Genomic DNA, 144,179 nt, shown 5'->3' with positions numbered 1-144,179 from the left:
GACATGGATGAGTGAGTCTGGGGTGGAGGAACTTGACTGGCTTGCACAGAGTCATGACCTCAACCTGATAGAACACCTTTGGGGTGAATTAGAATAGAGACTACAAGCCAGGCCTTCTCATCCAACATCAACACCTGACCTCACAAATGCACTTCTGGAAGAGTTGGAGAGTTGAAGCTATTATAGCTGCAAAGGGTGGGCCAACTCAATATTCAACCCTATGAACTAAGACTGGGATGCCAGGGGGGCTGTGCAAGAATTTGAAGAAATGTGTTGCCTTCCTGCTGTTTTGATGGATGCCACTGTTGGTTTTTAACCTGTTTGGTTTTTGGCTGTGCCATGTCAAGCTGACCAAGATTGCACCACACTGCACATGTGCAAGATCGGGAGATGCATGCTGGTTAGCCAGTATGCACGAAATCCAGGAAGAAGGACACTGTGGCTTTAGATACCCCCACTGGAGATGGACGCGCTGTGCAGGAACTTCACAAAGTAAGAAAACAATGCTGCACACGTCATGCTTACCTTCACTGTGCAGCTCGTTTTGCACAGAGTGGCCCCCGAACATCCATTTCTGGGGTCCCTCTGCGACTCTTGCTGCTCCTCCCAGCATTAGATAACCCCCTTGGAGAAGCATTCTCCCGAGGGGGTTACCTTGCGGGCGAGTCCTGCATTCGACGTCCATAGGGGCTGAATGCAGGACTCGGCCCCGCCTCCACGTCATTGGACAGCAGCGAGAGCCAATAACTGCGCTGCTATCAATCTATCCTATCAAGAGCCAGAGACTCGAGAAAGGGATGGCGGGGACATGCTGAAGGAAATTCGAGGCTCAGGTAAGTAAAACGGGGGGGGGGCTAGGGGGGCCGTGAATGGCAGGTATTTTTTCACCTTAATGCATAAGATGCATTAAGGGGAAAAAACACAAAGGTTTACAACCCCTTTAAGTATAGGACTGAAGGGAAAGCTGGAATTCTGATTTAAAGAAGTGAAAGTATACCTTAACTGGAGGACATTTAGGTTGGTAAAGCAATGTTTACCATAAACAATTAATAAATACTTTGACATAAATTTCAGTTTTTTTACCTTTTTCTTACCTTTCTTTTATCTTAGTTTCCAGACTACATGCACTTGATACATGCTCTCCAGCTATAGCTACAGGGAAATTCTCACCGCAGGTTTCCTGATGATAACAGTGGACCATGCCTATGCAATGTATGTTGAAATGGCACTTTTAGCCCTTGTACTCACGGTCGGAGATTCCGACAACCAAATCCGTCTGAGTTATTCCAACGGATTAATTCCGGAAGAGGTCCGGAAGTGATGTTGCATACACACGGTCGGACTAAGTTGTTGGAAAATCCGATTGTACATAACGTGATGACGTTAGTTTGTTAGGACGGGACTACGTTCAGGCTAGTAGCCAATAGCTTTGGTCTAGGAATTTGATCTGAGCATGCGTGGCACCTTGTCCGCTGGAGTAGGCTACACATGATCGGAGTATGTCCGTTCGGAGCATTTTGTGGGAAAATATTTCCGGCAAGTTGGAAAAGTTGGTCCGACGGATATTCCGAGGGAAACAGTCCGATGCAAACCACACACAGTCGGAATATTGGACAAAACGCTCCGATAAGAAACATTCCGACGGAATCTCCGACTGTGTGTACAACGGCATAGTCTCCATCAAAGGCTTATATCACAGGTTGACGACAGATGACCCCAACGGCAAACAGGAACAGTGTTATCACCTTCAAAAAGGCAGTACCTGAACAAGGACCTGTTTAGCAAGAAAACTGAAGATTTGAGACTATTTAGACTTTAGAAATGTCATAAACCCTTTCTCTAACCCCCACCAGAGTTTTTGTAGGATAGATCACGTGTTTCTGCAACTTAATTCCCTGCCGTTGGTACATAAGATCATTATCGCCACTTCTCCGTGGTCTGATCATGACCCCCTGATCCTCGGAATCTCCTTGGCGGGATTCTCCCGCCCGGCCTTCCTCTGGCGGATTAGTGAATCCCTCCTGAGTACGCAAGCAACATCATCTCAAATAGAAACACATATCCAAACCTATTTCACAGAAAATGTAGGCTCAGTTGATTCTCCAGTTGCCTTGTGGGAAGCTCACAAGGCGACGGTCAGGGGACATCTAATCCAGATCGATTCCCGTACAAAGCGGGCCAGGGAGCAGCGGATACGGGAGTTGACTTCCTTGTTGGAAGCGGCAGATGCGACGTGGAAGGCGCGTCCTACGGTAGCCCATAGGCGGACACGTGACAACTTGGCCACTGAGTTGGACCTGCTCGCCTCTGCTCAGGCGGAGAAAGCCCTGCGCTGGTCCAAGTATAAATTCTACAGTTGCTCGAACAAACCTGGTCCTATGTTAGCTAGGAAACTTAATTCAGCGGGACGTTCGGGCAGGCCAATTCGATTACAGGTGACAGGTGGGGGACTCACGTCAAATCCATCCAAGGTAGCGGCTGGCTTTGCCTCCTTCCTCTCCTCCCTCTATAGTGGGCCAGCTGCCTTCGACCGGGACAAGGCCGAGAGATTCTTCCAATCTATTTGCCTCCCCTCATTGTCCTCGGCGGCACAGGCCAATTTGAATGCTCCTATAACGGAAATGGAGGTCGCCCAAGCCCTAAACTCCCTTAAGCCATCCAAAGCCCCGGGCCCGGACGGCTTTACCGGTCTGTACTATAGGACATTTGCGCCCCTGCTCACGCCCCATCTAACGTCTTATTTCAACGCCTGGCGGGAGGGAGCAAGACCCGCGCCAGACTCGCTGAAAGCCTATATCTCTATGATTCCTAAGTTACACGAGGAAGCCACAGACCCGCAGTCCTTTCGTCCCATATCCCTGTTGAATGTTGACCTGAAGGTTCTGGGAAAGGTTCTGAGCACAAGGGTCAACAGATATCTTCAGGCCCTCATTCACAGGGATCAAGTGGGCTTTGTGCCCGGTCGCCAGGCGGGGGACAATGTCCGCAAGGTGGTCCATCTCCTTCATATACTTCATCAGCGTAAAATACCTGGACTTTTGCTCTCCCTAGATATTTATAAAGCGTTTGACTCGCTCTCCTGGGACTACCTTTATTTTGTTCTAACCAAATGGGGATTTGGACCACATTTTCTGCAATGGATCCAGACCCTCTATTCCGCACCGTCGGCGTCGGTTAAATATGCGGGCTTCCTTTCTGACCCTTTCCCGATACTCCGGGGGACTAGACAGGGATGCCCCCTGTTCCCGGCACTATTTATCCTAACATTGGAGCCGCTGGCGGCGGCGATTAGGGCCAATAGCGATGTCTCGGGAATCCCTTACGCGGGCACTCAATACAAAGTGAACCTCTTTGCGGACGACACCCTTTTGACCATATCAAACCCGCTTATCTCCCTGCCCAACCTGCAACTGGTATTAGACAAATTTCAGCCTTCTCGGGTCTTCAAATTAACCCCGCCAAGACCACAGCGCTGAACGTTACTCTCCCTCTGGAGCTGGTGCAGCATCTCCAGGACCATTTTCCATACCGTTGGGCATCCCACTCGATTGATTATTTGGGTGTCAAATTAACACCATCTTATTCTTCCCTTTTCTCGACCAATTACTATCCCCTGTTGCGAACGGTGTCCACCCTTATGCAAGCCTGGCAATTCTCCACTCTCTCATGGGTAGGCAAGATCTCGGCGGTGAAGATGACGATTCTTCCTAAAGTCCTTTATTATTTTCGTACTTTGCCTGTCCGGGTACCCACTTTTTTCCTTAGACTCTTGCAGAATAAAATCCTCCAATTTATATGGGCGTGCAAACGCCCCAGGGTACCAAGAGCGACCCTTTATACCCATAGGCTCCGGGGAGGCTTGGGGGTCCCCAATATCTCTAAATATTACACAGCAGCCCAGATCTCTCTGTTGACTATGCTCCATGCAACCGCGGATGTTCCTCTGTGGGTGCTCCTGGAGGTGCCTGGCTGTGACCCTTGTGCACTTCAGGCACTCCTCTGGCTCCCCAGGAATCTGCGCCCTCCCTCCCTAAGCCCCATGCTGCTCCATGGTCTGCGGGTGTGGGACTCAGTTCGCTATTCCAGTAATCTGATGTCCCCCTTTCTACCCCTACTTCCCATCACTCATAACCCTCTTTTCCCCCCGGGTCTGGAGGAGCCCCAGGCATTCTCCTGGTGGTCCTCACATGGCTACCCACGAGTCCAAAATTTTCTTTCCTCACACTTATTCCCCTCCTGGGAGAGTATCCGGGAAACACATGAGGCGCCGGCTAATGAGCATTATCACTTTAGCACTGGATTGCAACGTTGCGCCGCATGTCCACCTACCCCTTCCAAAAAACTTTTTTTGAACATTCATGCCAGCACGCCCCAGGGTCCCCAGGTCTTATTTCGGCCATTTATGCCTCTCTGAATGGTCGCCCGCCATCAGCACCCCTCTCTTATATGACTCAATGGGAACAGGACCTTCAGGCCCCAGTAGACCCAGAGGAATGGAGCAGGGCCTGGAAAACGGTCGCCAAATGCTCATTCAACACAAATACCCTAGAGGCTGCATATAAAGTAATGTTCTGATGGTATTGGGTACCTGCCCGCACAGCCCGGGCTTTCCCTGGGAGTACTGACAGATGCTTCCGCAACTGTGGACAGCGAGGTGATGTTCTGCACACATGGTGGGCTTGCCCAAGGCTGGTGGGATTCTGGTCTAGGATTTTCGGTTTGCTGCAGACACTCTTCCACCTTACGATCCGAAGGGACGCTAAGCTAGCTCTTCTACATTGCCCGGTACCTGGTTTGCGAGGCCCTCAACAAAAGCTGGCTACTTATTTATTTATAGCGGCCAAGCGGACCATTGCCCAAGCCTGGAAGTCCCAACGGGTAGATTTTCAAGGGGTTAAAACCCGCATGACTGCTATGTTACTTCAGGAACGTATGTCCAGTATTGTCCATAATTCTCATGCTAAGTTTCTAAAAATCTGGGAGCCGTGGATCTCCTATGAGTTCCCCGGGCTCCTAGCGGCAGGCCTGGGCTAGGTCTAACTCCTCTTGGCGAGGTGTCCACACCCGAACTTTCCCCCTCCTTTCTTCCCCCTCTTTTCTCCCAACCTTTCCTTCTTCTGTTCCCTATCTCTTTTCACACTTCTTTGCAATCTCTCTCATTGCTAACAAATACTGCTGCCCCCCGTAGGAGGGAGTAGTGGGAGAAGGGCTTGCCCTCCGGAAACGATAAAGGAACGAGTTGCTTGGTACTGGAGCCAGTCTCGATACCATTCCCTACACTTTTTCCTTCCCTTCTTGTGTTTTGATAAGTATAATGTGATGGTTTGTCCTTCGGTTTCATATTCATGTTTTCTAGCCCCTGCGAGGGCGCACAAGGAGCAGATTGTAGTCTTGTTTATTCAAAATTTTCAATAAACATATTGAAACAGAAATGTCATAAACCCTTACAACCAACTTTGACCTACAGGTAAGCCTAGATTAAGGCTTACCTGTACGTCCAAGAAATATCTCCTAAACCTACACGGTTTAAGAGATATTTGCTGAAAGACGGGCACCGCTGCCTACGGCGCATGCGCTGTAGACAGTGGCGCGCAGGCGCACTGAGCGCGCCGTGGTCAATGGCGATATGCCGCGAGTGGCGGCTCCCGTGCGCATGCACGGGAGTGACGTCATCGCGGCTTCGCCGAATGACAGCGGCGGAGCAGCGAGACCCACCGAGAAGATGGATGCGCCTGACTACAAGGGACAGCGGTGACTTCGCTGGCTCCTGTGTCAGGTAAGTGACACATAATGGGCTACTATGCGATGCATAGTAGTCCATTATGCTTTACCTTTGCAGGGAATGAAAGAGGAAGTAAACTCATCAGAGTTTACTTCCTCTTTAACATGTTAATACTTACATGGGATTTAAGTGACTGATTTATAACATTTTAATATAATATTTTATCTATTAAAGTTCCTGCAAAAGCAACATCTCCATGGCCAAATGTCTGTCCTGTTTTGGCTGGCCCAATGCAATGGCCCTCCCTGATTTTTAATCAAGAGACCCCTGGCTACAAGACAATTCCCACTTAAATTCTTTGGATTAAAGGTATGCCCTGAAGACATGTTGAAGTCTTGCTGTCAATTATCTGAATATGTTTTAACGCTCTGACTTGTCAATTTTGGATACTTTGTGTGTCTAAACCGGACAATCAAGACTGTCTTATTCTTAGAGCACCTTTGTTACAGCATTCCTAACCCCTGCAATAAATATGCTCACACATCATAATTCAAGTACATTTTATTGTTCAGTTAAAAAAAAAGGAAAAAAAAAAAGGATGGTCTAGCACCTAGATTTAAGGCCCAGCCCATTCTCAAGGGTATTTCTTAAAACCTTCTTCGATCATTCTTGTTTCATTAATTGCCTGAGAGGTATTGAGAACAATGGATTTCAACCTGCTAATCCTCGGTCTACTTCTAGCTCTGGTGACTCCAGGTGGGTTCCTCAGTCCTTCTTGCATTTTTAACTCTCTGTAGATGTAAACAGTAATATATTTGTGTGAACAAGTCCTTAAAAAAGTTGTTTCTATTTCTAACCTTATAGATTTTACTACTTGAATCCCTAAACATTTTTCTCCCTATACCCTCTTGAATTCCAGAATGTTTTTCACGTGTTCAAAATGTCTCAATACCGCACCTTATATCTTATGCTTTAGTCCACCCTCACACATTATACATCGTTTTGTAGGGCTTTCATTTGGTAGCAGATTTGGATACATATATTTTTACGTTCTAGATTTAAATTAGAAAGAAATAATGTTAAATAATGTTAAATGATGTTAAAAATAAAAAATGTTATGTTAAATAATTAAAAATGTTAAAAATAAAATTTCCTAACACAACTTTTGTATAATTCACACGTTACCTACATAGCCAATCCAAAATATAACCAGCAAAGTCTGCTGACTTAAATCTAAGTGTGATTTGTATGTGATTAAGTGGAATACTAAAGCTTGAAGTAAAGGTTTGTGTTTTAATTTGGAGAGCTATATTCCCCTTTTGATGCAACATTTTGTCTCATGCAGAAAAACAAAATCTGTTTTTCTAGATCCTTAGCAAAATATTAAGATGAGATTTGGCCAGGGTGGCGAGGATTAGAATAATTGCAATGGTTTAACAGGTTTGTAATCACTAAAATTCTTAAAGACATTGCATTCGCTTATGGAGAAATTGAAAAATGTTATCCAGATTTTTATATATATAATATATATATATATATATATAAATATAAATATATATATATATTATTTAAAATTGCTTCTTATTACATTTTTTTATTTTATGGGTGGCTGGATCTGGACAGTGGAGACCTGATCTGTCCCCTCCGCTGAGCTTTGCATAACAGATAACTTCTTATGCCGCGTACACACGATCGTAATTCTCGTCGGAAAAAGCTCTGATGGGTTTTCCCGATGGAATTCCGCTCAAGCTGTCTTGCCTACACACGGTCACATCAAATTCCAATCATTTATAATGCAGTGACGTACAACACATACGACGTGACTAGAAAAAGGAAGTTCAATAGCCAGTAGCCAATAGCTTCCGTCTCGTAGTTGAATCTGAGCATGCGTGATTTTTGGCGTGTCGGAATTGCATACACATGATCAGAATTACCGATAGAAAGTTTTTCTGTCTTTAAAATTGAGAACATGCTATCAATTTTTGGCTGGCGGAAATTCGGACAGCTAAATTTCTGATGGAGCATACACACGGTCGCACTTTCCAATGAAAAGCTCTCCTCATTCTTTTTCTGGCCGGAATTCCGATCGTGTGTACGCGCCATAATAGTAATCTCTTGCTGGTTGGGCTAAGATCTACTGCTGCAGGAAAAAGTAAGACAAAACCTACCTACTGAAAGGACATGCCGTGATGACAAATCTCTTTTGCAAACACAATGATGAAGCACTCGATTTCCATATGCTGGCTAGAGAGCAATGCACCATTCTTTAGCAGGATCCACAGCCTAGATCTGACTATTTTAGCTCCTGGAAATAATGTTAGACCTCAGTTGTCAATGACAGTTGTTTGGTTTTTCAAAAAACTGAAGAAATTCAGCACTAGCGAAAAAAGCCCAAGTCGTAGCTGGCATAAAAAAGGTCAATTATAAACCTCCAATCAAATACATATAAAATAGCGAGGCATTTTATAAATAGTTGGTGGATCCTGTCCACATGCCAACTAAGACCTGCAGGAACCATTGAGTACCAGCTTTTTATTAAAACGCCAAATAGCCCAACTACACCAGAAACCATTTTTTTATATTACTTTTGGATTCAAGTGTTTGAACAAACTCAACTGTGACATCACTTTCTTAGGACGCCCATTGAAAGGCCATTAAAATTCATTAGTCAGTGTTTGGGTATTAAGATGCAAATATATCAAGCACGGCGCTGTCCCATCCTGTCCAGTTCCTCCAGAATACTTCTAAACAATATATATGTTTGTTACATCCACTCTGGGCGTTGCTGCTCTTACTAAGGTCCACTGGGTGGCAGACAATCCTAAAAAGTACAAGAGCGAGAAAGAGCGCACACCAGCCCTAATGCATTAACGTTTATTAAACTTAGTATAAGATTAAAAAAGCCAAGTATATCACTCACAAACAGCCGATTTGGTAGTTGCATTAACAATTAAAGCCTTCACGGCTGCCTCCTTCCCCAATTTCAAGCTCCCTGCAGCGGCTGACAACATAGATGACCAGTGCGTGTGAGGCGTGGAGAGAGGGACAGCGTACCTGCAGCAAGCAGGCGAAGTGAGTGCCTGGTCATCTATGTTGTCAGCCGCTGCAGGGAGCTTGTAATCGGGGAAGGAGGCAGCCGTGGAGGCTTTAATTGTTAATGCAACTACCAAATCGGCTGTTTGTGAGTGATATACTTGGCTTTTTTAATCTTATACTAAGTTTAATAAACGTTAATGCACTAGGGCTGGTGTGCGCTCTTTCTCACTCTTGTACTTTTTAGTGTTTGGGTATTGCCATATTATTGCATGTGATTCTCCCTAAAGGAATTTATTATTGATTCAAAGCAAATTGGAGCTGTAACCTGCACCTTTAAATTATAAAACATTCCATGGATCCTAAGCAGTAATATTAAAGGCTAACCTTTGACTTGTTTGCTGTTGACAATGGGTTTCTCTTGTTTTAGATGTTATCAAAAAGATCCGCTGGGGTTGACTTCATAAAGTAATTAAGGCTGTTCACATTGCAAAATTAATGATGTGCACCTAGCTTAGTAAATAAGAGGAAATTGTGCTCAGTTTAATCAGCTAATCACGTACTAGCATAAATCCATTTTTCCTGGTGCCTCCATGGCAGCATACCTGTGATAAGCTCCGTCCCAGACTCCTCCCCTCAGGATAGTTAATACATTATAAAAGTGACAACCATACCCCCCATTTGCATTCTCCTTTTTTTTCCCTCATACCTGATGGATAGTGGTGATGTGTGTCCTTGCCTCTGCTTCATGCAGCTTACGTCTGGGTTCATGCCTCTCCCAGACGCAGTCCCTATCCTTGGGCTGTTAAGATGGGGAGCCCATTCTGAAGGTCTTTTGGGGCAGCAGCTGTCTCCTGTCCTGGGGCATTAGTTCTGCTTATTGGTTTTGGCTAGTACCACGCTGTGGGGGCAGGTAAGGCAACTTTTCTTTTCCTAAAACTTACTGCTGCCATATTTTGCATTGATAGGTTCTTAAAAAGCAAAACTCCTTTCTTGGTCTTTTATTTTTCTCTATCCTGCATGGCTTTCTTTGGGTCCAGTGGCGTGACGCCATCTCATCACATACTGGAGGCTGTGTATTAAAGACTGTTGTAAGGAGGGGGCTCTTAAAAATTGGATGTGTTCCCCAGTATCAGCTGTTTAACAGTCAGCTTGATGAGAGTCCCAGATGGAACATAAGGCTTTGGCTGGTGAAAAGCAAAGTTGAGATAGACTAGGGGGACTGATTCCTTGGGAGCCATTTTGCTTGAGGGAAAGACCTTTCCGTTTTTCCCTCACTGCAGATATTGAAGGGGGTGGGACCCTAGGTGGGATCTGTGTCTTCCACTCCTCCCCTTGTCCTACTTTAGTATAGGGGGAAGTTAGTGGAGCACTGTTCATTCGATCTAGCAGGGCTTTTCTCTGAGTGCTCCTGGTTTCCTAAAAATCGTTCTCTCAGGTGAGTAGCTTCTTTGTTGTAAAAATGTTATTAAAAAGAGGAAAGGAAGTAGTATACGGTTTTCTGGAGTTTTAGAATTGTGTATGCTTTAAAAGGGAAAGATTTTCTCTTAGGCCGCGTACACACGGGCGGATTGTCTGCCCAACTAAGTTCGTCAGACAATCCGACAGACAGTCCGTCCAACTTTCGAATGAACGGACTTGACCACACACGATGAACAGACAGTCCGCCGAAAGCTTGCGCGATGACGTGTACGGCACGTACGACGGGACTAGAAATTCGACGTCCAATACACTGCAATGCAACCTTCGGCCGTGTAAATCCTTTCTGAGCATGCGCCATACTTAGTCCGTCGAACTAGCCTACTCACGAGCGGATTGTCCGCTGAAACCAAGTTTGGACGGACAAAATTACAGAAATTCCGAAAGACTAAGTCCGTCAGACTGTCCGCTGAAAAAGTCCGCTGAAGCCCACACACGAGCGGATTGTCCGCTGAAACACGTTTCAGCAGACTAAGTTGGGCAGACAATCCGCCCGTGTGTACGCGGCCTTACCTTTCCTTTTCTGTTATTTTCTCTCTGGTGGTCTGTTTCCACTTTTGTCTGCTGCTACTGCCTACCCCACAGTAATGAGTCCGCCACCTTTTGATTAAGACCTTCGCTTTCTTAGGTAAGGACATTAATCTTGTGTTCCTGAAGAAAAAAAAAAAACAATTTTTTCCTTCTTTGTATTTCTTTTTTTTTGGAATCAAGAGTGCCTTACGCTGTTACGTTTGTTTCAGCCCTATATGTCAATACAAGTCTAACAAGACTTCTGGTCACTACAGTGGTCATTCCCAGCCAAGCTCCAAACACAGACATTTCGGTGAAAAGGTCCACATCTAATGCCGCGTACACACGATCGGATTATCTGGCAGACTTGGTCCGGCGGACCAGAGTCCCAGCATTCTCCGGGACTGTGACATCATAAGGGGCGGGGTCACCATGTGACAACACCCGGTGACCCCGTCCCTTGTCCCTATATAAGTCGCCGCACAGCGCGTCCCCAGCATTATGGCTGGAGAGAGCGTCGTGTCCACATTGGAAGAAGGAAGTAGAAGAAGAGAAGAAGAATCAGAAGGCGGCGACAGAGACAGAAGACCAGGCCAACGATAGTAAAAAGGCTGGAAGAAGAAAGCGGAGGCCCGGCAGGAAGAACCAAAGAGCGGCACAAGACCCCCGAAGAGCGGGACAATACCCCGAAGTCGGAAGAAGACCCCCGGACGATGGCGGCGACGAAGGAGAAAGCCGGGCTCCTCCGCTAGTAAAAGAGCTAGCAGAAGATAGCGGAGTAGTCTGGCGAGAAGACCCCGAAGACGGAAGAAGAGAAGACCACCGGAGCTGTCTAATAAAGTTTTTTATTTATACTTTTTTCCCCCGGGGAAAGGGTAGGGGTACCATGTACCCCATACTCATTCACATATTGTAGGGGGCCGGAATCTGGGGGCCCCCTTATTAAAGGGGGCTTCCTGATTCTGATAAGCCCCCCACCCACAAACCCCAACAACCAACAGCCAGGGTTGTCGGGAAGAGGCCCTTGTCCTCATCAACATGGGGACAAGGTTCTTTGGGGTCCCCAAAGCACCCGCCATGTTGAGGGCACGTGGCCTGGTACGGCTCGGGGGGGGGGGATAGCTCGTCCCCTCCTCCTTTCCTGACCGGCCAGGCAGTGTGCTCAGATTAAGGGTCTGCTATGGACCTTGGGGGGACCCCCACGCCATTTTTTCGGCGTAGGGGTTTCCCTTTAAATCCATCCCAGGCAATGGGGCTAGCGAGGTGTCAATCTCGCAGATGGAGGCGGCAACATTCACTTCCTTCGCTAGTTCTGTCTACCTAGAGCCACGTTCAAAATGAACGGACTTTACTCCGTGTGTGGGCAAGTTTGTTCATTTCAAAAGTCCAGCAAACTCTCACCATAGTCCGGCGGACCTCTGCTGCAAAGTCCGGCGGGTTGTCCGCCAGACTAAATCCGCAGGACTAAGTCCACTGGATAGTCCGATCGTGTGTACATGGCAAAGGAGACACCGTTCATCACATTCTCCCAGACGGGAAAGCTCTGAGAGGTGTCGAGCTAGAGGGGCTGTCCCTATAGCAGATATGCTGGTCTGCAAGGCAAGAAAGTCATCAGGGACTAGGTGGCATTTATGTCAGTCACAAACACCATAGGGGTCTGGACTGAGGACATCGAGGTGGCCATTCGGCCAGTTGTTCCAAAGGATGATATCATAGAGACACTGGGGGAGCTTAAGAGGGCTATGGCTGAAGCCTTGGGCTGTTTATGCATCCTCTAAAACGCAAAGTTCCCTGTCACAAGAAGGTCTTAGTTGAGAAGACATGCTCCCGGGTGACTCGAGGGAAGTCGGGGTTTTCTTCCTCAGGGCGGAGGAGGTCACACCTTCGAGTTTTTACTCAAATTCATTCCTCCAGGAGCAGGAATGTCTCATGGTCTCGGCAGAACAGATATCCTAAAAGTATTTGGAGAAACACTCAAGCCACTGTCTTGAAATCTAGTAAGCAATGGAATCTCCCCAATTCCTAGAATGGGGCGAAACCGTTTTGATGCAGGGCCACCTCAAGCATTTCCGGTCAGGGCCAGGTGGAGTCGATTTTCTGGGGTCTGGTCCAGCCGGTGGCTACTGCAAGGATTCCTGAATGGTATCCACTGTCCATTTTGGGCATTTCTGGACTTCTCAGTACATCCCCCGTAAGTTTGGTTTCCTGGGCAAAGTTCCAGTCTCCCTGCAAGGGCAGGAGACTTAAAGGGCTCTATTTATCACGTCTGGTTGTGTTCCCCAAAGGAATGAGGAATGAAGTCCGGGAGTGGATTTGAATCCTCTATGTCTCTTCATTCACTTAAATATCTTAGGTGCTTTGGGATGGGGGGGCAGCAGGGCCCCCCCTTCCCCAAAGCACCCACCACCCATGTTGAGGGCACACGGCCTGGTACGGTTCAGGAGTGGGGGTGCTCACTCGTCCCCACCCCCCTTCCTGACCGGCTGGGCTGCGTGCTCGGATAAGGGTCTGGTATGGTCTTTGGGGGAACCCCCACACCGTTTTTTCGGTGTAGGGGTTCCCCTTAAAATCCATACCAGGCGACGGGGCTTGTGAGGTGTCAATCTCTCCAATGGAGGCGGCGACATTGCATTCCTTCGCTAGTCCCGTCTACCTGGAGCCACGTTCAAAATGAACGGACTTTACTCCGTGTGTGGGCAAGTCCGTTTATTTGAAAAGTCTGGCGGACCTCCGTCAAAAGTCCGGTAGATTGTCCACTGGAAAAGTCCAGTCGTGTGTGGGTAAGTCTGCTTGTTCGGAAAGTCCGGCAGACCTCCGCTGCAAAGTCAGGCGCATTGTCGGCCGGACTAAGTCCACCGGATAGTCTGATTGTGTATACGCATCAGCCTTTTGCCCCAACAGAATCCTCCCATCAATTGAACCTGGGGCACATGGCTACCTTTCAGTTGCAGTAACTTCTGAAAAGAAGGCTTCTAAATTACAAGCCTTTAGAGGCAGAAGATGTACACATATCCTTTTCCGGTTAAGAGCGGAACGGCAGACAGAGCAAAATTTTGTCCCCAAGGTGCCTTCCCGGGCTAGTCTCTCAGTCACAGCCCATTGATCTTGATGTCATACGTTCCTATCTATGCGTCTTTGAAATTCAGCGACTTGGAAAAAGGTGCCTACACTTCTTTGATGCGGCTTTGGAGTCACGCCAATGGAGACTCGGCCCAAGAGGGTGTTTCCCACATGTTCAATAAGTGACAACCCTTTACGGTTCATCAAGATACATTTGGGGCTTGGCCTGCTAAGGGATAAGTGTCGCAGGACCAATTTAAGCTAGTGCTTGATGGCAGCCAAATCAGAGGGAATAAATGGTAAAAGCCCATAGTTAAATTCTCATACACATGTAAGAAACTCCTCTTTCCTGAATGGTGCCCATTGTCTCCTTGGTATCATCCGGCTACCAGGAAAAGTTGACGCTCTTGGCTTAGCAATATAAGCAAGTGGATTTACAGTAAATTGACAGTAAGAGAGGCAAGGAGGTAGCTCTTTTAGAAGCTTGGGTCCTACTTACCCTTCCAGTTCCACGATCAGGATCTTTGCAAAGTTTGGACTTTTCCAGAGTCCTAAGTTGTTGCCTACAGCCTACAGCACCCTCTGCTGCATCAAGCATTTTGTTCATACTCCCTTGGGGTGAGAATTGAAGGAAGGAAGTGGCCTCAAAAGGTTCCTGGATTTGTAAGCTGGTTCAAGGGCGTATAGAGGGTTGGATCCTCCAGCGGTTAGAACCCACTCATCAAGGGTAGCTTCTTCATCCTGGACGACAACGTCTCTCTGGAAACAATGGGCAGAGTGGCTACTTGGAAAATCTCAGTTCACGTTCATACAACATTATAGCATTTCATCCAGGGGTACTCTCCTCAGTGGAGTTTGGAAGGGTGACAATTGAGTCAGCTCTTTCGAGTCCTTAATATATTTTTTCATTATAAGCATTTCCCACCCAGTTTTTTGTAGCTATTTATTTTATCACAGGTATGCTGCCATGAAGGCACCAGGAAAACAGAAAATTGTATCATACTTATCGTAATTTTCCTTTCCTGGTGCCTATCCATGGCAGCATACATGCCCTCCCATGGTATTTGATATAATAGGAGAATGCTAATGGGGGGTATGGTTGTCACTTTCATAATGTATTAACTATCCTGAGGGGAGGAGTCCGGGACGGAGCTAATCACAGGTATGCTGCCATGGATAGGCAACAGAAAGGAAAATTACGGTAAGTATGGTACAATTTTCCGTTTTATTTCCATAGCGCATTGGGATTGATTTACTAAAACTGGAGAGTGCAAAATCTGGTACAGCTGTGCATGGTAGCCAATCAGCTTCTAACTTCAGCTTGCTCAATTAAGCTTAGACAAAAAAAACTGGAAGCTGATTGGTTTATATGCAGTGCTGCACCAGATTTTGCACTCTCTAGTTTTAGTAAAGCAACCCCATTGTTTACAATAATTCACTTTGCTAGGTAAACCACCTTTGCTCCTTATGTCATTTAGCCCCATTCCATCAGTTTTCAACGGTCAAATCTGCTTTTGGACCACTTAATATTGTTAACATCGGTAAATCTTTTTCTTTACATCCTTTGACTAATTTGGTTACAGCATTATGTTTGCTAAGTGAACAGTCTCTACTTCTTTAGTAAATCAGTCCCACTGTGTTTAACTTTAATTACTGCTGTCCCTGGGATTCTTGTGATTATTATATGGTCTATAACATACTAGAATATATAGATCTATACCTAAATATATTATGAAAAATATTATAGATAGATAGATAGATAGATAGATAGATAGATAGATAGATAGATAGATAGATAGATAGATAGATAGATAGATAGATAGACAGATAGATAGATTTGTTACAAATTGGAACCAAAACTAACTGTATCTTTTTTTTTTTTTTTAGGTTATTCCGTGACATGTTTTGAATGCTATAACATAGCTGACCCATCTTGTACTGGTCCAGCCAAGGAATGCAGTTCGGGGATCTGTATGTCTGGACTCATTTCACTCAGTAGGTTCTTGGTGCCATGTTATAATTGCCAGATCACATTGACCACATGCCTTAACCTTTTTCCAAATGCCCAGTTCACTAAAAGCACATCTAAAGCCAAAATATTTTTACGTTATTTTTTGACTATAGAATGCTGTCTAAATTCCATAAAGGCAACTTTACCTTCACTAACTGTGAAGTGAAGGAAAAGTGAATGGAAATGTGTCCAAAGTTAGGAGAAATCTCCATTATTCCTGCCTTGGTAACTGTCAGATTTTTTCATTTGCACCACTTCGTGTCCTCTTGTCAGTGGTCAACAAGATGAACAAAGAGAGTGAATCTCCTAAGAGGGGCTCAGACAGCAATACAAATCTATTCTAGCCATTCCCACTCCATCCAAAATGTAAAAATAACGTTTTGGGTAGACGTACACTTTAAGTAGCTGCCTCATTTGGTGTCTTGGTCAAGAAGTTCCTTTAGAATGAATGTGTGGGTGCCAATTGGTTAGGCCTGGAGTTCATTCCATCTCCACTTATTTGCACAATTTAAGAGCTATCTCCACGCTCCTGTTTACCTCCAAATTCCTAGGATGGCAAGTCTACAACTATCCGAGACACCACCTAACTGTTAACAACCTTCTTAAGACCTTTTGAGCTTCCGCTCTGGCTTTTGCCCATGACACTCCGCAAAAAATGTTCTCCTAAGCTCCACTGTGACTTGGAGTGAAGATATATGCCATCTCCATAGAGAATAATTGATTTTTTTTTCTGCCTGAGCTTCAAATTACAAAACACTCAGGTGAGAATGGGGCCTTAAACTCAATAGTGACTTACTAACTGCTGAAACCAATGGCCACTACTTATACTCATACTCCTAGACTTTTCTGCTGCCTTTAACACAGTTAACCACCAACTGCTCCTCAAAAAACTATACTCTCTTGGCCTCCACAACTTTTATTGTTTCCTGGTTCTCCTTCTACCTTCCAACTTAGCTCACCTCCACTATCACCTACAACTCTATCTCCTTCATTCCTCTTCTGTCTGTAGTGGTCACTCAAGGACCCTTTATATTCTCTATCTACTCCTCCCTGGATCCGTCGGCAACCGCCCATAGCCTCAAATTCCATCTCTATGACGATGACACCCAAATCTAGATCTCGACTCCACAACTCACATGTCCTGGCCATGGTTCCAGTTGCACAGACCATCTACTATGCAGAAAATGATTGGCTTAACCACACAAGTGCTTTTTTTACCTCTATTTTTTCTTTTTATTACCTTTTCAAAATAAAAATTGCAGTAATATTGAGTTTAAATAAAAAGGTTTAGTACAGCATAACAGTTTTGGTATTAATATTATGCATTTTGTATACAGCTAAACACATCAGTTCAAAAGGAGGGACAGCTAAAGCTGCATAAGGGGCAGAGTGATTTGATCTCAAAAGAGGGACAATCCCCTGAAATGAGGTTGATTGGTGAGTTGGGAGCTGTGATTTGCAGATGAAGACATATACCTTAACTTCAAAAGCACATAAAGAAACTTTGCCAAAGGTCATTAGATAACAGGTTTAACAAGTGCTTGTAAAGCCCCATACACACTATCAGTTTTTCTGCTGACTTTTTCCTTCAGATTTACCAAAACCATATAATATGAGGTCAAACCTTAGGAGTTTCCATTTGTATGCAATCAGGCAGGCCCTTCTACTACATGGTTTTGGTAAATCTGAAGGAAAAACTCAGCAGAAAAACTGATAGTGTGTATGGGGCTTTAGTGTAATTTTGCTCCTCTGATAACACTGAGAGCAGACAAAGATATGAGCTGGCAGCTTTCAATGCAAAAAAATGTATGGCCTGACCGGAGACATTCGAGGCTTTTATAAAGTTTGATAAAAGTATTTATCTAGGGAAAAAATAATGACCATAGGTCCATTTTATTTTAGAGGCGCCTTACGGGCTCCACATCCAAATTTTAATAAAAGCATCTTCATGATTCTTAATAATCGATGCATCTAATTCAGATATTCTCATATTTTTTCTATTTAATATTTACTTGCCAAATCTGTAGTTTATTCTGTCCAGCAGAAGTTCTGGCGGCCATTGCATATGTGGTCATCTGAAGCTGGCACCTATTTACTTCTGGGATTTTGTGGAATTTACTATCCAGCATACACTTCCCAGTCTCACTCCTGTGCAGAAATATTGTGATGATAGAAGCTTAGGACGCTCAAAGACTCCTGGGATCGATGACGCCAATATGGCTGCTAATGGAAGCGGTGCAAAAATTTAACTAAAAAATAAACTTTTATAGAAAAAAAATCCAAATCTTAAATATTTATCAATGGTCATTAGGATAAGCCTTACTTATAAAAAAAAGGTGAAGATCAGCATTAAGTTTACACAATTTTAAATTGATATATTGATATATATAAATGCTTTATTTTACACATACGTATATATGACATTAGGATTCCAAGAGTTCAATGCATTTTCTAAAGCTAGAGCGCAGCAGCAGGTAACCCCTTTCAGGTAGGCTTTCTGTCATTGAAACCTCAGACATAACTGTTCAGATGTAGGAGGAGAGAAGAGTTTGTTCTCTAAACCACCCACTTGTTTTATAAATTTCAGCTTGAGTTACTGAGCTTTTTAAAACAGCCGGATATTTTTCAACACAGTAAAAAAGTAAAAAAAAATAAAAACGATTCATATACAATGTTTTATTTTTACCCATCTAAAAATAATTTTAAAAACATATTTGCTAATTTTTTGTCCAGCTCATTACAAATAATGAAATAAATGTTGAGCAAAACCACGATACTGTTTGCTTGTAAGTCGCATGTTGTATGGATTGCAGCCACCATACACACTATCAGATTTTCTGCTGATTTTTCTGCTGATTTTTGTCTTCAGATTTACCAAAACCATGTAGTGCAAGGGCCTGCCTGATTGCATACAAATTGAAACTCCTAAGGTTTGACCTCATATTACCATATTTATCGGCGTATAACACGCACTTTTCTCCCCTTAAAATCAGGGGAAAATTGAGGGTGCGTGTTATACGCCGATCCTCCGCAATTTCTGAGCAATTTTGAGCCTCTGAGCGGCTTTCAGCCGCCTTTGGCTCTTCTCGCGGCTTTCTGCCGCGTTCGGCCGTTCTTGGCGGCTTTCGGCCGCCTTCGGCCATTCTCTTGGTTTTCCGAGAATGTCCGAAAGCCGCCAAGAACGGCTGAACACGGCAGAAAGCCGCGAGCAGAGCCTAAGGCGGCCGCAAGCCGTGAAAAGAGCCGAAGAACTACCGGGCGCCGCTGAGATACACAGGACATCTCTGCGGCGCCATTTTTAAAATCTGCAATTAACACAAGGGGACAACGATGCACAAGGCTGCAATGATAGACAGGCTGCATGACAAGGCTGCAATGATGGACAGGCTGCATGACAAGGCTGCAATGATGGACAGGCTGCATGACAAGGCTGCAAATGACACTGACAAGGCTTCAGATGGACACTGATAAGGCTGCATTGATGGCCATTTAAATGTAAGTTTTTTTTCCTTAAATTTCCCTCCTAAAAGTTTTTTTCCTTAAAATTCCCTCCTAAACTTGGGGTGCGTGTTATACGCCGGCGCGTGTTATACACCGATAAATACGGTATATGCTTTTGGTAAATCTGAAGGAAAAAATCTGCAGAAAATCTGATAGTGTGTATGAGGCTTAAACAAGAACATTGTATGATCATTGACAATGTTTGGAAGTCTAGGAAAAGTCTAGTGCAGGTCAAATGTGAGATGTTTATAAAATTGGTTTTGCCCCATTTTCTTTAACTTTGCACCAATATGCCAATATTTAAATGGCCATCCATGCACAATCATTTTATATGTATTGGGTATGTGTTTGCTACTTTACTTCTTTTCTTCCTTTTTATCGCACTGTGCCTTTTCTAACATGATCCTGCAAATATTCCCAATGCACTCCTTCCTAGATAAAGCTTGGAGTACGGTCGGGGGTGGGGGTTGGGGGTGCGGGAAAAGCTTGCTGGTTAACTGGTGATCAATCTACAAGTACTCATATGTCGTCATGGATCTATTTGAAAGTCCAAAGATTTAATAAAATGATCATCAAGTTGGCATGCAATGCCTGATGAAGTGGTCTTGCGTGACTCCAAAATGTTACACCTAAACTTGATGTAAAGTGATCACATAAGTTGAACTAGATGAACTGGTATCTTTACTCAGCCTTACAACCAGGGCCTTCTTTGATATCGATTGGACCCTGGGCAAAAATTTTCTTAGGGCCCCCACCATGCAATTTCACTCTCCACCTTCTCTGAGACATACAATAAATAGCAGCTAGACTTAAAATCAGTTTCCTGTATCAGATCAGGCAGCGATTGCGATTGGTTGCCAGAGGTTACAGCATATCATTACTGCTTACTGACTGGTTGCTAGAGGTTACAGCATTCTGTAAGGCTCATTGATTAGCTGCTAGAGGTTACAGCACATTTCTGTTTGTTGACTGGCTGCTAGAGATTACTGTACAGTAATACTGCTCACTGGTTGCGATAGGTTACAGCACATCTTCGCCTCACTGCAGGGGGGCATGATATACCTATGAATGCTGCCTTTATTTACATATCAATGCCGTCGGCCCTTAGCTATTTACATATGCAACTGACTGCTATTTACATATGAATTCCAGTATTTACATGTAAACACAGGGTCTGCAGGTGAGTCATCTGTACACAACAATAGGGCAGAGCTGGGCAGCATTAGTAGCAGCACAGGACTAAAACTTCAAGGGACAAGGGAATGTAAACTGGGATAGTTGGCAAGTATGAGGCAGCTGCTTTGGGCCCTACAACAATGACAGGGCCCAGGGCAGCTGCCCCTTTTGCCATGCCTTAAAGACGGCCCTGCTTCCAACTATAAACCTATGATTGAATTCAAAAGATTGAAAAAGACATTTGAAATTACATGGACATGTTAAAGATTATATTAGATTGTCGTGAATGAGTTCACATCTACCTTAAGATCCAGCCCATGAACCCCTTTGAGTATAAAAACTACCATCCCTATCTCTTGTTGATAGCAATGACAGTTCATACATTTGCACTGCAATGCGAAGATAGGAATTTGTCGGTAATCCATGCTGTTCCAGTCTAGTCCTACGTTTCCCTTAAACTGCATTGGTAGTGCAAAGGCCTTTATTTTCACATGTTTATGAATCTGTACTTGAATTGAGATATAAAGTTGACCTGCCATGGCTCATTAATAGTGCAGCATGAGAAATCGCTACATTTTATTTCAGAGATATAATTTTTCCAAAGAAACTCCTAGATTTTTACTGTATATGAAAAAACAAGGCAAAAGCTGTTACACTAAACTGCCCATGATTATTGAAACCTACTGGAAAGTCTAGAATGCAAACTGCAAATTTGACTAAGGAGTGTTTTTTTTCTAGACGTTTAGTGGATGTGATTTGTCATATGGACCTTGGCCTTCATACTGGAAGATTTGATTAAAGGATATCACAGTGGTGACGCACAGCCAGAGTAACACAGCTTGCTATTTCACAAAGCTCTCTTTGTATCCTATCGGCACACAAGACCAGAATATTATTAGAAAAATGACAAGCTCTTGTGTCTCTAATTGCTATATACATGAGCAGAAATTTTAATAAAGGTTCCTGTTTGAGGTACCCTGTCATCACCCTGCTTCCTTTCATTTTACTGTCCAATCACAGGCTGGGGGAGGGACAAGACATTTAATGTTATTTAACTTCAGCAGAGGAAAATCTGGTCTACTGCACTGCCAGATAGGACTATGCTTTGTTGCAGAGCTTTGTAATTCTTTGGACTGGATGAACAATCCTTAGGCCGATAAAATAATCCCTGTGTATGTATTATATGTGTATTTAGCTGTTTGCTTATAGTTCAGCTTTAGCTTTATAATATGTAGCAAAAAAAACTGAAAAAAATTGAATCTTTAACTCTCTCCTTTTTAATTAGGCAGAGTTATTTAATAATGTCATGTTATACTAATGAATAGCTACATTGTTTTGTATTTGCTACCGCAGATGACTACACCCTGTTTGGCCGAGCCTGCGCACCGAACATATCTTCTTGTGGCATATCTGGGACCATGACCTCACCAAATGGAAATGTTCAGTTATCTACATCTTGCTGTAAAGCCGACAATTGCACTCCAGGAGCTCTGAATTGTACGTAAGTTCCACTTTGTGGAATCTGCCCATGGTCTTTCTGAAATGAGAAAAATGGGTTGTGCTAAAGTTTGGGCCAAACCATTGGGAAGCTGTCACATGTTGGTAGGGCGCTATTCCCCATCAGATGCGGCTGGGGAGTTCCCCGCCTTGCAGCCACATGGAGCAAAGAGGCTGGTGACACCATGGACCTAATATGGCTGTATGGCCACATTTTGCCAATGATATTGGCCAAATATAGCCATATTAAGATAAGAACATCCCGCCCCTTAGTTATGTACAGCTGTGGGTGGTTAAATCCCTGGCTACAGCTGATTGGGTCGGGGACCTGCTATCATGTGACAGCTTCCTACAATATTCTATCAGGGTCGTATCAGGTCAACTCGTACCTTAGATCATCACTGATCTTCTTTTAACTTAAGCATTTCTAACTACAAGGAATATTCTTCTGATATCTAATACTTCCTCTTTAGAAAGCAGCCACAGCCCTTAGTAGAAAAATCTATCCCCTGCCAGCATGCTATAGAGAGGGTCTCTCATTCTCTGTGTGGATATAGTAGTCTTCTTCTTTAGAAAGCAGCCTCAGTCCTGAGTAGAAAAGTCTATCCCCTGCCAGCATGCTGTAGAGAGGGTCTCTCACTCTCTGTGTGAATACAGTAGTCTTCTTCTTTAGAAAGCAGCCTCAGTCCTAAGTAGAAAAGTCTACCCCTTGCCAGCATGCTGTAAAGAGAGTCTCTTGCTCTTTATGTGAATACAGTAGGCTTCTTCTTTAGAAAGCAGCCTCAGTCCTAAGTAGAAAAGTCTACCCCCTGCCAGCATGCTGTAGAGAGGGTCTCTGACTCTTTGTGTGGATACAGTAGTCTTCTTCTTTAGAAAGTAGCCTCAGTCCTGAGTAGAAAAGTCTATCCCCTGCCAGCATGCCTTAGACAGGGTGTTTTGGTCTGTCTAGAGAGGTCTGGCACGGCCCCAGCCATCAAGTTGTGGTGGATTTGTAAACAAAACAAACTGTAATGCCGCGTACACATCACTGGACTTTCCAGTATACTAGGTCCGACGGTCTTCCCGACGGACTTTCGGCGGAGTTCGGATGGACCTTCCAAACGAATGGACTTGCTCATACATGAACGGACTAAGTCGGTTCGAAAGTCCATTCGTTTTGAACGTGATGACATAAGACGGGACTGAAAAAGGAAGTTCAATAGCCAGTAGCCAATAGCTTCCCTTGCGTCGTATTCGGTCAGTCGGACCAGCACACAGATGAACGTTTTTCCCAATAGGAATTGATAGGATAGGAATTGAGTCCGTCGGACAGATTTTAAACATGTTCTATTTCTAGATCCGTCTTATTTTTTTAAACGAAAAACGATCGGATTAGCCCACACACGATCGGATTTTCTGATGGACTGATTCCGTCAGACCTAATCTGCCGGAAAGTAAGTCTGGTCATGTGTACAGGGCATTAGCCCTTGTACACACGGTCGGACATTCCAATGGAAAATGTCCGATCGGACCGTGTTGTCGAATAATCTGACCGTGTGTGGTCTCCATCGGACTGTTTCCGTCGGAATATCCGACGGACCCAGTTTTCCAACTTGGCTATAAAATTTTCCGACAACATGATCCGATCAGACTTTGTCCGATCTTGTGTAGAGAATTCCGATTGGACAAAGTGCCACGCATGCTCAGATCAAATTCCTAGACCAAAGCTATTGGCTACTAGCCTGAACGTAGTCCCGTCGTAACTAAATAACGTCACCACGTTCTGAACGATCGGATTGTCCGACAACTTTGTCCGACTGTGTGTATGCAACATTTTCGGACAAAATCCGTCGGACAAAATCCGTCGGACAAAATCCGTTGGACAAAATCCGACGGATTTGGTTGTCGGAATGTCTGACCGTATGTACAAGGGCTTAGACTTTGCTTACCTTTTCTTTTATTGCAACTGAAATGTATTAAGCCAAATTAAACTGATAGTTCAGCTCAGCTTTAAATAGTACAAAGTAAGGTGTTTAAAAAATTAATTTCTTTAAAAAAGTTTTTAAATGTATATTTGTTATTTTTTACAGTTGCACAGTGTACAAAATGTATTAAACATTGTACCAAATAAATGTGTTATAATTCCTTAAAAATTACCGTATATACAAAATGAAGGTAGGCAAATTAGACAAAGGGTCATTCATAAGTTAACGGATGCATAGGGGGAGATTTATTAAAAATGGTGCACACAAAATCTGGTGCAGCTGTGCATCGTAACCAATCAGCTTCTAATTTTAGCTTGATGAATTAAGCTTTTGACAATAAAACCTCTAAGTTGATTGGTTACGATGCACAGCTGCATCAGATTTTGTTTGCCCCAGTTTTAGTAAATCTCCCCCATAGTGTACATTTAAGAAAGCAATGTATTATTTATTTCATATTAACAATATTTTATTGTTGCCTGACTGATCATATTTATGAGGGTGGCATGCATTGAAGACACAATCAGTATAGCAGTGGCTCTCAGCCACCCTCCCTTCTCCAAACCTCCAACCAGCTTCTGATCCACTCACTTCCAGAGTGCCACTTATCCTCCCATATTGGCCTGTAGTGCCCCTCAGCCTTCCACAATGCCTTCCAGCTACCACTGTGCCACCCAACCTCTCATATTGGCCTGTAGTGCCCTTCAACCTTCCACAGTGCCTACCAGTTTCAAGAGTGACACCCAACCTCTCGCGTTGGCCTGTGGTGCCCCTCAACCTTCCACAATACCTTCCAGCTTCCACTGTGCCACCCAACCTCCCACATATGCCTGTGGTGCCCCTCAATTTTCCACAGTTCCTTCCAGCTTTCATAGTGCCACTCAACCTCTCACATTGGCCTGCGGTGCCCCTCAACCCTCCACAGTGTCTTCCAGCTTCCATAGTGCCACCTTCCTCTCACATTGGCCTGTAGTGTCCCTCAACCTTCCACAGTGCCTTCCAGCTTCTTATATTGGCCTGCAGTGCCTCTCAACCCTCCACAGTGCCTTCCAGCTTCCATAGCGCCACCCAGCTTCCATAGCGCCAGCCAATATTGGCCTGTAGTGCCCCTCAACTTTCGATAGTGCTCTTGGCCCTGCTGAGAGCCCTCATCCTCCAAAGTGCCACCTAACCTCCCACAATGCCCCCTACAGTTACACCTAGCTTGCTGTAGAGCTTCCTGCCCCCCCCCATAGTACCCCTAACAGTGTCCCACAATGCCCCCCACCCAATTTCTTTAATGCACTCCAGTCTCCCACAGTGCCCATGGACTCCTAGAGAGACTTCCAGCCCCATCCGAAGACCTTATCCCTACAGTTACCCCCAGCTCCCTACAGAAACCTCATCCCCTATAGGGAAGCTAAATCTACAGCAGATTCCCCTGACCCATCCTAGAACCCCCATCTCCACACATTTACATGTGTTTTACTAAGTATAGACCTTTTTAATTACTGTTGGGTCATGGTAGATTTTAACCAAATTTACAGGCCCTGGTCACAATAAGTTTGAGATTCTCTACAGTGGAGGATATTTATTCCACACCCTATTCATTGTTATCTTTTTTTAGTGCCAACACGAAAATCAGTAAAAAATGGAGTCTTCTGTCAGACTTGTACTTCCACTACAGATGAATCCTGTAAGCTTGAATGCACGGGCGAGGAAAAATACTGCGCCAATGTGGAACTTACGACATGTGAGTTAATCAGATGAATGAGCAAATAGCAGGACTTAAAGCTGAACTCGAAAAGATAAATGACACAAAAAAAAAAAAGAGATCTGTAATCATTAATACATTTTTATGTTTATTGTTAAATGCAAATAGCGTGAGTACCTGACTTTCACTTATTATCAGCCTCTTGCAGTCACTGTACAGTAGAGATCCGACTGGGGAAGGCAGAAACAGCACAAGGAGCCAATAAGTTGTGTTGCAGAGCTAGGAGCATTCTGACAGAAGTAGGGAGCATAGTGACAGAGGGAATGGCCTCTTCATGACACTATCTTTTTTTTTTTCACTGTCAAATCATGGGATGGGTAAGGGACAAGATCTGTAAGTGAAAACTAACAGCAGCTAAAATCAGGTCTCCTGTCCTACCAGACAGGACACTGTGGCCATTCAAGACTCAATGGACAGAACTGCTACTCATTTGGCAGGTTAAACAACCGCTTTATATTTATTTAATCTGTGCATTTAGTTATTTGCTTCATAGAGTTTGGGGATCACTATTATAGTATATGTGTACTGTATATGAATTTTATGTAAAATTGAATGTCCTTGACATGAACCTCACCTAATTTAAAATATTAGAAAATACCAGAAGTACTGAAGTATGGGTACCTTGAGGCATCTGTAAGTACTGATTTTGGTTTTCAAATCAATGCCTCTGTCCCAGTCCAGTATGAATCTGGGACATGGTTTATTTGGTGCCCAGTATGGGTCTGGGACATGGTTCAGTTGGAGTCCAGTAGTGGTCTGGGATGCTTTTCACTTGGACTCCAGTAAAGGCCTAAGACACAACTCAATTGGAGTCCAGTAAGGGTCTGGGACACATCTTACTTGGAGTCCAATAGGGGTCTGGGACATGGTTCAGTTGGAGTCCAGTAGGGGTCTGGGACATGATTCAGTTGGAGTCCAGTAGGGGTCTGGGACATGATTCAGTTGGAGTCCAGTAGTGGTCTGGGATGCTTATCACTTGGAGTTCAGTAGGAGCCTGGGCAGGGCCGTCTTTAGTATTGATTGGGCCCTGGGCAAAAATTTTCTTAGGGCCCCCTCCCCCCATGCAATTTCACTCTCCACCTTCTCTAAGACATAAAATGAGAAGCAGCTAGACTTAAAACCAGTTTACCTTATCAGATCAGGCAGCGATTGCGATTGGTTGCCAGAGGTTACAGCATATCATTACTGCTCACTAACTGGCGCTACAGGTTACAGCACTCCTTAAGGCTCACTGATTAGTTGCTAGAGGTTACAGCACATGATTTCTGCTTTTTGATTGGCTGCTAGAGATTACTGTACAGTAATACTGCTCACTGGTTGCTATAGGTTACAGCACATCATCTCCTCACTGCAGCGGGGCATGATGTACATGTGAATACTGCCTTTATTTACATATCAATTCCGTTGGCCTCAGCTATTTACATATGCATGTCACTGCTATTTACATATGAATGCCGCTTATTTACATGTAAACACGGGGTCTGCGGGTGAGTCATCTGTACACAACAATAGGACAGAGCTGGGCAGCATTAGTAGCAGCACTTCACACTGAGATATCAGGACACAGCACAGGACTAACACTTCAAGGGACAAGGGAATGCAAACTGGGATAGTTGGCAAGTATGAGGCAGCTGCTTTGGGCCCCACAACAATGACAGGGCCCAAGGCAGCTGTCCCTTTTGCCCTGCCTTAAAGACGGCCCTGAGCCTGGGACATGGTTTACTTGGAGTTCAGTAAGGGTCTGGTACACAGCTCACTTGGAGTCCAATAGGGGTCTGGGACATGGTTCAGTTGGAGTCCAAAAGGGGTCTGGGACATGGTTCAGTTGGAGTACAGTAGTGGCCTGGGATGCTTATCACTTGGAGTTCAGTAGGGGTCTAGGACACGTTTCACTTGGAGTTCAGTAGCGGTCTCAGACACGGTTCACTTGGGATCCAGTAGTGGTCTGGAATATGTTTTACTTGGAGTCCAAAACAGGCCTGGGACCAGGTGTATATGATGTCCAGTACAGAACTGGGACATGGTGTATTTGGTGTCCAGTACAGGCCTGGGACATGGTGTATTTTGTATCCAGTACAGGCCTGGGACAAAGTTCACTTGTAGTCCAATATGGGTCTGGGTTTCGGTTCAGTTGGAGTCTAGCACAGGTCTCGAACATGGTTAACTTGTAGTCTAGAAGTAGTCTGGGACACAGTTCACTTGGAGTCCAGTAAGGACCTGGAACAGAGTTCACTTGGAATCCAGTAGGGGCCTGGGATAGGTTTCAGTTGGAGTTCAGGAGGGTCCCCGGACACAGTTCCCTTGGGACCCAATACAGGCCTGGGACATGGTCTACTTGGTGTCCTGTACAGGCCTGAGACACGGTGTATTTGGTGTCCATTACAGGCTTGGGACACAGTGTATTTTGTGTCCATTACAGGCTCGGGACACGGTGTATTTGGTGTCCAGTACAGGCCTGGGAAATTGTGTATTTGGTGTCCAGTACAGGCCTGGGACATAGTGTTTTTGGTGTCCAGTACAGGTCTGGGACACGATTCACTTGTAGTCCAGTATGGGTCTGGGACACATGGTTTAGATGGAGACCAGCACAGGTCTGGGACATCGTTAACTTGGATTCTAATAGGAGTCTGGGACACGGTTTATTTGGAGTCCTGTAAGGGTCCAGAATATGGCTCATTTGGAGTCTAGTATAGGTCTGGAGTACAGTTCACCTGGAATCCAGTTCGCTTCAGTGTGAGTGGACTGAACTTTCCATAGATCACTGAGCAAGAACTCTCCACATACCACCAAGCACAGTAGCAGGAATCACTGTGGTCTGGCTGGCAGAGGGCATGACGTAAGTATGCCCAACTACGCTTCTATTCAAGCACAGTGTGAGCACAGACCAGTGGAAGAGAGGACATGGGGAAAATCATATTAGGGCAGAGTTCTGATCAACCACGCCCAGTTGATCAACCATGCTTAGTACAAGTACACCCAAGCTGAAGAGCTGACGTCATTTTAGAAGTTATATCTTTCCAAGAACCGAAGTGCAACATAAACTTTAAGGCCCCATTCGACACTTTTAAATGGAGTCAACTGCCATTACCTTTGGAAGCTTCCACAGCTATTCATGATCATTCCCATGTAATTGTTCATGCAGCGATTGCCTGCAGATGATTGGGCTGGAACGCATCCATGATAAACGACCACCCAGTGTCACATCCAAGCATTTACTCTTATGCTAAGCAATCTCATACTAAATGCAGGTAATCACTGCATGACTGATTTCATGTGAACTGCCACGAATAGATGTGCACTGTCAGCCTCCCATCGCTTGGAATGGGGCTTGGCACTTATAGCTCTTCGCATGGAACCCCACTGAAGGCCTCTTGAGCCGAGCTCCCCCCCAGGGAAAGAGAACCTTGACTGATGGGGACATGGCTAGGTGCCTGACAAGGGGAGAGATTGGTTGAAACATGGGGGATGGGATGGGCCTGAGCTCAGGGAACATGTGCCCCAGGGAATCCTGGGTCTTTTGGAAGAGTCGGTTGGAAGAGCTGCCCACAGTCCCGCCCCCTTTTTCTTCTGTTATGGTATGTCACAGCTTGACTTTGCCAGCAGTTAAAGTTGCTGTAATGGGCTATGCACTTGATGGAAAATCGGAAGTAGGCTGTCCTTACAGCACTTATGGTAAGGACAGGCCCCGCTTCCCCCTTTTTGGCTTACAGTATAACTGTGACTGGCACTGGTTAAATATGTTCACATGTTATGTGTTGGAATTTAATAAAGCTGTGGCCTTAACCTTTCCAACATAATGGTTGTAAGAGTCTTATTTAATGGGGTAAAGGGGAAGGGTGGTGGGGGATTTGATCCCATTGTGTTACGTTAATTGGGACCTAAGCCCATTGCGCCTCAGCAGTCATGAGTCTCCTGTGGGTAATCACAGTCTGCCCCATTCGCAAGTGCAAATGGGGCCCTATACCTTTCCCTTAACATGGATCAATATGCCATGCTCTTCTACTTTGATACAGTACAACATTTCTTTTGCTCAGTAGTTGCTTTCACTAATCTATCTCCTGCTTGTCCTGGTCTGAAATAAGCTTCCAGTGACACCTGTGCAGCTATGGAAGCCCCAGATAATATATATACCCTATGCAGCGATGTTTATATGTTGGGTTATGTTAATTATAATGTATTTATTACTGTTTTGTGTTGTAGTGGGACCCAGCGTTGGCCCGAGACTGCGCGGCTGTGCGACTGATTCCATCTGTTATTTTCAAAACCAGACTTTTGACATTGATGGCACCGTCTACCATTTGGGAATTACATGTGGCAGCCCCCCTAGTCTTCACCTCCAACAGTGCTTCATGTTTGTTATCTTGGCTCTTGCAGCTTCCTTAAAGTACAATTAAATACTCATTTAAAATCAACTTTCTTTTTTATTTACATTTATTTATTTTCTTAAATAATGTCAATATTAAAGTGATTGTAAAGCTTAGTTTTTTTTTAAAATAACAAACATGCCATACTTACCTCCGCTGTGCAGTTTATTTTGCCCAATGTGGCCCTGATCCTCCTCTTCTCAGGTCCCTCGGCGGCGCTATCAGCTTCTCCCCGCATCATATAACCCCCTGTGAGGAGTGCTCTCCCGGGGGGGTTACCTTGTGGGTGCGCTCCCGGGTCCAGCATTTACGTCCATAGATGCAGAATGTAGGTCTTGGCCCCGCCCCCAGCGCAGCATCATTGGATTTGATTGACAGCAGTGGGAGCCAATGGCTGCGCTGCTATTAATCTATCCAATCAAGAGCTGAGAACCTCAGGCAGAGAGGAAGAGCGCATCTCCGCCATGGGAATTACAGGGCTCAGGTGAGTAAAATGGGCTGGTCACTGTCAGAAGTTTTTTCACCTTAATGCATTAAGGTAAAAAAAAAAACACAAGGGTTTAAAACCCCTTTAAAGGGATTGTAAACCCAGTTTTAAATGTTGTACCTACAGGTAAGCCTATAATATGACTTACCTGTAGGTACAGTGAATATATCCTTAACTTGCACTGTTTAGGAGATTATCACACTGCATGTAGCCAGTGACGTTACCTTCAGAGCACCGTGCCGTAACAGAGGGCTCCTGCACGAATGTGCAGGAGGGACGTCATCGCGGCCCCTAGCCACTCAAGTAGCCAAGGCTGCAACCCTAGAAGACCAAGGAAAGATAGCAGCCCTGTCAGCAGTGACATTACTTCGCTGGAGGGCTTCTTTTTTTAGGTAAGTCTTGCATAATATGCTAGTATGCAATGCATACTAGCACATTATGACATTGCCTTGCAGGGAATTTTTTTTTCTTTAAACTGTGGTTTACTACCCACTTTACCCCCTTCCTGACCAGGGAATTTTTTAAGCTACTTTAACCTTTTTTTTGTGATATAATTTTGAAAAAAAAAACAATATTTTCTACCTTCTGTTATAAAGAATATCCAATAAATTCAAATGTCTTCATAAATTTAAGACAAAATGTATTCTGCTACAGGTCTTTGGAAAAAAAAAGTCCAATAAGTGTATAGCTGTTTGAGGGTTGCTTTTGGGTTTAGCTCTGGCTGTTAGCGGGTTCCTGGTGGGGTTCAGCTTGGGCTGTTAACAGGTTCCTTCTGGGGTTCAAACTGGGCTGCTAGCAGGTTCCTGGCAAGGGTCCAGCCTGGGCTGTTTGTGGGTTCCTGATGGGGTTCAGGCTGGGCTGCTTGTGGGTTCCTGGTGGGGTTCAGGCTGGGCTGCTTGTGGGCTCCTGGTGGGGTTCAGGCAGGGCTGTTAGCAGGTTCCTGGTGGGATTCAGGCCGAGTTGTTAGCGTGGTCCCGCTGGGGTCAAGTTGGGCTGTTAGTGGAATCCTGTTGGGGCTCCGGTTGGTCTGTGAGCAAGATTCTGGTGGTCTGCCCAGTGACTAAATATGGGCATGCGTCCAAATAAGGACACTGACATCACCAGAACCCCACCCTTTTGTGTACATGCACTGCTGGGTGAACAATGACTCTGTCTGTAGCTGATTGGACTGGAAAATATCTGTAAATAAAGTAATAATAAAAAATAAAATGTTTTTTAATACACTTCACTCCGGTGTGGTGCGTTAATGCACATGCGTAAACATGCGTTATGCTGTTAACATGCAATGCTTAAGGCATCCCATTCAAAATTAAATGGCTACCAAAGCACCAAAAATGGTGCATTCACCAATTCTAGCAACACACATCTGTGGGCAAGGTGCCTCTGGGTATGGCCACGCGCATCGACTCTGGCACCACGCCCACCGTATCTATTACATGAAGCGCTGTACCGGTATGGCAATTCACACAATAGAGCCACCTGCCGCAATATAACTGTGGCGGCTGGTCGGCAAGTGGTTAATGCAATGTGTGTTAACGTGCAACAAAACGTGTGACATCAGGTATGCTTTAGAAAACAAAAATGGATCTCTGTGTTTAAATGGGCTCTCAAAAAAGATCAGGGACAGGAAGTAGAGTGAAAAAAAAAGTAAAGGCACGTGGCCTGTTGATTGAATCGTTGAAACAAAGAATTTATTGTAAACACAAAAGATATATACAAGGAAATACTACGTATTCTTACATATAGGTAAAAGCAATGTTAAACTTTTAATGGCTTGATATATGTTGTTGTCCACACAAGGGATATTCAAATGGTTGGCTAACGTGTTTCGGGGGTCATCCTCTTCATCAGAGCCTTAAAGGGCTAAATCTAGTCTGTGTTTGCATATATCAAAGTAGATATAGCTATAGGAAGCTGGATGGGTAGTATACAACTACATGGGTGGTATAGTGTTGCGGGTGGATTATCTTTCGCTGTAAGGGGTATCTTTCCACATCTCAGCACTCTCAATACCGTAAAGATGGTGTGTAGATGTAGGGCCATCTATTGGTTCCTGTCGGTCTTAGCACCCCCGGTGGTTGGTTCCGGTATTGCAGCCAAAGGTCTATAGATGTTTATCCACTTCCTTATTAAGCTATGCTGAACAACTCCCTGCGCTAAGGTTGCGTGCTATCTCCTACCAGGCTGCAGTCATGTTGTGATTCTGGATTCCTGGTGGATTGTGCAGGATGGCCGTGAGGGTCTTTTTCTTGTGTAATAATAACCTTCATCCATTGTTCCGTACTGGATTCAGAAATATACTCCCATTCCTTCAGCAAATCAGGGTCTAAGAAGGAGCAATGCTTGAGAACTCGAAGTCCTCCTCTAGGAGTGATTTTATGGAGGAGGTATTTTTCTAAGAAAAAGCCATCTCACCATTGTTGGTTGCCAGAAACAATTACGTCCTCCAATTTTCGGCATGTGGTGCACAGGGATTTAAGTAAATGGCCCAGGTTTGCTGAAGAAATGGGTGGAAAACAAGGCAAAACATTCATCTAATGCAGTGATTCTCAACTAGGGTTCTGTGGAACCCAAGGGTTCCTCCAGAGGTTGCTAGGGGTTCCTTCAGCATTGGGCAATTTCTGCCTCTCAGATAAGTTCCCACTGACACCATTGATCTTTTTAGCTATCTGTAAGGAGGTAATTCTTCCCAATGACCACAAGTGTAAGGACCATTCTTCCCACTGACCATCACACTAATGTATCATGAGTTGTAGATTTCTAATTTTTAGCAGGGGTTCCCCGAGACCGGAGAACTATTTCAAGGGTTCCCCTGTGTTGAAAAGGTTGAGAAAGGCTGATCTAATGTATTGTATTTTGCCTTTTCAATGCTCAGGATAAGGTCCATTATTACAAAAATGCAACCATATTTAACAAAAAGACTTGCATAGCTGGAAAGACAATCAGGTGATTCCAGTTGGTGCAGCTCAGAAGATGGGCACAATGCTCAAGTGAGAGGTAGGTTGGGTATCTGGCACTCCAGGAGGTAATGCCCTTAAATTAGGATAATGTACATTTGGTTGGACAGTCATTAAAGATGATACAAATTTGATCCTTACTTAGTTCAACTTTGTATCACCTTTATGACTGCCCAACCAAATATACACTATCCTACATTATCCTACATTATACATTATCCTATTTTAAGGGCATTACCTCCTGGAGCACCAGATACCCAATCTACCTCTCACTCTTACCTCCAGTGGTCCTTTCTAGTTATGTAACATGAGGATCCTTCTTAACCACTTGCCGACCAGCTGCCGTCATTATTCTGTGGCAAGGTGGAACGATCCTGCAAATCCCCGTCATTGTAAGTCGGCTCGGGAACTCGTTTTTGTGGGCGTGCGTATGCTCCCATTGGCTAGCGGGGGAGCCAATCAACCACCCACGATTGTTCCCCGCAGTGACAGGACGGGGATCTGCCTGTGTAAACAAGGCAGATCTCCGTTCTGACAGGGGAGATCACACAGATCCTGTCTTTCTGCTAAGCAGGACGATGGATCTGTGTGTTTCTCCAGTCACACAGTCCCCCATACAGTTAGAAAACACCTGTAGGGAACACATTTAACCCCTTGATCACCCCTCATGTTTCCCTGAGAGTGTCATTAGTACAATAACAGTGCATATTTTTAACACTGATCACTGTAATAATGTCACTGGTTCCCCAAAAAAGTGTCAAAAATGTCAGTTAGGTATCTGATCTGTCCGCTGCAATGTTGCAACCCCACTAAAAATCGCTGATAGCTGCCATTACTAGTAAAAAAGAAATAATAATAAAAAAAAAATTTGTAGACACGATAACTTTTGCGCAAACCAATCAATATACCCTTAGTGTGATTTTTATACGAAAAATATATAGCAGAATACATATCAGCCTAAACTGATGAATACATTTGTTTTTACATTTTTTTGTAAATGTTTTATAAAAATAATTAGTTTTTTTTTTCTAAATTGTCATTATTTTATTGTTTATAGTGCAAAAAATAAAAATCGCACAAGTGATCAAATACCACTAAAAGAAATCTCTATTTTAAAGAAAGGACATTAATTTTTTGGGGGTACAGGGTCGCACGACAAAGCAATTGTCAGTTAAAGCGACGCAGTGCCGCATTGCAAAAAATGGCCCGGTCAGGAAGTGGGTAAATCCTTCCAGGGGTGAAGTGGTTATTTTGCAACATATATTTACCTAACTTACCTAAAAAAGAAAAAAGATTCTTATGCCACGTACACACGATCGGAATTTTGGTCGGAAAAAGCTCTGATGGTTTTTCTGATGGAATTCCGACGGGATTTCACTCAACCTGTCTTGCATACACACATTCACACCGAATTCCGAACATCAAGAACGCGGTGACATACAACACGTACGACAGGACTAGAAAAAGGAAGTTCAATACCCAGTAGCCAATAGCCTCTACCTCGTAGTTGAATCTGAGCATGCGTGAGTTTTTGCGCGTCGGAATTGCATACACACGATCGGAATTTCCAATAGAAACTTTTTCCATCGGAAAAATTGAGAACCTGCTCTCAATCTTTTGCTGGCGAAAATTTGGCCAACAAAATTGCGATGGAGCATACACACGGTCGCATTTTCCGAAGAAAAGCTCTCATCGGTCTTTTGCAACCGTGTGTACGCGGCATTAGTCTGATCAAAAAAAGAAGAAAAAGAAGTTTAAACAGGGAGAATGAATACAATTGAAATCAGGAGCTCCCCCTAGTGGTCAATTTACAAATCTCTCCATTCAAAACAATTACACCAATATGGAATGGAATGAAATACAAATTCAGAGCTCCCCATAGTGGATAATTTACAAATCTCTATATTTAATACAATTACAGCAATATAAAAGATCAAACAATCAAAAAATAGGAAAGTCATGTCAAAATGTATTTTAAAACCTTAAATACAGCTAAAGGGACTCAAATGGCATTACTGTATGAGGGAAGATATGTATAGGGAGTGCTGAGGGGGTAGGCAGCATGGGGAGTACAGAGGGGGCAACAATGCATAGGGGTACAGAGGACTGTAGATTCAGAATGATTGAAAATATATTTTAAAATGGCAACATGTTAAATCTTCTAAAAGATTTTAATGATTAGGTTTGCATCTACTTTCAGCTAGGCTGGGGAAATGCACATGCATTGATACACGCACACAGGTTAATGTGTATTGTATTAGATTAACCCATTTACTTGAATGTGCTGCCTACTGAAATCCAATCAGAAAGGTTCATGCACTTTTTTTAAATAGATAACATATAATTAAATAAATAAAATTTATTAATTAACCCTAACCCCCGAAACCTTAACCCCTAATCCCAAGACATTGATCTAATATGACCATGTGGCCATATTAGAAGTATCCCTGCCACTTATGGCACTTGTGTTTGCAGCTATGGGTCGAGAAATTGGGCCAGCCCTGACAGCTGCCTTCTCTGGGTTCAGCCAAAGCCGTAGCCAAACCCAAGCACACCCCAAATCCCTAGTCAGCAGCGGCCCGTCCATTAGGGGTGCCCCCCCTAATCTCTGCGCTGCCCTCTAATCTCTATGCAGGTGTCAGATGCATAGAGTTCTACCGGTTTTTCTTTATTTTGAAGCACATGATTACAGCCGGAGGCTTCGAAAAGGTTGGGCTCGGGGCGCAGAGCACTGCGCCCTGAGCCCACCTACTTGTGACAATAGCGAATCAACATTTGCCCTTGTCTTCCTGGCTCTCCTCCTGGCCAAACAGGACAGGAAGTGGGTCCTGAGACCGAATTGGCCAGGAGGAGAAGCGATCGCATTGGCCAGGAGGATAAGCGACCGGATTGGTCAGGAGGAGAAGCCGGGGAAGCCACTCCTGACCTAGATGCTTGCGAGCAGGGCTGGCGAGTGTGGCGGATGAGGGGGTTTGATTGCCACCCCCCAAATATGGAGCACCAGCCGCCACTGCCCCTAGTATTATGCTAACTTTTCTGACAGCTCTCCTGCTAATTGCCCTTAATTTAGATATCATTTCTATTAAGATCAATGACAGTAGGGTGGTCAGCAGTGGTCACCAGTGCCATGGGGCTCCATGATCTGTAGTTACCCCTTGATAAAGGGGTATTTTTCTGGAACCTTGATCAATTGGGCAATTGGGACTGTACATGGTTGTGGGTAAACAGTGCCAGATCTTACTCTTTTTTTTTTTAACATGAGTTCTTTTTATTGAAAAAAAAGTGTGGTACATACAAAAAATAAAGGGTATCAAAATGGAAAAATATGTTCGTCTCAGTTTAACTTCTTATATATAATTACAATATGCCCTTCACAGAAATAGGTACATCAGTGCATAGTATTCGAATTAGTGCCTGATCTTACTCTTAACAAAACTTCACAATTTTCCCCTCACAACACCAATGGGGGCATCAACATGAAAGTTTTATTATCTATCGGAGGCTTTGGTTATAATGCATAAGGTATTTGTGCACGTGGTAAATAAAATAAGTATGATAACATATTGGGGTGCATTTACTGAAGGCAAATAGACTGTGCACTTTGCAAGTGCAGTTGCTCCAGAGCTTATTAAATGGGGTAAAGCTCTGCTGACTTCCATCATCTAATCATGTACAAGCAAAATGCTATTTTTCATAATTTTTTTTCCTTGCATGTGATTGGGTATTGTTGTGGAAATGTTTATTAATGTATGTTGTCAGATGTCCCACAGTGTCAGTTTTGCTGTAATACGCTCGTTGGTGGAAGACCATTGGCTGCGGAAACCTTCCCTTGGACACGGCAGATCTCTTTGCTCTTTTAGGGATGATCGTTCATGCCTCGCCAAGGGACTGGCCACCTCATGGCGACTCCATTAACACTCCAAGCAGGCAGATCTGCATACATGGGAACCATAGCATAACCATGCAAATATGATGGTTCACTGAGCCATGATAGAGTACGTCATTGGTAGCAGTGGGAGTGTGCACATGATTGTGTTCAGAGCCATGTAGTTCAAATTGTGAGACACTTTTGTTTCACAGGATGCTTGCCGCATGGCTCTGCACACCACCATCTGCACACGTCACTGCTGGAATTCTATTTGAATATATACAAGTGTGATTGTTTCTTTTGAAAGAATACAAGTGTCTGATTGGCCGATTCTGAAGCCACCACCTTTCTTTGTTTATTCATGTTTACAGTATAAATAAAAGCAGTAGAGCATTCTATGGCAGGATTCTGCTAAGCTCAACGTGATACCAGCATCTGTGTCTGTGTTACTTGGAGATATACAAGCGCGCTTTCCTGTGTTACTTGGAGATATACAAGCGCGCTTTCCTGGCATTATACAAGAGAGCTGTATTTGTGCTTTTAAGCACAAAAAATGATTTGCTTATAAGGAGAAGCTTAACATTTCCAGGACAAAGTGAAAGAAAAGTGAAGCTTTACCTCATTTACTAATCTTTGGAGCAACTGCGCATGCAAAGTCTATATGCCTTTAGTAACTCCACCCCATTATGTCACCCTGGTCCCCAGGGCTAAGTATAGCTACGACACCATTTCTGAAAAAAACTACAAGAATAAGTCTTATGAAATATAATTCTAATGTAAAAATAGCAGTGAGCATCACTCTGTGAAGTAGCGTACACCATTGTTTGATGTGTACCAGAATAACACCATCTCTGCTGCTCAGGTCAATATCAGCAGTCTCAGATTTAAAAGTATTTTTGACAAATGGGATGAACTTCCCACCAGGAAGCTGTCAAACCCAACAACCAATCATAAGCATCAGAGGCATTCCCCGCCCCTTGCGTACTTGCGGCTGTGAGGCAGGAAATTCCTCCACCGCCTACGACGTTGGTTTTGAAGGCCTTCCAGAGGGATAGCTCAGGTGGGTTTGGACTCATGTCTTCAAGCTCGTCTCCATTGATGAACATCTCAGGTCAGTTCCTAATGCTGATGGATTCTCAAGCTGGCCATACACGAGTAGTATTTTTCAGTTTTGTACTGATTATTGGGGTCAAATCAACATACTTTTTCAACCATAGTGACAATAAGATTCAAAGGAGCAGGATGGATTTTTTTTTTTTTTTTTTAAAACAATGAATTTCTAACAGTGAACGTGGTTTTCGTTCAGGAAAGTCCATTCACTCCAAAATTAAAGCAAGATGCAAAAGGATAAGGATGGAAAATGTTTCCTCAACGAAAATCTGAGAATATGTTTTTTAGTTTGGAAGTCTCATCGTACATATTGTATAACTTTGGAATTCCATTCAGATAGCAGGTCTGGGTGAAGATTTCAGGGCTTTCAAATTGAATTGACTTATTGGCAAGAAGAAATGTTCTGACAAACAAATTTTCTATGAGTGTTCAAAAGAAAATTGAATTGTGTATGAACAGCCTCCAACCGAATAGATAGATCTCTGTGTAAACTGTATCTTCAGATATCTTCAGCCCTGCACAACAGCAGCAATGCTGATCTGTAGTCTCCCTTGGTATCACTCTGAAAGATAAATAAATAAATTTAAAAAAAAAGACACTTTAACGATAAATTCACAGAAAAAAATCTTCTCCTGAGTGACACTAATCCATTGGGCCTTTTTTTGGGAAAAAATTCTGCCTGAAAACAATTTATTAATACAGCCGGAAGAAAACAATTTAATTTTCTAAACGGTACTTGGGTTGGGACAATACACATACCTTTTTAAAAATGCCTTTTGTAAAGGAAAACAGTAATATTTAGGGTCAGTTTATTAATTTTTAAGCCTCATTTACATGGGCGCTAAGGCCTGTAGTTTATGAATGGGCTATGTGTCTCGAGTTACCAAGTGCTGCATGCAGGAGGCCATTGTATGTGCATGGGGATAAGGATGCTACCACTCATCTCAATTTAACAGGTGTGCAGGTGAGCAGCCCCAGAGGTGCAGTGTCTGTAGTTAGGGCTGCCCCTTGCACCTGCGAACCTGTCAAACTGGGACAAGCGGCTGGTTGGTTTGGTTGCTAGGATGCTGGCCACGCACAGCATTATCAGTTGCTAGGACACTGGCAGTGCATGACATCATTGGTTTCTAGGATACTGGAAGCACACAGCATCATTGGTTGCTAGGACACTGGTAGTGCACAGCATCATTGGTTGCTAGGACACTGGCAGTGCAAAGCAATCTGGTTGCTAGGATGCTGGCAGCACACAGCATAATTGGTTGCTAGGACACTGGCAGTGCACAGCATCGTTGTTTGCTAGGATGCTGGCAGTGCACTGCATCATTGGTTGCTAGGATGCAGGTGACCAGGCAGTACCTCATCATTGATTGTTATGGTGCAGAGGCCTACCTGCACCATAACAATAAAAGATGCCATGCGGCCTAGGGGCTGAACACAACAAGGGCTGAACAAATATCTAGTACAGGCAGACAATCAACTTTAGTGCAGCCACCACTGAGCCTCCATAAAAGCCACCTGAGGCAGCCACCTAAATTGGCCTCATGGGTGGCGAGGCACTGGGTGTAGCTCCCTTGTTCATCTATTACTCCCTGATCAGAAGGAGATCAGAAAAAGGAGGTTCCATTGTTTTTTTTCATGACATTTCTTCCTAAATGAAGCACTATGCAAAGGAAAATTGTCGGCATTGCCCATAGCAGTAAGCTCTGCTGCTACCTTTCAAGAGCAGGCTATGCCCACACTGTGAGGAATGACTGTTTAGGTCTAGGGGAAAGTAAACACGCTTTTATTTGCTCAATCTTCCACTCCTCTGGTAGACAGCACCTGCCCATGCTTTGGCAGTGGACTGTCTCTCATTGTCATTGCGTCCAATAACCTTCATGGACCTTGCGTTGGTCTTGTAGATGTCAGGATCTTAGACTACTGGAGCATGGGGGAGAAGATGCTGTAAGTATTGGGCAATAAGAAGCTGTCTGGAGCTTGTAAGCTATTGCCTACAAGGGGAATGTTCCGCTACAACAAGTGTGCGCAGGGCTTCCCAGGCTAGATAGAAGTTCTTTCCTGATGTTTTCCCAAGCTTTTTGGGTCGTGCCTTCCTTCCTAGTTGATATATATACAGCGGAAAGGCCGGGCTACAGGAGTCCTCTGTTGAGAGCACCTGGAAGGATGTAATCTTCATCTGTCATCCCAAGGGATTCACCAGTTATGGACATTAACAGTTTTTGACTTAAACCTTTTTTAGGTATGCTTGGGCAGCCACATAATAGGTAATGGCCTGAGATGCACTTAAATGCTGTAATGTTCCTGAACAGTTTATAGTTCTTCAACTGTTATTGAGCCTGGTCTGAAGTTACTCTAAAGGGGTGCAAGGTGGTACACGACTTATCAGAAGAATGCAGTCTTTAAAGCACACATGGGGTATGAAGCAAGGCCACTAGGAAAAGTTAGCTCAGCAGGAGAGTTGGAGTGGAGAGCAGTTGCCCTGGATAACCAAGAACTTGTTGGAAGTGTATAGCAGCCAGTCATGAATCATGTTACTTGGCAAAGTTGACAACTCCTCTGGTATCAAGGGGGCCGGTATTCTTGCTCCCTCCCTAGCGGTTGGTCCCCTGGGTTAACTGGGACCATACCTGCGGTACGGAGACCCCTTGCACGTAGCCACATGGTACTGGTGAGCTGAAGGTGTTAATGTTGAGCATTCATGTCGTCCGCTCTAGTGCTCGACCGGACCCCATTCTGTCACTGGGAGTGAGGTGGCAGAGGTACGCTGGACTGATGGAGAGGTCATGGGCTTAGTGTCCCTCTTAATTGGTACACTTAAAGGATAAGTTCACCTTTGGGAGCATGTTACATGTTTCACCCGATTTTAGGGTGGACCATGAACGTGGCCCCGCCTGGTTCTAGATATTAATGAGCATGTACATGCGAGAAAGGTACACCACCTGCATGTCGAGGAGGCCCCATCCACATGCTGATCAGGTGAATTGAACAGGAAAAGATCCAGCATGTGCCATGGTGGAAGTTCTAGTGTTGCAAAATATAAAGTACCTGAATAGATGAGTAGAGCGATTTTCCATATTTCTTCCTATATGCCACTCGGATGCTCAGCAAATCCTCTTCACTCCGAGAAATAAGTATGCGGGTAAGAGCCTTTTCATCTGTCCCCATACCCTGGCAGAGGACACAAGATGCTTTATAAATCACTAGCATACTGTATTTGAAGAATACTGAACATTCTGTATACTACCCTTTAAAATGCTGATCGAATTTGAAGTAGACCTTGTTTGAAGAAATACTGGACTGATACATCCTTCTAATACATGTTTAGTTGCCTGGCTGACTCTGGCTTTAAACACCAACCCTGGGCAAAAAAATAGTTTTCCGATGGAGTGGGGCTGTGCCTGCACTGCATGGGTCAACTGCTCATTTTTGCCTAGAGGACTGGAGAACGGAGATATACTTACCTAATCCTTCGATCCTCCGATCCTCCCCACACAACAATGGTCCCTCCCTGTGGCTTCTGCCCCCCACTCCCCTCCTACGGCCTAGTGGCCTAATTTATGCCATGGACTGTTCCTGATGTGCTCAGACCCATAAACCTGCTCTAGACGTGAGGACATCAGGAACAGTTCACCATTTGCTAGTGGAAGAAAGGATCAGGTGAGCATAAGGTTTCTCCTATTTCCTAGACAAAAACAAGCAGTTGGCACAGCACAACTGCATGCAGGGGCAGACTGACCATTCAGCCACTCGGCCACTGCCCGAGGGCCCTGGGCCACTAGGGGGCCCCATCAGGGTTGCCAGACTCAGTAAAACCAGGGACAGTATGTAAAAATCTGTGTTTTTTTTTTTACATCTGTCTCTGAAATATCCCTTACCGACATCCTTTTGGTCTAAAAATTCTGAGATTATAGCTGCCCCACCTCTCCAGTGCCTTCTCAGCCAATAGAAACATGTCTGTGTATACTGTGTGTACATGTATGTGTATACCGTGTGATTGTATACTGTGTGTGTGTATACTGTGTAGTCCCATAATCTCTGATTGTCTGGGGGCCCCATAATCTCCTATTGTCCGGGGACCCCATAATCTCCTATTGCACGGGGGCCCCATGAGTTATTAGTCCGCCCCTGACTGCATGGGAAAACGTTTTTTTTGACCATTGTTAGGCTTTAATGGTTTGTGAGTTGCTGAACCAGAACAAGTACGCAGGTGAGGAAGGTTAGAGAAAAGAGCTCTTTAAGTGCATGCATGCTCCTGGTCAGTGACTAGGCTAGGTTCACATTGTTTTGTTGCAGTAATGTGCATCTTACCACATTGCTCATTGGTGCGCTGTGTTGCCATTCATCCATGCAGCACACCACAGTGTTCATTACAAAATATAACGCAGGCACCTTTTTTGGAGTATTGTGGTGCGTTAGGCAGCCTATTGAAATTAATAGACTTCCTTAATGCAACGCACATTACCCCTGGCAAAACGCACATAAACCCTCACCCAGAAATGCACCACAACAATTTGATGTCCATTTATTTATAATTTTATGCCCCCTTCTTTCCTATACATTTAAAAAAGTGCCTAAGCTCTTACCCTCTCTATGCTCCAGCACTGTCCCCAGCTTTCTACTTGGTCCAATACCGGTTGTCCTCTTTGGACAGAATGTCAATCGCATTATTGTGCCCATTTCCTGTAAGCCCAGCCCGTCGCTGACACATCCCCCTAAGGGTTCTGGAATCAGTACTCCAGGACTTAGTGGCACTCACATGTCATTATATGAGTGCTGCTTAATTCGGGAAGAACGCTCACCCTCGCAAGTACCAGTGAAGTCATCCGACCTGCTAGAAGACTGCAGGAAAAAATTTTATGGGGTTTTTTCTTTAAAAACCTGGAGGGGCTTCAGCTGAGGGGGTGGTGATCATATTTTCTCCACAGTGTTGGAGTTCACTTTTAAAGTAAGAAATCCAGGGGGTCACCATGACAGCCGGGCTTCTAGCAATTTTAGACAGCAATGGCAGTTTCCACGTTTCGGCTTTCTAGAGGCTAATTTACAACTAAGTATAATACATGGACTTTCTCCAAGTAGAGATGAAAACATTTGGTTTAGTCAGTTTTCCACAGGCTGCCGTCAAGCATACAGGCATAAGAAAGCAAAACTGTTCTCCAGACTGTGTCACAGATGCCGTAATAAAGATTGTCTACACTCTACAAAGTAAGAACATATTGATATTAGTAGCAGTCTCCAAACTGCAGCCCAGTGGCTGGATGTGGCCCTTTGCTTGCCTTTGGTCACTATTCTATCCACTGACACCAATGATAGGGTATCATTCCTCCCACTGACACCAGTGGTGGGGCACTATTCCTCCCACAGACAGCAATGATGGGCTACTATTCCTTCAACTGATATTAACAATGGAGCACTATTATTCCCAGAAATACCAACAACGGGGCACTATTCCTCCAACTAAAACCAACGATGGGGCATTGTTTAGTCTCACTGGCGCCTGGGCATTTTCTACTCCCACTGGTCACAGTCTGGCCTCTCTAAATTCTAAAACTGGCCCTTTGTTTAGAAAGTTTGCAGACCCCCTGAATACAATTGAGAGAGAAGCTTCGAAGGACCAGTCTACCAAAAATTTGTATTTCAGCTTATTGGTAGATATTGAAGCATTTAATCACCTAAACATTTCTCATATGTATCTCCAGTGGTAAGATCTCATCATGCTTGAGTTACCAGATCTGCCATGACCATCAAGAAATGTTCCTGTTTTTTTAGGGGAAACATCCAAACAAACATCTGGGAACCCAGGATGGATGGGAACCAAGCCAACGCTCAACAGACATGAATAGAATGGGTTACTTATTCCACTAGGCTCTACCTACAGTATATCTACAAATAATTTCTCCTTTGGGTGCAGCTTCCTTTATATAAGTCAGCATTATATGTTTATGTCCTTATATTCACTTTTATACATAAAAGTTTTCATAGTGGGAAAAAGATAGTAATCACCTTCAAACTGCTGTACAATTTCTCTGCAAAGTAAAGGGGAGTATCCTTAATTACAGCCACTGTGAGATGAAAAGAAATAGAAAATAGACATATGAAAGGATTAGTATTTCAGTAGACAATAAAAGTTTATCAAGTTTTTTTAAATACAAAAGAAATACAGTAACTTCATCTACAACTTTGGTCAATGCATTATTAAACAGAATAAATACATCCAGTGCCCAGCAGTTAAGGGTGACTCCCAGTGGCAAGCATGTACTGGCCATTGGGACTACTGGGAGTTTCCCGGTGGGCCGATGGCTCAGTGGGCCACTCTGATGTAAGGGGGCTGCTCATGGGACACTCTGATGTAAGGGGGCTGGTAATGGGACACTCTGATGTAAGGGGGCTGGTAATGGGACACTCTGATGTAAGGGGTGCTGATGGGACACTCTGATGTAAGGGGGCTGGTAATGGGACACTCTGATGTAAGGGGTGCTGATGTGACATTCTGATGTAAGGGGGTGCTGATGGGACACTCTGATGTAAGGGGGCTGGTGATGGGACACTCTGATGGAAGGGAGTGCTGATGGGACATTCAAAATGTAAGTGGGCCGGTCCGGATGAAGTCCAGGGCCAAATTTCTGTCCCAGTCCAGCCCTGCCCAGTGGTGGCCAGTCCATTAGCGGCGCACAGGCGTCGCCCCCCCCCCTATCCATGCTTCTGGCCATCTAATCAACATGCAGGGTGCCGTACATACAGGGGTTCCAATGGGGGGAGGGGGTGTGTTTTTTTTAAGCATGTGATTAGAGCCAGAGACTCTATTAGGCTTCAAAAAGGGTGGGCTTGGGGCGCCCTGAGCCCACCCAGTTATGTGACAATAGTGAATGAATATTCACTATTGTCGCATTGATCCTCCTCCTAGCCAAACAGGAAGTGGGTCCTGAGACCATTCACCCGATTGGCTGGAAAGACAGGCTATCTGATTGGACACCTAGGAGGAGGAAGAGGGAGGAGACACACGGCGGAAGCCGCCATGATACAGAGGAAGAGGAGACCTGATGAAAGCCACCTCCCGTAGGAGCGATGCCTGTCCGTGAACTAGATGGTGTAAGTGTGGGGTTGGATGACTGACCAATTACCTGGGGGATGGGTGACCTGACCAACTTACAGCATGGGGGGGTGTGCCGACAGCTGACTGGGGGGGGGGTGGTTGTTTGCCGCCCCCAAAAAAAGAACCACTGGTGACTCCTATATAATAAAGACTTATATGTGGCCCGTGTATACAAGGCCTTAGTGAGAAATCTCTCCATCTCTCTGAAGCAGCCTTCCTTGAACATGGTTCAATGGAGCCCTAGGGTTCCTCCTGAGGTTGTTAATTCTTCTTGAGCAGTGAGCGCTAATAGCTTGTTCTTTTACTTTGTTGTGCCTGCAGATTTCTGGCACCAAAAACACCCGGCAAAGCCAGCAGCAAGGGACCAGTAGAACTTCTCTATTGATTTCTCATGTAATTAACCACTGACACCAATGACTATGTTAGTTGTATGTAAGGGTGACCTTTTTCCCATTGATCACTAATGTAAGGAGCATTCTTCCCACTGATCATCAATGTAAGGAACATTCTTCCCACTGATTACCAATGTAAGGAACATTCTTCCTACTGACCACCAATGTAAGAAGCATTCTTCCCACTGTCGACCAATGTAAGGAGCATTCCTCCCAAAAACTACCAATATAAAGGGTTTTCTTCCCACTGACCACCAATTAAGGGACATTCTTCCCACTGACCACCAATGTAAGGAGCATTTTTCCCACTGTCCACCATCGAAAGAAGCATTCTTCCCACTGATCAGCAATGTAAGGAGCATTATTCTCACAGATCACCAATATAAGGAACATTCTTCCCATTGATCACCAATGTAAGGGACATTCTTCCCATTGATCCCCAATGTAGGGGGCATTCTTCCCACTGATTACCAATGTAAGGGGCATTCTTCCCACTGATCACCAGTGTAAGGTGCATTCTTCCCATTGATCACCAATGTAAGGGACATTCTTCCCATTGATCACCAATGTAAGGAGCATTTTTCCCACTGACCACCATCGAAAGAAGCATTCTTCCCACTGATCAGCAATGTAAGGAGCATTATTCTCACAGATCACCAATATAAGGAACATTCTTCCCACTGACAACCAATGTAAGGGACATTCTTCACACTGACCTCCAATGTAAAGATCCTTGGTGTTGCTAATATCATGTGAGATTTAGATATATCCTCCAAGGTTGAGAAAGGCTGCTCTGGAGGATGCATCTACATACTGATCAGTGGACAGTTACAGGTGCAGTCAGACAACCTCAGCTGCTGAAAAGCCTATGAGTATAGATTCAGTATATATGTTGCACTATTTTTTTTTTTCATTTTCTCTATATATACTGTATACAGGCACTTACCTAGAGTCAAGAGTGATTTCTGGAAATCCCCCTTAAATTGCTTCTTTATAGCATCTTCTATGTCCACAGAGGTGGATTTCTTGTAGTGGTCAAACACTAGGTCCAAATAGGTGCAGTAGTTAGTAAGGGAAGGTAAAACAGACACCACCATATTGAATTTTTTTTTTTTAACTCTACATGGGCACAGAAGCCTCATACAGCACGTGTTTATATTTTGGTGTGTACCTCGTCTGAGGTGTCCTTTGGGTCGTTCTGCAAAGACTGTAATCCACTGGGCATCATTAGGGTTATTCTTAGGTCCCACCTCACTCAGCATCTTAAAAAAGGGGATAAAATCCAGAAATGTCAGGAAAGATATACAGAAACTGTCAATGATGACTAGTTTTTGAAGAAGCATGTTCCAGAGCTGTCATGTATCTGCCTCACTACTTATATAAGAAACCCTTTGCTGCAACTACTTGACTGAACTGAGTGGTATCAATGTGCAATACATTTATATACTTTTTCTACAAAACTGTTTGTGGCCCGTTTAAAGTCCCAACCTGAGGAACCTATTTTTTGCATCACTACTTAGGCACACATTCATAAAAAGCAGGAGAATTTGCTCACCCTTCTATATCAATGGCCAGTTATACATTCCTATGAGCACCGAGACCCTGGGGTTCCCGTTGAGGTGTTCCTGGTATACTTTTCCACTTTCCTTTTTTCTTATCCCCGCTGTCTCCTCTCTCCTTCTCCTATCTACTTAGGCTCTTCCCAAAAAAAATAATAATAATAAAAATGCAAAAAAAACTGCAAGGGTGATCAAATACCACCAAAAGAAAGCTCTATTTGTGGGAAGAAAATTGTAAACATTTTGTTTGGGTACAGTGTAGCATGACCGTGCAATTGTCATTTAAACAGCAACAGCGCTGACAGCTGAAAATTGGCCGGGGTGGGCAGGAGGGAAATTGCCCAGTATATGAAGTGTAGAAAAGAAGGAGAAATTTATAATGATGTTATGTGTAAATAACGAGTTATGGCCAGTTGTTCTGGATGTCCAGCCTGGTGAGTAACTTTAACACGGAGCTGTTTACAGACGCGGCTGGGTCTACTGGGTATGGGGCCTTCTATCAGGGTCACTGGAGCGCAGAACCTTGGCCATACTTCTGGGTGGATGCGGGTTTTCTTCGTAACCTGGTGCTCCTTGAACTTTTTCCAGTGGTGCTGGCCACAGAGATATGGGGTGAGTTTTGTCAGAACGTGAAGATACGGCTGAACTGTGACAACATGGAAGTGGTGCAAGTCATCAACCTATCTCAGCGTCGTCACCAGTAATACGGCTTCTGCGCCACATGGTGCTATGTTGCTTGCAGTTAAATATTTTTCTATATACCGTCCACCTTCCAGGGGTCGACAATAGTTTTTCTGACTCCTTATCTCGGTTTCAGTGGGACAGGTTCAGAGAGCTGGAAGGGGTTCCTTGTCCCGGAAGGGAAATTGCCTTGGAGTCGCCTCTGGATGGATCAGACGGTCGGTGAGTGAGTCCACGTGGGCAGCCAAGCCAAGGTATAGCAGGAATGGTTGGGAAATGGTTTGGCAAGCTGGGATGGAGCAGGACAGTCCAGAGGTGAGGCTGCTGGTTCTTTATTTTGTTTCTAGGAACATGGAGCGAGGTGGATCAGTATCTACCATAGAGCAGAAACTGGCTGGCTTGGCCTTTTTCTTCAAACTGCGGGGCATGGCGGATTTGACAAAGGATTTTTGGGTCTGGCACTGGCAGGCAGTGTCACGTACCTTCTAGTAGCGAGCCCGGATTGCGGAAAGAGGCCTCCCTTACGACTCCCACTACCGGTTTCCTGGCAATGTAACAGGGAACACAGGAGTAAGGAGGGGTACAGGTGCCTGGCAGGATCAACAGATGAGTAGGATGGGTAAGTGAAGTTCAGTGGAGCAGGTAATCACAGCGAATGGATCAGCAGGTAATTAATAGCAGATAACATAGTTCAATGGAACGGGTAACTTGCAGCAGATGAGAAGCAGTGCAGGGAAGTAGGCAACTTGTAGTAGATGAACAGTGCAATATACACAGGTACTTGCAGCAGATGAACAGTTCAATATAAGCAGGCTACTTGCAGCAGGTGAACAGTTCAATATGAGCAGGCACTTGCAGCAGGTGAACAGTTCAATACAAGCAGGTTACTTGTAGCAGATGACACAGTTCAATATAAGCAGGCACTTGCAGTAGGTGAACAGTTTAATACAAGCAGGTTACTTGTAGCAGATGACACAGTTCAATATGAGCAGGCACTTGCAGCAGGTGAACAGTTCAATACAAGCAGGTTACTTGTAGCAGATGACACAGTTCAATATAAGCAGGTACTTGCAGCAGGTGAACAGTTTAATACAAGCAGGTTACTTGCAGCAGATGACACAGTTCAATGTAAGCAGGTTCACCTTAAGCAGACGGATGGTCAAAGCAAGCCGGGTCAGATATCAGACTGGAAGCGAAGTACAAGGGAGCAGGCAGGAGAATCGTCACAACAAGCCGGGGTCGGGTGCAGGCAGATAGCAGATGGGTCACAGGCAGGCCGGGTCAAACAGGAACAAATGCTACGGATCAGGTCTCACAGGTATAACGCTGTAGAGCAGACAGCAAAGACTATTAGCAAGAGGCTAGTTTAACTAGGCCGTTTGGCGCCAACACGGACGCACGCACGCGACCGCGCACGTGCCCCTGTGTACGTACATATGGGCGTTCGTACGATCATGCGTACCCGCGACGATCGTAAATCAGAAGACCTGGAGGACCGTCTCTTCATGCGATTTTCATGACAGGCAGTTAAGGGGTATCGGAAGCTACACAAGCGCAAGGATACTAGGCGCCCGTATCCTTTTCAAATTTGCAGTCCATTTTTGGTCAACAGGAGTCTTTGTGTACGTCGAGTTACGAGGTCTCCCTATTTAAGGCAGCGTTTTCTTTAGCCTTTTTTGGTGCATTTCAGATTGGGGAATTGGTCAACCCCGCTAAGACGGTCGCGGGTGAGTTTATGGCACAGGACGTGATTTGTAGTGATGACAGGGTTCTGTTATTGTTTGCCCGGCATGGGCAGAAAGGGAGTTCTTGGCAGTTTGCCCAGTCAAGGAGGGGCCTTTCTTGTTACATGGGGATGGGTCTCCTTTATCTAAATTTCAGTTTGTGTCAGTTTTTTGAAAAAGTCTTAGGGCAGCGGGTTTGGCTCACCCACAATATGGAGGCCCCCCTGTGTGGGTTGGACGAGGTGGCCATAAAATTGGTAGATGGGAATCCAAGAGATTCCATAACTACATTCACCCGCAGTTGTTGGTGGATTAGCTTTTGAAGGAGAGGGAGGGATAGTAATGGGGTGCATGTCATTATGTGTTCTTTTCATTTGTGGTAGTGTTCAGTGTTTCCTATTGAGGCTATCCCATGGTGTTTGCTCTTTTTTTCTTTCAGATGTAGTGCACATATGCCTCGTTTGGATTATGGGCCATTCATATGTTTTTTGGGGGACCAGTTGAGAAGAAGTTAGACCAGATGTCAGACAGCTGGGTATTTCTAGGAGGGAGGCGTGTATTCGCTGGTTGGGGATACCTTGGGGTGCCGGAGGTGCATTGTTTTGCACGTCTGGATCGGCCGTCTGACATTTTAGTACTTCATGTTGGCGGGAACGATTTGGATGTTTGGTGTATTCGAGAGCTAATTATGGACATCAAGTCTGATTTCTTGAGGCTCCACATGGCCTTTCCTGATATGCTGGTGTTGTGGTCTGACATTCTTGCTTGGAAAACTTGGTGCCTGGCACGGTCAGTGGCGAGGCTCAATAAGGCTCCCATAAAGGTGAACAAGGTGGTGGGAAGATTTTTCTTATTTGGAATGGGGGCATGGTCATCCGCCACATGGAGTTGGAATATAATACTGACCTGTACCTCCAAGGAGATGGGGTTCACCTGTCCGCATAGGGGATTGATTTATGGACGCTGGGACTACAGGACGGGATTCAGCGGGCCCTGCGGGATAAGGGTATTTATCCTTGCAAGCTGTGGCAGTGTTTTGGTCTTTGATGGTGTCAGAAAACATTCGAGATGGAAGTGTTGGGGACTCATCGTAGTATGTGCCCCTCTGGTGTATTCCAGTCAGAACGGTTAGCTGGAATACAGTAATGGGTGCACTGCGGGAAGGGGGTTGTCTCTGAGTTGATGTGGTACGGCTGGAGGCCTATCATGGAGAAAGGTCCGGCAGTGCAGTGATGGAATATGTGTTAAGTTCGGGGTGCCGTCAAAGACCAACAAACTGAGTGATTGATAGTTGTCGTTTACAGATGTCTATATCTTAAAAGTTTTGAAATATTAATATTTTTTTAATAAAAAGGCTGCTATGGCCATTTATACTCCAAGTTCCAGTGTGGTCTTGTTAATTTAGATAACGGTAAGGGGGATGGTGGAGTGGGAGTTGTTGGGCAGTATAAAGAAGGTTGAGGACATCTGGGCTACACTGGTCATGTACATATGGCCCCATGACTTATAATGGTAGCCCAGGTTCCTAATATTCAGGGGTGGGCTGGGCCGGGGGGCAGGGTGGCAATTTCCCCCTAGGCTGCCCTAACAATATACACCTAATGGCCGGCGGCCACCGCTCACAATTTTTTTTTTTTCGGGTCAGGGCAGGGGCTGCAAGCTGAGGCAGAGGGAGGGGCGTGGAAACTCAAGAGGCAGTCACTTATGTAGTGGAGGCCGCTCTGTTCACGCACCTCCCGTCGGTCGCGCTCACACTAATCCAGTGACAGTGGAGTGAGAGCCAACCTATCAGCTCGTGTGGGGGATTCCCCCCCTCCTCTCCTCCTCTCCTCCGAACACTGCAGCATGTGAGAGCGGCCGCCCACTCTGTTCCCTCCCCTGCTTCCTCATTGGTAGAGGGAGGGAGCCCATCAGCCAAGCCTCCAGCAGCTGCAAAGCATCGTGGGACATGTAGTCCCTATTGCCGGTGGCCCAATAGCAATTCCTGGGTGAAAAAAATTCCCTAGCCTGCCCACAGGAAGAGGACAAACGAGAGGCTGCGGGGGAGCAGACTGTCACCCCATGAGGCTGATCCTGAAGACAAAGCAGAGATAATGTAAGTTTTTTGGTGAATGTGTTTTTTTTATTTTTTATTAAAAAGAAAGGTCTTACACTATGAAGATTTCTCACTTGTTTCCCACTGTTTCAAGCTGGGAGCTGATATTATTAACCCCTTCATGCCTAAACCTTTTTTGACACTTGATTACAAGTAACAAATCTTTTGTTAGAAAATTACTTAGAACCCCCAAACATTATATATATATATATATATATATATATATATATATATATATACACACACACACACACACACACACACACACAAATATATATATATATATATATTTTTTTTTAGCAGAGACCCTAGAGAATAAAATGGCAATTGTTGCAATATTTTATATCACACTGTATTTATGTAGCTGTTTTTCAAATACAATTTTTTTGGAAGAAATACACTTTCATTAATTTACCACTTCCCTTTCATCCCTTCCTGCCCAGGTCAATTTTCATTGTGCGGTCATGCAACGTTGTACCCAAATAAATTTTTTCCCACAAATAGAGCTTTCTTTTGGTGGTATTTGATCACCTCTGCGGTTTTTATTATCTATGCTTTAAACAAAAAAAGAGTGCCAACTTTAACTACTTCAGCCCCAGACCATTTTACTGGGCAAAGACCAGACCACTTTTTGCGATTTGGCACTGCGTCGCTTTAACTGACAATTGCGCGGTCGTGCGACGTGGCTCCCAAACAAAATTGACGTCCTTTTTTTCCCACAAATAGAACTTTCTTTTGGTGGTATTTGATCACCCCTGCGGTTTTTATTTTTTGCGCTATAAACAAAGATAGAGCGACAATTTTGAAAAAAACGCATTATTTTTTACTTTTTGTTATAATAAATATCCTCCAAAAATATATAAAAAAAAAACATTTTTTCCCTCAGTTTAGGCCGATACGTATTCTACATATTTTTGGTAAAAAAAATCGCAATAAACGATTATTGATTGGTTTGCGCAAAAGTTATAGCATTTACAAAATAGGGGATAGTTTTATGGCATTTTTATTAATAATTTTTCCACGGGACCCGCGACCGGACTCACGGGGGTCCCGACCAGCGCGCCGCCAGCGGCGCTCTCGCGATGGCAGGGGCGGTATTAAAGATTGGACGTACCTGTACGCCAATATGCCTGCCCGTGCCGTTCTGCCGACGTACATCGACGTAAAAAAAAACAATATTTATTTTTTGCTATAATATGCCAACTTAAAAAAATGTTTACTCAGTTTAGGCCGTGTAATTTTCTACATATTTTTGGTAAAAAAAATTGCGATAAGCAGTAATAAGTTATAGCGTCTACAAAATAGGTTATTGATTTATGGAATTTTTATTATTTTTTTTCTTTTTACTAGTAATGCTGCGATTTTTATTGTGACTGTAAAATTGCGGTGGACAGATCGGACACTTTTGACACTATTTTGGGACCAGTGACTTTTATACAGCGATCAGTGCTATAAAAATGCACTGATTACTGTATAAATATCACTGGCAGGGAAGGGGTTAACACTAGGGGGCAATCAAGGGGTTAAATGTGTTACCTAGGGAGTGATTCTAACTGTGTGGGAGATGGGACTGACTAGGGAGGAGACCGCTCCTATATACTAGGAACACACGATCTGTCTCCTCTCCCCTGACAGGACGTGGATCTGTGTATTTACACACACAGATCCACATTCCTGCTCTGTCATGAGCGTTCACGGGTACCCGGCAGACATCACAGCAACCGGGTACGTGCATCGGTTCCTCGGTGACGTGTACCTCAGTGTACCGCCAGGAAGCCAAGGATGTCCTATGATAAAGAGCACACTGGTGACATCTATCATAGAACCTGGTCCAGGAGGCAGGACTTCGTATGACAGCAGCCGCACTGGGTAAGCGGGAGATCTCCGCTCTGTGTTATCCAGCAGCTTTTCTCTCTCTAATACCCATGCACTGAACAGACTGCATTGATGGGCTATGGTGAGGCTGCATTGATGGGCACTGACAAGGCTGAGCTGATGGGCACTGGTGAGGCTGCATTGATGGGCACTGATGAGGCTGCATTCATAGACACTAGTGAGGCTGCATTGATGGGCACTGGTGATGGTGAGTTGATTCGTGGATTAATGGGCCACTTGACTAGACTTGCCCCCCAGGCCTAAGGCTGCCAACCCTCCCCTGCTAATATTAAAACCAATCCCTCTGTTTTCCATAAGACCAGATTTTGCTTTTACTGGAGCCAGCCTTGGAGCAACACTCAGACTGGGCTATGTGTTCTACTGGATAACACCAGTATACACCAATAGTAGAAACAAGGAGACACACTACCTTAAAATCCTGTTCAATCAGTCCATAATCGATAATCCCAGATTCTTTTTCTCTCTTGCCCTGGAATGGAAAGGTATGATTAATTTCATAGCAGATGGAGAAGGTACGGCACTTCCAGAATATTTAATGTGTTACCTTGAGAAGGGCCAGGAGGAGCGCAGAGTATGGTCCACTTGTTTCCGATGCAATGGCCTTCTCCAACTCCGTTTTAAACTCTATAAAAATGACAACATGGAAAGTCGATGGGATGGGCTATTACCAGAAATTACCTTTTATTATGTTTTTGGATTGTTACATGAACAAACCATGGGATCTAGGGTCATTTACAATAACTCCTAGAATAATGCTACTACCCCAAAATGGCCCTAAATAATGAACAAGATGAGTTTAAGACCCTTGTGCTCGGATAGCCCCAGTACCCAGGCATTCAAACATCCAATATAAGAGAAAGAAATCCGGCACCACAATGTTTCAAGAATAAAACATATACAATTTTATTAGATCCATCCATCATTAAGGGCTCATTTAATCCATGTCAAATGAGCTACTTTGATTGGCATAGATCAACGCATGCGCAACGCAATGGCACATAGAAAAAAAATACCCTGTTCACTCCATGCAGATGTGCTTCAGTTCATTGCATAAAAATGCAGCATGTCTGAATTTTTACATATTGGTATGCAACTCACTGCATGTCACCTTACATGAGTGCGCCACACTGCACTGTGGTGCATAGAGTTGAATGAAATGTCATGTTATTTCATTAACCATATGTAGAGCAGGTTTACGCTGTTGTTCTTTGGTACACCCAATGCACTGTTGTGTGTTTTGGCCCTGCATTAAATAAAAAAGTGCATGTACATTTTCTTGGTGCATGGACAATCCATTAAAATTAATGGGCTGCCTTAAAGTGGTACTTTGCGGACCCCTGACTGCTCTGTGTTCCCAATCCTGCAGCGTCCTGGGAAATGTGATGTAAGTATCTCAGGAGAGTGTAGGATCAGAGATGCATCATTCTGGCCTAGGTCAGAATGGCAGCGAGGCCACAAAAATTTAAAAAATAAGAAAATGGGTGTGGGGGGGGGTTAAAATGGACCCTCGGGCGCAAGCCATCTGATCCCAGGGACTTATTAATGTTAAGTTTTCCAAGTCTATTTCTAATTTTCTTCTCTATTAGCCATGAGGATGCTTCAGGTCGGCTTCGGATGAGGACATCATGGGTGCCCTGGACAGATAAGTGTCCATATTTTAAAAGTCAGCAGCTGCAGTATTTGTAGCTGCTGACTTTCATTTCATTTTTTTTTTTTTTGGTGGAACTCCGCTTTAAAGAATTTCTTGGGATTTTTTTTGCTCTCCTCTGCTATATGTTTTTCGTGCCCTATCTTAGCCACCCTAATTACACCCTTACATTTCTTGCTGCATTCTTTGTAAAGTCTGAATGCCGATGATGATCCCTCAGCCTTGTATTTTTTGAAGGCCTTCTCCTTTGCTTTTATATGCATTTTTACATTAGAGTTAAGCCATCCAGGATTTTCATTCGCTCTTTTAAATTTATTTCCCAATGGGATCCACTGCCTAATGCCCTTATTTAATATGCTCTTAAAGCAAACCCATCTCTCCTCCGTGTTCTTTGTTCCTAAGATTTTATCCCAATTTATATCTTCCAGTGATAACTTTAAGATTTATATAGAAGAATCAAGACCTCCCTCTTCCAGCTGGTGACCCGTATAGTCATAACTTAGGATCCATACAGGGGAATCATGGCCTACTTCCTTCTGCTGGTGATCCCTCTAGTGATAAATGAAGACCTATATAAAGGCATCAGGACCTCTTTTCTTATAATGGTGATCCCTCTATTGTTAAGCCAGGTATGCATGTAGAGTTTTTTTTTTCATTCATCAAGCTATTCTATTGTATCCTGACAGTAGGGACTCCCCCAGTCAGAATACACAGATCGGCACTGCAGCCATTGGCTGCAGCGGCTGATCAAATGCTGTTTTTTCAGCAGGAAGCCGGTCTAACTACTAGCTTCTGTTGAACAGAGAGCGGTACACATAGACTGAAATTCCTTCAGTTCTTGTTGAACCAACCAAATTTCAATACGTGTATACCCAGTTTTAGATACTGCCTGGTCTAAGACAAATACGTTAGGAAGTTGGATATTTTAGCCTCTGCTTCGCCTCTTACCTTGCTTGAAGCAGGCCTGGATGGCTCTCAACTGTTCATTCGATCTGGTGCTAAGGATTTCATTCAGGGCAGCTTCATCTGTCCCTATTCCCTGCAACAATGATAATAAATACTGGTTACCATAATTCTGACCCCTTTTCAGACCCTCCTGGAAGTGCTCAAACCTCTCAGCATGCACCCCCATAGACATAGTAGCTTTACACATATACAGTACAATACATTGTGGGCACACCTTTATTGTCTGAACACATTGAATAGGTTGATAGTAAGACAAATAGTATGAAATAAAAAGTCCAATTTATTTTATAAGAATTTAGGATATCTGGGAAGGGTTAGGCCTGATTCACACCTTTGCAGGTTGCAGTTTGCATATTCCAGGTGCATTTTGCGTTTTTCAATAAACGTTTTTGATCCATTGAAGTCTATGGAACCAAAAGCCAGAAAAAAGTCCCTGGCCCTTTCCATAAAATGCACAGATGTGAACATGACCGATAGGAAACCATGTAAAATGGACTACAGCATGTTTCTGAAAATGTGAAAACGCGCTAGAAAATGCATAGATTTGAACCAGGCTTTATATTATAGAAGTCAAAGCGGAGTTCCACCGAAAAGTGGAACTTCGGCTCATTTGACCCCCCTCCGGTGCCACAATTGGCACATTTCAGGGGGGTGCAGATACCTGTCTTATACAAGTATCTGCACCCACTTCCTGGGAATAGACTCCCACAGGAGTCACACCCCTTCCCGTACCCCCCCCCCGCTGTCTCCTGTGAAACACAGATAGCGGGGGCCACTTACGACGCGCAGCGTGACTGTGCATGCGCACTAGGGAATCGGGAAGTGAAGCCGCAACGTTTCACTTCCTGAGTCCCTCAATGAGAATGGTGGCGGCAGCAGCTGAGAGCCGACCGGTTGCTCGGCTTGGGCTGCCGACATCGCTGGACCCCTAGGTGGACTACCCAGCAGGGACATAGGCAGCAATACAAACCTGATAAGGGGGTCTATAAGTGGGGAGGTGCAGCATGGTGCAGCAGCAGTAAAAACTCAGAGACCAGATGTAACAACAGAACTGTATTGAGGTAAACTCCAATCAAACACAATTACCAAGCAGGGAGACATCCCAATGGAGTGCACTCACAGAATGTTGCAGAGAAGGGTAAAAGCAGGTCTTGGGGGATAGAATCTGGCGTGGCTGATGTACGCCAAAATGGGGGAGGATTCCAGTCCCTGATCTTTCCTTACTCATCAGGAACCTTTCTCTACCACTTTTACTGTCACTGTCAAAAGAGTGACCTGTCCCTACACTACCCACATGTGGAATGTGTGCCAAGCCTGGGAGCCAGGACCTTAAATAGACTCTGCCTGACCCAAGATGGCTGCCAAAGTCACATGCGGTGGTAGCATTTAATCAGATAGCTTCCCTAGTGACCCAGGAAATAATAGAGGAATGGTGTTCCTCTTGACTTCCCCACCAACAGCAATGCTGCTGCGGTCAAGCGTTACCTACAGTGGAGAAGATAGACTGCACCTGCCTACATTTATCTATCTGAAAAAGTTGATTCAATTGAGGTGTTTAGAATTTCATTGGGAGTCTTTTCTGTCTCTGAAGAACATCTCACCTTCATCGCTGCTTTCAGCTCCTGAGCATCGTATACAGCCGGGGTCTTCAGTAAACCCACAATTAGCCTCTCCAGATCTCCTGCGAGAGCCTTCTTAATGTTCTCCTCCAAGTCCTGCCAATGTAGACATATATAACATATATAACATTATTTCAATACAATTTTAGGAAAACACCCACTTAGTATTCCTCTCTGGGGCAGTTCTATATATTGCCAGGATGTTATAGATGCTTGCCAGCTTCTTGTTAGCTTGCCCCTCACCTTGTGACTTAATGCCAAGTTACAATGTACAGTCTGATCATGAGGGATGGGGAAGCAGGCAGCTCAGGTAGTTGGAGAGGCGCTCCTCATACAAGAAGATGAAGCAGAAGGAAGGATCAAAGTGTTCCTGTATCAGGGGAAGATCAGAGCCCCTGCATTCTAGCAGGCCAGGCATAGTTGCCAACTGTCCCGAATTTCCCGGGACATTCCCGGGATTAGGACATTTGTCCCGATTTAATTTTGTCCCGGGAAGTGTCCTGGGAAATTCGGTTTGTCCTGTTTTTCGCCGCCGCCGACCGCTAGAGGTCCGCGACCGGCAGGGACAATGTCACCGCCGGCCTCCATTTTAAAGAAGACCAGAAGCTGGTCTTCAATAGAAATCAGATGCTGCGGCGCCGCCCACCCCCGCTGCCAGTGTCTGTGAAGTGCAGTGGGCGGCGCCGCAGTTCAAAGTCATTCCGCGTGCCGCGTCTGGAGGAGATGTCGGGGGGGCCAGTCTGTGAATGTGGGGGCTAGTCTGTGAATGTGGGGGCTAGTCTGTGAATGTGGGGGCCAGTCTGGAGATGTGGGGGCCAGTCTGGAGATATGGGGGCCAGTCTGGAGATGTGGGGGCCAGTCTGTGGATGTCGGGAGCCAGTCTGTGGATGTGGGGGCCAGTCTGTGGATGTCAGGGGGGCCAGTCTGTGTATGTGGGGGGGCAAGTCTGAATGTCAGAGGGCGCAGTCTGGATGTCAGAGGGGCACCAGATGTAAGGAGGGGCTCCGCTGATGGACACAGATGTGAGGAAGGTACCTCTGATGGGACACCTGATGTAAGGAGGGATTCTGCTGGGGGCACCTGATGGCATCTGGTGGCAGGCAACGTGGCTAGTGACGTGCTCATAGCTCCCACTGATTCTGCATTATGGTGAGTTGAATGACTTCATTTCATATTACAATGTAATAATAGAAATAATGCGCTTCAATCATCCTGACACCATAACAATCATGGCGCCGGGTATTTGGAGTATCTTTATCTGCTGATTGTCAAACTCTGGAAAACACATATTGCTATTGTGGTGTAGGATCGGGGGCTGCTGTCCCTCCATCCCTCCCCCCCTTTCCCTCTCCCCCCTCCTTTCCCTCTCCCCCCTCCTTTCCCTCTCCATCCCGCATTCATCTCAGACTCTAACCACACCCCTTTTAGCCACGCCCCCATGCGGGCCACGCCCACTATTTTACGTAAACCACGCCCATAGTTTGGTTGCACACGGCACATTTTCACCCTTTTCTATGCCACACCTATAACCGCATGCCCCGCCCCTAATTATAACACAACCCCGCCTACTGCCAAAAAAGTTTCCCGAATTTTTTTTTTACAATGTTGGCAACTATGGCCAGGCAGATACAGTATCTTACTACCTGGAGATATCCACAGTTCCATGGCCACCCAATAGGTTTGTAAGACACCACTGAAGTAAAATTATTATTATTATTTTATAGGATTTAAATAGCGCCAACAGTTTATGCAGCGCTTTACAATGTAAAAGGGAGACAATACAGTTTCAATACAATACAATATAAGAGGGTTAAGAGGGCCCTGCTCATAAGAGCTTACAATCTAAGATGTATTATAGATCTATTACTAGCCATACCTGCTGTAGTTCTTCCTTGTATATGCGAATGACCTCTTGCCTTTGTTCATTGTCAAGCCCTGTGACAATGTCAATGATTGTTTGCTGGCTACCTATCAGTATACATACAGGAATTAATGCAGGTTCGCATTTTGTCAACATGCAAGCTAAACATATAAAAAGATATACATGTGGGAGAAAAAAAAACATCTTAAAGAGGAAGTAAACCCCCAGGGAGGAAAAAAATTAAAAATACACTCTGCAAGGCAAAGGCATAATGAGCTAGTATGCACAGCATACTAGCTCATTATGAATAACTTACCTGAGATTGAAGCCCCCGAAGCGACCCTCATTCCCCTCCTCCGACGCCACCATCTATCCCAGAGTGACTTCTGGGTATCGCGGCTCTGGCCCTGTGACTGCCTGGAGCCACGATGACGTCACTCCTGCCCATGCACGCTGGTGCCGCCGCTAACGGCATGATCGCCGTTAGAAGCGGCATGCTCGGTGCGCCTGCGCCCAATGTCTATGGAGCATGCACCGTAGACATCGCTGTGGCTATTTCTGCAAATATCTCCTAAACCTTTTAGGTTTGGGAGATATTTCTTGCACCTACAGGTACGGTAAGCCTTAATCTAGGTTTACCTGTAGGTTAAAGTGGTTGTAAAGGGTTTACAACCACTTTAAAGGCGTTCTCTACTTTAAAATGAAGCGTGGACCCTTACTTCAGATCTCTGCATGCACCCACCCAACTAATAGGGACTTTCTAAAGGGGAGGGAGCAAGGCTTCTGATGGGGCAAGGCACTTTGGTCCACCTAGTCAAAATGCCTGGTGGACCTCTCCCCTCGTAGCTAGCCAAAGCTGACCACTGAGTGCTAGGTAAGGGGCTCTCCCGAAGAGAGACCCCCAGGCAGGAGAGGAAGGAATCTAAAGGCCACACAACCTCCACCTAGAGTTCAGGGCAGGTCTGAAGATCTGTCATCCTTAGCAAGAGAAAAAAACACACACAAAAAGTGCAGTGACGAACACATGGGGCAAAAAATAAATAAAGATGCCAACAACAAAGGCTAGGCATCATGGCCTGGCAGTAAAAATTACCCCATCTCGGCCAAAACCCAATGCAATCAGGTGCAGAAAAAAAGTAGATGGTGTTGTGGCCTAGTATTCATTATCACTGTGGGGTCCCGAACTCCTAGTGATACAAGGAGCACTCTCAGGTTGCCACTCCCAAGGGCAAATTCACATTGCAGGCTCTCTGCCTCCCCAGCCTTCAGCTAGACAAGATAGCACTGCTCAAATCGAGAGGCACTGGGCTTCCCAGATACCTCCACACTAGGAAAGTACCACTGACCCCTTCCTTACTCAGTTGGTTTCCTTCCTCTGATAAAGGTCCCTCAGGACCCCCATCATACCACCAGGGATACTATACAGACAGCCATTCCTGCCAAAAAGCCAAAATGACGGCAGAGCACCCCTACTGTACACTCATTAGAACAGATACTACAGCTGTTTAACAGTATTTTATCTAATTAGTATTCTTATATTAATTATACTAATCTAGTATTTTATTGTACAATTGATCTTAGCCAACGTCATTACATACAATGCAAGACCAGTAGTGGTCATTGTTCCTGCATTTTACGTGATGACGTCGGTAAGACTAGGCGACTTGTTGAAGAAAAAGTGCAGCTTCGACTTACGATTTAGTTTTAGTCAGAGACTTTTTACTAAAATGCCATTTTAGTTTTTGACGAATATTAGTCATCTGAATTGTTTTAGTTTTAGCTGTATTTACACTTAAATAGTGTTCATTTGGTTGATTATAGAATGATGGTGGATGATGGAATACTGGTCATCACTGTAGGAACAGGCAAGACAGAACACATTTGGGATCATGGGGTAAGTAAGATAAGTATATCTCTCTTGGGTCAGCCCATGGTTAGGTTTTAACTTGTATTTCATTTTTTATTTATCTTATCATTTAACCACTTCTATACACTTGGATCTAATAGCGAGACATTAGTGGTAGGAGGAGGCAGGTCAGACCTGTTGGGTTTTGTGGATCCCATTGACCATTGGTAGTAATCGTGAATCTACTCCAAGAAACTTGGGCCAATATCATACCACCTATCGTTTTAAGATGGGAATAAGGGACACCTATTAGCAAATGTATGTAGGCCTAGGACACACCCCCTGCCACGCCTCCTTAAAGGAGAATTATGCATTAAAAAAAAATTGTTAACCCGCAAATGCTTTTTCGCAATTAAGACATTGGATGAAGGGTTTAGCACAGGGGAAACAATTTTTGAAAGTTGAAAAGTGCATTTTATATACAACTATATAGATCAGACCAAAATGAGGGACAAATGAGGAGGAAAGAGGGACAGAGGGACATTGTTGCAAATCAGGGACAGTCCCTCGAAATCAGGGACATTTGGAAGCTATGCAACATGACTAAGTAAGGTGCGTTCACAGGTTAGAAAACAGTAGTGCACAATGTTTATTATTATTATTATTCACGATTTATATAGCGCCAACAGTTTATGCAGTGCTTTACAATGTATAGGGGGGAAAAACACAATTTATTTTACATTAATTTTATTTTATTTTATTTTAATTTATTTAAATTTATTTATTTTAATTTATTTTAATTTATTTATTTTAATTTATTTTAATTTATTTTATTTTACAGTTTATTCTGTTCATATAGTCACTAGTAGCTTACAGATAAAAAAAAAGTTACCTTTATTTGTAAGCGTATTGTGGAGTCTGTCTACATTGAGCTCAGGTTCAAAATTCTTCAATGGCTTAATCGTGCCCAAAGTTCCCCAGGCACCAGTCTATAGGAAATCAGAAACAACAAAAGTTAGCTTACAGCTGATAACATTGGAACATTATTAAAGTAAAATTAACGGCAAAACTCCGAGTGCAGAGGTATTAGAGCGCGTGTCAGTTTTTATTGCTGTCTGTGTCCCCCATTAATGAGATTCCCCCTCTCTATTTGCCCTGATTACCGTTATCATTGACCCTAAAAATAAAAGAAAACCCAACTTTTGGGATGTCCCCAGAAAAGTAATAGAGGGGAAATCTTCCAATGGGGACACTAGTTCTAATGACCTGGGGGGCCCCAAGAGATTCCCTTAATTTGCAGGGCTGTCCTCTCACTTTCTGTTTGGCTATGGGACAGGAAGTGAAGGGAAATTTCTACAATGGGACACAAATGGCAAAAAAAAAAAAATCTGACAGGGGTATACCCCTCTTTTACTCTATCCAAAATGAAAAAAAAAGATTTGCCTAGAGGAACATTTCTCAACCAGGGTTGGTAGGGGTTCCTTGAGCTGTGGCTGTTGGTCCTTCCATCTGATGGTGCCTGCATTGTTCCGGGGCCAGGGCCACTTAACAAAGCTGGCAGTTTGATAACAATGATCTTTTTAGGTGTCTCTAAAGTTGGCATTCAGACCACCACTGTAAGGGGGGCATTCTTAATACTGACCACCAGTTTAAGGGGCATTTTTCCTATTGACCCCCGATGAAATGGTTTTAGTAAGCCCTTGTACACACGGTCAGAGATTCAGACGGAATGTGTCCTATCGGACCGTTTTGTTGGATAATCCGACTGTGTGTGGTCTCCATTGGACTGTTTCTTTCGGAGTATCCGACGGACCAAGTTTTCCAACTTGTCTGTAAAATTTTCCGACAAAATGCTCCGATCGGACATACTTCTATCATGTGTAGCCTACTCCAACGGACAAAGTGCCATGCATGTTTAGATCAAATTCCTAGACCAAAGCTATTGGCTACTAGCCTGAACGTAGTCCCGTCGTAACGAAATAACGTCATCACGTTATGTACAATCGGATTTTCCGACAGCTTTGTCCGACCGTGTGTATGCAACAGTTTCAGACAAAATCCGTCTGACAAAATCCAACGGATTTGGTTGTCAGAATGTCCGACCGTGTGTACAAGGGCTAAGAGTTCCCCAAGACATGAAAATTACTTTAGCAGTTCCTCTAGGGTAAAAAGGTTGAGAATGTAGTCAACATACCCAAAAATACAAGAACGGAAAACCAATTGCAGATATCCCTAAACATACCCATTTTATGTTTTTGGCAGTGAAAACCATGATCGCCAAGGCATGGAAGTCCTCTGTAGTTCTCTAAGCTGCCACCAAGAACAAACTTTTATGGATTATGCTCCATGAAAAACTGGCCTGCATCCTACAAAATAAGCAGCCCAGATGTGATAAGATTTTGGATCCTTGGCTTAAATACCTGCAGTGCAGTAGGTTTATGGACCTTGCTTTAGGTGGAGGGAGGATTATGGTGAGGAGTTGGTTTTTTGTGGGTTGGGCTTGACCCCGTAGTTCCAGTGAAGGGAACTCTTGAGGCGTCAACATACCAAGACATTTTTTACAATTTCATGCTCCCAACTTTGTGGGAACAATTTGGGGATGGCCCCTTCCTGTTCCAACATGACTGCGCACCAGTGCACAAAGCAAGGTCCACAAAGACATGGATGAGCTACACCTTTGGAATGAATTAAATTGGAGACTGTGAGCCAGGCTTTCTTGTTCATATCAGTGCCTGACCTCACAAATGCCCTTCTGGAAGAAACCTTCCCATTGACACACTCCTAATCCTTGTGGACGGCCTTCCCAGAAGAGTTAAAGATGTTATAGCTGCAAAGGGTGGGCCAACTCAATATTGAACCCTATGGACTAAGACTAGGATGCCATTTAGGTTCATGTGCGTGTAAAGGCAGGCATCCCAATACTTTTGGTAATATAGTGTAGCTCCCTATCGACCATAGATTTTTGGGTTATGCACATTGCAGTTATCCATTACTGGGCCATTTTACTCTGAAGCCAGATCGGTTCTGGGCCTAGACCCATTCTGGTACATTGAATAAGTATAAAGACAAGGGTCCTGTATTGTGTACTGATCTTTATGCTACAACATTGCGTGCTGTTCTTCACACATAAGCAATTTTATCATTTTCTATTATGCTTTATCCAAGCCTCTCTCCTTGTTTCTTACTACAATAAGAATTATTGGAAAAGAAAGGTTGAGAATGTCCTAGAGATACATTTTAATGCGAACACTCATAGACGTTACTTTAACCTCAAAGTGAACTGCAGATTGTTTTCATTTCATATGACAGGTTCTCCTTAAAGAAAACAGTGCTGCCTGATTTTAATTTTGTCCATATAACGCACAATAGCCAATACACAGATAAGTATTGTATATGACCCCATCTACTGTAACTGTACATATGTTGTGCTGCCCACCATCCCAGGAAGTCTGTACAATGGTATCTGTGTCCATACATCGGTGGAATAATGGCGTTGTGTTCTGGTGGAATGCCAGAGTCAGAAGGCCAGCTTTGTCTAAGACAATGGACAGTTTCTGTAGGTAAAAGAGAATTTACAGTGGATGAGACACCAACACAAGGACAGGTGTTGTTTGGAAGCAAAATCTAATGTAATTTCTGTGGTTTTCGCTGACTGTCAGATTTGACGTTTTCAAATTAAAATTTTTTTATTTTTTTATAAATTTTATTTAATATTTTAAAATTTTTAATCAATAATAATAATAAAAAAAAAGCAAAAATAATATAAAAAATATTTGAAAGAGATGCAATCTGTAACTTGAATCCTTCACACCATGAAATCTATTTAAAGTGGTGTTGCCACCAAAAAATAAAAAAATAGTTTAAAATTCTTTAAAAAAATAAATAAAAAAATAATTGGAAAAAAAAATAATTTTTACTCACCTCTAAATGCCTGTTGCTAGGGGGTCTCCCATAGTCTGCCTTCTTTATTGCCCCGGCTGGTGACATCACTTCCCCTCGCGCCGCGCAGTCATCTGGGACCTGTCATGTGTCCCAGATGACTGTGTGGCATATCACGGCACGTGCGCAGTGGGTGCCCGGCTGTGAAGCCACAGCCGGGTGCCCACAGAAAGAATGACGGTGCCACGAGCGGAGCGGGGAACGAGGGGGGGGCTTCATTCCCCTGCATCGCTGGACCCCGGGACAGGTAAGTGTCCGATTAATAAAAGCCAGCAGCTGCAGCATTTGTAGCTGCTGACTTTTAATTTTTTTTTTTTAGGGGGCACCCCACTTTAAGTACAGGCAGAGGTAAAAAAAAAATCCAAAAAACAAGCAGCTTAAATATTTTAGCCCTCAAGGGGACTTAATCATAGCTTAAAGTAGAACTACTGTATATGCACAACTTTTCTTTTTTCATTTTGTATGGAGTAAGGGAGGGTTATAACCCGTGTCAAATTTATTTTTTGCCATCTTTGTCCCATTGGGGTGATTTCCATGAATTTCCTTTCCCATAGCCAAGCAGGAAGTAAGAGGAAATTCCTCAAAGTTAAGGGAAACTTTTGGGGGCCCATAGGTCACCAGAACTGGTGTCCCGATTGGAAGATTTCCCCTGCCTGAGCACACCCTAAGCACCCTGTGTGATGCAGATTATTGAGACCCCTGATATTTCAAATTGTAAATAAAATTTAAAAAAATGTCATTGTAAAAATAATAAAAAATAACATAATAAAAATAAAAACGACTGACACCGCCCACTGCCCTACTGAGATCAATCTCTGTCCTACTGACGCTGTCAGGATATATACACCGGTGTGTTTGAACTTTGGGCTGCACACCCTAATGCAATAGGCTGTGTACACCCCCTCTATTACTCTTCTGGGGATAACCCTAAATTTGGGATTTTCTTTTACTTTCACTTTCAATGAGAATGGTAAACAGGACAAATAGAGAGGGGGGATCTCCCTAATGGGGACACAGACAGCAATAAAAACCTGACAAGGGCTCATCCACCCGCTATCAAAAAGGAAAAAAAAAAAAACATTTGCCTTTAGTTATACTTTAAAAAAAATATATATTATATTCTTTTAAATTTAGAAGTCAATGTTTCAAAAAATATTTAAAATGACCAGGCCATTTTTTGCGATACGGCACTGTGTTGCTTTAACTGACAATTGCGCGGTCTTGCGGCGCTGTACCAAAATAAAATTTATGTCATTTTTTTCCCCACAAACAGAGCTTTCTTTTGGTGATATTTTATCACCTCTGCAGTTTTTTGCGCTATAAACAAAAAAAAAGAATTTGAAAAAAAAAAACAATATTTTTTCAATAAACACACAATAAAAAAAAAGTGTAAAAAATCAAATTTCTCCATTGGTTTAGGCCAGTATGTATTCTGCTACATGTTTTTGGTAAAAAAATAAAATAAATCTCAATAAAATCTCAATAAGCGTATAGCATATAGCATATATCGTTTTCACAAAATATAGCATCTACAAACTATGGGATAGATTTATATACTTTTTTTTTTGTAGTGGCGGCGATCAGTGATTTTTAGCGGGGCTGCAACAAATCTGATACCAAATGAAAATTTTTGTGGACCAGTGACACCAATACAGTGATCAGTGCTAAAAATAATGCATTGTTAAAAAAATAATGCACTGTTACTGTACTAATGACACTGGCAGGGAAGGGGTTAGCATCAGGGGCGATCAAAGGGTTAAATGTGTTCCCTGGGAGTGCTTTCTAACTGTGTGGGGGGTGGTTTATCTGGGGGAAGACAGAGATCCGTGTTTCTGCTTAGAATGAACACAAGATCTCCATCTTCCCCTCTGACCGAACGGCCATCTGCCTTGTTTACATAGGCAGACCGCCGTTCTGTCTGCCTCGGGAACGATCAAACCCACAAACTTGCTGATCGGCTCCCGCTGTGTCCAATCACAGCGGGAGCGGGTCGCCGGCGGCGCACGCCCCAGAACCGAAGAAAGAAATCACGTACAAGTACGTGATTTTGCGCTTAAGGGTTGCCCTGCCGCAGTATATGTACATAGGGTGGCCCTTAAGCGGTTAAAGAGTGCCTTTTTTTCTAACACAAGGGATGTTTACTTTCCTTGTAATGGGAATAAAAGTAATAAAAAAATAAAAATAATTAAACTGAGTGTAAAAATAAAAAATAAAAAAATAATAATAAAAAAAATGTAAAGTGTCCCCGTCCCTCCGTGCTCACGCGCAGAAGCAAATGCATACGTAAGTTGCACACAAATCTGTAAACAGTATTCACACCACACATGTGAGGTATCGATGTGAACGCTAGAGCGAGAGCAATAATTCTAGTGCTAGACCTCCTCTGTAACTCTAAACTGGTAACCTATAAAAATGTTTAAAGTGTAGCCTATGGAGAGTTTTAAGTTTCGTGGTTTGTCTCATTCCACGAGTGTGCGCAATTTTAAAGCGTGGCATGTTAGGCATCTATTTACTTGGTGTAACTTTATCCTTGATATTGTACCAAAAAATTATAAGTTATATATTGTGGTTTTTTTTTGCATTAAAATTCATTAAAGTGTAATTATTCCGATAAAATAGCGTTTTAAAAAAACGCTGCGCAAATACAGCATGACATGAAAAAATTGCAATGCTCACCATTTTATTCTCTATGGTCTCTGCAAAAAAAAAAAAAATATGTAATGTTTGGGGATTCTAAGTAAATTTCTAGCAAAGAATAATAATGATTTTTACTTGTAAACAAAAAGTTTGAGAAAAGGCCTGGTCTTTAACCACTTGCAGACCAGCCAGTTTTACCGCAGCAGGTTGGCTCCGCTGTGCGAAATCACGTTATTGTACATGATCTTGCAAGGTCCAGATAGCAGGCGTGCCCGCCGTGAGCTCCGTAATTCCGACTGTGAGTCCCACGGATTCGATGTTCGCAGGGATACCTGCAATCATCTCACGGAGAGGAAGAACGAGGAAATGTTAATGTAAACAAGCATCTCCCCGTTATGCCTAGTGACACTGATCGAAGCTCCCTGTGATTGGGAGCGGTGAACAGTGTCGTGTCACACATAGCCCCTCCCCCCACTGTTAGAATCACTCCCTTGGACACACTTAACCCCTGCAGCGCCCCCTCCTGGTTAACACCTTCACTGCGAGTCACATTTACACAGCAATCAGTGCATTTTTAATCGCACTAATCGCTGTATAAATGTGAATGGTCCCAAAATAGCACCAAAAGTGTCCGATGTGTCCGCCATAATGTCGCAGTCACGATAAAAATCGCTGCCATTACTACTAAAAAAGAAAAATATTAATAAAAATAAAAATGCCATAAAACTATCCCCTATTTTGTAGACGCTATAACTTTAGTGCAAACCAATCAATAAACGCTTATTGCGATTTTCTTTTACCAAAACTATGTAGAACAATACGTATCGGCCTAAACTGAGGGAAAATTTTTTTTTATATATTTTTGGGGGATATTTATTATAGCAAAAAAGTAAAAAATAATGCTCTTTTTTTGTTTATAGCACAAAAAATAAAAACCACAGTGGTGACCAAATACCACCAAAAGAAAGCTCTGTTTGTGGGTAAAAAAGGACGTCAATATTGTTTGGGAGCTACGTCGCATGACCGCGCAATTGTCAGTTAAAGCATTGCAAAAAATGCTCTGGTCTTTGGCCAGCCAAATGGTCCGGGGCTGAAGTAGTTAAAGCGGAGTTCCACCCATATAAAAGTTAGACTTTTAATTATCGGACACTCACCTGTCTCAGGGTCCAGCGTTGCTGGGGAACGAAGCCCCGCTCCCCTCCCCCTCCTCTCTGGGGCGCCGGCATTGTCACTGTGGGCGCTCAGCCAGGCATGGACTGTGCATGCTCGCGCTGTGCACTGTGAATGGCCGGGCAATCATCTGGGACCTGTGACACGTCCCAGATGATTGCCGAGAGGGGGGGGGGGGGGTGAACTTGCTTCCGGCACCGCGGTGCCCCGGGAGGAAGTGGGAGCTCGATCCCTCTAAAAAGAAGGTATCTGCCCCCCCCCCCCAAATGTGGCATGTCAGGGGGTCAACTTCACTTAAAGCAGAAGTTACATTTTTGGGTGGAATTCCGCTTTAAGTGGCTACTGTCTCAAATGACATTGCAGGTGCCACACACAGAGGTTGAGGATGGAAGAGGGGAGTCCATCAAAATGTTGCTATTGGGGGTCCTATGAATTGCATTTATACCCCTACTGACAAAGACCCTTGTTTGACAGGTGAAGAGAGCAAAGAGATGATTGGTCAATCTGTAGCTGTTCTGTAACTATCCAATCACAGGCTGGGGGCGGGGAGGAGACCTAGCTGTGCTGGGTAACTGCAGCAGAAAAAAAGTCAGGTCATCAGCCTGGTGTGGTGTCCGGCAGCGCTCTGTATATCAATAAAATACAAAAGCTTTGCAGATATACAGTTCCCTTTTTAATATTTCAATTTTATATTTGGCTGTTTGCCTGGCGTTCACCTTTAATTAGCACAGTGACGTAAAAGTAAAACTGCCTTGCACATTATTTACCTAAGACGTGAAGAGCGAGTCATTTACGGGCGCTATTTAAATGTGCTCTGAGCTGCAATTCATCATCAATCACAACGTGACAATACAACGTACAAGGAAACAATGGTGTATTTGTAGTGTGTACACATTCCGAACAATTACTGTAACAATTACTGTAACAATTACTGTAACAATTATCTGTACACAGCATTGTAAAGCCTTCTTAACCGCTTCAGCCCCGGAAGGATTTACCCCGTTCCTGACCAGAGCACTTTTTGTGATACGGCGCGGCATCGATTTAACTGATAATTGCGCGGACATGCAACGTTGCACCCAAACAAAATCAACGTTTTTTCCCCACAAATGGAGCTTTCTTTTGGTGGTATTTGATCACCTCTGCGGTTTTTATTTTTTGCGCTATAAACAAAAAAAGAGTGACCAGGTTCTATTCCCAATAGTGCAGCAGCCAAGCAAACAGCAACTTCATACTTCAAAAGCCCCATACACAATATCAGATTTTCTGCTGATTTTTTCCTTCAGATTTACCAAAACCATATAATATGAGGTCAAACCTTTGGAGTTTCAATTTGTATGCAATCAGACAGGCATTTGCACTACATGGTTTTGCACTACTACATGGCCCTTGCACTACATGGCTTAAGTCCAGAAAATTCAGTCCATAGGGGCTGCCTTTTTAAAGTTTATTGCAGAAAAACTTGGATAGGATTCAGGAAGCTGTTGAGTTCTCCACATTACTAACAGGAACAACGAGGACACTCTTCCTTAAAGTATCTCTGCAGAACAGTCCCTTTTTTTTTTTTTTTTTAAAGTTATCTTTATTGACATTTCAAGATGTGAACAAAACACTACAGAGCCTATTGGGCATACCCTGGCTCGATCACTACAACTTACCAACTAAGAGAGAACAAAAACAAAAACAAAAAACAAAACCAAACAAAAGGGTGAGGCATTACATAAAAATATGCATACCTACCCAAACCACTGTACGCTCAACCACCTGTGTAGAATATTCATATCAACCTGCCGATGCTACCTATCCCCTACAAGGCTTACTCGAAATACTTAGGAGATAAAGTGTACATTATAATTACATCGTTGCATGCACGCTCCCCCCCTCCCCCCTAACTATTGGTTGAGCAACCCAGAGGGTTTATGAGGCCATAGATGCCACTTGGACAATTGGGGTACTTAGTGGAACGATACTAATCGTCCATCGAGTCAGCATTAGTGGACAGTGAGTCCGTCCAGATATCCCATACTTTGTAGAATTTTTTGGCACAACCGCGGGACAGGTAGGTAGCCTTGTATAGTGGTAGAGCCGCATTCACTAACCTCTTCCAAAAATTTAAGGAGGGCGCAGATGATGCCTTCCACCTGAGTACTATCGACTTGCGGGCATAGTAAAGTAATAATCCTAGCAGGGTTCTGACTGCCCGGCCTGGGGCCAAGGGTTCCACAAGTCCCAGCAGGCATACCTCTACAGACAGTGGTACTGGTACCGTGGTGATGGTCGTAATAGAGTTGGTCACCGCAGACCAAAAAATTGCGATCTGAGGACAGCTCCAAAATATGTGAATAAAATCTGCTGGGGACGAGTTGCATCTCCAGCAGGAGGCGGGAATAGATGGATAAATTTTGTGCAGACGCGCGGGCGTGTAATAAACCCTATGTACTATTTTAAATTGCACTAATTTATCTCTAGCTGATACTAGCTGTGAAAAAGGACACTCCCAGATTTCCTCCCAATCCTCAGCGTCCAGTGAGGGGAAGTCGACCACCCACTTTGCCTGGAGGTTTTCTAGTCCCGTGTGTATGTTAGGAAGTATCGCTTTATATATGGTGGATAAGGGCTTTGGTAGAGCTTCGTCCCTGAGTAGAGTCTCCAGGGTTGATGTATAAAAAGCAACCTGAGCATTATCAAACTGGGTGTTAAATGCGTGCCTAAGCTGCAGGAATCTAAAGAAGTGTGAGTTGGGTAAATCATATTGTTGTTTCAACCGGTCAAACGACAGCAGTCGGCCTTCCAAACAGAGTTGATTTATATATTTAATGCCCTTGCATGCCCAAACACTAGGGTCAGGAATGGAACCAAATTCCGGCAATTGTGGGTTAAACCAGAGAGGGCTGTGTGGCGATATATGTCCAGCGGGCATGGGTCGCATTGATTTTGCCACCAACCACGCCCGCACGACCGCTCTCATTGACGTTGTAAGAGGGAAAGGAGCCCTGGCACCCCGGTAAAGTAGATTCCTCAGCGCCTCATAAGATCCCAGATGTGCTGCTTCCAGAGCCACCGCTGCATTGGACTCATCAGAGACCAACCAGTTGTGGGCGTGGGATAACAGAGCCGCCAAAAAATAGGAGTGGAGATCGGGACAAGCCAGGCCCCCCTCCCCCCAAGGTCTCTGCAGCACCGTCAGTCTGAACCTCGGCTGACCGGTTCCCCAGAGGAAAGATGATAAAATAGAGTTAATCAGGCAAAATACTTTTTTGGGGATCCAGACAGGGGCATGTCTGAGGACATAAAGAAAGGTAGGTAGGAGCTTCATCTTAAATAAATTTATCCTGCCGATTAGAGAGAGGGGCAAATTCGCCCACGCCTTTAATCTACTCCTCATCAACTGTATCAATGGCTCCATGTTAAGGGTATAATAGTCAGAGGTAGATGTGGAGATGTGAATGCCTAGATATTTAATTTTGTCTGCCCATATTAAGGGGAGGTTGGGGTCTGCTACGTCCTTTGCAGCCTTATCAATAGGTAAAATTTGGGATTTATCCCAGTTTACCTTGAGACCCGAGCATCCACGAAAGTTTGAAAGAATGGTCAGCGTCTCTCGAAGCGACTGGGCAGGGTCATTCAAGAAAAGGATGAGATCATCTGCATATAAAGCTACTTTTTCATGTATGGCTCCCACCCGTATGCCCCTAACCCCATCAGCCTCAGAACAGTCCCTTTAACAGTGGGACAACAAGTGGACAACACTGAGGCGCCTTTAGCAATGTCCCATACCAAGCAAGCCTTATACTTTGTACAACAGGGGGTGAGAGAAGCAACAGTCACTAAAGGTCTTCCCTTTTGGGTCCATATTCACAGTGTCCCTCTAGCAGACTCCCCTGTGAACTCCCAAGGCAGGTCTTCAGTGGCACCCCTCTTTAGCCCCTGATAAGGCTGTGGCTGAGCAGGCCTTCTGAGCATGGCTGGGATCCTGATGAGCAGGCTGGGCCTTCAGCTTCTCCAGGGAAATAACCATGCTACATGGGTTCCAGACTATTTATACACACCCCAGCCACCATCTGAACACACCTCTCTGGCTGGGGTGGCATAAATATTTAGGCTGCCTATTTGACTCTCCCACCCACTATATTCTGGAAATCTACAGAAAACAGAGGGATGCATACAAACCTGCAGCATGCAAAACCCAGAGCAGCCCAAAGCAATCAACTCTGCTTTTGCTGATTACAAGAAAGTCAGAAAAGAACTAAAATTGCCTAGCCAAAACTAAGCAGCCTAGCAGGAAGGTGCTACAGTAGAAACATAGCCACCCTCTCTTGCTTGCTCCCGAGATGGACTATGGGATTTGTAGTGTGCATAGAGTAGTGCACATGACCACAACTAACCGGCACTACTCATTCCAAACAAATGGAAGGTAAGGAAGAGATTCAGGGGCTCTAAAAATATGGACCAAAAGAACCGGATACTCCTTTTGCTCACTAGTAGGGATGAGCTCGGTGTTCGACTCGAACATCGGCCATTCGTCTGTTCGGCGAATTCAGAACTTTGTGGACCGTTTGCACCAAATTCATGTGGCACGAAGGGTCCACAATGCACTACACCATCGCAGCGCATTGCTGGCTCATGATTGGCCAAACATGCACTGTGACCCCGCATGCTTGTGTGTTCCTGCGTGCAGGGAAAGAGCTAGATAGGCAGGGACAGTGTGTTCTTTTCTCAGGCATCTTAAAGTTAAAGTGGTGTTGTGTGCCTCCAGCACAGTATACACCTGTATCTACCCTTTATTGCTGTTTTTCTCTAATTAAGGCATCTGCAGGAGTTAGTGGGTATTGTGTGCCTCCAGCACAGTATACACCTGTATCTACCCTTTATTGCTGGTGTTCTCTAATACAGGCATCTGCAGGAGTTAAAGTGGGTGTTGTGTGCCTCCAGCACAGTATACACCTGAAGATACATCTTATTGCTGGTGTTGTCTGTTGCATATCTTGCATATTAGCCTTTAAAATTAGCACTTTTGATTTCGAACGTTCAAGTCCCATAGACTTTAAAAGGGTTCTAAAGTTCGTACAAATTTTAGGTCCGTTCAAAGGTTCTGGTGCGAACCGAACCGGGGGGTGTTCGGCTCATCCCTACTCACAAGTCTTCCCTTTGCATCGGACCCTGTCAGTACTAGTGTCACTATTCCCTCGGTCACAGCTCGTTGTGCTGGCGATGCGGTTCCCAGGCTGGTACATTACTCAGTGGCGGCCCGTTCACAGGGGGCACACGGGCACAGCCCCCCCCCCTGGCAGTCACAAGGTGTGTTGCATTGTAAAGCAACACACCTAGAGCCATGCATTAGCAGGCATTAAAATTCCAGATATTTATCGTAGCACGGAAATGTGAATAGGCCCTCGGTGTAAGGTGTTGTTTTTCTTTACTGCTTTAGGTGTATTTCCTTGCATGAATGTATTTGTAGCCTCAGCATTTTCTGCATAGTTGCTTAAGGAAGTTCAAAGAGAAAGAAACATGAGGAAGAGAGCGTAGTAAAATTTGACCTAAAATTAAACTTAGTCCAGTCATCACATTATTAAAGCTGACCATTCAGGTAATTGAAGCAGGCCTTCACCCCAAATAAGTGATCTATGTTCTGGGTCAGTGACTCAAGAAATGAAGTCAAAGGGTCAGGGTGACAGCCAAGGAACTGGCATTTTTGGAGAAAGGTCAGCAACAGTAGCCTACGAATACAGTGCCTCATGGCAACGGCCTTTTAAGTACCACCATAAAGTTAAATATTAACATTCAGTCTCTGCATTAGCAAACTGTTGTGGCATTTTGTTAGCAGCCTAGTAGGATGGAGCTGTTTTGTGTGCTCACCGTGGACAGAAGATTGAAGTTCCTAAAGCTGAACTCTGAGAAGATAAATGATGTGCAAAGTAGACTGGTAGCGATACGATGAATGGCATGGACAAGTGGCAGAAGCCGTGTTGAATTTTTTTGGCTGAAAGAAAATTCTCTCGTTTCCAGGTATGGTGACTGCAGATATAGTCCTTTGCTCAACGGTCACACACCCGCCCCAATGTAGTTGATTATAGGTAGTGCTACAGTCAACAGGTCAACATTACATACTACACTGATCTCTCGATAGCTGACTATGTCCGATCCCCACGGTCTTCCAGGGTATACCATCTGCATAGACTGTAAGGCTGGGCATACACCACTACATTGTTCAATCTTTAGATTTAATACATCTCAATCTTCTGTCAGTGAAGGCTTCTACCAGGTCATGCATCTTCAGATTTAAAGAACATTCATCTTCTGGCAGTGGTGGCTTCTGCTATTGACACTAAGCAGATCCACAGTTTGCTAATGCAACAACTAAATGGTCTAGCATTCAACCTTATATTGGCACTTTAACGGGAACTGTCTATAAGGGTCCCATGGACCATATCACAAATCAGTTTCCTGAAGATTGAACGCCGGAGTTGTAGTTTGCCAACTCACTCCTATGTCACCAGGGTAAAGTGTAGAGAAAAAAAGAAATGTGGTGCTACCCCTACAGGGGCAGCTGGTTTACCTGGTTCTTCCCTAAAAGTACAGTGGCTGCCCACCACCACAAGCACCATTTTATTCACACAGACTCCAGTAACACAGTCTAGAGGATGTCCGTTTAAGATTTCTTGCTTGAAGAAACTTAACAGGAGAGGGGTTAGGGCATGGGATACTCCAAAACGATTAGCACATAGCAACTACAAGGTAATCTTCTCCTTAAAGCATAACTCCATGAAAAAAAATGTTCTCTCCCATGCAGTGGGGCTGTGGGTTAACTGCTTGCTTTGCCTAGGGGCCCTACTTACCCGATCCTTCAATCCTCCGGAAAACCGTGCTTCCCTACATGCAGATGTGGACTGTTCCTGTTCTCTTCACGTCCTTTCTCAAGTCAACATAGTGATCGTTAAAAGGGACCCTGTGAGGCCCTGAAAGGTTGGTCTTACGCTTTATGTGGCACTGTCTTTACAATAAACACGTAAAACATGTAGGCAGGTGCAGTCTACTTTCTCCATTGTAGGTGGTGCTCATCTTTAGTAACAGTGCAGTTGGAGAGGAAGTCAAGGGGAACATGGTTCCTCTATGGTTTCCTGGGTCATAGGGAAAGCTATCTGGTTGGATGTTGTGTTTCATCAGATTAGGCGACCTGTCAGAATGTATAACAGAAGTGACGTTTTGTTGCGCCATCTTGCTACACCCCGCATTCCTCCACAGTAAGGATAAACTGAAAAGGGGCAAGCAGACATCTTGTTACACCCACCAGATTTTTGCATCTGAGGCCGCGTACACACGGGCGGACTGTTCGCCCAACTTTGTCCGCTGAACAGTGTTTCAGCGGACAGTCCGCTCGTGTGTGGGCTTCAGCGGACAGTTTCAGCGGACAGTCTGACGAACAAAGTTTTTCAGAATTCCCGTAAGACAGTCCGCTGAAACTTGGTTTGAGCGGACAGTCCGCTCGTGTGTAGGCTTGTTCGACAAACTAAGTGTCGCGCATGCTCAGAAAGGATTTACACGGCGAAGGTTGCATTGCAGTGTATTGGACGTCGTATTTTTCGTCCCGTCGTACGTGCCGCTCACGTCATCGCGCACGGTTTCAGCGGACTGTTCGTTCATCGTGTGTGGTCAAGTCCGCTCATGCAAATTTTGAGCAGACTGTTTGTCGGATTGTTTGACAAACTAAGTTGGGCGAACAGTCCGCCCGTGTGTACACGGCCTTACACATTTTTTTTAATAGTAAACTGAGTTTATATAGTGAAATACAGTACTTAGAAATACTTAGTGTTTAGATGTTGAATTTTAAAAAGCTAGTGTGCTGATCTCACTGGTTTGCTAATCGGACAGAAGTTTGCTGCTTTTAAAATTCAACATCTAAACATTCACACAGAGTTCTAAGTACTGTATTTCACTATATAAGCTCAGTTTACGCTTAAAAAACAGTGTAAAATGCAAAACTCTGGTGGGTGTAACAAGATGTCCACTTGTCCCCTTCTCAGTGTATCCTTACTGTGGACGGTTGCAGGGTGTAGCAAGATGGTGGCGAAGAAATGTCACTTCCGTTACACATTCTAACAGGTCGCCTAATCTGATGAAACAGCTGCTGCTCCATGTGATTCTAGCAGCCATCTTGGGTCAGGCAGAGCATATCTAAGGCCCTGCTTGGTGTGCATTTTCGAGTGGGTAGAGTAGGGACAGGTACCCTGTCTGGTAGGGACTGAACAAGCAGCAGGGAAAGAATTCTGACAAAGAGGGAAAGTGTAGGGCCGCAACTTCTCTGGACATCTTACCGCTTGGACACAAGAAGGCCCCTCCTAACAGGTGCTGTCAGTTTGGCTGAAACTTGCTCTATACGTGCTATTGGACCCTTGAGTGTTCCCAGTTGGGATGTCTTCCCATTGTGAACCGTCTTTGCATTACTTTAATACGCGTTCTTACATCGCACTTGGACTGTGTTATCCTGCCGCACCGCACTGCCCCCCACCTACAAACGCATTTATTTGGCATGCTGGTGACTTCGCATCTTTATCTCTGCCCAATGACATCATCAAATGAAAAAGTAAGCCATACAATTATTTTGGCAAGTTGAGAAGGACTATATGATCGGTAGGGCAGATATTGACTTCTCCTGCCCAGTATTTAACAATGGACAAGGCATGTTGTCTTTACAGTTCTATCACAAATGTAATTACAAAAAAAGAGCGATAAGACAAACTCACCTTATCTGCCAGGTGTAGCGAACCCAAAATCTCATCAGTCAAAGTCATATTTCCTCGCTGGTCGATCTAGAAGATAGAAGGTATATGTGTGCAGTTAATCGAGACTCGGGGAGGGGGGTTCAGCTGCAAAGGTTGTAGAAGCTCTGGATGGAGCGTTTATTGAAAGTGAATAACTGGTTTTGGCTGTTCTTAAACAAGCAACTAGCCTGTCCTATGGCAGGGAGGGGGGGAGTGGACAATACTTTGCTCTCAGATGGAATGGTGTCAAGGAATGTGGAAGTAACTGAGCAGCTCTGCAATGACACAGATACATTCTACGCAGGGTGGCATGTCCCGTAACCCAATACAAACACAATGTAATCTTATGACCTTCAACAGTCAGCCAGCAAACTTCTCCTATAAAACCGGTGACGGGGAAAGTGGGTCTTGCCCTTGGCAGCCAATCAGATTCAGATGTCTCCTTGCTACTGCAATTTAGAAAGCGAAGCAAGATATCTGATTGGTTGCTATGAACAACACTTTTGCTCACCCTTATGCCGCGTACACACAAGCGAATTGTCCGGTGTACTTAGTCCGGCAAACAATCCGGCGGATAGTCCGGCGGACTTTCTACCGAACGGACTTGGCCACACACGGACACACAGAAAGTCCGTCGTTTGCTAGCGCAATGACGTACAGCACATACGACGGGACTAGAAAAAGGAAGTTCAATAGCCAGTAGCCAATAGCTTCCTTTTCGTACTTGCTTCTGAGCATGCGTCATTCTTAGCCCCTGTACACACGGTCAGAGATTTCCACAATCAAATCCGTCGGATTTTGCCCGTCGGATTATGTCCGACGGATCTTGTGAGAAACTGTTGCATACACACGGTCGGACAAAGTTGACGAAAAATCTGATCTTTCAGAACGTGATGACGTAATTTCGTTACGATGGGACTACATTCAGGCTAGTAGCCAATAGCTTTGATGTAGAAATTTGATCTGAGCATGCGTGGCACTTGGTCCGATCAAAATTCTCTACACATGATCGCAGTATGTCCAATCGGCCCAGTTGGTCTGGAAATATTTCCAACATGTTGGAAAATTGGGTCCGACGGATATTCCGACAGATTCAGTCCGATGCATACCACACACAGTCGGATTATCCGACGACACGGTCCGATAAGACACATTCCGACGGATTCTCCGACCGTGTGTACAAGGGCTTAGTCCGCCGGACTAGCATACTGACGAACGTATTGTCCACTGAAACCCAAGTCCGGCGGAAAGATTGGACTGCAAAAATACTTTCTAAGTCCGCCAGACTTTACGCTGGAAAAGTCCGCTGAAGCCCACACACGATCGAATTGTCCGGTGAAATGCGTTTCGGCGGACTAAGTACGCCGGACAATTTGATCGTGTGTACGCAGCATTACATTCATTCTTTTCTTTCAATTCTGATTTTATTGCCAATTTTAATAATTTAACATAAACAACAGACAAACAAACACAAAAACGAAAAAAAAAAAAAAAGCACACATAATCCACATCCTATAAATAATAATAAAGAACGTACCACATTATAGTAAAATATAAAACATATACCCGCACACTGCCAGACCCTAGCAAGAAGAAAGGGGAAAAAACAAAAAACAAAGAAAATAGAAAGGACACAAGGTGATGGTGAACCCCGACACACTAGACGCCTCCGCCCTGCACCCCCAACTACGCCACCCACCCTCTGCAGTGTGATTGGGCAACAAGGGAAGTGCAGCCAAAATACTGGACAACTAGAGGGCCATGGTCCGCCACCACTGCCCTAGACCGCCCACATCCTTAAACCCTTATGGGAATATCCCTGCCCTTCATTCATCCAATTTAGACAAGACAAAATATATAAATTCTTCAGCTCCCACAGTAGTGTTAGGTATATCACACAAAACAAAAAAAACAAAAAAAAAACAATAAAAAAAAAAAAAAAATAGAACTACCCAAGATATTTACTCAAGCCAAAGTCGCCTCGCCCAACCCAACTCTGCACCAGTTTCACATCCTACCTCCAACCTCCAAACATTCATTGTTTTCAAGTGTACAGAAAATGGTGACTAATTCACTTAGGCCTGTTTCCCAGAGCCTCTTTAAAGCGGGGTTCTACCCTAAAGTGGAACTTCCGCTGATCGGAACCCTCCTCCCCTCCGGTGTCACAATTGGCACCTTTCAGGGGGGAGGGGGGTGGAGATACCTGTCAAAGACAGGTATTTACACCCACTTCCGGGCATAGACTCCCGTGGGAGTCTACGCCATTTCCTGTCCTGCCACGCTGTCTGCTGGGACACACACGGGTCTCAGAGACAGCGCGGACAATTCCTATTGCGCTGTGCGACTTGCGCATGCGCAGTAGGGAACCGGGAAGTGAAGCCGATTCGCTTCACTTCCTGATTCCCTCACCTAGAATGGTGGCGGCAGCAGCCGAGAGCCGAGCGATCGATCGGCCTCGGCTGCCGGCATCGCTGGACCCTGGGACAGGTGAGTGTCCATTTATTAAAAGTCAGCAGTTGTAGTATTTATAGCTGCTGGCTTTTAATATTTTTTTTGTAGGTGGAATCCCTCTTTAACCACTTCAGCCCTGGAAGATTTTACCCCCTTCCTGACCAGACCCCTTTTTCCGATTCGTCACTGTGTTGCTTTAACTGACAATTGCGCGGTCGTGCGATGTTGCACCCAAACAAAATCGACGTCCTTTTTTTTCCACACAAATAGAGCTTTCTTTTGGTGGTATTGCTCTTTTTATTTTTTGTGCTATAAACAAAAAAAGAGCGACAATTTTGAAAAAAAAAAAAAGCAATATTTTTTACTTTTTGCTATAATAAATATCCTTCCAAAATATATAGAAAATCCTCAGTTTAAGCTGATATGTATCCTTCTACATATTTTTGGTAAAAAAATATCGCAATAAGCGTATATTGATTGGTTTGCGCAAAAGTTATAGCATCTACAAAATAGGGGATAGTTTTATGGCATTTTTATTATTCATTTAAAAAAAAAGATTTTTTTTTTATTAGTAATGGCAATGATCTGCGAGTTTTATCGGGACTGCGACATTATGGCGGACACATCGGACACTTTTGACACTATTTTGGGACTGTTGTCATTTATACATCGATCAGTGCTATAAAAAGGCACTGATTACTGTGTAAATGACACTGGCAGGGAAGGGGATAAACACTAGGGGGGCGATGAAGGGATTAAGTGTGTCTAGGGAGTGATTCTAACTGTGGGAGGGATGGGCTTCCGCCGACATGACAGTTATCACTGCTCCTGATGACAGGGAGCAGTAGATCTCTGTCATGTCACAAGGCAGAACGGGGAAATTCCTTGTTTACATTGGCATCTCCCTGTTCTTCCGCTCCGTGACACAATTGCGGGCCCCCGGGCTACCTAGGACATGACAGCTATCACTGTTCCCGATGACGTGGAGCAGTAGATCTCTGTGACGACACAAGGGAGAACGTTGAAATGCCTTGTTTACATAGGCATCTCCCTGTTCTGCCTCTCCACACCGCAATCGCGGGCCGCCGGAGAACATCGAGTTCCTGGGACCCGCCTAAAAGGCGCCAAATTTAAAGGGATGTACCTGTATGCCCATTTGCCTGTGCCATTCTGCTGATGTACATCTGTGTGCAGCGGTCGGCAAGTGGTTAACCAATCACCATCTATAGGTAATTTCTGGTGATTAACCACTTAAGCCCCAGACCATTTTGCAGCTAAAGGACCAAGCCCCGTTTTGCGATTCGGCACTGCGTCCCTTTAACTGACAATTGTGCGGTCGTGCGACATTGCTCCCAAAAAAAATTGCCGTCCTTTTTTCCCACAAATAGAGCTTTCTTTTGGTGGTATTTGATCACCTCTGCGGTTTTTAGTTTTTGCGCTGTAAAAAAAAATAGAGGGACAATTTTGAAAAAAAAATCAATATTTTTTTCTTTTTGCTATAATAAATATCCCCTAAAAATAATTAAAACATTTTTTTTTCCTTCGTTTAGCCGGAAACTTATTCTTCTACATATTTTTGGTAAAACAAATCGCAATAAGCGTTTATTGATTGGTTTGCACAAAAGTTATAGCATCTATAAAATAGGGCATAGTTTTATGGCATTTTTATTAATAATTTTTTTTTACTAGTAATGGCGGCGATCAGCGATTTTTATTGTGACTGCGACATTATGGCGGACACGTCGGACAATTTTGACACATTTTTGGGACCATTGCCATTAAAACAGCAATCAGTGCGATTAAAAATGCACTGATTACTGTAAAAATTTCACTGGCAGTGAAGGGGTTTACCACTAGGGGGCAGTGTAGGGGTTAAGTGTGTGTGTTTTTTTTACTGTAGGGGGCGTGGCTTGGCACGTGACCTCACTGATCGTCTTTCCCTATGACAGGGAACAGACGATCAGTGACAGGCTCACTAGAAAGCACGAGGAGAGGTTTGTTTACACTTACGTCTCCCCGTTCTTCAGCCCTGTGACCCGATAGCGGGACACCGGCGGCGAACGGGTCTGCGGGTCCCGCGGCCACAGAGCTCAGGACCGGGTCGCAAGTGCGCCGGCGGCGGCGCGCGCATGACCCACGGCTGGGCACTTGAAGGGCAACGTACCTGTACGTGCTTGTGCCCAGCCGTGCCATTGTGCCGACGTATATCGGTGTGAGGCGGTCCTTAAGCGGTTAAACCAAACCCACGGTTTGAGCAGTAGCTGTGAGCTTTTTATCATTTTATTCAGCTAATCTCTCATATTTACAGTACTGCAAACGTGCCTCCCCTACGCCCGCTATGTTCCCGGGCTGTCCCACTCATCATGAGAGCCCAAAACCTTGCTAAATACTATCAGGATGGAGAGCGGAAAGAGACCATTGGAACATCCCTGATCTGTCACACTGGTGGCCAGGGGGCAGTAAAAACAGGTTTTACTGCCCCCCCCAACCCCCGGGCCACCCATCCGAATTCTGAGATTACAGAGTTGTACACATGCCGCAGCAGCAATGCTTTGTTTCATGGTCTTTGTATTTATAACTCAGACTGCAGAGTTTGACAGATGGGGATTCTATTAGGATTATGGGGTTTGTGCTGAAACCATGAGCCAAGCGCTTGGCTTACAATTGTGGCGCTGTCCTGGAATGTAAAATATCTTTTTGCAATAAAAAAAAAAAAAATGAAAAAACAAACAGGTGCAAATAGCACTTCCTGAACGCCTCTCAGTTGCTGCTATACTGTTGTGTAAAAAGCGACCCATTGTGGATCGCTTTTCAGAGGGCAATAAGCTTACCCCCGGTCTGAAGAAAATCCTTAGTGTTTTCAGAGCTGTCAAAATCCCGATTGAAATACCGGGTCCAATCCTGCGTTTGTTTGACTACAGTGGAGGGCAGGGGACACATTAGGCATAGCTCCCAACTGTCCCTGATTTTGAGGGACTGTCCCTGATTTGGAGCAATGTCCCTCTTTCCCTCATTCCTCCTCATTTGTCCCTCATTTTGGTCTGATCTATATTGATGTATATAAAATGCACTTTTTATAGATCAAAAAGTGTTTTCCAGTGCTAAACTTTTCGTCTGATTCATCTTAATTGCTGCATTTGTAAATTCCAAAAGCCAATATAAAGGAATATTAGTGGTAAAAAAAAGCATTTGTGGGTTCAACCAATCTTGTTTTTTTGTACAATTCTCCTTTATGTGGGCGTAGCCAGGGGTGTGTCCTATGCTTGCATACTTTTGCTGATAGGTGTCCCTCATTCCCATCTCAAAAAGTTGGGAGGTATGACATTAGGGGCCTCATAGACCCCGATGTAGCTTTAAATAGAACCTGTCACATGCCAATGCTATCACATAGGGGGCTTTAAAAGTCTTTTAACCACTTGCCGACTGCTGTGCGCCGATATACATCGGCACAATGTCAGCAGTGGGCAAATGGGCGTACCTGTACGTCCCCTTTTAGAGCCAGGGATAGCAGGTGTGCTTGCGCCCGCTGCATACAGCGTGACTGTGCCCGCGGGACCAGCGGACTCGATTTCCTCCAGTCTCCTGGTGATCATGTCATGAAGCCTCAGAACGGGGAAGTGCCTATGTAAACAAGGCATTTCCCCATTCTGCCTTGCGTCATGATAGAAATCACCACTCCCTGTCATTGGAAGCAGTGATCGCTGTTATGTCAGTGGAAGCCCAGCCCTCCCACAGTTAAAATCACTCCCTAGGACAGACTTAACCCCTTCATTGCCCCCTAGTGGTTAAGCCCTTCACTGCCAGTGTCATTTACACAGTAATCAGTGCATTTTTATAGCATTGATCACTGTATAAATGACAATAGTCCCAAAATAGTGTCAAAAGTGTACGATGTGCCTGCCATAATGTCGCAGTCCCGATAAAAATCTCAGATCGCCACCATTACTAATAAAAAAATATATGAAAATAAAAATGCCATAAAACTATCCCCTATTTTGTAGACACTATAACTTTTGTGCAAACTAATCAATATGCGCTTATTGCGATTTTTTTTTTTTTACCAAAAATATGTAGAAGAATACATATCGGCCTAAACTGAGGGAAAAAATGTTTTTCTGTATATTTTTGAGGGATATTTATTATAGCAAAAAGTAAAAAATATTGAGTTTTTTTCAAATTTGTTGCTCTTTTTTTGATTATATCGCAAAAAACAAAAAACAGAGAGGTGATCAAATACCCCCAAAAGAAAGCTCTATTTATGGGAAAAAAAGGATGTAAGTTTTGTTTGGGTGCAACGTTGCATGACCGCGCAATTTTCAGTTAAAATGATGCAGTGCCAAATCACAAAAAGTGCTCTGGTCAGGAAGGGGGTAAAATCTTTCGGGGCGGAAGCATTTAAAACGTTACTTATGGACGGTCTGGGGTTTTTCACCATTACAAGGTCACGCACAATTTTTGGGCTTGACATTTTTGGTATCTATTTACTCGCTGTAACCCCACCTTTTATATTTTAACAAAAACATTGGTATTACATTGTGTTTGTGCGCAGTCCAATTTATTTTTGTGTATTTTTTACTGAAAATATGTGTTTGATAAACAGTTGTTCAAATATTGTGCGACATGAAAAAGTCAACTACCACTATTGTACTCTGCATGACTTTCGCTTTTAGAAAACATGTAATTGTTGGGGGTTTTAAGTCATTTTCCAGCATAAATTGCAGGATTTTAATGCATGTGAAAAATTATAAAATTGCCCCAGAGGCCAGGTACTTAATCTCTAAGCATTCTGCATTCTGTAAAGTCATAAAATACCTGGCGATCCTTTCAATCCCTTCAGAGAACAACCTCTTCCTGTTTAAAATTAATCATGCCAGGCACCGGTGGCGGCCTGTCCATAGAGGGCACATGCGCGCCGCCCCCCCCCATCCATGCGTCCGGCCCCCTGATCTACATATCGGGGCACCGGACTATGGACTCCAATGGGGGAGAGAGTTTTTTTAAGCAGGTGATTAGAGCCAGAGGCTCCAATAATCTTCAAAAAAGTTCCTCCCCACCAATCAGGAGGCAGGTCATGAGACAAAGCGTCAGGTGATCCTATTGGATGCCTAGCGCTTAGATGGAAGAGTGAGGAGACACACCGCAGATGAAGCTGCTGGAGGAGCGGACACCGGAGCCGCTGCCTGCACCCCACCGCACGCACGGCGGGGGGCGCACTGTGCTGGAGGACACCACAGCCCACCACCTAGATTGGGAAAGTGCCAGACCACCGGCCGCCCGGGGTGGGGGGTGGTAGTGCTGCGCCGTCAGCCGCCCCGGTGGGGGGGAGTGGTTGTTTGCTGCCCCTCCCCAAAAGAAAAACCTACCAGCCCCCATTGCCAGGCACAGAAGCAAGTCTGTAGCATGGTCAGTTTGCGTCTCTTTTCTTGACATTGGAGATACTGGAGGCCATGCCATTGCTTGGCATGCTTGAAATCCTGAGGTCAAAATATTGCTGCCAGGCCCACCCAGACCTGCTCTCCACAGTGTGAATAATGGCAGCTTCTGGCAGGGATTGACAAGAGATATCAATTATCCTTGTATACTGCCTACAGCAGTGGCGGCTGGTGAAGTTTTATGATGAGGAGGTGCTAGACCCCGTCCATCATTTTTACCCCTCACACTTCTCATAAGCCCCACACCTTATAGAATCCACCAACTCCTTCCCCACTAGTAAATCATATACCAGGCTGTACATTATACACAGGGCTCTGTACATCATATACCAGGCTGTACATTATACACAGGGCTCTGTACATCATATACCAGGCTGTACATTATGTATGACCGCGCAATTGTCATTCAAAGTGCATCAGCGCTGAAAGCTGAAAATCTGGACAGGAGGGGGGTTTAAGTGGCCAGTAAGCAAGTGTTTAATGAAAATATCATTTGATATTTTCTGAGGGATAGGGGTGGGGGATCGAGGCCCTGTCAGGTAGGCAGTATGGGGCCCCATGATTTCTAACAACAGCCCTGACAAATATTTGTTCAGTGGAGGATGACCAAGATTCCCACCCAAATAAATATGATAATTCTGGAAGTTAGCTGTCATTGCTAGGCCAATGAGCTGCGGGCGTAGCTGCATGTGAACAAAGGGCCAGGGATGCTTGTGACATCATCCACCTGATATGGCCATTTTAGGTCATATGTGCCCATATGATGTCACAAACATCCCGACCCTTTTTGCTTTTGTCCACTGCGGGGCTGGAAATCTTCCACCTGCACATCATTGTCCTTGCAATGGCAGCCAAGTTCACTCTGATCCCAGGCTCATCACTAATCCTGATGTTTTGTAACTTTTCTTGTGTTCTAGCCTACATTGAACTTCCCCTTATATTCTATGTAAAAATAAAATGAAATACAAATAAAAATGAATAAAAATACAATTATTCAAGAAAAAAAAAGGACATAAATTGATTTTATTTAAATAAATTTATGCTTTGTTTCCATTAGTGCGACTTGTCATGCGACTTTGGACACATAAAGTTCCATGACAAGCCACAGCCCATTGATTTCAATGTCCCCCCGTTTCCATCTATGCGACTTTGAAAAGGTTTCTGCACTACTTTCATGCGACTTTTGATGCAACTTTGATCCAGAGACTGTAAAGTTGGATCAAAGCTGCACTCAAAGTCGTACTCCAAAGTCGACCCCTAAATCGCGCAACTCTGTGGAAACGTAGCCTAAATTAGAACTTTAAAAACTTTATTTCTAAAGGGTTCTATATAATACAGTGGTTTTCTTTCTTTCACATATACCTTAACTACATACTGCTAAAAGTAAAAATATAACTAAAGGCAAAACTTTTGTTTGTCACCAGAACAAGGATAGACGTCAAATCATTTTTGCTTGTGGAGGGGAATGTTAAAGTAAAACTGACTCCCTTTTGGAAGTTTAGTCCTGCTTTAATATCCAGAGTGAATAAAAACATTTTGCCTATTAATTCTACTGCGTGTCTAGTCAGTGTTTTTGTGTACTGCATTAGGAGCTTTTACTACGGGATGTGATGGATTTTATTCCCTGCTTTGCAGGAGCACAAAATCTATCCCCTCCCCTTGTCAGAACGGAGATCTGCCATGTTTACATAGGCAGAGCTCTGTTCTGTGTGTTTTACCGACGATCAGCGGGTGCCGGTAGACATCCAGTGCACGGCACCCGCAGATTGGCTTCTACTGTGATTAATCACCACCGTAGGTGGAAGTGCAGAATCACATTTATATATGTGGTTCTGCACAGGAGTGTCGCCCTGTAGAAGTAAACCTGCTATTGTGCGGTCCAGAAGTGGTTAAAAGCAGAAAAAAAATGAACAAACATAATGATTTGAGTGACTCTGACAAGGGCCAAATTGTATTGGCTAGATAACTGGGTCAGCGCAACTCCAAAACTGCAGCTTTTGTTCCCGATCTGCAGTGTTCAGGATCGATCAAAAAGGGTCCAAGGAAAGAAATCCAGCCAACCAATGACAACCATGGCTGGCCAAAGCTCATTGATTCATGTGGGGAGCAGAGGCTGACCCATGTTGTCCAATCCATTAGAAGAGCTACTGGAACTCAAATTGATAAAAAAGGTTCATGCTGGTTCTGATAGAAAGGTGTCAGAACACATAGAGCATCACAGTCTGTTGTGTATGGAGCTGCAGACCAGTCTGGGTGCTCACGTTGACCCATGTCCACAGCCAAAAGGGCCTACAATAAGCACGTGAGTATCAAAACTGGAGCAGTGAAATGGAAGAAGGTGGCATGGTCTTATGAATTCAATAGTGGTTTGAGGAACTCAACAATGAGTTTGAGGTGTTGACTCGGCTTCCAAATTCTCGAGATCTCAAACCAATCGAGCATCTGTGGGATGTGCCGGAAAAACAAGTCCGATCTACGGAGGCCGCGCCTCGAAACTTTTTTTTTTGTGAAAGCCTGTGGCGTGCAAAACACACTCAAAAACTCACCCGGTGCATAAAAAATGTGCACACACATAAAGAGTGACACAAAAAAGTGCAGACGGGTACACAAACCCTCTAAAATCAGAGGGCCTTGTCCTGAATCCCCCAGGTGGCGTTAGGCTCCTGACAGGGACAAGGACACTTAAAACTTGGTCTTCCTGGCCGAAACCAGTCAGACCACGTTCTTTGGAAGGTCTGCCGAAAAAGACCCACCCAAATACTAGGAGAGGCTCCCCCGAAGGGAGACCCCAACCCTAAGGAAGAGGGTGAGCTAAGCCAGAAGGCCATGTCCACCCCTTCCCCAGACTGTCAGGACAGGCCCTGGGACCTGTGACCCTACTCATCACAGCAAACGTGAAAAGTGACAAAACAAGACGTGACAAACACACACCTCGAAACTTACAGGACTTAAAGGATCTGCTATTGACAGCTTGATGTCAGAAACCCCAACATACCTTCAGAGGTCTATTGGAGTTAATGCTTCGATGAGTAATGGTGGGCAGTCATAAGGTTATGGCTGATCGGTTCATTTCTTCAAATGTTAAGGACAAGCCAAACCTGGGAAAACCATCAGTTGGTGTGACTAATGCACTGACTAAAATGTTTGTCAAACCAAGTGAACAAGTCATGGCAGCCCCCAGTTGTGTGCCGTGTTACAACTACAATAGAACTTGGCAGGTAGCGAGCGTACAAGGAATGTCTATATTGATCACCAAGGTATGCGAGATGAGATAAAGGTACAGACCAGTCCAACAAGGAAACCTGTCATTCAGGGGCCACTGACAGAAGAAAGAATGCTGATGGGTGTGTTTCAGAGACATGGAGATGCAGTTTTGAGAAAAGTTGTGTGTTTAATGCTGTGGACATATCAGTGGGCTGATGTCAGCAGACTTAGCCCTTGTACACACGGTCGGACATTTCGACAACCAAATCCGTCGGATTTTGTCTGGCAGATTTTGTCCGAAACTGTTGCATACACACGGTCGTACAAAGTTGTCGTAAAATCCGATCGTTGAGAACGTGATGACGTTATTTCGTTACAACGGGACTACCATCAGGCTAGTAGCCAATAGCTTTGATGTAGGAATTTGATCTGAGCATGCGTGGCACTTTGTCCATTCGGAATTCTCTATACATGATCGGGGTATGTCCGATCGGAGCATTTTGTCTGAAAATTTTACCAACAAGTTGGAAAACTTGGTCCGTCGGATATTCCGATGGAAACAGTCCGATGGAGACCACACACAGTCGGAATATCCTACAAAATGGTCCAATCGGACACATTCCGTGGGAATCTCCAACCATGTGTACAAGGGCTTAGAGACGTTCAATGATCAAGCTCTACTAACAAATTGCTGTCTGTACGAATCACTGACTGGCAAACAAAATTTAAATATTTAAACAATTCCCCTGTTCAATGAGATTACCTTAGTGACCAGAGAGGGCGCTGTTGTTGAACAGAGGAGAGGCAATTGGTAGTTTTAAAGTTTGGGAGAGTGAAACGCAATTAGAGAGGGTCACAGAAGAAACTTTTTGGACTAGCATAGGTCATAGCAGGCATGTTGTGGTGTCTGATCTTAGCTAAGACCTTTAGGTACAAAGGAAACAGGGAAGCTGTGACTGAGGAATTCTCATTATGAAAATGCTAGTTGCCTAGTTATCATACTCACCCTTTTCCTTTATTACTTTGAGTCACTAACTCAGAACAAGTGTGCAAGTCAGGACTTTAGCCTTTACTCAGATTTTCCAATACTTGTTCCTGGTTGGTGACTCAAAAAGTATTGAAGTATTGACATCTGTAGCATGCCATCCCCTCTTGCCTCATTGCCAACCTCCTGTTATGCATCACCCCCATTATAGCAATAAAGTTTAGGTTAAAAAAAACATAGTCAAAATAAAAATTTACATTACGTTACACTAAAATAATAAAAAAGAACACCAAAAATAGTTTTGAAAGCCCCTCACCCCCACATACACACAAATATAAATGAAAAGCGATTGTGTCACGCGTATTAGGTATCGCTGGGCACTCCAGAGGGAGAGCAATCATTCTTTAACCATCATTCACAGTTACCCCTAAACTGATGACCTGTAGGGTCTTATAAAGTGTTGCCCATGGACAATTTTGGGTGCCAAAGTTTGCCACAGTTTCACAGGCATGCACACCTTCAAGACTTGACATGTTGGGTATATATTTACTCGACGTAGCCTCATCTTTTATATGTTACATAAAAATGGGTAATATATTACGTTTACAAAAAAGGGTAATATAGTACTAAAATGTACTTTGGTGTATTTTTTTTTTTACTAAAAATAAGGATTTAATAACCAGTTGTGCTAAATAACATCTGACATAGACCTGCAATTACTACCATTTTATTCTCCGGGGTCTCTGCTTAGAACATATAGAATGTTTTTAGGGGTTTTAAACTAATCTTCAGGCCTGGGGGGTCCCCTTAGTCTGCCTGTAAAGTAGCACATCTTCCCATGTTTATAAAAGTACCGCAGCAAAATAGCATTTCTAAAGGAAAAAAATGTCATGTAAAATTGCTCACGGCAGTAATGTATTGGCAGATCCTGGCAATATATATAAAAAATTATTTTTAAAAACAGCATGGCTCCCCCCCCCCATAACAAGCCCTTTGGGTTTGGTATCCATATTAAGGTGAACTGCACGCCCACATTTTTTTTTTAAATGGCGTGGGGGTCCCCCCCAAATCTATACCAGACCCAAAGGGCCTGGTATGGACTATCTGGTGAGTCAAAGGTCCTGAGCGGTGCCCCAGCCCAGCCTTAAACAATGCAGAGCAGAGGTAGGGCGAGTCCTGGGTTTGTAGCTGGTATGAATGTGATTGTTGTGATGACTGATGGGGATCAGGAAGGCGCCTGACTACACACCAACCTAACCTACAGCCAACCAATTCTTTGCAATGGACTACTGACCTTTTTATGTTTTATTATAATTACCATTTCTGTTGTTGCTTATGTTATATTTGTTACATCCGTCATATAGAATGTGCTTTTTTATTTTATTAGTTTGAAAAAGAAAACTTTTTTTCTTAATAAAACAGAATGTGGGACACCAGAGTAACACCGTAAATTGCCAGATCTGACAGCCGAAAATGATATCTGGGTCGCAATAAAGCCCAACTAAAGTATCATATTTTTGTTAATTAATTACAATTTTTTTTTTTTTTTATAAAAAAGGCAAGTCCGCAATTTTTTTTCCCCTCTCTGCAGCTGTTGCCTGCAGGACTTCAATTTCACCACAAGATGTCACCAGCCTTCTGGGGTGAATGACTCCCAGCATTATTCAACCCACTTCCTGTGAATGCAGGGTGTCAAGATTCCGCCCCCTAATGGAGTGACAGCACAGTGCTCTGCAGTCACAATATCAGGATGCAAGGAATAGTGCTGAGGGTCATCCGATTGGGAAATTGGGCATGGGTAGGGTAGGCTGAAAGTAGTCTTTAAGGTGATAATGACAGTTCAAGATTGGAGGCGGTCAAAACAACACACATATTATACATATTTTTTTCAGCTTCTTCAGCAATCTCCAAGTGGCTGATACCTCTTTCTTGGGAAATGAGAAAGAGTTACTCCGGTAAAAAAGATGGATGGGACCCAAAGCTAAAAATGATGGTCAGGTATCTCTTTCCTAAACTACCCACATACAGGTTGAAACTGTTTCAGGGATTTCAGTGGCAATAGAGTATAGCCAAGACCAGAGGTCTCCAAACTTTCTAAACAAAGGGCCTGTTTAAGGGAGCCGGACTGTGGCCATTGGGAGTCAAAATTGTTCTACTGTGTGTGTGGGAGTAAACAATGCATCATTGGTGTACATGAGAGAAATAGTGCCCCATCATTCACACCAGTGAAAGGATTAGTGCCCTATTATTGGTATCAGTAAGAGAACTAATGCCCCATCATCGATGGGTGTCAGCAAGAAGAATAGTGCCTATCATTGGTATCAGTGAGAGGAATCATGCCTTGTCATTGGTGTCAGTGGAAGGAATAGTGACACATTATTGGCATCAGTGGAATAAATAGTATCCCATCATTGGTGTGAGTGGGAGGAATAGTGTCCCATCATTGGTATCATTGGGAGGAATAGTATCGCATCTTTGGCATCAGTGGGAGGAATAGTATCACATCATTGGTATCATTGGGAGGAATAGTATCGCATCTTTGGTATCAGTGGGAGGAATAGTATCACATCATTGGTATCAGTGGGAGGATTAGTGTCCCATCATTAGTGTCAGTGGAAGGAATATTATGATTATTATTCAGGATTTATATAGCGCCAACAGTTTGCGCAGCGCTTTTCAATATGAGGGCAGACAGTACACTTACAATACAAATCAATACAGGAGGGATCAGAAGGCCCTGCTCATTAGAGCTTACAATCTATTGGGTGGGAATGATGAAATGATCTGACAAAGGATCTGATGGAGGATGAGGAGGGATATATAACACTCAGATTCCTCCTACAAATCCAGGCTAGCCTGCGGCCAGTCTTTGAACTTGTAGTCACTTGGAAATGCGATAATCCTAACTACCTGAGGTGTGCCTTGGCCTAGCTGGTCAGTATGCCTGAAAGAGGGCAAAAAGAGACCCGAAGTAGGTGTGATGTGAAATCTTTAATGAAGGGCCAGCAACAGCCATCCGTCTAGAAAAATAGAGAAAACCGGGATGCCTACAAAAGGGGAATACGTAAGAAACAGCTAAAACAAGAGGAACTCCAGCGCCCCATGTACATGATGATGAAAGAAGGGACCCCCTGTTCGGGACCACAAAGTTGCCTCCAATCCTGACGAATATCCAAAAAAGGTTTTAGGATATGATCCTAATATGGAAGGTAAACCTGGACATGAGAACGAACTGTACGTGGTGAGAGGATGCATGGGGAAGGGAGAAAGAGCTGCCCAGAGGAATATTGCAGAGGACGTATACTTAAATCAGATACCGTTCCTGCAGTACAGAAATGACCATGGACCCCTAGCTTGTTCCTCAATACTAAACATGGAGAAACTGTGAGCATAGCAAAGGGGATTTGCCTAGAGCACTAACTGGTAACTGAGCCAAGGGTAAAAGACAGGAAGTCTGAAACACCAAGAAAACCTGGCCGGTAACTGGTAGCCGTGTCAAGAGAACATTCCCAACTTCCCTTACCATGGCTTAGAGAGGGTGAGCTGCAAAAAAAATGGACAGACTGACAGGAGTTTGTAGGGGCCTGAAATGCTGGTCACCTGATAGATACTTGATAGTGTTGGCAGATGGCCAAAATGCAGAGGTAATACGCTGCGAAAGCCAGAAACATGAACCCATGAACCAGACCATCATTAGTGTCAGTGGAAGGAATAGTGTCCCATCATTGGGGTCAGTGGAAGGTATAGTGTCACATCATTGGTATCATTGGGAGGAATAGTATCCCATCATTGGTATCAGTGGGAGGAATAGTATCCCATCATTGGTGTCAGTGGGAGGAATAGTATCCCATCATTGGTGTCAGTGGGAGGAATAGTGCCCCATCATTGGTATCAGTGGGAGGAATAGTATACCATCATTGGTATCAGTGGGAGGAATAGTGCCCCATCATTGGTATCAGTGGGAGGAATAGTATCCCATCATTGGTGTCAGTGGGAGGAATAGTGCCCCATCATTGGTGTCAGTGGGAGGAATAGTATCCCATCATTGGTGTCAGTGGGAGGAATAGTACCCCATCATTGGTATCAGTGGGAGGAATAGTATCCCATCATTGGTGTCAGTGGGAGGAATAGTGCCCCATCATTGGTATCAGTGGGAGGAATAGTATCCCATCATTGGTGTCAGTGGGAGGAATAGTATCCCATCATTGGTATCAGTGGGAGGAATAGTGCCCCATCATTGGTATCAGTGAAAGGAATAGTGCCCCATCATTGGTGTCAATGGGAGAAATAATGCCCCGTTGTTGATGTCAGCAACAGGAATTATGCCCCTTTGTTGGAGTCAGGAGGAGGAATAGCGCCTTGTATCAATGGGAAGAAAAATACTCCAAAGGCCAGATAAAAGGGAACAAAGGGCCGCAGTTTGGAGACCACTGGCCAAGATCAGGAACAAATATGGCATATATTGCAGTTTACCAGTCTTTGCATTTCCAGCAATGTCCATTTTCTGTTTCTTGAGTAACCTACTAATCTCATCAACCCCCTGTAATGAAGATATGTTGAAGTCCATTCTAAGTAACAACCATGCCTCTCTCAATAGATACAGTGAAAGATTAACTACTCCTGTACTGCCCACCACACAAATACTGTGGGCAGGGTGGCCGGGCTGCACGAAACAACCTACCTGTACGTTGTTTGCACTTCCTGGTCTCAGGTGCGTGTGCGCGCTGCTGGTGACCCGCTTCCACTGTGATTGGACAACTTTCAACTTACACTGGAAGGGGGCACATAGATCCCCGAAACAAGTTGGCTATTTCTTATTCTCCAACCCTGACCTTTAATGGAATAAAGTAGTATCTGAGTCTCTTAGTAAGGAGGGACTGTGAATGGACACACAGAGCCGGTGTTCTGCCATATATTGTCCGTCCATCGAAAACTGTCCGCCCTGTACTGCGCAGGCACAGTGCTTGTGCAGTACGGAGCAGAAGGAGATTCGGAAAATCTCTGAAGATGAACGGCGCCTGCGCCGTGAGTCGAGGTGCTAGCCCCACCATCCAAGTGGACATAGGGCTGCAGACATTAGAGGGCCCCTCGCGGGCTCGCTTCTGGCTCGGCCTCGCTGCGCTCGGCTCTTTTTATTCTAGCTCTATGTCCACTTGGATGGTGGGGCTAGAACCTGGACTCACGGCGCATGCGCCGCTTACCTTCGTATATTTTCGGAATCTGTGTGTGCTGTGTACTGCGCATGCTCAGTACACAGCGGACACTATCCGATGGGGGACACTATGTGACAGTTCGCCGGCTCAGGGGAGAGCATGCATAAGTGCATAAGTGCCCCCGTACCTGAGAAGAGGAGGATCAGGGCTGCTCTGTGCAAAATTATTGTACAGAGTAGGTATGTATGACATGTTTTGTTTTTTTTTAATACAAAATCTGCCTAAAAAAATATATTATTGTTATTTTTAGATAAGTAGTAAGAGAGGATTATAACCTCTGTTAGTTTTTACTTGCCTTCTGTGTCCCATTGGGGAGATTTCCTTTCACTTCCTGTCCCATAGTCACAACAAGAAGTAAAAGGATATCCCTCAAAAGTGAGGGAATTCCTGATAGTTAACAAAACTAGTGTCCCCATTGGAAGATTTCTCCTCTATTCCTGTTCTGGTGACAACCCAAAATTTGTGATTCTCTTCCACATTCGTTCTCAATGGTAAACAGGACAAATAGAGAGGGTGAATCAAAGACACAGACATCAATGGGAAGCTGGGAGTGGAAAATATTCCAGAAAAGTAACATATATACTGTAATTAACTAAAATAAGACTTCTGTACACAAAGTATATTCTCTCAATTGGGATGAGCCGGGAGCTTTTTTTTTTTTTTTTTCTGGAAGGTCATAAAGAGGAAAAAGGATGAGTAACAACAGTTTTATAATACAGAAGCATTACAGAAACAACAGAAATGATCCAAAATGCATGGTGGGGTGCAGAAAGAGAATACCCAAACACACGGTACTTACACAGAGCGAGACGATCGGTCTCTGGGTGAATGTAGATTCACTGGCACAAGGGCGGGTTTCTCTAATCTGTTGACTGGCTGCCCAGATGTTCACTTACACCCTTTCCTGTGCAAGCCGGACCTCCTCCATCCTCCGACCTGTGCACAAAATGAGCAGATTGTCACACTGCATTATAACTAACCCACGGGTATTTATTTATTTTTATTGTGAAAAAAAAATGATCTGGGAGATCAATATGCATTATAAGGATTTTAACAAACTTTCATCCTTTTTCTTCTCTGAAGGTACTATATGCCGTGTTTCCCTGAAAATAAGCCCAGGTCTTATATTCATTTTGGCAGCAAAAGATACAGTAGGGCTTATTTTTGGGGTAGGTCTTACCATGTAATGTGCAGTCTTCTCTTACCCTGCCTGACAGTTAAAATGCGTGTAAAATCATCCACTCTATTACTGTATTATATAATGTACAGTGTGTGTGTTTCTGTAATATAATTGTGCCAAATACCTTCGTTATAGCACCGCTCTGCACTTTAGTGATCCTCCGGAGCTCTCTTCCCCCCAATTATATTACAGAAACACACACATTGTACATTATATTCTATTGTAATAGAGTGGATTATAGGCGTAGCGCTTGACATTCTTGTTTACTGATGTGATTGCTTTAAAGTGGAAGTAAACCCTCCTATCATTTTCAGTCAAGGAAGCCGCCATCTTGGCCTCTAATAATTCTTCAACTGCCATAATGCTGCACATGTGATCAGTTATGACACCAGCTATTGGATGGTTTGAAAGTTTGGTTGAGAGCACAACCAATGTGAAAGTTAGCATTTCCGGCATGCCGGGAATGTAAGTGTTTTTTTGAAACTGGGTTTACTCCCGCTTTAATGTGAGGTATATGGCCATTACTGTGGTTTCGTACTAGAGCCATCTAGTGACCAAATATGGGTAACGCACCTGTTTAGGATTACCTCAGAACAATCTAAAGACTTGTACAGGAAGTGACTGTTTGTTTGGATTCGGATGGTTGACCTTGTTACCCAGGAGTCTGTGTGATCTATTCATGGACACTCTCTTATGCAGTGCATGCTGGGTAGGGAATAAAAGGAACCGGAGCAGCCATTTTAGGTCTCTTGGGACCACACTGCCTGCCTGTGCGGATCTGTGGATAGGTTTCCCGAGAGACAGCGACTGATAGCTATCGCGGAGCGTGAGCCTGTTTGTTTTTGTGAAGTGACTTGACGGAGCCTGAAAGGCGGTAGCCGGATTGAGAAGGTCCAAAGACACTCAGCGGAAGAACTGGATCGATACAGAGCATCTGGCCCAGCTGGCGGAAAGGCAAGCTACAGTCACCGGACTGAGGTGATCACGCGGAACCCTGATCCAGTTGGTGAGCAGGTTGCGGCCCACCGTTTGTTAACTTTGCACACAGTTAGTGTTCCTCGGGGGTGTAGCAGTTAGTTCCTCGGGGGTGTAGTAGAGCAACTGAGCAGGCTTGAGGCCTACCTACTTTGGCGCCACAGCGCTTGTAAATAAGTTACTGGAGTTACACCAGGAGCATTTCTGCTTAATCTAGGGCTGCAACTAACGATTATTTTCATAATCGATTAATCGGCCGATTATTTTTTCGATTAATCATTTAATCGGATAAAAAAAAAAAAAAAAAACCCGTAATATGCCACTTTTCCCTTTATTTAAAAGTAATAATGAAAAAACTGTGTGTTACACTCAAACTGCAGAATAAAACACCAATGATGGGGTACTATTACCCGCAAAGAAAGTTTGGTGAATGTCAGATTCTCTGCTTTATTCATGCAAGTATGTGTATATATAAAGAGAATAATAACAGACATATAAAATACTTTTTTCCCCCCTCTTTTATTACATAGAAAGTATACATTGAGGACAATATATATAAAAAAAAAAAAGAATTATAATAAATATTGTTTATTTATAATATATGTGTAAAGGTAAAAAAAAAAAACAGAAAAAGGGGAGAAATATATATACACACACACACACACACACACACACACACACACACACACACACACACACGTGTCCCCCCCCAGTATAGATGAAATATTCCTCCTCTCTCACATGGTGTCACTGCCCCACCTCCTCTCAGTGCTCCCCTCCCCCCTCCGGTGTCTCGGGTTTTCTCACCCCTTCATGGTGACAGCGGCTCCTCCTCGGTGTGTCGGGGTGGTGTGGGTTGGAGTCCCAGTCCGGACACGCCACGCGTGACTATGCCGACTCCTCCGAATGGAGCGAAGGGCGCCCCGAAGCCGGGAGATGGATGCACGCATGTGGAGAGCATAACCTCCAATCACGGCAGCGATGGAAAGCGGCCCGGCGAGGGCTTGCCACGCCTGCACTCTGCGGCGGGTCTATCGGAAGGCTGCTGGGTAGAGGGGGGAGGAGGAGCCGAAAGCAGCGCAGGCGCGTTGCTGGTGGGACGTCAGCTGGGTGGAGAATGCAAGCAGGCGTAGCTGCGTGCTCATGGACGTGGTGCATGCGTAGGACACGGGAGGATACACAGGATTCTAACAGACCGGCAGGGGGGAAGGTGCAGACTAGGGGTACAACGGATCAAAAAACTCACGGACCGGATCGTTCCTCGGATCAGAGTTACGGATCGGATCAATTTTCGAATCAGCAAAAAAAATAACACAATCCCCGCCCCCCACAGCCACATTGTTTATTTAAATAAAAGGTATAACACTAACTCCCCCCCCCCCCCAATAAAATGCAGCTTATTACAAGCATAAAAACATAGTTAGCATATCACTGATGATTTGCGCCAAGCTCACCACCGATCAAAGTTCCTCCAAACAGACCGCCGTGATGAGTCCCGGGATGCCTATTGGTGCAAATCATCAGTGATATGCTATGTTTTAATGCTTGTAATAAGCTGCATTTTATGGGGGGGAGAGATAGTGTTGTACATTTTCTTTAAATCAACAATGTGGCTGTGCCGAGCAAGTGGAAAGGCTTAGATAGGATTAGATAATAACTAACTACTATCTAATAGATAGTAGTTATTAGGTTAGATTAGGTAATAAATGTAGTGGTACCTGCATAAAAGAAGTTTTGAATGAGGGCAGGCAAGGCATCCAGCGTGACTCCTCCAGAATTCCTTCACTTGGGCTGACACAGGCTGAACAACGCGCTGGGGGTGATGTCAGCGCGCAGCTCGTCGCCGCCGCCGGGTGTACTCCGGAGCTGGCGGCAGCTCCGGAGCTAGGCCAAAGCTGCGGCCTTTCCTAAGGCCGCGGCCACGGACTGCTCCGCGGATCGCATGGGCGGACCAACTAATCGATAATGAAAATCGTTGACAACAATTTTCATTATCGATTATTATTATAATATCGATTAATCGTTTCAACCCTAGCTTAATCCTCCATGAACTTTGGGATTACAAATACAAAGGAGTGACTTTAGCTAGTGAAGAAAAGAAGACCCCAGATAAAAGTACTTTAAGTGAGGCCTCAAGTATAGCCTTTAAAGCAGGGGGAGCTCCCAGGTTCATATAAATATATTTACATACATATGTTATATTCTGTTATATTAAAATATATTGTGCTGTCGTCCGATGTTGGGATGATAGCACAATTACTGTAACCACCTGTCTAAACATTCTACAGTAAACAATATTTCTGGTTAAGTATCCAGTTGTATGGCATATTGTTTTTCCCCACCAGGTGGAGCCAGTGGATCCTGAGGGTACAATAGAGGTACTTTGCATTGTTTTATATTGTACTGTATTACATTGCACCACAGCTGTGCCAAGGGGAAGGAGCCAAGTAAGTGGGGTTTCTAGGTAGAGTACAGGCCCAATCAAAACCAGCAGCTCCTTCGGGGGTCAGTGCTACATAGGATTTTACAAGTATTTTAAACTAGGGCTTATTTTTTTGGGTAGGGTTTATATTGCAACCCTCCTGGAGAATTATGCTAGGTCTTATTTTCGGGGTAGGTCTTATTTTCAGGGCAACCACGGTACTTGTTTGTTTCACTATGTCCTGTGCAGACTGATTCTGAATGGGAGGGTCTGATTCATTACAATCCCCTGGTAAACGCTCAATATTCTGATGAGAGAAGTGGCAGGGTCAGTATCCCTTTAGAAGTCATTAACCATTGAGGAGTATCTCCCCAAAAATGAAATGTCTCTCTCAGGATATGCCTAAAATCTGACTGATATCTTAGTGCAGAGAATTAGTGAGCCAATTACACAAACAAGGAGTGACATTTCTGGGGGAGCTCTGTACACCAATGGTGTACAGAACGCCTCCAGGTTGCCATAGTGCATTGAATTTTGCATAAATACTCACTTATGCTCCAATTGTCCGATGCCCGTGAGGTTCCAGAATTTTCTCCCCGGATTCTTTGGGTGCTGGTCTTTGGCCGTTTTGGTTGGCCGACTCTGAAGACGGCACTCACTCCAATTGTCTGATGCCCCAGCAACTTCTCCCTGGGTCCTTTGGATGCTGGTCTTTGACCGTTTTGGTTGGCCGACGCTGAAGACATCACTCACTCCAATTGTCTGATGTCCGTGAGGTTCCCGGAACTTCTCCCCGGGTTCTTTGGGTGCTGGTCTTTGGCCGTTTTGGTTGGCCGACGCTGAAGACGTCACTTGCATTGGGTGCACTCATCTCAGTACACTGTCAGTGTGCTGGAATGTAAACTGAGCTGCGCATTCACAATGTGGGTTGCCACAGTAATGTTTCTTGCTCTGGGGAATGGAGGGGGACCCTGTTGAGTATGTTGTATGGACCCCCATATTCGTATGATTTCTAATGGTGGCTCTGACTATATATGTCAGGCAATATCATTTGCTAACCAGCAAATTAATCTCTACTGGTAAGAAGATGACAGGAAAGTATGAATGGCACCTAGCCGTGGACATATGCAAAGCGTTTCCTGCCTGATGGATGGTGGTTTTGTTAGATTACCATCATCTTAGGTACATATTAAAACACAAAGTATACACATGCCATCCCTTTCATCCAAAATCTTGTACATAGCAGGATTCAATGTTCACATTTGGAAACAAGGCAAAGCCATGCAAATCATTCCTGTATGCACCTGTGGCCGGCTTTATCTACAGAGCCATTACTCTACAATACAGATAAGAGATATTCAAAGACAAAAGTCTTGGGTCACAGAGATACTAATGCCGCATACAGACGATCAAACAATCGGGTGGAAAAGTCCGGCAAGCTCAAGTCCGTCGGACAATTCCCCCGTGTGTAGCCTCCAGCGTACTTTTTTGACCCGAAAGTACGGCGGACTTAGAAAGTAGTTTTGCACTCCAATCTTCCCACCGGACTCGCATTTCAGCGGACAATCTGGCCGTGCGTATGCCAGTCCGCCCTACTTTTGAAATGAATGGACTTTTCCCGCCCGGAGAAAAGTCCGCTCATTTCGAGCGGGTCTCCAGGTAGGCGAGGCCCGCGAAGGAGACGTCGCTGGCCCCGCCACCTGGTATGGACTTAAAGGGGAACCCCAACGCCAAAAAAATCGGTGTGGGGGTTCCCCCCAGGTCCACATCAGACCCTTGTCCGAGCACGCTACCCGGCCGGCCAGGAAAGGGGGGGACGAGCGAGCGCCGTACCAGGCCACGTGCCCTCAACATGGGGGTGCCTTGGGGAAGGATGCTGGGACTGTGACATCATAATAGGCGGGGATGTCCCTATATGTCATCCAGTGATGTCCCTATATAAGTCGCCGCGCGCCCGATCCCCGTCATTGTGAGCGAAGGGAGCGACGAGTCAACATCTGAAGAGAAGAAGAGAAGAAAAGAACAGAACGACACAACAACAGCAGCGACAGAAGACCGGGCCACCGCCTGTAAAAGAGCTAGAAGAAGGCGCGGTGGCCCGGCAGAAGAACCGAAGAGGGGGACAAGACCCCCGAAGTCGGAAGAAGAGGCAGACGGCGAGGAAGAAAGCCGGGCTCCTCCGCTAGCAAAAGAGCTAGCAGAAGATAGCGGAGGAGTCCGGCGAGAAGACCTCCGAAGACGGAAGACCCCCGGAGCTGTGCAATAAACTATTTTTACCCTGTGTTGTGGTTTTTTTTGTACTTTTTTTTCACAGGTGAATGGGTAGGGGTACATTGTACCCCATACTCATTCACATAGGGTGGGGGGCCGGTATCCAGGGGCCCCCTTATTAAAGGGGGCTCCCGGATTCCGATAAGCCCCTCGCCCGCAGGCCCTGACAACCAACTGCCAGGGTTGTCGGGAAGAGGCCCTTGTCCTCATCAACATAGGGACAAGGTGCTTTGGGGTGGGGGGGCGTGCGCCCCCCCTTTCCTGGCCGGCCGGGTAGCGTGCTCGGACAAGGGTCTGATGTGGACCTGGGGGGAACCCCCACACCGATTTTTTTTCCATACCAGGTGGCGGGGCCAGCGACGTCTCCTTCGTGGGCCCCCGCCTATCTGGAGACACGCTTAAAATGAGCGGACTTTCCTCCGCGTGTGTGGGCGAGTCCGTTCATTTCAAAAGTAGGGCGGATAGTACGGCGGACTTAGTACGCCGTATTAGTCCGCTGAAAAAGTGCCGTGTGTGGGCAAGTAGCCCGTTCGGAAAGTCGGACGGACAGTCTGGCGGAATAGTCCGCTACGTGTGTACGCGGCATAAGAAGACTTGACTTTCCTGATTTTAGTTCTAAGCCAGTGGTCTCCAAACCATGGCCCAGAGAATTTCATCGGGGGGGTCAATAGGAAAAATGCCCCTTAAACTGGTGGTCAGTATTAAGAATGCCCCCCTTACAGTGGTGGTCCAAGTGCCAACCTTAGAGACAAGTAAAAAGATCATTGTTATAATACTTCTGGCTTTGTTAAGTTGCCCTGGCCCCTGGAACAATGCAGGCACCATCAGATGGGAGGACCAACAGCCACAGCTCAAAGAACCACTGGCCCATGTGGCACTCTTCCTCTCACTGATTGGTGTCAGTTGTTTCTACAACTGACACCAATGGGCACTATTCTTCCTACTGATACCAATTATGCAGGCCCGTTTTTAAGGCAGGGCAAAAGGGGCAGCTGCCCTGGACCCTGTCATTTTTGTGGTGCCCAAAGATGCTGCCTCACGCTTGCCAACTATCCTGGTTTAAATTCCCTTGTCCCTTGAGGTTTTAGTCCTGTGCTGTGTCCTAATATCTCAGTGTGAAGTGCTTCTACTCATTCTGCCCAGCTCTGCCCTATTGTTGTGTACTGATGAGTCACCAGCAGACCCTGTGTTTACATGTAAATTACGGGCATTCTTATGTAAATAGCGGCAGCTGGCGGCATTGATATGTATGTCATGCCCCCCTGAGGTCATATTCACAGTAATCTCTAGCAACCAATCAACAAGCAGAAATCATGTGCTGTAACCTCTAGAAACTAATCAGTGAGCCGTAATGTGTGCTGTAACCTCTAGCAACCAGTCAGTGAGCGGTAATGATACACTGTAACCTCTGCCAAACCAATCGCAATAGCTGCCTGATCTGATTCAGTAAACGGATTATTCCTTCAACTGACACCACCGATAGACTAATATCGCTCCCACTACCAATGATTGAGTACTATTCCTCCTACTGACGCCAATGTTGTGGTACAATCCTCCCACTGACACCAGCAATGGGGTACTCTTCTCCAACTGACACAAAAAATGGGGTACTATTCCTCCCACTGACTCCAACGATGGTGTATTATTCCTTCCACTGACACCAACACCTGGCCCTCCTTGAGTCTGCAGAACAGTAAGCTGGCCCTTAGTTTAAAAAGTGTGGATACCCCTGTTCTAAGCCATACCCACCTGCCATATCTCTGTCCTATGAGGTCTCTCATACTGACCAGTGTGGCCTTTAAGGCACCGTTAACCGGTTAAGGACCGAGCCTCTTTTTGAGATGTGGTGTTTACAAGTTAAAAACTGTTTTTTTTGGCTAGAAAATTATTTAGAACCCCCAAACATTATACATTTTTTTTTAACACCCTAGAGAGTAAAATGGCGGCCGTTGCAATACTTTCTGTCACACCATATTTTCTTCTGCACGCGAGTTTGACGGGATGGGGCACGTTTAAAGCATTTTTTTTTCTTATTTATTTTACCTTTTACCTTTGTAAACATCCCTTGTAATAGAAAAAAAGCATGACAGGACCTCTTAAATATGAGATCTGGAGTCAAAAAGACCTCAGGTCTCATATTTACACTAAAATGCAATAAAAAATAAATAAAATAAATTGTAATTTAAAAAAATTATTAAAAAAAAGGGTCCTTTAATGCTAAGGGCGGAAGTGACATTTTGACGTCGCTTCCACCCTGCAATGTTATGGAGACGACTGGGGGCCATCTTCCCCTCACTCGTCTCCATGCCCAGCAAGGGGGAAGATCCGATCGCCTCCACCGCTGCCAACGGCTGTGATAAGTGGCAAAGGGCACCAGAGCACAGCTGGAGGGGGGCCCTCTCCCGCCGCCGGCAAAAAATTAATCTTGTGGCGAGCCCACTCTTATCAGAAAGCGGACTGCTGGCCGAAGAAGAGGATACCGGGGTTATAGCAGCTAGCTGCTGCCATAACAACGATATTCCTCTTCAAAGTAAGGACGTATATCGGTGTGCGGCGGTCCGGAAGTGCTTAAGGAGATTGCAGGTGAATGGTCCACGGATCAGGGAATTGGAAGTCAAGGCCAGTCAAAGTTAGGGAGGTTGTAGTAGCAAAGTGAAACCAGTTTAGGCATGGGGTCAATGTAGGATTGCCATGACTGGTTAACACAGGTTATAAGCAGGTGGTTGCGGGCAGGGCCGGGACAAGGGGTGGGCAGGAGAGGTGGCTGCCCCATGGTTTATTGCAGGGGTAGGGGGCACCCTGACCCTAACCCTAAGGGAAAGGGGGGTGTAATTTGGCGTCTTTGCCCAGGGCACTGGATGACCTTGTCCCGGCACTGGTTGCAGGGCCAAGATTTTGGTGTCAGTATCTTGGGGTATAGGAGGGTTAGTCTTTAGATCAGAAACATTTTAGAATAAGGTCACGGGGGAAGTTAGTTTAAGAGTTTAAGGGTGTTAGGACTATAGGGAAGGCTAGTGTGAGGGTTAGTGTTAAAACTATAGGAAAGGTTAATTTGAGGGTTAGTGTTAGGACTATAGGAAAGGTTAGTGTGAGGGCAATGCTGCGTACACACAACCGGACTAGGTCCGACGGTCATCTAGATGGACTTTCAGCAGAGTTCCGACAGACTTTCCGAACGAACGGACTTGGCTATACATGAACAGACCAAGTCCGTTAGAAAGTCCATTCGTTTTGAACATGATGACCTAAGACAGGACTAAAAAAGGAAGTTCAATAGCTAGTAGCCAATAGCTTCCCTTGCATCGTATTTGGTCCGTTGAACCAGCATACAGACAAACCGTTTTTTCCAATAGGAATTGAGTCCATCAGACAGATTTGAAACATGTTCTATTTCTAGGTCTGTCTGATTTTTTTAATGAAAAACGATCAGATTAGCCCACACACGATCGGGTTGTCCGACGGGACTGATTCCGTCGGAACTAGTCTCCCGGAAAGTCCGGTTGTATGTACGCGGCATTAGTGTTAGGACTACAGGAAAGGTTAGTGTGAGGGTTAGTGTTAGGACTATAGGAAAGGTTAGTGTGAAGGTTAGTGTTATCACTATAGGGAAGGTTACTATGAGGAATATTATTATGAGCGCAAAAGATTAACGTGAGGGTAAATTAGAATTAGTATTATAACTAAGATTAGTGTGAGGGTTATGCCCTGTACACACAGTCGGACACTCCGACCACAAAATCTGTCGGATTTTTTCAGACGGATTTTGTCCGAAACGGAAAATGTGATCGTTCGGAACGAGGTGACGTTCGTTGCGTACGACGGGACTACGTAGAGGCTAGTAGCCAATAGCTTTGGTCTCGTAATTTAATCTGAGCATGCGTGGCACTTTGTCCGTCGGAATTCTCTACAAACGATCGGAAAAAGTGCGATCGGATTCGGTTGTCGGAAAATTTTAGATCCAGCTATCAAACTTTTTCTGTCGGGATTTCTGACGGAAAAAGTCCGATACAGCCCACACACGATCGGATTTTCAGACGACATAATCCGATCGGACCTTTTCCGTCGGAAAATCCGACCGCCTGTACAGGGCATTAGTGTTAGGATTACAGAGAGGGTCAATGTAAGAGGGGCCTTATAGCAGGGTATTACTCTCAGTCCTGAGGGCTCTGTAACGGGAAAACTACCAGCATCAACCTCCTGCTGCCGAAAGTTATTATTGGCAAGCACCTAGCGGTGTGTACTCTGTTTCATTCTAACAGTTCAAAATTATGGACACATTCATTTTAATCTTGCTGTGAGCAGGCCTGCAGCCATTCATGGTCCCGGGTTCTGCAGTACATGAGATGAAAGGCTTGGGATCTAGAGAAAGGTATGTTGACAGCCTTGCCGTTCCTCCTGTACAGTAATCTCTGTGCTCCAGGCTACACCCATATTACACATTCCGTGCCCCTGCAAGGCGATCTCCATTCATTCAGCAGGCAGTGGCTCAGCGCCATTGCATACCAGGGGAAGGGCCCCAGGGAAGAACATGCAGGACTTGTTAGACCACATGCTACGAGCAAACAGGAGTTTGACCCCAACCAGATGAATTCACCTGCAGCTTAACCCCTTCAAATCTATGCATTGATGTAAAAAAAAAAAAAGTGATTTTTTTTTCATGCAGATATAAAAATTTCTGTACTTGAACACAGGCAATGCACAGCACAGGGGAATTCTCCAATTCTCCATAGCCAACACCTATATCCTGCCAGGGGTCACAATGGATGCAAGGGCTTCACAAAGGCTCGGTTCACACAGGGGCGACACGACTTCAGGTCGACTTTGTGAGTCAACTTGGAGACGACTTGAACACGACTTTTAGACACGATCTGGGGCGACTTACAAGTCGCCCCAGGCCAGGCGACTTTTGCCGTGGTCAATCAGAGAATGAGCTCTGAAGGGGGAACTCCACGCCAAATTTCAGAAAAAAATTTGGCGTGGGTAGAGCATACCAGGCCCTTAGCTCTGGTATGGATTCCAAGGGGAACCCCCTACGCCGAAAAAACGGCGTGGGGGCCCCCCCCAGATCCATACCAGACCCTTATCCGAGCACGCTACCCGGCCGGCCAGGAAAGGGGGTGGTGACGAGCGGGCCCCCCTCCTGAGCCGTTCCAGGCCGCGTGCCCTCAACATGGGGGGGTGCCTTGGGGGAGGGGGGGCGTGCGGCCCCCCCACCCCAAAGCACCTTGTCCCCATGTTGATGAGGACAAGGGCCTCTTCCCGACAACCCTGGCCGTTGGTTGTCGGGGTCTGCGGGCGGGGAGCTTATCGGAATCCGGGAGCCCCCTTTAATAAGGGGGCCCCCGGATACCGGCCCCCCACCCTATGTGAATGAGTATGGGGTACAATGTACCCCTACCCATTCAGCTGTAAAATAAAGTACAAAAAAAATCACAACACACAAGATAAAATAGTTTATTGCACAGCTCCGGGGGTCTTCCGTCTTCGGGGGTCTTCTCGCCGGACTCCTCCGCTATCTTCTTCTAGCTCTTTTACTAGCGGAGGAGCTCGGCTTTCTTCCTCGCCACCGCCCTCTTCTTCCGACTTCGGGGGTCTTGTCCCCCTCTTTGGTTCTTCTGCCGGGCCACCGCGCCTTCTTATAGCTCTTTTACAGGCGGTGGCCCGGTCTTCTGTCGCCGCCGCAGAGCTCATCCTCTGATTGGCCACGGCAAAAGTCGCCTGGCCTGGGGCGACTTGTAAGTCGCCCCAGGTCGTGTCTAAAAGTCGTGTTCAAGTCGTCTCCAAGTTGCCTCACAAAGTCGTCCTGAAGTCGTGTCGCCCCTGTGTGAACCGAGCCTAACATCTCATCAAGAAAATAACTTCACTTTACAGCATGCACACTGCATGCTTCCAACGGAGGCCAGAGGAGACATCTAATAGACCTCAGATCTCTTCATAAAGAGGACCTGTCTTAGCCCATGTTGTCATAAGGGATGTTGTTCTTCCCTTGTGACAGCAATAAAGTTGATCAAAAATTGGACAGCGTGAAAAAAAGTTTTAAGTAAAATTTAAAAAAATAAGTACCCAGATCTCTTGAATGCAGTGGTGGTGCATCCATAAAGGGGGCGCAGGAGCGCCGCCCCCTCTCTCCTGTCACTTCTCTCTCACCATAGATAGATTCATGCATTGCCGTAGTCTCTAATAGGCTTCCAAAATGGTAAACAGCAGGCACAATGCTGCACATTTGCTGTTTACTCAGTGTTGTGTTAGGAAAGCGAATATATCGCTTTCCTAACACTGGTATGCCTCTCAGCCAATCAGGTGCTCGGGTCTGGTTACCTGTCATCTGATTGGCTGAAACAACAGGTGCACAGTGGCAGCAATTGATGGGGCACAGTAGCAGCAATTGATGGGCACACTGGCAGCAATTGTTGGGGCACAGTAGCGGCAATTGATGGGGCACAGTAGCGGCAATTGATGGACACACTGGCGGCAATTGATGGGCACACTGGTGGCAATTGATGGGCACAATGGCAGCAATTGATGGGTACAGTAGGTGCGTTTGATGGCCCAGTGGTGGCAATTTATGGGTACAATGGCTGCGTTTGATGGCACAGTGGCTGCGCTTGATGGGCACAGTGGCTGCTTTTGATGGGCACAGTGGCTGCGTTTGATGGGCAGAGTGGCTGCGCTTGGTGGGCACAGTGGCTGCGCTTGGTGGGCACAGTGGCTGCAATTGATGGGGGTTTTTTTTCAGTTTGTTTGCGCCCCCCCCCCCCCCCCCAAAAAAAATTTGAGCACCAGCCGCCACTGCTTGAATGGAAATATTAAAACCTCTTAATAAAAAAGTGGAAAATGTGTAAATACTGTAAAATAGACGCAAGTTATAATAGTAAAGCATTTCACATGTAACCAAGTGCTGGTAATAAGCTCCTCATATCTGTATTGCTTTTAAAGTGGTGTCCTAAAGTAAAATGCTGAGGATCAGGCGATATCAGATATCAGATATACCCATCTACAGCCCCTATTATTGCCAAGATAGGAAAGCGGAACGTGGTTTGATGTCATAATATCCCGATCGGCCACACTCGTAGTCAGATTTTACATTGTTCTGTACATCAAGGATGCCCAAGTAAAATGTGAAGTTCAAAGGAAATATCTGAATGTGGTTTCAGATGTCACTGCTATCAGATGTACTAATAGAAACAAAGCAAGCATAAAGGGCCCAGGATTTAAAAAATTAATAAAAATAATAATAATATATATATTTTTTGCCTAAAGCCGCGTACACAAGGGCAGATTGTCTGGCCAACTTAGTCCGTCAGACAATCCGACGGACAGTCCGTCATACTTTCGAATGAACGGACTTGACCACACACGGATACACAAACAGTCCGTCGAAAGCTTGCGCGATGACGTGTACAGCACGTACGACGGGACTAGAAATAGGAAGTCCAATACACAGCAATGCAACCTTTCGCCGTGTAAATCCTTTCTGAGCATGCGCCATTCTTAGTCCGTCCAACTAGCCTACTCACGAGTGGATTGTCCGCTGAAACCAAAGTATGACGGACAATATTACGGAAATTCCGAAATACTTAGTCCGCCAGACTGCACGCTGAAAAAGTCCGCTGAAGCCCACACACGAGCGGACTGTCCGCTGAAATGTGTTTCGACGGACTAAGTTGGCCAGACAGTCCGCCCGTGTGTACGCGGCTTTAGAAATTGTTCCCATTAGATGCATTTGCATGATTTTAATGTTCTGTAAATCAGCAATTGCTATAAAAGGCTTTTATCTTCTACTACTGAGTAGATCCTCCCAAGGAGTTAAAGCAGAGCCCTGGGCATAAAAACTATATACTGTATAGACACAACGGATATCAAATCACTTTGTGTGCACTAAATGCCTTTGCAAACCTACATATCACCTCGTAAATTAGCAGTGATATCATCGCTGTGCTGCACATACAGTATCTCACAAAAGTGAGTACACCCCTCACATTTTTGTAAATATTTTATTCTACCTTTTCATGTGACAACACTGAAGAAATGACACTTTGCTGCAATGTAAAGTAGTGAGTGTACAGCTTGTATAACAGTGTAAATTTGCTGTCACCTAAAAATAACTCAACACACAGCCATTAATGTCTAAACTGCTGGCAACAAAAGTGAGTACACCCCTAAGTGAAAATGTCCAAATTGGGCCCAAAGTGTCAATATTTTGTGTGGCCACCATTATTTTCCAGTACTGACTCAACCCTCTTGGGCATGGAGTTCACCAGAGCTTCACAGGTTCCCACTGGTGTCCTCTTCCACTCCTCCATGGTGACATCACAGAGCTGGTGAATGTTAGAGACCTTGCGCTCCTCCACCTTGAATTATAATGTACACAATGTGCATAAATCTGGTAAGCTCTTTTAGCTCTAACCCTGTAGGAGCCGCTGGAAAGAATGGGTCCTCTGTTTCCTCTGTTGAGCCTAGGGTTTCTCAAGAACTTCAGCTCCTCTGACACACCAGGTTGAGTGCACAAACATACAATACCACTGGATCTTTACTGCTAAAGCACATGTATGGCACCAATGCTAGTACTAAACTGATTGGGTATGCACTGTGCAAAAGAAAAGGAAAATATTAGCGGAGGGGGCAAGAGAACAAAGGGGGCTTGCAGAATAAATATTATATAATGCTGGCTGCTGGGGGATCTATTGATGCTGGGGGGGTTAATTATTGCTGGGGGAGGTCTACTGTTAAGGAAGGGGTTGCTGGATGCCAGAGGTTCTATTTATGCTGGCTGTAAGAAGATGATTTGTTGCTGGTGGGTGGGGGCTATTGTTGTGAGGGGTCTATTTTTGCTTGTTTCAGGGGGTCTATTTTACTGCTTCTCTTGTTATTATTCCATACAAATTACTTAGCACCATAAAATTATTCTTGGTTTTGCATTCCCTAAAAGGGGCAGTACTGGAAGGTGGGTAGGGGGCGGGACCAAGGAGTGACTCAGAAGGAAAAAGGACCTGCACTTATTCTTTGTGAAAAAAAGCCTTGCAGGGGGGGCAGTCCTTTGAGATGTTATTCTGCCGGCTTTTGTTGGGGCTCTTTAATAGCATCTTTGCACTTAATGACAGTCCCAGTTAACCTGCATGCAATATAGGTACAGTATATCTAAAATATAGTACAGAATTAGATACATGTTGTATGCACTATTTATGTCAAGTGAAGTGTCAGCAGCTATACCTACCCTCTAAGCGCAGGTCTACTATACTTTTAATAGGTACAGTATAGTCTCAGCACAGGTGCAAGGTAGATGTGGTTCAGATATGGTAAAATTGTGGTATAACACTTTATAAGGTTGTTATAGGTGCAGTCTTGGTTTGGAATAAGTGCGGTATAGCGTGCAGTATAGGTGCGGTATGGATTTGGTACACTTGGTGTCCTGCTCTCAGTGGCTGAATCCCTAGTCCCTAGGATGCAGAGGGTGAGTGGACGCTCCTGTCTTTCTGTGATGTGAGCGGTGCTGCACTGCCTCCGAGTTTCCTCACTCCCAGTCTCAGGTTTGGATCCTTACTGATATGGTCTCCAGCTGGCAGGCAAATATCCAAACAGAGGTGCTGTCTCTCTAACTCCTTTGGTGCAAAGAGTAATAGCTTTCCTGGGCAGTTTAATAAATATCATCTCTCAAGTCCTCCTAATGCATATTGCCTATTGGGATTTGTATTGTAGGGAGTCCATTTGTCCCATTATGGGGCTACTGTCTCAAACTACAACTCCCAGCGGTCTTAGCACTCTGCATAGATTTCTATGGGCTTACTTTTCCGTAGCTCTCCCCCTGCTGGCCAGAGGAGTATGGTGTTGCATAGCATAAGTATCTGAGTAGAGGGAGCGAAGGAAACAAGAAAATGACTCCTTCTCCATATTTCTGTAGCCCGGCACCTGGATATACCCCTCCAGACCTTATCTACCTTCTTTGTAAAATTACCGTAACCCTGGAAGCTGGCAATGCTAAACAGCAGCTTTCAGTACAGATCACCTGTAAAGCCTTTACTTTATTGCTGGGTGTCCTCCCTATACCCCTTTTCTTGGGGATTTCCAGACTCCCCTGCTTCTACTGGGAACCCAGGACCACAGTGACCAATTTCAAGATGATGAGCTTGTAGGCAGATGCAGTCTCTACTCCCCACTGCAGGTGGTGCTTGGCCAAAGTGGCAATGCAGAAGGGGAAGGAAGTTGTGGGGAATATGGTTCCTCTATGACCTCCTGTGGTCACAAGGAGACAGCTGTCCAATTGGATGCTGTCACCCCATGTGACTTTAGCAGCCATTTTGGGTCAGGCAGAGGCTAAGACTTCAGAGATTAAGACTCCAGCTACTGGATTTGGCACGGTTTATGTGAGTGCAGACTGTAGGGACCGGTTCCCAGTCTAGCAAGAACACTGCTTAGGGATAGGGAAAGATTCTGGAGCAGCCATTTTCAACCAGGGTTCCTCTAAAGGTTGCTAGGGGTTCCTTGAGCTGTGGCTGATTGACCTCCTTTCTCAAGGTGCCTGAATAGTTCTGGGGTCAATGCCACTTGGTAGAGCCAGTTGCATGAAGCCAACAACCAACAAGCCAAAAGCCTTCTGTATGGATTGCATTTTGACCACCACTGTGGCCTCATTCCGCATGACCACAAATTTAAGGGGCATTTTTTCACTGACCACCAATGAATTGTTTTTTAGTAAGGGTTCCTCAAGACTAGAAAATTATTTCAAGGGTTCCTCTAGGGTAAAATGATTGATAAAGACCGTTCTGGAGGAATAGGGGCAATGCAGACTCTACGTGTACCTCACTTCAGGTAACCTCCCCCTTGGGTGTGGATAGGCAAAGACACATTCTGCTCCTCATTGCAGATGCTTTTAGAATTTTTCAAGTCTACTGACAATTTGTAAGTGGCTCCACACGATCACGCCGGGGCTACTTGAGTTGTGTTCCAGCTGAAGGGCCAGGTAAATGGCTGGTCGAGCACAGACATGTTCAAGAAAAGCACTTCATGAATGGTCTCTAGGGTTTTATATAAGACTCCATTTTTGGCCTTTATAGTCTGAATTTTTTACTAGTTCTTGGTTTATGAATGGAGGATTGGTGGATGAATGAAAGGTCCACCTTCTCCATTCATAGAGCAGGAATCGATGGTACAGCTTTAATTATTGGAACATGGAGAAGGGAAGCGTGGACATACTCAACACTGATGATGAGTACTTGTGACAGGTCCAGTGACAGGTCCATAACAGCTCCAAAAGACCCCAGCTGTGACGGTATTGGGGGCATAGGGGAAAAGATTTCACTGATCGTAGAAGCCCCCAGCACAAGGAGCACTTCTCTTTCAATGTAAGTACCCTCCCTGGTGCTGATAAAAAAACTAAAAACTAAACTCAAGCTTTAAATATTAGGCCTTGCTTCCTAAAACTCACATCCAAAATACTTTGGGGAGTTCTTCTTTAAACGTGTTATTTAAATGAGATCTGCATTATTGTTTGCAGTCATGAGATGGCAGCACTTCCTCAATTATAGAGACTTGTTTTAAAGGTAAAATGTAGATTATAAATGATTGCGCAATATGAATGTGGTGACAATATGATGCGATATATATACAGCGGATAGTAGGATATTATATTTGCACAGCCCCATCACTATGGATTCATGTTCGTAGGTGGCCAGAGGCTCATCAGCTTGACATCAGCCGCTCTGACAGCTGTCAGATATAGGAGGACTGGCCCTCACCTTCTGGGTGAATGGATACGTCTGAATATAAACATCACAGGCCTAGGGCGTACATCATTGTTCATAAACCGCTTAAAGAACCAACAAATAAATGTGAATCCTGCCAGAAATCCAGGGAGCTTCTAATTTCCTATGTTCTCTGTCTATGAAGCCCTAGGCTCAGGTTACAACTGTGAACTACCGTACCCCCTTTCCCTCTAGTGGCGTACTGTACCTAGCATACCTGGCACCCAGGGCAGATCATTTTATTTAACACCCTCACCCCCTGTCCTCCCCTAATGCACCAAAATAATTTTCAGCAGTAATTATAAAATTGGGGGTGGGAGTAGAGTTAGCTGGTGGAGGACCGATAGCAGCAACTGTAGGTATGGTTGCAACTTTATATGTTGACATTCAATTTAGCATATCAATCTGCCATCTCCTGCATAATTACTAACATTTGAAAATAGTTAGAGGGGATGCCTTGAGGGCCTGAAGAAGAATCACTTGGATGTGTAAAGTGGGTGTCACGTGGCTTTTAGTGTGGTAGCAAAATAAGCTCCATTGCTGGTGTAAGTTGCCGCAATAAACATTGGTAAAAAACAGGCTGTAAAAATGCCCCCCAGCACAAGTGGTTAGTTGCTGGTTGTAAAAATCGCCCCCCCACCCCCACCCCCAGCTTTGGTGGTCATTGGCTGGCTAGAATTTGTGGCACCCCAGGTGATGGACGTGAGTCCGAACCTGCAAATAGTGAGGTTTTGGAGGAACCTACACCAGGAAGAAAGGACAATATATAAGAATTTAGGACACCTCAGGTGAAGAACATCAGACCGAACCTGATCTACAGCCAGGTTCCACCCCATTCTGCCTCCTAAGCCTTACTGTTGGTCCATCACTGTGACTGGTAGCCTTATCTGGCAATAATGACGTTTTGGATGTCGAACCTAGACCAGAAAAAAAAGGCAATATGTGCATATCAGAATAACTGCGAATTTGGGGCACCTCAGTTGGAAAACACGATACAAATTCTGGCCTACAGCAAGGTTCCATTCCTTCCTACCTTCTAAGCCTTACTCTCAGCCCATCATTGTGACTGGCAGCCTCATCTTCCAGTAGTGAAGGTTTAGAAGCTGCATCTGGACCAGGGAGAATGAACAATATGTGCTTATCAGTGTGCCTAGAAATTTGAACGATAACTATGAGAACAAACCAAACCACAGCCAAGTTATATCCCCTTCTACCTCCTAAGCCTTACTGTTGTCCCATCACTGTGACTGGTGGCTTCACCTGCAAATAGTGAAATTTTGGAAGAACCAAGACAAGGAAGAATATGTGTATATTAGAGAGTCTGAGAATTTGGGGCACCTCAGGCAATGAACGTATGGTCCACAGCCAGGTTCCACCCTCCCCTACCTCTTAAGCCTTACTGTTGGCCCATGACTGTGACTAGTGGCTTCAGCTGCCAATAATGAAGTTTTGGATGTAGAACCTAGACCAGACGATGAATGTGAGACCAAACCTGGTCCTCAGCCAGGTTCCACCCTCTCCAACCTCCTAAGCCCTTTTACACACGGACGGAGATTCCGACAACCAAATCCGACGGATTTTGTCCGAAACTGTTGCATACACATGGTCGGACAAAGTTGTCGGAAAATCCGACGTGATGACGTTATTTCGTTACGACGGGACTACGTTCACGCTAGTAGCCAATAGCTTTGGTGTAGGAATTTGATCTGAGCATGCGTGGCACTTTGTCTGATCGGAATTCTCTACACATGATCGGAGTATGTCCAATCGGAGCATTTTGTCGGAAAATTCTACCAACAAGTTGGAAAACTTGGTCCGTCGGATACTCCGAAGGAAACTGTCCGATGGAGACCACACACAGTCAGAATATCCGACAAAACGGTCCAATCGGACACATTCCATCTGAATTTCCGACCGTGTGTACAAGGGCTAAGCCTTACTATTGGCCCATCAATGGGACACTACATCCAAATGACATTTCGGATGTAAAACCTAGACCTAGACCTAGAGAAATAATGATGGATATGTGCATTTCTGTGTGCCTAGGAATTCGGGGCACCTCAGCTGAAACTATGAGCCCAAACCAAACCATATCCAGGTTGCACCCTGTCCTACCTCCTAAGCCTTACTGTTGACCCATCACTGTGACTGATGACCTTAGATGTCAATAGGTGGGACCTGGACCTAGGAGAGTGAACAATATGTGCATATCAGAGTGCCTGCGAAGTCGGGGCACCACAGATGACATACAGTGCTGATCTTGCTTGTAGACGCTTGCTATATGATGCCAGGGCTGATAAGGTGACCTTATTTCACTTCTGATTTGATTTTTGATATTTCAAATTCTGTTTGAAGCACTGTACATCCATTATGCCAACAACAAGCTTAAGCTAAATGCCATGATCATCATATTCCTTTACTGTATTTGTTTTGATCACCTTCAGGAAAAGCAGGATATTGGAAAGGGGGTGTGCCAGGGGCTGCTCCAAATTTGCCCCACGGCACTGTGAGAGTTGAGGACTATCTCAGGCCAAAGTAGGTATAAAATGTAAATTTATTAAGAAGGAAAGCAAAATTAAAAACATTTTGTACAAACGTACATAAAAGCGCTGCGCAAACTGTTGGCGCTATATAAATCCTGAATAATAATAATAATAAACAGTTATTGCAGAGTTGATATGAATGATTCGCAAAGAACAGGTAAACCTCACAGGTAGTGTGAGTAATTCAGATGTATGTCCTGACGTAATCCTCTACATGTTTCGCGGCTTTGGCTGCTTCTTCAGGAGGAGTCATCCATAAACATCTACAAAGATAAATACAATCTCATAGTTACATGATCAAAAATGTGTTTGAACATTAGAAAAACGGGCTTAATACATTAAACATTATAATATTGGAGATTTATATAGTCATGCATGGCTTACCAATGAAGGCCCAATTGGGCATCAGACAGCACAAAAGAGAGGCACCTAGTACGGGTAAAATCCCCCCATGGTGGGCACAGGAGGCACTTGATGGTGCAATAGCTAAAATAAAAAAAATACAATATTCTATTAGTGGGTATAAATGGTGGTCTATGGACAAAAGCATACATCGAGAAGCAACAAAAAAAGGGGGGGGGGTTGAAGGGGAAAGAAAGGAAAAGGAGGGGAAGAAAGGAAAGGGAAAAAAAGAGGTGGAGAAGGAAAGGAGATGAAGAGAAAGGATAAAAAGGGGGAGAGGTAGAGGGGCACCAGGGGGGAAAGAAAAAAGGCAAGGGGGAAAGGGGGGGGTGAAAGAAGAGGGAAGGAAGGGTGAGAGGGAGGGGGGGTGAGAGAGGGAAAGGGGGAAGGAGGGGGAGGAGAAAAAGTAAGGGGGGGAGAAAGAGAGGGGAAGGAAAGAGAAAAAGGAAGGAATGAACAGAAAGAGGTAAGTGGGGATATATTAAAGAGAAAGAAAAGAGAGAGGCACAAAATAAATATATAAACAGTATATAGGTGAAAGACATACACCTGTCCAATCATCAGATAACCAAACCCATCTAATTAATCACATACGTGAACGTAGAACACCCGGGGGTCAGAGGCAAAGCACCAAAAGCAATGGTGTCCGAGGACACAAAGTAGGCTTGATTGCATAAGGAGATAATGTTCAAGGGTCGGTCGCAACCAGTGATAGATCCCCTGCAACCGAAAAGGATTTATTATGTTTAATGTATTAAACCTGTTTTTCTAATGTTCAAACACATTTTCGGTCATGTAAATATGAGATTGTATTTATATTTGTAGATGTTTATGGTTGACTCCTCCTGAAGAAGCGGCCAAAGCCGCAAAACATGTAGAGGATTACGTCAGGACATACATCTCAATACTTCACACTACCTGTGAGGTTTACCTGTTCTTTGTGAACCATTTATATTAACTCTGCAATAACTGTTGATGTACTTTTGTACAAAATGTTTTTAATTATGCTTTTCTTCGTAATAAATTTACATTTTATACCTACTTTGGCCTAATCCCTGGGTACCGAGATAGTCCTCAACTCTCACAGTGTCGCGGGGCAAGTTTGGAGCAGCCCCTGGCACGCCCCCTTTTCCAATATCCTAATTCAAAGGATGATGGTACCCGCCCCTATTCATAGCACTTGTTCACACGGTTGGACATCCTGACAACAAAATCCGTCTGATTTTTTCCGAAAATGGTGTTGCATACACACGGTCGGGCACAGTTCGGAACGTGATGTTCGGAACGTGATGACGTTATTTAGTTACGACGGGACTACGTTCAGGCTAGTAGCCAATAGCTTTGGTCTAGGAATTTGATCTGAGCATGCGTGGCACTTTGTCCGATAGGAATTCTCTACAAACGATCGGACTTTGTCCGATCGGATCATGTTGTCGGAAAATTTTTATATCCAGCTCTCAATCTTTGTTGGGCGGACATTCCGACAGAAAAAGTCAGATGAAGCCCACACACGGTCGGATTATCCGACAACACGGTCCGATCGGACATTTTCCGTCGGAATGTCCGACTGTGTGTACAAGGGCTTAGATGCAACTAATTGAGGCAGCACTCCATATTTCAGGAGAAGCAGGTGTTAATTCTCAGACCAGTCAACAAACTAACGTAACACATCCTGTGCCATCTGGGCAGCTACCAAGGAAGTGACAGCAAATGGTTTTCAATTGTTTAAAGACTCTTTTATAGGATTAATTTGTACATTTGTTCTCACCAACAGCATGGTGAATGAAAAGCAACAAATAGGTGTATATCATATGCCAGGGAAAAGAGTAATGATAAGGGCAGTGACCCACAGCCACTGCCAACTGCTTCATCAGATTACAACAGGCAAAGCAAAGAATGATATTCTTCTTCTTTGTAAAATAGCTCAAGCTCTGTCAGGTATGGATGGAGAGTGTCAGTGAACAGCAATTTTCAAGTCTTGCCACAGATTTTCAATTGGATTTAGGTCTGGACTTTGACTGGGCCATTCTAACACACGAATATGCTTTGATCTAAACCATTCCATTGTAGCTCTGGCTGTATGTTTAGGGTTGTTGTCCTGCTGGAAGATTAACCTCCACCCCAGTATGTAGCCTTTTGCAGACTCTTAAGCCCCATACACATGATCAGAAATTCTGCCAGCAAAAGTGGGATGTGAGCTTTTGGTCAGAAATTCTGACCGTTTATATGCCCCATCAGACTTTTGCTGGCAGAATGCCAGCCAGCAAAAGATCGAGAGCAGGTTCTTTATTTTTCGGTCATAAAAAGTTCCGATCGGAAATTCCAATCGTATTTACAAATTCGGATGCGCAAAATTCCTACGCATGCTTGGGAACAATTCGACGCATGGTCGGAAGCATTGAACTTAATTTTCTTGGCTCGTCGTAGTGTTGTACGCCACCGTGTTCATGATGGTCAAAAGATCACAAAACTTTTGTGTGACCGTGTGTATGCAAGCCAAGCTTGAGCGGAATTCCATCGAAAAAAAAAACAAGTTTTTTCCCGGCGGAAAATCCGCTCGTGTGTATGCGGCATAACAGGTTTTCTTCTATGATTTCCCTGATTTTGGTGCCACCCATCTTCACATCAACTCTGACCACCTTCTCTGTCCCTGCTGAAGAAAAGGATCCCTAGAACATGCTGCCACCACCATGTTTCACAGTGGGGGTGGTGTGTTCAGGGTAATGTGCAGTGTCCTCCACACATAGCATTTTGCATTTAGGACATGTTGGTCCATGTTTGCTGTGTCCCCCACATGGCTTCTTGCAAACATCAGACTCTTTATGGCTTTCCTCTTGCCGCTCTTCAATAAAGACCAGATTTGTGGAGTGTATGACTAATAGTTGTCCTGTGGACAGATTCTCCCACCTGAGCTGTGGATCTCTGCAGCTCCTCCAGAGTTACCATGGACCTCTTGGCTGTTTCTCTGATTAATGTTCTCCTTGCCCGGCTGGTCAGTTTAGGTGGACGGCCATGTCTTGGTAGGTTTGCAATTGTGCCATACTCTTTCCATTTTTGGGTGATGGATTGAACAGTTCTCCGTGAGATGTTCAAAGCTTGGGATATTTTTTTATAACTTAACCCTGCTTTATACTTCTCCACAACTTTATCCCTGACCTGTCTGGTGTGTTCCTTGGTCTTCATTATGCTGTTTGTTCACTAAGGTTCTCTAAAAAACCTCAGAGGGCTTCACAGAACAGCTGTATTTATACTGAGATTAAATTACACACAGGTGGACTCTATTTACTAATAAGGTGACTTCTGAAGGCAATTGGTTCCACTAGATTTTAGTCAGGAATATCAGAGTAAAGGTGGCTGAATACAAATGCACACCTCATTTTTCACATATTTATTTGTAAAAAAAATTGAAAAAAATGTATTGTTTTCCTTCCACTTCACAATTATGTGCCACTTTGTGTTGGTCTATCACATACAATTCCAATAAAATACATTTACAATTTTAGTTGTAACATGACAATATGTGGAAAATTTCAAGGGGCTCCAGCCACTGTCTCAGTCCTCATTGGATAGATTAATAGCAGCGGGAGCCAATGGCTGTCAATCAAATCAAGTGACACGAGATCGGGGGGTGGGCCGAGTCCTGCTGTCTGTGTCAATGGACGCAGCAGCGGGATTCGGGAGCTTGCCCGCACATGTACCCCCATAGAAAGGGGCTCTCCATGGGGGCACCCGATGAAGGGGAGGAGCCAGGAGCGTCGGTGGGACACCCCAGAAGAAGAGGATCAGGGATGCTCTGTGCAAAACCCTTGACAGAGCAGGTAAGTATAACACGTTTGTTATTTTTACTTAAAGAAATGGGAACCTTTACACCCCTTTAAGTCCTATAAGTTGCAAGGTGGGGCCTCCATGGATCAGATTTTTTTTTCCAGCACATCTCACAGATTGAGATCTGGAGAATGTGGAGGCCAAGCCAACACTTAGAACTCATCGTTGTGTTCCTCAAACCATTCTAGAATCATTTTTGCAGTGTGTCAGGGCGCATTAGCCTGCCATCAAAGACAACTGTTTCCACACATGAAGGGGTGTTCTTGGCAGCAACAATGGTTAGGAAAGCGGCACGTCTTAGCCACATGATTAGCAGGACCCAAGGTTTCCCAGCAGAACACTGCCCAAAGCATTACACTGCCTCCCCAAGCTTGCCTTCTTCCCATAATGCATCCTGGGGCATCTGAGTGACCCCGCCCCCTTTGACACTACGGGGAAGCCATAGGGATGTCCCCGTGCATCAGAGGGGGGGCGGGGTCACCCAACGACATCACTGTGTTGCCCCTCCCTCAGTTATAAAAAGAACTGTCACCTGAGAGGCCGGTCATTACAGCGGGTGCCTCCCATGGAGGCGGATCGGTGGCGGCGTGCGGCTTTTTTTTTTATTTTATTTTTTCGGTCTGTCCGAGCGAGAGAAGAAGAAGATGAATAGACTTCGTGGGACACTTTTATTTTTTAAATTTTTTAATAAAGGACTTGTCCCAAGCCGTGTCTTGTTTTTTTTTTTTTACCATTTTCACACTTTTTTGTGAAATGGTAGGGGTATATTTGTACATTTGGGACCAGTGACATTTATACAGCGATCAGAGCTAAAAAATAGCCACTGATTACTGTATAAATGTCACCGGCAGGGAAGGGGTTAACACTAGGGGGCAATCAAGGGGGTAAGTGTTCCCTAGGTAGGTATTTCTAACTGTGGGGGGGGGGACTGACTGGAGGAGGAGAGAGATTGCTGTTCCTAACCACTAGGAACAGCAGGAACTAGGAACTAGTTCCTAACCACTAACCCTCCCTCTTCCCTCCCCTGACAGAACAGAGATCTGTCTGGTTACATTGACAGATCCCCGTTTGGTCTTTCTCAGGAGGGACATCCCGGCCGCCGGCCACACACATTGGCTACGGCGTTGCACCGTGGCTGGTCCTAAAGTGGTTAAAAATCAAAAAAAAAAAACCTTCACAATCACTTTAAGCACAAAATGATGATGGGCATCCTCCGGCCAAGAAATGAGATGGGCTCTATTTGATCTGCTGCAGCTTCTAATACACACTGTGAGAAGCTCGCAGTATGCAAGAAATCGGAATAATCAATTTCAATGCGGCAGAGGAGCCTGTGCACCCTTAACGAAGGTAAGGTTGGAGTTCCGCTTTAACCACGTGTATTCTTACTATGAAGAGAGCAAAGGTTTGTACAGATCTTCTGTCATAAAAACTTGCGATAACAGCAACTTGTATGCAGAGCAGCTTATATAACGCGCAGGTCCGGCTGATACCGAGCTGGGGGCTGGGACGCGTGTGTACTTTGAAGTTACTCACCACAAGATGTAATCATATGGAATTTTCTTTTTGCAGAGGAAAAACTAAACAAACCGGTGTCACCATTGCTCAACCGGTAGGAGCAACATCAACCGCTTCCCTTAAAGCTTAATTCCATTCTATCAAAGAGAATACCCCTCCTCCCCAACACTGCAATGGTTAACCACTTAAGGACCGAGCCTCTTTCTGAGATTTGTCGTTTACAAGTTAAAAACAGTTTTTTGGCTAGAAAATTACTTAGAACCCCCAAACATTATATATATATATATATATATATATATATATATATATATAAACCCTAGAGAATAAAATGGCGGTCGTTGCAATACTTTCTATTACACCGTATTTGCGCAGCAGTCTTACAAGCTTTTTTTGGAAAAAAAAAAACATTTTGAATTAAAAAATAAGACAACAGTTAAGTTAGCCCGATTTTTTTTATATATTGTGAAAGATATTGCTACGTCGAGTAAATTGATACCCAAACTTTTACCCTTAAATATCTCCCTAGGCGACGTTTAAAAAAATTCTACAGGTTGCATGTTTTGAGTTATAGAGGCTAGGGCTAGAATTATTGCTCTCGCTCTACCGAACGCGGCGATACCTCACATGTGTGGTTTGAACACCGTTTTCATATGCAGGCGCTCATGTATGCACGCGAGCTCGGCGGGACGGGGCGCGTTTAAAATTTTTTATTTTATTATAATTTATTTTACCTTTTTGTTTTTTGTTTTGGTATATACTGCGCTGTGACGATAAACTTTATCAAGCTGCCAACACAGCTTCTAGACAAGAAAGCGTAAATAGATAGAGGAAAAATAGCGCTACATATATATTTTTCCTCTATCTATTTACACCTTTTATTTTTTATTTTTACACTGTTCTTTAAAAATAAAAATAAAAATTGTGTCACTTTTATTCCTATTGCAAGGAATGTAAATGTCCCTTGTAATAGAAAAAAAAAACATGACTGGACCTCTTAAATATGAGATCTGGGGGTCAAAAGAACCTCAGATCTCATATTTACACTAAAATGCAATAAAAAAAAAAAAAAGATTGTCATTTGAAAAAATGCAAAAAAAAAAAAGGCCCTTTAAGAGCTATGGGTGTCGTTTTGACATTGCTTCTGCCCTGCAATGATATGGAGACAATGCAAGCTGATCAGTTCATGTGCTGACTAGAAGCACGCTGATGGGAGAAGAGAGCAGAGTGATTCGAGCTCATCGCTGCTCTACTTTACTTTTTACTGTCCAGTCACAAGCTTGGGGGTGGGTCAAGGATGACTTGAGCTCAGGGAAAGTAGGTTGAATGATGTTGGCTATTAGACTGACCAGTGATGAGCATAATGATAAGCTTCAGGCTTTATCCAAACCTGGAAGTTAGCTGTCATTGCTGGGCCCAATATTAGGTCCATTGTCTTCTACTTTTATTGTTTAGATGTTTAGAATATGTTTCTTTGTAAAAAAATATTTTTGGGTAATTCATGTTTCTTGATACATTAGACATGAGTGGATTGGAGGACTATGGAAGCCCATCCATTTTTTGCTCTTTTTTATATACCATATTTATTGGCGTATAACACGCACATTCATTTTAAGAGGGACGTTTCAGGAAAAAAACTTAAATTTTAAATGAGGAACTTTGAAGCAAAATAAGGGTCAGTGCCCATCTGTAGCCTCATCATTGCCATCGCCCATCTTCTGCCTCACAAGTGCCATCAATGCAGCCTCATCGGTCCACATCAATGCAGCCTCATCGGTCCACATCAATGCAGTGTCACCATTGCCATCAATGCAGCAGCCTCACCATTGCCATCAATGCAGCAGCCTCACCATTGTCATCAATGCAGCAGCCTCACCATTGCCATCAATGCAGCAGCCTCACCATTGCCATCAATGCAGCAGCCTCACCATTGTCATCAATGCAGCAGCCTCACCATTGCCTTCAATGCAGCCGCCTCACCATTGCCATCAATGCAGCAGCCTCACCATTGCCTTCAATGCAGCAGCGTCACCATTGCCATCAATGCAGCAGCCTCACCATTGCCATTAAAGTAGTTGTAAACCCTTACAAACCACTTTGACCAGGGGCATTGCTAGGTGACAAAAGGACCAGGGGCTTCCGCCCAGAGTCCAAGCCGGAAACGGGGGGGGGGGGGGGTTTGTACGCGACGCAGGTTTTTTTTGGCTGGCCCGTGACACTGAGGGTAGTGACTTACATACACTAACCTACCTACACTGACGGCAGTGACCTACCTACACTGACGATAGTGACCTACCTACACTCACCTGCCTGACCTACAGACACTGGACATATACATACACTGACGGTAATGACCTACCTACACTGACCGACCTACCTACACTGACATTTACATACACTGATGGTAGTGACCTACCTACACTGACCGACCTACCTACACTGACATTTACCTACACTGACATTAACACACACACTGACCTACCTACACTGACATTAACACACACTGACCTACCTACACTGACATTAACACACATTTACCTACACTGACATTAACACACACTGACCTACCTACACTGACCTACCTACACTCACATTAACACACACTGACCTACCTACACTGACCTACCTACACTGACATTTACATACACTGACCTACCTACACTGACATTAACATCATACACTGAGCTGTCTGAGCCGTGGTGTCACTGCAGCCAGTCCTCAGAGGAAGAGCCGAGGAGGAGAGCGGCTCATCTGAGCGCCAAGCGGGGATGTGGCACGGCAGCCTCTTTGTAATTCCCGTCTTCTGGAGCCAACAGCGCCTATGATGGACGTCACAGGTCCCGCGGTCCCGGCATTGGACCAGTGGGACGTCCATCATAGATGTGCAGGCTCCAGAAGGCGGGACCTGCTCTGGCACTCGGCCGCACTCGACCACGCTCGGCCGGACTCGGCGGCGCTCGGGATCAGATTGGTCCCGGCGCTCTCTCCTACCCTGCAGAGCTGACACTCGGGGCTATAGGGGGACACATTTGGGGCTTCAGCCCCCCCAGCCACCCACTCCCGACGCCCCTGACTTTGACCTACAGGTAAGCCTAGATTAAGGCTTACCTGTAGGTCCAAGAAATATCTCCTAAACCGTGTAGGTAGATATTTACTAAAAGACAGCGACAGCTGTCTATGGCGCATGCGCTGTAGACAGCAGCACGCAGGCACACTATCGCCATTAGATATGCCGTTAGTGGCAGCACGTCATTGCTGCTCTGGCGCTGAGAGTGGCCGGAGCAGCGATACTCGGAGGAAGATGGATGCTCCGGACTACAGGGGACAGCGGTGAGTTGGCTGGCTCCTGTGTCAGGTAAGTGACACATAATGGACTACTATGCGATGCATAGTAGCCCATTATGCTTTACCTTTGCAGGGAGACAAAGAAAGTGTTAAGTTAAGTGTTAAGTTAAAGTGGTTGTAAACCTTTACAGACAACTTTGACCTACAGGGAAGCCTAGATTAAGGCTTACCTGTATGTGCAAGAAATACCTCCTTAACCTACACGGTTAAGGAGATATTTGCAAGAAAGACGGCACAGAATCTATGGCACATGCATGCCGTAGACAACGGCGCAGGCGCACTGAGCGTGTCGTTCAATGGTATCATGCGGTCACTGACGGCTCCCGCGCACATTTGTGGCAGTGACATCATCGCGGCTCCGGCCAGTCACATCGCTGCAGAGATTCTCCTGTTCTAGATGTAGAGCTTAGAAGGATCAGCATCGCTCTCCTGGAACTACAGATGTTTTCCGGGAGCTGTCAGGTATAAATAATAGAGCTAAACCCATGAGGTGACATGTACCTCGCTGGACTTAATTTTTCAGTGTACCTTCATTTTTTTTTACAAAGGAGCTCCATTTCTGGAATTCAGCTTTAGCCCAGTACTGTACACGGAGGAGGCAGGAGTGAACCGCAAGCACCTTAGAGAAGATATGTTGCACCACTCAAGTGACCCTTCTGGAGCCAAGAAGCTCATTCCTGTACCCATAGACTGAACGAGCAGTTAGCCCTCTGCTGTATGGGGTCCCCACTGTAAGGGTAGATTTTGTCTAATTACTGGAGGTGGTCTTTAAAGACTAAAATCGAACTTGTGCCTGTAGGAACCTTAGAACAGATCTCCAGCCCAAGCCCCTTTTTTAAATTTGGATGGAGAGGGGAAGGTTTATTAGGTTTCCTTCTATATACAACTAGCCATTGCCTGTCCCTGGACTAGACAACCTCATGTTTTGAGGCACTGATATGTTCTCTGTGGCTGGGCAACGCTTGACTTGAGGGCACTGGAGAGCTATTTTTGAAGTCTCATCTAAGTGGCTGTTTCAGACAGGCAGAACTTGTTAAGTGACTTCCATTAAGTTTTAGATACAGTTCAGATACATCCAACGGACAGCAACATACACGTAGCAACCAACTGTCACTTATGAATCCAAATTCCAAAGTCCCTCATTGCTGCTCAGTTGTTCCCTTTTAGCTCCGTGTAGAGATCTCTATAATTAAGTGCACTATTTACCTGCAAATGTCTTTAAAAAGCAAGACATGTTTCATCGCCACTTTTGATTATTGTGTAGCAGAATCTCTTAACTCTTCCAGTCTAAGGGCCGGTTCACACAGCGGGCGATGCGAGGCGACACGACTCGCCTCGCCTCGCTCCCGCAAGTCGCCCCCGTCCTGTACAATGGAACCGTTCTGAGAGGAGCGACTCGAGTCGCTCCGACTCAGAAAAAAGGTTCCTGTACTACTTCTGGGCGACTTGCATTGACTTCTATACAGAAGTCATCTGCAAGTCGCCGCTGAGGTCGCCGCAGGTCGCGGCGAGGCAAGTCGGAGACGCCTCGCCGCGCCTGCAGTGTGAACCGGCCCTTATGAGAACCTTCAAGGCCAAAGATATCTGACATCCTTCAACATGTGGTGGATTATGAGGCATAGTGAGTGCTAAGATGATAAAAGTTATTGGGCGCCAGACACTTCTTGGATGTAAAAGAGGTTTTATTTTTTTGACAGTCCTTTTTATATTTTGCAAGAAAAAGAGGGTTAGGACAGACTCCGGCAAGGTTCCACTTCTGCACATGCAGGATTGCTGTCTCCTATGGTAACAGTACTTAAACAGTTCCTAACTCAAAGTAACTGTTCTCTCAGCTGTTCTACAGCTTCTCCTTGTAGTCCTTCAGCCCCCTTGAGCTTCTGGTCTCTCTCTGGACCCTCTTATTCACTACTCTGAATCCTGTGAGCTTCTCAAGGCTTTTGTGGTGATACCTCCCTCAAGGGTCACCCACGCTTCCCTGCTGGGGGCCTGGCTTGGCACTTTGGATACCTTCAAGCTTCACCCCTGTTAACCGGGTTGGTGCCTAACTTGGCACACAAGGCTGTTCTGCAAGCGCCACCTCCGCTTGTTGGGTCCCTGACTTGATCACCACCTGAAGTTTCTCAATTCTCCATTGTGCCCGTTTGGTGAGAATACTGCTCTGACACTTGCTTCAGTTACTCACTGTGGTCCCTGGTAAAGGCGAATGGTCCTTTCATGGTGACAGCTTTTCTTCCACCTCCGACCACTGACAGGTTCTCCAGGCCAGCAGAACCATCACTTCTGGTTGGATTGCAAGCCGGAGTCCCAACCCTGCACTGCTCTCTTACTTCAGGATAAGCCCTCGCACAGCCTGGCAGCCTGATGCCCAGGATAGGTCCAATCTCCAGCCTAGCAGCCAGGGGCAAACGACACTCGCCCGCCCAGACAGCAGTCTTGGTGGCACACAAGAACCTGGATCACCTGATCTCCCCCGAATATATAGACTCTCCCAGCAAGCCAAGGGATTCAACAAAATCCCTGCCCATTGGCTGAGATACCCCATATACCCATAACCTGACCTTGAATTGTCATTCTCGATCTAACACCTCCAAGTCCCCGGCCACCTAGTGATAGAAGAGGAAAGTACGATCAGGCCAAACTTAGGGAGAAATCAAAGGATCCCTAGCAATTAACTACAGTAGCTACTCCTGACAAGGAACTTAGCGAGGTGCTCCCTGACTAAACCCCAGGGTGCTACAACTGCATTGGTTATTTTTAAAAATGAAGTCCTGCAGTTATTTCCTCCCGTGGCCTCCTTCTTCCCTCCTGAAGCCCCCTCCGCCACTTTTTTAAGTTTGCTTTATACATGCCTTTAATCTTTCTGGCAGGTTCAATGACAATACCATTCCAATGGTCCAGTTGTTAGTGATCTACTTTCTATGGGTTCCCCCAGATTTTCACTTGACACCCTAAAACTCCTGACCTCTACAGGAGAATTTGCATTTCCAGATCTGGGATTATATTAAGCCTAGCCTTGCAGTTTATATATCTTCACTGGTGGATGTTTCTCCAGTTGTACAATGCCTCTACACAGCCCTAGAGTCTGCATTTGTTGGGCTCTTTCAAATCCTGACTATAGAACACAATGCCATGTTGGGGAAGTAAATACTATCATTAAACAGTCGGTTAAAAAATTTCAGATGTGCTCTAAGATGTGTAGCACCCTCCTAGGTAGGCTGCTAGGATGCCGGGCATATTTAGTCAATTTTGGCTCCTCTGTAATCAGTGGGGCAGCTATTGATTTCTTTGGGCTGTTCTAGATTTCACAGGTTGCAGGTTTGACTGCTTCCCCCTGCCTTCTCTAAGTTTCCAGAACATAGTACTGGGAGAGTTAAATAGGCAGCTTGAATATTTATTGTGCTTCATCCAATCCCTGGGGAGGTGTGTCCAGTAAATGGCTGGGGTGAGTATAAACATTCTGCGGTCTTGAGCAGCTGGGGGGTTTGCAAGTTTGCCTGCTTCCCCCTGTCTTCTTGATGTTCCCAAACATAGAACTGGGAGAACAGGGCTGGACTGGGACAGAAATTTGGCCCTGGACTTCATCCAGACCGGCCCCCTTACATTTTGAGTGTCCCATCAGCACCCACTTACATCAGAGTGTCCCATCACCAGCCCCCTTACAACAAAGTGTCCCATCAGCACCACCTTACATCAGAGTGTCCCATTACCAGCCCCCTTACATCAGAGTGTCTCATCAGCACCCCCTTACATCAGAGTGTCCCATCAGCAGCCCCTTACATCAGAGTGTCCCATGAGCAGCCCCTTACATCAGAGTGTCCCATCAGCACCCCCTTACATCAGAGTGTCCCATCAGCACCCCCTTACAACAGAGTGTCCCATCAGCACCACCTTACATCAGAGTGTCCCATTACAAGCCCCCTTACATCAGAGTGTCCCATTACCAGCCCCCTTACATCAGAGTGTCCCATCACCAGCCCCTTACAACAGAGTGTCCCATCAGCACCACCTTACATCAGAGTGTCCAATTACCAGCCCCCTTACATCAGAGTGTCCCATCACCAGCCCCCTTACATCAGAGTGTCCCATCAGCACCCCCTTACATCAGAGTGTCCCATCAGCACCCCCTTACATCAGAATGTCCCATCATCAGCCCCCTTACATCAGAGTGGCCCACTGAGCCATTGGCCCACCAGGAAACTCCCGGTAGTTCCGATGGCCAGTACATGCCTGTGAGAGAATCAAATTAAGTCCTGCAGATATTTCCTCCCGTGACTTACACATTGCCTACCACCACAAACCGACAAATTGCCTTTCGACTGGATCCCCAGCGGCAGAGTCTCCCATCTGATATCAGCCAAAGATATATACTTATACATCCTGGAATTTTGTTTGTTTCTTCTTTGTTTACTTGTTGCATTGGTAAATTTGATACTGCTATAATCTAATACTGATGTGAGCTGTTTTTCGTATCCCACATTACTGTAAGGAGTCCATTGCATTAGATGACCACTAATCTTATTTATATGTAGAGTATTCAATAGATGTCACGTTAAAAACTAAACATTTTATTTCAGGCTTAGACCTCTTGTACTACAATTTTTTGCACTGTGTACGATGCTTTACTGTGCTGCTGGGTACTTTGCACTTGTGGATAAACCTTAATGTTCTTTTAGTGCCATGGTTTTTTTAGAGCCACAAAACTTAAAGGGGACTTAAAGTGGTTTGGTACCTAAAAATGAAAGTTCATGTTATTAAAATCAACAGATAGCATACTTACCTAAACGAACCCTGAAAAAAAAAAATATTATTTACTTACCTTTTATTTCTGATGTTTCAGCTGACTTCCGGGTTGTCCTCCCGTGGGAGTAGGCGTGGCTATCGTCCTCGCAATGGTCCCTGGGAAATTTCCCAAGAATCCATGGGGGACAATGAAAGTTTTTCTTTCCTTGTCACTGCTCTCACTGAGCATGTGCAAGATGGAGCGGAGCATGCTGGGAGCCAGACGTCATCATATACCAGGAAGTAAATGCCTGTGGGCTTCAGACGCCCACAGTTAAAATGGAAAACGCCAGAGCAGGTTTTTATAAGTCATCCTGAGGAAAAGATTTGTCGCGCCGGGGGTCAAATAAACGCCGGACGTGGATGCCAATCGAAGGTAGCACTCACCCACCAGTGAGACAGGTAAGAAAAAAATAAAAAAAGAGCGGAGTCCCGCTTTAAGGACCAAGGAAGCTGTGCCCCAAAAAGAGGAAGCACAGAGTAAAGGAGTAATCACTGGTAGTGATGAGCTTTGGTTCGGATTATACACAAATTAAGCTGAACCTGGAAGTAAGCTGTCATTGCTGGGCCAATGAGCTGCAGGTGGGGGAATCCCAGCCCAACCACTGTATGTAAACAAAGGGGTGGAGCTGCTTCTGATATCAATGACCTAATATGGCAAAATGGCCATTATGGTTGATGACATTTCATAGTTAGTAAGGTTGAATAAAGACACCAGTCCATCTAGTTCAACCTGAGAGAGTGTCTACAATTGTCCCTATCCCTGTACATTGCACACTCATGTTGGTCCCTACCCTCAAGGATTTCACACTCACATTGGTCCCTACCCTCAAGGAGCCCACAATCCAAGGTCCCCATTCATGTACTAGGGCAACTTTTGGACAGAAGCCAATTAGCCTACCTGCATGTCTTTGGATGGTGGGAGGAAACCGGAGTACCCAGAGGAAACCCACATAGGCACAGGGAGAACATGCAAACTCCAGGCAGGTAGTGTCGTGGTTGGGATTCAAACCAGTGAACCTTCTTACTGCTAGGTGAGAGTGCTAACCACTACACCACTGTGCTGCCCACATTGACTTAATATGGCCGTGTGGCTGTATTATGGTGATGATGTCACAAATATCCACATTCTTTTTGTGCAGCTGTGGGGTGAAGAAACCCTGCATCCAGCTAATTGACCCAGCTATGTGTCACAGTCAGGGTTGGGGCTCAGAAACCAGTAGCTATAGCAGTAGAGAGACTTCCACTGACCAGCAGGATAACTACACAAGCAAGTCACACAGGTGGATGTTGTGGGCTCACCCAAGGTGAGGGGTCCAAGCCTTCCCCTACCTTCACCAGAGCTTCTGATGGTGGATATGGGTATTGCTGCATGTTAGTACTGTGTCACCCCGCCCAGAGGTGAGCAAGCCGGGGTCCAGTAACAAATATAGCAGGTAGGGATCAACCAGAATCGTAGTCAGTAAACAAGCCAAAGGTCAGTTACAAGTGGTTGCAGATTGGGATCAAGCAGAAGCATAGTCAAGGAACAAGCCAAAGGTCGGTAATAAGTGGTAGTGAAGATAAGGACAGCTGCAGGTATGCAAAGGAATAAGATACCAGTTGGAGAGAACACAATAATTTGTAAAACAGTCATGGCTTAAATCAGGAAGTTCACGGGAGAAGCAAAGAGTTCAAGGTTCACCAGAAACAAGAGACAATGCAAGATTGTCCAAGGGATCAGATAGGGCACTCTGCAGCTCTTAGGTGGCCCAGTGAGAAGAGCTACAAGCAGGCACTGCAGAGCTTTGCAGGTTTTAATCCAGACCCTGACACAATGACAGCTCCCTTCCAAGTTCAGGCCGTTGCCAAACCCAAGCTCATCCCTAGTTGCCAGTATTGCCTGTGGTCTCCCTGTAGTTTATCTTTTCCCCTTACAGACTTGCCATATTTTCCACACTAATTAATGAGCTTTCTTTTCTTCTTATGCTGTGTACACACGACTGGACTTTTCGACGGACTAGGTCCGACAGTCTTCCCGATGGACTTTCGACGGAGTTCTGGCGGACTTTCTGAATGAACAGACTTGGACATACACAATCACACCAAAGTCCAACGGATTCGAACGTGATGACGTACGACCGAACTAGAGTAAGGAAGTTCATAGCCAGTAGCCAATAGCTGCCCTAGCGTCAGTTTTTGTCCGTCAGATTAGAATACACAGGAACGTATTTCTCCGTCCAGCAGAGTTCCAGCGGGAAAATGTAAAACATGTTCTATTTCTAAAGTCTGCCGGATTTTTGGCAAGCAAAGGTCCGATGGATCCCACACACGATCAAATTGCTGTCAAAAAGTCTGGTCTTGTGTACACGGCATTAGTGTCAAAGCTATCCTTATGATGACTGGTGATCTGATGACTGGTGGAGGAATATTCATGGAGCAGCTGGAGAGGTGCAGAAAGCACAAATTTATAAAATATATGAAAAAGAGCAGGGAGATCCCTCCATTGCAGGTCATCAGCTACAGCTTTTTCTCCAGCAAAGGAAACAGTGAAGGGCACCAAAGAAAGAACAGCAACAAAACCAAATCTCAGTCAGAATCGCATGTGATTAGCAGTCAGAGGTACAATGACTAAGATGATCTCACACTGCAGATATTAAGTTTAGCTATGAGGCTCAAAGCACAGAAACTGCACTGCATTTTTTTAAAGAGGAATTTCAGACAGAAGGTACATTTCTCATTGTACTGCCTAAAGCAAACCTTCATTCCAACTATGACTCTCTGTCATTTGACCCCTACCCTCCCCTCTTCCTAAGCGAAATTGGATATTATTTGATGGGTGAGAGGGGAAAGGTTGTTTTTTTAGCACAAACTGGTCCTGCACTTCCGAGTTTCTTTCCTAGACAAGGATGGCGCCCTGCCTGATGTGTCCTGGGATACTGAAATCACCCAAGATGCTATTGGTCTATCTCCACCACAATGCACATCCACCAGGCATTCTGCATGTCCATGTATCATCAAGGGACCAGCTTAAAGAATTTGGAAAAGACAGCTGACCTCTTGATGACATCATGGCGATGTGAGACCTGAAGCGCTGAGATGAAGTGGTGACTGATGCTAGACAATGCTGGACAGCTCTGTCATTTAAAGAGTATCATTATTATTATACAGGATTTATATAGCGCCAACAGTTTACGCAGCGCTTTACATTGTAAGGGCAGACAGTACAATTACAATACAGTTTTGAATTAGAGGGCCCTGCTTGTTAGAGCTTACAATCTAAGAGATCTGACCTTTTCAAATTTCAAACTGTTTGCCTGTAGATTTATTACATTTAATGAACAATATATTGTTTTTTGTCTAAAGCCATATGGTATGGTGACAAGCCAAAGGCAGGAAATACACAAATATATACATGCAAACAGAGACATCGGAACACACACATCCTTAGGTCTGGCAGGTGTTGTGGAAGCTTAAGGCTGTAGAGACAGCTGGTACTTCGTGATACTGCTGCCAACTTCACCGACACACCTAAATCTAAGAGAAGATGGTCAACATCTCCATGAATAGCCATCATTCCCTGTCATTAGACGCTGAGTGGAGATCCCATCTTATTTTATTGTACCACCATTGGGCGGCACAGTGGTGTAGTGGTTAGCACTCTCACCTAACAGCAAGAAGGGTCACTGGCTCGAATCCCAACCACAACACTACCTGCCTGGAGTTTGCATGTTCTCCCTGTGCCTGCATGGGTTTTCTCCGGGTACCCTAGTTTCCTCCCACACTCCAAAGACATGCAGGTGGGTTAATTGACTTCTGTCCAAAATTGGCCCTAGTACATGAATGGGGACCTTGGACTGTGGGCTCCTTGAGGGTAGGAACCAATGTGAGTGTACAGGGATAGGGACAATTGTAGACACTCACTCTAGATGGACTGGTGTCTTTATTCAACCTTACTAACTATAATAAAATGTAAAGAGGAAAGTTGACATTCAAAGGGGCATAACCACTGGCAACCAATTTAAAGCTGAAGCTTTGGCATGGGAGTTGTTACATTGTTCCAGCTTGGACCAATGTAAGTATGTACGTGCCATGCCTGTGGGATCACCATGGAAGCTGGAGATTCATATTTCTACTGAACCACCCAACTTCTGATCCATCTGATCCATCCAGCTTAAGCAGCACGGCAGTCGCTCAGCTTGAGACCCAAACGCTAGCAGCAGTTTACGTAGCAGCAATGCCTACTACAGTGATTTTCAACTTTCACTGAGACCCCACAGGTATGGCACATACATACTTACATTGGTCCAAACTGGACTAATGTAACTATTCAAATATTGCCAAACCTGGAATTTAGCTTTAGAGTGTTTTTACCCCCCCCCCCCCCAACTGCTCCCCTTCTAGCTGCAGAGGCAGCCGCCCGGCGCTTAAGTGAGTGGGGCTGCTCTGCACACTCCACCCTAGCCACGTGCAACACATGCAGATCTACCCCTCAGATTTACAGCGACTGCACTTCCAAGTGCACTTTCAGTGCAATTTCAAAGTGCACTTTGCACCTGTAGTTTACACTTGAAGTGCAAAGTGGATTTGCCTTTCGTAAATAAACCCCATTGTGTTTTTTTCAAAATTGTTACTCTTTTTTTTATTTATAGAGCAAAAAAATAAAATAAAAATACCCCCAAAAGAAAGCTCTATTTGTGGGAAAAAAAGTACATCAATTTTGTTTGGGTACAACGTCGCACGACCGCGCAATTGTCATTTAAAGCGACGCAGTGCTGTATCGCCAAGAATGGCCTGATCATTGAGCAGCCAAATCTTCCGGGGCTGAAGTGGTTAAAAAATAAAACAGGATCCAAAAAGCCTAGCACGCTATTTACTCCTCATATGCTAGAGGGGTGTCAGTTTTAATTAATAAATCTTTTCCTGGCGTTATTGAGAATATATATACCAACCCACAGGGTAAATATGTTATCATGGTGTTTACAATGTGGCAACAAAAGAACGTCATAGCAGCAATTTATATTCCGCCCTCTTTTTACTCCTGGGATACTAAATGCAATATTGGAGAGGTTTATCCAGCATTGTCCAGCAAAGTTACTTTTTCATGGGAGATCTTAATTCTATTATATCCCCCAAATTTAGATAGACCAAGGACCCCTAAGCAGCATTTGGTGGAACTATATAATTGGGCACAAGCGGCAGGAGTAACAGAAGTTTGGAGATGGAAGAATCCAATAAAAAAAGAGCATGCTCATGTTTCTCCACCTCCTATAAAACTTTTATATAATAAAAACTAGTGCACTAGTATACCGTAACTCCATAAACCAGTAAAAGCAAACAGTTCTCAGCAATGAAAAGGTAGGAACACCTCGTGAGGGAAAACACAATTGGGTATTGCTGAGTAGTCTGAGTGACTGATCTTCCACCACCAAATCCAAATTCTTACCACATGGGATGGACCTCTGAGCTAACAGAAGGTCATACAAGCTTGTATCCACACATGGGATAGAGATGGTAAGTGGGAAAACCGGATGATATCAGATGATCCAGGAACCAGGATATGGACGGGTAGATGTGGATGGAAAAGAAATACGATTATGTTCTCCATAAAGTACATTTATTCAGATAATCCACAATACATAAAATAGAGTGGGCGTATAAAAGCGATGGGACAACAATCCAATCAGATGGCAAAGTAAAAACGGCGTGTACACGAACCCCGTTGGGCAGAACAAGTATTATGAAACATAGATGACTGCGGGTGATGTCCGCACAACAGCTTTTTTCCCTTACGCGTTACGTCCTATGGGACTTCGTCAGCGTGGGTCCCTCAGCGTATCCTATAAAACTTTGTCTCAAATAGATCTAGCCTTTGCAAATCCAGCTTCGTTGACAGACATTATAGAAGCCACATATTTACCGAGTGGCCTGTCGGACCATTGCCCTCTACGTTTATTAATTTCCACCCCTCCCTCAGAAAATGCATCATTATGGATATTGGGACCCCAGGGGTTCTCTTAGCAAAAAAAAATGCCATTAACAATAGCCAAATATTGGGAAAATAATGTTGGATTATGCTCTTCAGATGTTGTATGGGATGCGTTCAAGGCATTTGTGCGGGGGCAATACATTTCAGCCATAGCGGCGGTTCGGAAGGGACAGAAGACAAATACCCAGTCTTTACAAATACAACTGGAACTTCAAAAGGAGATGTGAAAACCTCAGAGGTTTGTTAGATAACCTTAGTGAAGGCCAAGGAACACACCAGACAGGTCAGGGATAAAGTAGTGGAGAAGTTTAAAGCAGGGTTAGGTTATAAAAAAATATTTCAAGCTTTGAACATCTCACAGAGCTCTGTTCAATCCATCATCTGAAAATGGAAAGAGTATGGCACAACTTAAAACCCTCTAAGACATGGTCGTCCACCAAAACTGACAGGCCATGAAAGGAGAGCATTTATCAGAGAAGCAGCCAAGAGGCCCATGGTAACTCTGGAGTAGCTGCAGAGATCCACAGCTCAGGTGGGAGAATCTGTCCACAGGACAACTATTGGTCGTGAACTCCACAATTCTGTTCTCTATGGAAGAGTGGCAAGAAGAAAGCCATTGTTGAAAGAAAGCCATAAGAAGTCCAGTGTGCAGTTTGCGAGAAGCCATGAGGGGGACACAGCAAACATGTGTAAGAAGGTGCTCTGGTCAGATGAGACCAAAATTGAAATATATGGCCTAAAAACAAAACGCTATGTGTGGTGGAAAAAGAACACTACACATCACCCTGAACACACCATCCCCACCGTGAAACATGGTGGTAGCAGCATCATGTTGTGGGGATGCTTTTCTTTAGCAGGGACAGGGAAGCTCATCAGAGTTGATGAGAAGATGGATGGAACTTAATACAAGGCAATCTTAGAAGAAAACCTGTTATGCCGCGTACACACAATTTGACTATCTGGCGGCCTTAGTCCGGCGGACCAGAGCGCGCCAGACAATTCAATCGTGTGTGGGCTCCGGTGGACTTTTTCTTTCCAAAAGTCCAGCAGACTTAGAAAGAAGACTTGACTCAAAATTGTCCAGACTCGGCTTTCGAACGGACAATCCGCTTGTCTGTATGCTGGTCCGCTGGACTTTCCAAATGAACAAACTTGCCCACACACGGACTAAAGTCCGTTCATTTTGACATGTGACTTCAAGTACGACGGGACTAGAGAAGGAAGTCAATCTCGGCGCCTCCATCGGCGAGATTGACACCTTGCGAGCCCCGTCGCCTGGTATGGGTTTTACAGGTAACCCCTACACCAAATAACGGCGTGAGGGTCCCCCAAAGTCCATACTAGACCCTTATCCGAGCACGCAGCCCGGCCAGTCAGGAAAGGGGGTGGGGACAAGCGAGTGCCCCCCCGAACCGTACCAGGCCGCATGCTCTCAACATGGGGGAGGGGTGCTTTGGGGAAGGGGGATGCCCTGCGGCCCCCCCCCCACCTCAAAGCACCTTGTCCCCATGTTGATGAGGACAAGGGCCCTATTCCCGACAACCCCGGACATTGGTTGTCGGGGTCTGCGGCAGGGGCGGATCCAGAGTCTAGTCTCGGGAGGGGCACTGCCAGAAAATAACGTGTACCTGTACGCGATTTGTGCAATAGCCAGCAAAGGCACATGCGCTGATTGGCCAGAGGGGGAGCCAATCAGCGGGAATTGATGTCCTCCGGCCACCTGCAATCGCTCCCCACAGAGATGGAACAGCGGTCTGCTAATGTAAACAAGGCAGATCGCCGCTCTGTCAGAGATGAACAGAGTGATCTTGTGTTCCTGCTAACCAGGAACACGGATCACTCTGTTCAACTAGTGAGTCCATCCCCACACAGTTAGCAAGCACCGTTAGGGACACCGTTAACTCTTTGATCACCCCTGATGTTAACACTTCCCAGCCAGTGTCATTAGTACAAGTGACAGTGCATATTTTTAGCACTGATCACTGTATTCGTGTCACTGATCCCCAAAAAGTGTACGATCTGTCCGCCACAATGTTGTAGTCCTGCTAAAAAAAAATCACTGATTTCCGCCATTACTAGGAAAAAAGAAATAAAAATGGCATAAATCTATCCCCTATTTTGTAGATGCGCTAACTTTTGTTTAAAACAATCAATATACATTTATTGGGATTTTTTACCAAAAATATGAAGCAGAATACATATTGGCCTAAATTGAGGAAGACTTTTTTTATAGCAAAAAGTTAAAAATATTGCTTTCTTTTTCAAAATTGTCGCTATGTTTATATTGCAAAATATAAAATTTTACCAAAAGAAAGTGCTGTTAGTAGAAAAAAATGGACATCAATTTTACTTGGTTACAGCATTGCACGACCGCGCAATTGTCAGTCAGTTACAGTAACGCAAAGCAGTATCGCAAAAAATGGCTTGTTCATGGGGGGTAAAACTTTCCGGAGCTGAAGGGGTTTAGATTGAACAAGACTAAAAGGGCAGCATTTGTTTTCCATAAATAATGACAGTATGGCACACAAGATTTTGCAATTTTACAAATTCACATTCATTCATTCTTTTACTCACTTTTATATAATAATTTTGGTGCTCTGGTGCGGGGGATTGGCTCCCATGCAGAAGCAATGCAGATGAGTGGGATCCGTTAATTGCACTGTCTGCAGGTGCAGTCAGAAGCATCAGATGACAGTGACATACAGTCACTGCTTCTTCCTGTGTTCCCGCCGTGCTGTGGAGAAGATGGAGGGAGGAGATGGATGGAGCCAACACTCCCACTCAGGGGCGGAGAACGAAGAAGGCTGCGCTATGAATGCTGGGGTTCTCCTCCTCCTCAGCAGTGGCTCCAGCCTCCGACGTGACTGATGTCACTGGTTGCTACACGCCAGGCGGCACAGGCGTTAGCAACCAGTGAAAGGAACACTAGCCAGCGGCGCAGCTCCACACACCTCCTCTCTCCATCTTATCTTCTTGTGACCACAGAGTCTCTCTCTCAGCGCCGCCGATCGGCTGATTATACTGATGTGAGAGAGAGAGAGACTCGGTGGGGACTGCAATCAATGATATTTTCGGAGGGGGCAATTGTCCCGTTGCCCCCCCCCCCTGGATCCGCCCCTGGTCTGCGGGCAGGGGGCTTATCGGAATCCGGAAGCCCCCTTTAATAAGGGGGCCCCAGATCCCAGCCCCCCACCCTATGTGAATGAGTATGGGGTACATCGTACCCCTACCCATTCACCTGAATGAAAAAGTGTCAATTAAAAAAACACACTACACAGGTTTTTAAAGTAGTTTATTAGGCAGCTCCGGGGGTCTTCTTCCGACTTCGGGGGTCTTCTTCTGACTTCTCTGTGCTTTCCAGTTCTTCTACCCATTCACCTGAATGAAAAAGTGTCAATTAAAAAAACGCATTACACAGGTTTTTTAATTAGTTTATTAGGCAGCTCCGGGGGTCTTCTTCCGACTTCGGGGGTCTTCTTCTGACTTCTCTGCGCTTTCCAGTTCTTCTCGCCGGGCTCCTCTGCTATCTTCTGATCTTTTGCCGCTGTTTTGCTAGCGGAGGAGCCCGACTTTCTCCTTCGTCATCGCTGTCTTCTTCTTCTTCTTCTTCTTCTTCCTTCTTCTTTTCTTCCGATGTTGACATAACGCTCTCTCCCGCTGTAGTGCCCTGGACACTTATATAGGTATAAGGGGCGGGGGGTTGTCACATGGTGACCCCACCCCTTATGATGTCACAGTCCCGGGCATGCTGGGACCACCACTTGTTACGGACCATTGGCTTGTTTACTAACTACGCTTCTGCTTGATCTCTACCTACAAAATCTGCTACTGGACGCTGGCTTGCTCACCTCCTGGTGGGGCGATCCTGAGGACTGCAACCTGGTACTAACATCAAGCAAAACCCACCTCCACCATCGGGAACTCTGCTGACTAGCAGTTATTGCTTAGACCTCACACCCCGGGTGAGCCTGTTTCATCTGCCAGGGGGACCTGCACTCCTCCTGCTGGTCGGTGGGAGCCTCTCAGTGGATGCTTTAGCTACTGGTCTCTGAGCCTGACCCCAGACCGTGCCACATTTCTAGATGTGTTACTTAATGGTAAACCAGCAAAAGACCAGACCATGAGTAGCTTAACTGAGAGTTTACAATTCATGCTGTATTGACAATAGACAACAAAATGGAAAAGAGGTATGCAGTGGAAACAGAACAAAGGTGCACAGAAAATGCTACAGATGCTAGAATGCCAGAAATTATTCTTAAAGAGGGCGTTAGGCAGCAGCACAATGCAGATTAACAGGTTCTAAGACTCTTATGAAGTTCAATCTAATGCAAATACTGTTACATGCGATTTCCCGAGGAGTAATTTCCTTCTCACAAGGGAGTGTCCTGCAACTGGCAGTACAGTTGGTTGTCCAAAGGTTTCATGATCTTGGTCTGCAGTGAAAAGAAAACAGGTGACTCTGGTCTGGGCGCACTAGCAGGTGGCTGTATGCACATGTCTATCCCACTGGAAACTCAGCACTTCAGGAACAGCTCTTGCAGGGTGTTCTACAGTGACTGGGACTTGCATGGTCGTCGTTGCTCTTCTCCTCATGGTGGCCCAGCCACTTCCTGTCACCTCTCTGTTATCTGCTGGGCCTTTTAATTAGTCCTGTAGATCAAGGGTCTCCAAACTTTCTAAACAAAGGGCTAGTTTACTATCCTTCAGACTTTAAAGGGGCCGGACTGTGGCCAGCGGTAGTAGAAAATGTCCTGGCATCTGCAACAATGGCCCATTATTCTAGTATTCCAGCATTGGCTTCAGTGGGAAAAATAGTCCTCCTTTCTTGGTGTCAGTGGGAGGAATAGCCCCCATCGTTGGTGCCGATGGATGGAATTGTCCCACATCGTTGGTGTCAGTAGGAGGAATAGTGCCCCACTGTTGGTGTCAGTGGCAGGAATTATGTTCCATTCTTAAAATCAGTGGGAGGAATAGTGCCCCAAGGGCCAGGTAAAGGCAAGCAAAGGACCACATCCGACCCCCGGGCCGCAGTTTGGAGAGCACTGCTGTAGATGAAGGAACCCAGGGAATTATGGGGAACAGAGTTAAAGAAGGTTATATCCACAGCTGAGGGGCACTTCACTACAGATGCTCTCATTAACATAGTACATTTTTAACTTTTTGAGTTCAAGCCCACTTTTTAATTATTATCAATATACAGGATTTACATAACGCCAACAATTTTTGCAGCATTTTAGAACATGAGGACAGACAGTACAGTTACAATACAATTTAATACAGAAGGAATCAGAAGGCCCTGCTCATTAGAGCTCACAATCTAAAAGGGAGGGTCAAGTGATACCAAAGGTAATAAATATGGGGAATGAGCTGATGGTGAAAATAAAAGTACAGTCGGGACAGAATAGACTTCTCTAAAGAGAAGGTTTTTCAGGGATCGTCTAAAAGTGGTAGGAGATAGCCAGACAGATTGGGTTAGGGAGTTCCAGAGGATATGAGAGGCTCAGTAGAAGTCCTGGAGGCGAGCACGGCAGGAGGTGACAAGGGAACTAGAGAGGAGGAGGTCTTGATTTGGTTGGTATTTTGAGCCTAGGTTAGTCATGTAGCGGAGGGCCGAGTTGTGAATGGCTTTGTAAGTTATTGTTAGTATTTTGAATCCAATTTGTTGGGTGAGCGGAATCCAGTGGAGGGATTGGCAGAGAGGAGTAGCAGTCACTGAATGGTTGGTAAGGTGGATGAGTCTGGCAGCATCATTCATGATGGACTAAAAGATGGGATAGCCTAAAGGTAAGTCAATGGGGAGGGAGCTGCAGTAGTCGAGGTGAGAGATGACCAGGGAGTGAATTAGGAGCTTTGTGGTGCCATTGGTAAAGAAGGGTCGCATTTGGAGATGTTGTGTAGGTTGAGGCAGTAACCATTGAACAGCGATTGGATGTGGGGCGGAAAGGATAGTTCAGAGTCCAGGATTAAACCTAGTAACTTGACATGGGAGGGACGGGTTGATAGTTGTGCCATCAATCTTGACAGAGAAGTCTGGGGAAGAGCCACATGGGGGAGGAAATAGTATGAACTCTGTTTTGGATAGAATGAGAATGTGGTATGATATCCAGACTGATACGTCTGTTAGTAAATTATAAATACAAGTGGAGACTGATGCAATGAACTGATGGAATGAACTGTGGGGTATTGAGATAGATTTGGGTGTCATCAGTGTAGAAATGGTTTTGGAAGCCACGGGAGTCTATCAATTGACCCAAGGAGGATTTATTGTGTAAAGGGAGAGAGGAGGAGGAGGAGGAGGAGGAGGAGGAGGAGGAGGAGGAGGAAAGGTATTATCGCGGCAGAACAAATTCCCCCACAAACGGGGTTTTTAGGCAGCAAGAGACAATGATAGATGCAGGTAGAAGTAATATGAAAAATATTTTAATATTTGGTAAAAGACATGAGCTCCACCTAAGCATTTAAAAAACAAACTGATATGTACAAAGTACAGTAGTATCACATGGAAGTATACTAACAGACACAGCTATAAATTACACTGTATAATATAATGACAGTAAGAATATATATCTAATCCTAACGCGTTTCAACCCCCTGGGGGGTCTTCTTCAGAGAAATGGTGGTCTGTTAATAAAACAAAATTGCACTAAATGAATATGCATATCAAGTGTTATTCATATTGGGAATACCTCATATTGATTAATATAGTTTACCCAATGGTGTACTTCCAGAAAGGCAGAGTGGGTTGTAATACTTCTGATGGAGTTCCCCCATAGGGTGGTGCCTCGATTTCCTTGATACAGTTAGAGTGTTCCCTGGTCCATATATATCGCCAAAATGCCAAGGGGAAGGAGGGCAGCGTCAGAAACCCAATGGCGTGGCTCGCGGGAGGTCACACACATGTCACACCCCCATAAATCTGGGGGGTGGGTGCAGATATGGGTACCCGGATACTGTGGTGAGTCACACCTGCAGCAAAATCCCGACAATAAATAGAAAAGGCATATGTTATTTAATATTTGAACATAGGGTGTGTATATGGCATGAAATTATGAGCGTCATGCCCTTACTCTATGTGTATAGAGAATACACCCCTAATCGTCTAAATACCTATATAAAATGCTTTATAAGAAAAAAGCAAAATAGGAGAGAAGACCTTACCCGGATGGTGTCTAAAGTACCTGGAAGGGAACCGAGTGTATGTGCGTAATACTGGTGGGGCCAGTGCATAAGAAATTGCAGGCATAGTGTGATAAGTGAATAGCTAACAAGAAAGTGAGTGTATGATGGATAAATGCAGGGACTGACAAAGAAAGTGCTCAAAAGGATGGCAAGAACTATAAGGGGGTGCAAATAGTGAACAAGTAAAAGGCACATGTTCACATGGTGGTTTGTGTCTGCTACATCACTCTTTCACTGATCCTCCCTTTCCCCTTTTCCCACTTACCCCCCTTTTTTTGCATGCAGTTTCTGTGGTTTTTCTATTTTTCATTTTTTCCACTTGTAGTTTTTACTTGTTCACTATTTGCACCCCCTTATAGTTCTTGCCATCCTTTTGAGCACTTT

General features: G+C 44.8%; 2 protein-coding genes across 2 annotated transcripts; one reads left to right on the top strand and one right to left on the bottom strand.

Moving 5' to 3' along the window:
• Window positions 1–6,320: 6,320 nt before the first annotated feature.
• LOC143942843 (phospholipase A2 inhibitor and Ly6/PLAUR domain-containing protein-like) lies at window positions 6,321–30,115 on the top strand. The gene is made up of 5 exons (XM_077464244.1): window positions 6,321–6,478; window positions 15,692–15,799; window positions 21,846–21,989; window positions 25,557–25,682; window positions 29,904–30,115. Exons 1-5 carry the CDS (start codon window positions 6,427–6,429, stop codon window positions 30,095–30,097), a joined length of 624 nt encoding a protein of 207 aa, XP_077320370.1. The 5' UTR covers window positions 6,321–6,426; the 3' UTR covers window positions 30,098–30,115.
• A 5,783-nt stretch (window positions 30,116–35,898) lies between these two features.
• Window positions 35,899–96,510, bottom strand: ANXA9 (annexin A9). The gene is made up of 13 exons (XM_077464243.1): window positions 96,456–96,510; window positions 78,354–78,419; window positions 62,759–62,855; window positions 60,036–60,127; window positions 58,142–58,255; window positions 56,523–56,613; window positions 54,471–54,550; window positions 54,336–54,395; window positions 47,143–47,233; window positions 46,918–47,013; window positions 44,490–44,548; window positions 41,535–41,657; window positions 35,899–39,051 (listed from the first exon to the last, which is right to left on the bottom strand). Exons 2-13 carry the CDS (start codon window positions 78,399–78,401, stop codon window positions 38,989–38,991), a joined length of 1,014 nt encoding a protein of 337 aa, XP_077320369.1. The 5' UTR covers window positions 78,402–78,419; window positions 96,456–96,510; the 3' UTR covers window positions 35,899–38,988.
• Window positions 96,511–144,179: the final 47,669 nt, after the last annotated feature.

The sequence above is a fragment of the Lithobates pipiens genome, unplaced genomic scaffold (assembly GCF_037356315.1).
Source record: "Lithobates pipiens isolate NorthernLeopardFrog02 unplaced genomic scaffold, aLitPip1_a1.2 Scaffold_30, whole genome shotgun sequence".
Taxonomy (NCBI): Eukaryota; Metazoa; Chordata; class Amphibia; order Anura; family Ranidae; genus Lithobates; species Lithobates pipiens.
This window is presented reverse-complemented; position numbering and strand designations above follow the sequence as displayed.

Coding starts and splice junctions, on each gene's coding strand:
- LOC143942843 (XM_077464244.1), top strand. CDS start 6,427: ATGGATTTCAACCTGCTAATCCTCGGTCTACTTCTAGCTCTGGTGACT. Junction 21,990..25,556: donor CACTCCAGGAGCTCTGAATT/GTACGTAAGTTC, acceptor ATCTTTTTTTAG/TGCCAACACGAAAATCAGTA. Junction 25,683..29,903: donor CAATGTGGAACTTACGACAT/GTGAGTTAATCA, acceptor TTTGTGTTGTAG/TGGGACCCAGCGTTGGCCCG.
- ANXA9 (XM_077464243.1), bottom strand. CDS start 78,401: ATGACTTTGACTGATGAGATTTTGGGTTCGCTACACCTGGCAGATAAG. Junction 62,856..78,353: donor CGCTACACCTGGCAGATAAG/GTGAGTTTGTCT, acceptor GATTTCCTATAG/ACTGGTGCCTGGGGAACTTT. Junction 60,128..62,758: donor CAATACGCTTACAAATAAAG/GTAACTTTTTTT, acceptor GTATACTGATAG/GTAGCCAGCAAACAATCATT.